The sequence below is a fragment of the Hemicordylus capensis genome, chromosome 4, assembly GCF_027244095.1.
Source record: "Hemicordylus capensis ecotype Gifberg chromosome 4, rHemCap1.1.pri, whole genome shotgun sequence".
NCBI lineage: Eukaryota > Metazoa > Chordata > Lepidosauria > Squamata > Cordylidae > Hemicordylus > Hemicordylus capensis.
This window is the reverse complement of record NC_069660.1, coordinates 259879988-260001883: the sequence shown is the minus strand read 5'-3', so window position 1 is coordinate 260001883 and position 121896 is coordinate 259879988. Positions and strand designations below refer to the sequence as shown.

The window sequence follows — 121896 nt, the reverse complement described above, 5'->3', positions numbered from 1 at the left end:
AAGAAAAAGAAAAAAAAGAACAGGATCACTGAAAAAAACCAAAGGCTTTCTTTGAACTCATGCAGGGTTATCCCATTCATTGTAGATTTTCCATGAAAACTTTGAAATATTATGAGAGAACACACAATACTGCACCAGTGTGAGGTACATCCAAACCAGGTGGCCAAAGGTGAACATCAATTTTAGATAAATAAATATAGATATAGATATACAGATTTATAGACACCCCTCTATACAGTTTGAGGGAGCAGTACCATCCATGAGAACTTTAAAAATACAATCTTCAGGCATGCAAAGCAACCAATGAACTTCTACCCAACCAGACAACACATGTAACACCTATAAAATGTCATCTTGCTGAGCAGCCATGCTAGATCAGGTGTTTCGTAAATGAAAGGGTTCCTTGTACCTGTGTCTCTTCTCTTTCCCCAGATGGAAGTTGTCAAAATGTTTCCTGGAGGCCAGACTGGCAGCTGCATTCCGTACCAATTGTAGTTTCCGGACTATGTACAAAGGCAGCCCTGCGTAGAGTGCATTACAGTAGTCAAGCCTAGAGGTTACCAGCAAATGTACCACTGTTTTGAGGTCATTTACCTCCAGAAATGGATGTAGCTGACCTATCAGCCAAAGCGATAAAAAAAATGTTCCCGGCCACTGCCTCAAGCAGAGAAACCAGAGAAAGTTTGGGATCCAGGAGTACTCCCAAGCTATGTACCTGATCTTACAGGGGGAGTGTAGCCCCATCTAGAACAGGCAGATCTAAACCATATCTCGGGTTCTGCCTCTGACCCCACCCCCCACCCACCCCAGTCAGCACCTATGTCTTATTTGGATTCTACTTCAGTTTGTTATCCCTTGTTCAGCTCATTACTGCCTCCAGGCAGGCATTTAGAGAGGTTATGCCATCAAGTTGATATGGAGAAATAGATCTGGGTGTCATCAGCATACTGACACCCTGCACCAAACCTCCTGATGATCTCTCCCAGCGGTTTCATGTAGATGTTAAAGAGCATTGGGAACAGTATAGAGCCTTGTGGAACTAGCTCTTTGAAATCTACCAGAGGTAGGAACTGAACCTCTGTAAAACAATGCCACCCAATTCCACCTCCTTCTAGCGACTCAGAAGGATACTATAGTCGATTGTACCGAAAGCCACCAAGAGTTCCAAAAGGATCATCAGAGGCACACTCCCTCTGTCGATAGCCAATTGGTGATCGTCCATCAAGCTAACCAAGGCAGTCACATGGCTCTTTTTGTAGGATAACCAGAGTAGCACACAGGGCTGTACTCACTGTTCCCTTTGCTGGATCAAATACTGTATAATGTTTGTATTTTCCAACAAATTGTTAGTACTTAATATTATAAAATTGTCAACTTCTATAGTACTGAGCACCTGTCCGGGAAATAGGAAAAGATCATTGTGTGATCTTCTGGATCAGTTCCTACATTTAAAACCATATAAAAACCTCCCTGGGTCAGTCCAGACAAATGCCAAATGATAGGGAATTAGATTAACCAAAAGTAGAGGCTGGAGAAATTTAAATCCTCCACATAGGATGAGTGGATTTTGAAGGTTTTATAGTCAAATTTACAAATGATATATTGCATAGAGTAGGGGTTCCCAGCAAGGGTAGTTGAAGGGCCCCCAGGGGGTACTCGGTCCTCTTGCCTCCCCACACTGTAGCTGCACTATTTGTTCCCCACCTGATGATTGCTGGCTTGAAGCCCACACATTCTCAGCAATGTGTTCACTGAGGAAGGGGAGGGAAAGAAGAGGCTGAAGACCCCCCCCCCACACACACACCTTTGCTCCTGTTTGGCTGACTATATGCTGAAGCTCAGTGTATTCCTCACCTCAGTCTCACAGGCTTCAGAAAATTAGCACGGAGTATTCCCATTGAAAGCCACTTAAAGGCACAGCGGGGAAGTGAGTTGAATATTAAGCCAGAGGTTGCCGGTTCGAATCCCCACTGGTCTATTTCCCAGACTATGGGAAACACCCATATAGGGCAGCAGCGATATAAAAAGATGCTGAAAGGCATCACCTCATACTGCGCAGGAGATGGCAATGGTAAATCCCTCCTGTATTCTACCAAAGACAACAACAGGGCTCTGTGGTTGCCAGGAGTTGACACTGGCTCCATGGCACAAGTAAAAATGTGTCCCATCCATTTCAATGGAGTACTCATGAATACTCCATTGCATACACCATCATGTGTACACCATCCAAAGTGGAAATGGAAATCCCATCCTGCCGCCTTATCAATCATTTTGTTCGCTTCCCATCCCGTGGCACTCATACTCACAGTCCATCTGAAACAGCAAAGACTGAAAGTGCGATGGCAGATATTTCTGTGATCAGGAGACATTACACTTCTAGCATTCATCCCTTCAGATTAAGGCTATAAGCATGAGTACCATGTGAGGGGAAATGAACGAAATTATTAACGAGCTGGGACTTCTATTCCGACTTTTGACAGTGTACATGAGCACACTGTCCTTTAACAGTAATATATGAATGAGGCAATAGCCTGGATGTAAACTAGTGACTAGAGTCACCTGTCTCAAAATTCTAACGTGTGTGTGTGTACACATACACATATATACCACAAAATCTCTCTGGGGTACCTAAGCTGAAGGTTTGTGACAGAAGAAGTAAACTTGCTTTAAAAAGGTTGGGGTCCCCTGGTGTAGAGAAAGGAGATGGCAAGATAACGAGTTTGTATACAAATGGTCATTATTAATTTAGTACTGAAATGACAATTTTTGGCCATTTGTGCTGTTGGATCTGATTTAATAATTAATTTTAGATGGATAAAGAATGATTAGGGAGACTGTGCAGACTAAGGAAATAAGGATTACTAATAAGGTGAATCTTTTTCTTCACCCAGGCCTTTTAAATGTGGGTTTTCAGATTTGATCTGATTTTTTAAACTAATTTTAAAATGAGTTTTTAAGCTGTTTTGTATTGTATTTTCTTTTCTTTGTTATGATTTAATGTGGTATGTATTTTTATTGTATGTAATCCTCCATTGTGAGCCACCCAGAGAACAATTTGTTATGGGGCAGCTAACAAATAAAGTTGTTTATTAATTATAAGGCTGAAGAGTATTAATTAAGAGTATTGTTAATTATGAAGTACGTTTTAAATAATGGCATAAATTCAAAATAGTTAAGATAGATTGCATGCAGTGTATTTAATCATTCACTTTCCCCCTACTTATTAATGTGAAATATATCTCTAATAAATACATTTGTTAAAAAAAACACCTATCCAAGTGTGAATGTGAAGGAGGAAAAGCTGCCACTTCCCTTTCCCCAGTGGTTTTCCATCCAAGTTCCTCAGATGGGAGAGCAAAGCTGAAGAAAACCGAACAGCAATGACAGGAAGTCCTGTTGCATTTATCTAGCAAAGTCAGACACATGACTCACCACAATGCTTAACAACTGGCTCTGACCCTGCAGTTTTCATTTTTGCTTGTTCAAATTTCTTGTTTTAAAAAATGCACAAGTGCATCTTAAATATATGAATGTTTGGTTATATTTCTCCCCAAACTAGACAAGCATAGGAATCTGCAGAAACCCTGCAGATTCCATTAAATTTGCCACAGTACAATAACCCTAGAAAAAAATGACAATGAATTATATTAACCCAGGAGAATTCACAACAAATCATGATGTTCACTTTGCCTTGGCAGGCTAGTTAATTTCATTAGTGCATTTTAATAGGGTCACTACACGCTCAAATGCTTTATAAACTACACTCAAACTTAACCTGATTTTTATTACTGCTAATAGTAATTTTTGTTGCTGCTAATTGTAAGACAATAAATGCTTTATTTACTCTTAGGGAGTAAATTTGGGTAGTTAGCAGCTCTTCTGCATATTCTCCCAGTAGCCTCTGCTGAAAAAGCTGGAGATCACTGTGAACTTGTTGGGTTGACCTTCTTGCCACCTTGTCTCTCTCAACCAGCAGGCCAAATAATAAAGTAATTTTTATGAACATAACAGGGGTGTGGAGGAGAGGCAGGGTTGAACCTACAGGTGAAACTCGGAAAATTAGAATATCGTGCAAAAGTCCATTAATTTCAGTAATGCAAATTAAAAGGTGAAACTGATATATGAGACAGACGCATTACATGCAAAGCGAGATAAGTCAAGCCTTAATTTGTTATAATTGTGATGATCATGGCGAACAGCTCATGAAAAACCCAAATCCACAATCCCAGAAAATTAGAATATTACATGGAACCAAGAAGACAAGGATTGTAGAATAGAACAATATCGGACCTCTGAAAAGTAGACAGTGTACTGTGCTTGATTGGCCAGCAAACTCGCCTGACCTGACCCCATAGAGAATCTATGGGGCATTGCCAAGAGAAGGATGAGAGACATGAGACCAAACAATGCAGAAGAGCTGAAGGCCGCTAATGAAGCATCCTGGTCTTCCATAACACCTCATCAGTGCCACAGGCTGATAGCATCCATGCCACACCGCATTGAGGCAGTAATTGCTGCAAAAGGGGCCCAAACCAAGTACTGAATACATATGCATGCTTATACTTTTCAGAGGTCCGATATTGTTCTATTCTACAATCCTTGTCTTCTTGGTTCCATGTAATATTCTAATTTTCTGGGATTGTGGATTTGGGGTTTTCATGAGCTGTACGCCATGATCATCACAATTATAACAAATTAAGGCTTGACTTATCTCGCTTTGCATGTAATGCGTCTGTCTCATATATCAGTTTCACCTTTTAATTTGCATTACTGAAATTAATGGACTTTTGCATGATATTCTAATTTTCTGAGTTTCACCTGTACTTCCCCCCAGATGAACAAGGAGCTCCTCTTCAGCACACCATTGCACACCCATACAATCCACGCTCCTCTTGGCGGCACGGATCACTGGAAGCTGGAAAACCAAATCCCAGCCTCCAGGAATCCCATAATGCACCATGCAACTAGCATGGTGCATTGGCAGAGTCCACTGTTAGTCAGGCACTCTAGGCACCCAACTCTGATGTGCTTGGGCTGAGTGCAGCCTGAGCATATACATGAGCCTGAATGTGGAGTTGAGGCCCTCTTACCCCAGTTAAGCACTCATGCCCTTTTACCCTAGTTAAATGCCGGGGTTAAAAGTCGGGCTAGTGGGGATGGGAGTGTCGCGATCAGGAGCCATCCTGGTACTCCGCACGAACAGCCTGGGTCGTGTGAATAGCCTCAATCTCTTAAAACAGCAGCACATCATAGGGCCTCAGGCAACTTTCAAACAAATGCCATCACTAGAGCCAGAGCTCAGGATGTGAACAAGAAGTAAGAATATGGACAGCTCCTGAAGTATACTGTTCCCATGGTGTGCAGATCAAGTATATAGCAGGCAGTTATCAAGTTAAGATGAACAGCAAGAACCCTGTGGTGGTGACCTGACCTGTGGTGTGTTCTTGCCTAAAAGAAAACTACACCTGCAGCAAGCAAGTGTAAGCTAGTTGCTCTGTTGGAAGGTTAGAGGTCATGAGAAACAAGTTTCTGCACATCTTCTCTTTAGAGAGGATGAAGAATTCTACACTACAGCAAGGACGCAACTGGGAGTTTGAAACACCTCAGAAGGGAGTGACTGGCAGGAACAGAATAAAAAGGCATTCTGAGCTGATGGAACTAAAAAATTGTTTTGGGAATTGTTTGTAATCTTCCCAGTGAGCGTGGCTTAAGTATCCCAGTGGAAAACAGCTGCAGCAGGCTATGGTAAGTGCAAAGAAAAACTTACGACCCTTTACAGCAGGGAATCTCAATGTTGAGTTGCCAGATGTTATTGGACTTCAACTCCCATAATCCCCAGCGCCAATGGCCTTTGATTGGGGATTATGGGAACTGAAGTCCAATAACATCTGGAGAACCAACGCTGAGAATCAAGAATGGCAGTGATCAGTGACTCTCTACTAAGAGGTATGGAGGTGGCTGTGTGCCAGCTTGGCCTGTGTGCTTGTGAAGACTACTGTCCTCCTGGTGTGTAGGTCCAGTAGGTCTAGTCACTGTGTAGATCCAGTCACTTTCTCAACCTCATGGGAATGAATGACACTGGCAGACACAGCTCAGAATTTATTACTCACATCTGACTATGAAGCAGGGATACCAGGGCAGTATACATTTATTGGAGCCCAATAATCTGTGACTTGTGGCAAATATATATCATCTCCAGGTGGTCAGCGCTGCCACTAGTGCCACAGGGACAGAGCAGCAGAACTACCATAGTTGTTGCCTTTTAAAACGCAAGACTGCAATATGATAACTATACATCCCGCTTTCTTTCTCAACCTTAGCACTATTGTCTTTGGCTAGAAAGGAGAATTGGCCATGGACATAGCTTCATCCATTTGGATGAAGAGAATTGGCATATTACAAAGGGCAGTGCTATAAAAACTGTATCCACAACTGGCTTAGTTCTGACTTCTAACGCAGCAGAACTGGATATTATTAATAGCTAGAAGCTACAGCAATTCATGGAAGTTTATTACATAAGTTAATGAAGGTCAGCTTTGGTTTCTTTTGCCCATCCTTTCTTACTCAGTTTTCACTAAGTAGTCAGCAGCATTCAAATAAACTGATAATTCTACCTCTACAGAGTCAGCACTGAAAAGCAGCTGATACCACTAAACAGCAGCATTTCAAGGGGTTTGGTAGCAAGTGTCACTGTTGCTCGACCAGCATCTAAAATGAACTTACAGTTTCCCCTCCATCTTTTCATCCCTGCCACCCCCAGTTGGTTTCTTCCTTTGTTCCAACTCTGCTCTAATGACGCGCTCTTCTCTCCTGCTCATTGTCTTGCCTGCTTTTATTCTATGCCTCTCAACTTTTAATCAGGTTGACCTTTGGATTGCCTCAAGTTTTCCCTGTTATTTTCTAAATACTTCCTCTTCCTCCAGCAACTATCCTAAATCTTTAACCCTCACTGGCTGTCATGAAGTATTTCTGTACCCCTAGGGGCTCAAAACATGTTGGTTCTTAATTCTAAAATATTGTCAATTTAGGACATTGTCAGTGACACCCCAGTAAACAAAACCTGCAAAGAGCAGGTAATTACCAGAAATGGTTTTGCCTCCATGGTTAAAAAAAAGCTTGCAGTGGTACAAATATGCCCCATTAGGGGTGCAGTCATACCCCTGAGTTAGTTGTACTGCAAAACACCTACAATCTTAGTTAAATATATTCTTCTAGGACTTGGTCTGCCTCTGTAAGTTTTGTTTAGTTGATTTATCGGTCAGGATACATTTGAAGTCCACCATAATGGCAACTTTATGCCCTTGTGGTGTAGTGGTTAGTGTTGGACTAGGACTGGGAAGACCCAACTTCAAATCACCATTCAGCCATGAAACTCACTGGGTGACCCTGGGCCAGTCACATATCTCTCAGCCTAACCTACCTCACAGGGTTGTTGTGAGGATGAACATAACCTCTGGGCTCCTTGGAGGAAGAGCAGGATATAAATGTAATAAATAAGAAATAAACTTTGGTACACTATCACCTAGCAATGACCCCTTAACACCTAACAATGTTATCTGACCTGTGCCACCCCGGGATACAGGAAAAAGTCATTATCACCTGTTCTCAAGAGGAAGGAACCTCTTCTTGACCTTGGCATTCTTGCCAAGTCACTGCACTTCTGACTTTTCAAAAGAAGTCCCATATCATCCAGTCATCATTGCCAGTAAATATGGGTTCCATTGCCCCTTTTCTACCAGCAAGGATAGAAAAGCAAGTGTGAAGATCAAGCAAGAGAACAGGAGGAGAAGCACAAAGCATAATGGATGCTCCTTCTGTGTACCTCTCTGCCATGGTTGCCAAGGCTGGTCAATGTTGGGTACAGAGTTACCCCATAACAAATTTTGCATTTTCATGACATCCGGTGAAGGTTAATTAGATATTGTGTACACGCTGCTACATCTTACCTTTCATCATGACCTATTCTTAATCTATTTCCCACCAATTCTATTTCACTGAAACGTAGCAATGTCTTCAGTAATATTTTGTATATCCAGATCTGTAACTTGGGAACATAGGAAGCTGCCGTATACTGAGTGAGACCATTGATCTATCTAGCTCAGTACTGGCTACACAGACTGGCAGTGGCTTCTCCAAGGTTGCAGGCGGGAGTCTCTCTCAGCCCTATCTTGGAGAAGCCAGGGAAAGCACTTGAAACATTCTGCTCTTCCCAGAGTGGCTCCATCCCGAGGTGAATATCTTACAGAGCTCACATGTGGTCTCCCATTCAAATGCAACCAGGGCAGACCTTGCTTAGCTAATGGGAGAAATCATGCTTGCTACCACACAACCAGGTCTCCCCCTCAAAAAATAAAACTTTGTTTTTACAAAACTTAACTAGTTTTATAGCTAGAATTGGCCTTCTCTAGGAATATCCATTTGGCAGGAGAAGCCATAGCTACCACTGACATCAGTGGGGAAAGAGGGTAATCCCAGCAAGCCGCCTCCTTTGAGGGGTGACTATCCAGACAGTCCTCACCCAGTGCTCAAGTACATGAAAATGAAATAACTGCATATCTCTCTGCCCGCCCCAGTTTATCTTTGCTTCTCTTCCCTTTCCCTTTTTCTGTTGTCTCCCTTGTGTCAATTTTAATTGTGAGCCCACTGTGACAGGGAGCTGTGCCTGGCAGAAAACAACTTAAGGTGCACCATGGCTGGGACAAGCTTCAGATAACCTCAGAAAATGATCTAATATCACAGCCGGGGGCAGGGAGCTTAACTTCTCTAATTGTTCAGTTATTTTCTCCACTCATTTTCATTACTAGAGAACGTGCATGAAATCTTATTACAAAATATTTTATTGACATCAGTAAGAGACTTTTTTTTCTCGTCAACACAAAAAACATTTAGGTCAGCCACTAATTGTGGAAATAGGTGTTGAAGGGATGATTTTAAGTAATTGGGATGATCCATTTTGCACTGATCAGAGAATTAGTTGCGCACACGTACAACACACACACACACACACACACACACACACACACACAAAAGTCAGGGCATGTCTGGTCTGATTAGGTCACCAAAATAAGCAGTTATTGTCTTCAATTTGTTGTTCAGAAAGTTTTGTTCTATTTCAACTTTTCCTCCTGGTCCAGCCAAGGAAGCTACCTAAAAAGAAAAAGAAACCCATAAACTCACAATGTGACATGTTACACCAAATGCAAGTGATAGGCACTGGAGTGATGGCAAACAGCGTGCTGAACTAGCTACAGAAGTATCCTACACTTTGCAAGCCGAGCATGTCTATTCTGGCCTTGCTGTCCATCAGCAACAGTTATAGGAGGTCACCCGGGGGCTGAGAAGAAATACAATCTTTCCCAGCTTCTTTCCCCCACCCAATACCACCTTCCAAGAGCTCCACACAGGTACAACTATACCCACAAGACAATCTTCCATCTCCCTCAGATTTAAAGAACAAATTGTTCCAGTCAAGATCAGCAGCATGCCATGCAGGGAAGAAGAGTATATTAACGTTCTTAGGCAATATAAGACATGACAGAAGCAGTCATATTTGTTTATTTATACGTCTGCCCTGTTCACACGTAAAGAGTTCAGGTGGGGTGGTGGTGACTAACAAGGAAAGTAATCCTGGCTTTATGGGAAACAGATGAAAGAAAATGATAATTCCAGTTATGGCAGCACTGAAAACAGCAACTTACATGCTAGGAAAGGGATTGAAAGTAAGACACTGATCTAAATCTATAGTGCAGACTCATTAGAAAGTCTGTTGACTTTGCTAAGCGAGCACCATAAATATTTTTGTTTAACAATGGAACTGGTTAGAGCAGGTACTATATTCCATTGCTACAGCAGAGCCTAATTGCTTTTTCCCTGTTTTTATTAGACGGAGTGGGAAGCATCACAACATTCACTTCATTTAAAGAATAAAGATATTTTATGCTGACTAGGAATTTGGACTGCTGCAAACATTAAACCAACCATTAATTATTATCTAGTGAATACCAGACGTAACTATTTTATTTCTGTAGTCTCCAGCAGCAAACACACCAGTGTAAACACACTGAACTTCCTCTATCTTTAAGCTATTATTAAAAACAAGCTTACTGTAAAAGAGGAGGAAGTAACAACAGATTAATCCATTCTTTAAGTGTCTGAGCCTTGCATGCAAAAGCAAAATCAGACATCCACAAAAAATAACTTCTCTTCCTAAAAAACTGTGTTATGCTATTCAGCACACCAACAAATCCCCTTGTTTTAATAAGAACAAAGCAAGGAAAACAAACCAGAAATCTCACAGTATAAACAAAATCAGAAACTAACCATTATTTATAAAATTACAAAATATTATTATAAGAAAGTAAGAAGAGCCCATAAATTGCAAGGTTCCTGGGACACGTATGCACAATGCACGAAACTGCACCGCTAATACTACTCTTTGGGGACCAACTCAGCAGAAGATCAATGTTAGGAACATCATTGTCAGCAAGGATAACAGAAGTGGCCACCATCCAGACTAACAGTTGCTAACACTGCACTGGTCGTATCGGGAAGGAGTGTTTTTTGCCACTCTTTCTTTCCCCCAGAAGCTCATTGTGACTCCCCAAAATATGTCTCTGAGCACTACACAATCCTCAGGGCCATATTTTCAGGAGTCACCAACTGCTTCAGAGGGAAGGGGAGGTCAACAAAAAAACCCACCCCTCATTAGCACCAGCACTTCATTAGTCTGGACGCTGGCAGTGTTCTGTGAATGCGCTGCCTCCAAGAGAGGGGCTCAAGCAGGCCATATGCTTCTTCCCCACAGGTGTTTTCTCTCTCTCTTTTCTTTTTAACTGACACCTTCAGCATGCTCAGTTTACAAAATATGTACTCCTGCATGTTTAGGGAATTTCCCAAGCATGAAAAAACATGACCTTATTTTTGGGTGGCCCCATTTTCCATCCAAACTGACAGGCACTCAACCAGAGTTTGTTATTAGTACTGTATAAACAAGTATGGACCAACAAAACTTTGATTGATTGAACATATTTTTATTCCGCCCAAAACTTGTGTCTGGGTGGTTTACAATTAAAATCATTTAAAGATTAAAATAATTTAAAACCAAAATTAAAATTTAAAATCATAAATCTAATTAGAAGCCTGAGTGAATAAATGTGTCTTCAGTGCCTTTTTAAAAGTTGCCAGGGATGAGGAGGCTCTTATTTCAACAGGGAGTGCATTCCAAAGTCCAGGAGCAGCAAAGGAGAAGGCCAGTCCCCAAGTATCCACCAACAAACGAGTTGGCGGCAACCACAGACAAGCCTCTCCAGATGACCTTAACAGGTGGTGGGGCTCAAAGTGAAGAAAGTGTTCTGTTAAATACCCAGGGCCTAAGCTGGTTAGGGCTTTATAGGTTACTAGTGGGGTTAAGCCTGTTACATTAACGGGTGCTAGAAGGGCAAGGGACGTGGACTTCTTTCTGCCTGTTGCACGCGCTCCTCCTTCCCGCTGCCGCCGCTCCTCGGAATCCTCGTAGGCACCCCGCTCACGTCAGCGCCACCGCCGCCTCTGTGCCTCCGCTGCGCCTGACCATGGCTCAGGCCCGGCCGCGGCCCCTTCATGCCCCGCAGGGCAAGAAGCTCGCCTCCGCATGCCACCGGGCAAGGAGCGGCGTCGGCGTGGGTGAGCTCCCCCTGCCCGGCTCGCCGCCGCCTCCTCCTCTCCGCTCCTCCTCCCTCCGGGCTGCTGCTAAACCCTCTTCTTCTCCCCCGTCTCCTCCGGCGGCGGCAACCCTGTGCCTCTGCCGCGCCTGGCCATGGCTCGAGCCCGGCCATGGCCCCTCCGTGCCCAGTCCCCCCACCCCCGCCGCCAGCGGGGCCTGTCTCCCTGCCGCTGCCGCCAGTGGGGCCAGTCCTCCCGCCGCGGCTGGCGCCGCCAGCGGGGCTAGTCCCCCCGCTGCCGCCGGCAGCCACTCTGCTCCTCTCTCACCCGCGCCCAGCCTCGAGTGCCACCCGCGCCGGGCGCTCCCTCCCTCCTCTGCTGCCGGCAGCTATGCTCACCCCCTTCCCCGGCAACGGCTATTGGCTCCTCGCCTCCTCCACTCCCGCTCAGCCAATGAGAGGCCGCGCGCGCCACACATACGCAGAACGTCCGCCAGAGACATGGACGCAGATACCCAAGCATTTTATTATATAGGATAACCAGCACCTTGTATTTTGCCCGGAAACATACTGGAAGCCAGGGTAGTTCTATCAACAAAGAAGTAATACGGTATCTCCTAGATGACCCAGAGACCAACCTGACACTGCAGTTTCCAGACTACGCACAAAGGCAGCCCCACATAGAGTACATGTAGTAATCCAGCCTAGAGGTTACCAGCAGATGTACCACTGTTTTGAGGTCGTTCATCTCAAGAAACGGACGCAGCTGCCATATTATCCGAAGCCGATAAAAAGCACCTCTGGCCACCGCCTCAACCTGAGTCACCAGGGAGAGGTTTGGATCCATAAGCATCTCCAGATTTCATACCTGTTCTTTCCGGGGGAGCAGCAACCCCATCCAGAACCAGTGGATCAAAACCGTCTCCCGAGTTCCGACCCCACACAATAATTACCTCCGTCTTATCTGGATTCAGTCTCAGTTTGTTATCCCTCATCCAGCTAATTACTGCCTCCAGGCAGACATTTAAGGAGATTATGCCTTCTCCTGACGATGTTGACATGGAGAAATAGATTTGGGTGTCATCAGCATATTGAGAACACCCTGCACCAAATATCCTGATGATCTCTCCCAACAGTTTCATGTAGATGTTAAACAACATAGGAGGCAATATGGAGTCCTGAGGGACACTATTCAAAAGTTTAGATTTTGAACAACAGTCTCCAAGAGGCACCATCTGGAGTCTGCCTGTGAGGTAGGAGCAGAACTACTGCAAAGCAGTGCCTCCCACCCCAATCCCCTCAAGATACTATGGTCAATCGTATCGAAAGCTGCTGAGAGGTTCAAAAGGACCAACAGATACACTCCTTAACCAGGTGGTGGTTCATCCATGACAATGGGGAAATCACAGGAGTCCCCATCCATGGAACATCACCCTCTTCAGAGTGAAAGACCAGATCAAGCGTGTGACCAGCAATATGAGTCAGTCCCGAGAGCACTTGGGTTAGGCCCATAGTTGCAATATGTATTATCCGAGCATGGTGAAAGTTTTAGGCATTTTCCCCTTCAGCAGCAGAAGGTGTTGTGACTATCTTGAGGGAGTATTCTTCAAGCTGAGAAATTTCCTGCTTTTTGTTCAAGCCCTCTCCTTGCAACTGAGTTCCATTAGCTCCGCCCACTTGGTTGTCTGTTAACTGCCCTCTGAGTTCAATCCTTGGAGTTACACTGGGGCAGTTCAGGGTGGATTTCGGGGGCGGGGTCGTTTTAGGATTTTTTCTTAATCTTTGTTAAACTGACTTATCAGCAGGTTATCCTCAGTCTGCTAGTATCCCCTTCCTGCCTGCAGGTAGCTCCAATTATGCATCCATAACATTTCCAGCTCTTTCAAAAAGAGATAATAGATAACTGCAGCCTCAAAGCCCAAAGTCCTTGAGCCAAAAATGAGCCAGTAAGTCAATTTTCTGTCATCTCTTTTCTTTTGTGAAGTATTCAAAGTTAAACATCTAAATACAGGGCAAGATGGCAGATTCTTGCTAAGAACAGCAGTGCAAGATGTTTCAGGTTTTGTTTCAGTAATCATATATTAAAAGTATTATAGAACATATCAAGGGAGTGAAACAAACTGCATTCTTAATTTTTAGGAATCTGACTCAAGGGGAATTAAGTTGTTCAATCAAAGAGAGCAAACTAAAAAGAGAGGAGGAGGAACCAACACTGGTACAGGCAGAAATCAGAGGCAAACTTAACCAATAAAATGCACACACTTTGACAAAATTCTGCCTATTGCAGTTCTCACATTCCCCAATACTAGTCCCCCACTCCAAGCTTGTTCCTATCTAGGTGGGAGGTAAAAGCAAAAGGAAAAAAGTCAATTCATTAAGGAGTTACATCTTATCGTCACTCCCTGAAAAGGCTTCTCAGCAGTTTCCACTCTTGCTTATGTGCAAATGACAATAAACTGTAATCTAATTATGGACCAGCCAATTCCCAGCAACCAGACTTCAAAGTTCACTGAACCTTGACAGCTAACTAGGAAGGGCAGCTGGGGTGGGGTGAGTGTGGATGACAGAAGATTTTTAAAACAAAACCAATGATCCTTTCAGAAACTGCTTTTAACACTCACTCAGTTGCTGTCTCTCTCACATTTGGATCGTTAAAACTCCCCCCACCCCCATTTCCCATCTATTCATTGTAATACATTATGGTTGTATATGGGAAAGTAAATTAACAACAACAAATTAGCAGTTGGAAGGCTGGTAACAGGGACACCTCACTAATAAAATGACCAAAATTACAAGACTAGGGGCTGTAATCTCACACACACATCACACTTAATTCTCTTATGTTATTGGAAATGTGTATACACAGACACACACACAGCTGATTTATCTTGTGTTAGGTTTCCTGATATCTCTCTCGCACACATGCACATCCTACTCACTGAAGTGCATGCATAAAGAGGCAGTGTGGGGACATGACTACGGCCCATATGCAACTCCCCAGTCCCTCTACGTGTGTGCTGTCACACAAGTGGGAGAAATCTCCCCACTCTGCCAGAGCTCCAGAAGCGATCTGGAAGAGAGGAACCATGCCACTCAGCTGGGGAAGTTGCATATGGACCCCAGCTGCATCTTTGTAGTCTCACTTTATGTGTGCGCTTCCGTAATGAGGATATGAGCCACTGTGCTCTTATGTTATGTGATATTGGGGTGATTGCTCCCTCTAGAGGAAGAAGAAACAAACCAACATCTTAAATTCAAATTTTATCAGCTTTGCCTCCTCAGACACAATCTATTTCTAGACATAAAGCCACAATTACATTTTAATGCTGGACAGGATTACTAATTGGTTATATTAAACACAAATGCCACTGGGGCTTTTCCTGACACCTTGAAATGGAGCTGAATTGCAATAAGCTACAACTACTGCACCTACAAGCTCAGTGCTGTAAATGACAATGCAGAATGTACAAGATGTAACCAACTGAAGAGACAATAGAACTGGCGGGGCGGGGTGGGGGGCGCTGGCTGTCATAGAAAATACACTAGTGCAAAGTAATAAGGCTATGCATGACTTGGAAGGATTCTACTTCCGATTGCAATTAGAAACAAACCAAGATCAGTTGTGATGTCCAAACTGACTTATCTGGTTTATTTTAACCAGCTTTCTTGAATGTGGATGAGGCTGCAGCTCAGCGGTAGAGCATCTGCTTTGCATGCAGAAAGTCCCAGGTTCAATCCCACGAATCTCTAGGTAGGCTAGGGAAAACTCCTGCCTGAATTCCAAGAATTCAGCTGCTACCACTCAATGTAGAACGAATGGTTTGACTCAGTAGATGGCAGCTTCCTATGTTCCTAAATAACTTGAGACCTGAAACCCATTTCAAACCTTGGATTTGTATTGTGGTTTATTTCAAGAGAATAAATCAAGAATGGCCACTCTGGACGCTGGATTATTTCTAACTGGAAATGGAATTCATTCAACTCATGCACACGCACGGAGAGTGCGTGTATGCACTAGAGAGATCGCACAGAATCTAGATTTCACCATGGTTCCATGTGATGTCTGAACCAGCCCAGTAAGTAACATCTCTCTCTAATGTATAGCCTGCAATACTGTAATTGCAGTCTTACAGTCTACACCCTTACAATTAAGAGTGTTCTAAACTCCTGCTTAGAAACAAAGTTTTAAAACCAGCATCAAAACCAGGTTAAGATCCTTAAGATTAGTTGGCATATTTAAATATAAAAGCAAACATTCATCTGAGCGCAAGGTGGGAATCTGAGCGCAAGGTGGGAGATGGTGCATGAGCCGGCATCTTGCTTCCGATTAACCACAGTCAGCATTTAGGGAGTGATACCGCCACACCTGTCCAACGCTACAATCCATTTAGTGATGGGGTGCAGAACTGAGCTAACATTTGTTACAAAATGAAGAGAACTACCTGTTTCTGCTTTGTGTGTATAGACTACTGCCTCATTCTCTGTGATCAATTTTACCTTTTGGAAATAATATTCAACTCAAACATATTCAACTCAACATTGTACCCATATACTATGTTAGCTGGCTGAAAAATCATTCAAAGTCCAGAGCAAAAGCTGTATCCCATAGCAACTCTCTCTACCAATTCACTACTAGCTACAGAAATAAATAATCTGCCAAAATTTAGACTGTTTCTGAAGTCTTAAGCTAAAAGCTAAGTGATTGATTCTGACTTTCATACACTATAAAGCCAAAAGTGTGAAATGTTTGTGATTGGCATAAGACAGTTTCAGTTATTTCATTTTAGAGTTAAAGAAAAATTCTGTTTTATGGACACTCTACCTGTGAACTGCAGCTTACCTGATCTATGTCAGCATTACGAGGAAGAAAATACACAACACTCTTCGTAATATTCTGTGATAGCTTGAAAATTTCAAATGTGGAGAGAGATGTGTTAAGGAAAAAGAAGGCTAATATTGTATGAACTGGGTCAGTTCTTTTAACAAGACAATTCCATAATACAAGGACACACGTTCTTCTGCAGGGGTAAATGAAAAACCACTGCTGCTAATCTGGTCAGAGCAAGGCCTGGCTTACACAACCAGCAGAAAAATGTGGGGAAATGGACTGTACCACTTCAGGCTGATCAGAGATACCAGTTTAAAAAACAAAAACAAACCCACACTCAAACACAAAAAACAACTAGCACATCAGGAAGAAATGTGGAGGCTGACCAAGAACATTAGTGTGCTAATTTTCAAATTCTATTCTATTATGTGAGAAAGCATTCAAAAATGTGATCCCCAACCTCACTGGTATGGTCTACTTTACTACTTCTTCATTCCCACCTCCCTTGCTGTATGTGTGGACTAGGCCCAAGACCCGCTATGCAAAGTGCATAAGAGTATGACACTTTGCTGATTATGGTAACATAGGTTCATGAGAAATTTGGGAACTTGATATTGCTCTTCAGTTTCTGCTCTCCTTCTGTGGTGAAGGAAGGAGAGAGAGAGAGAAGCAATGCCAGTATGTGGGACATACAGTGTGTAAAGCCAGCTTACACTGGGGATGGGGGGGAGGTTCTCAACCTTGGGTCCTCATATGTATGTTGCTGGACCACAACTTTGACTATTGTGGCTGAGGATGATGGGACTGTATTCCAACAGCATCTGTGGAAATGCCTTCGAAAAAACTCAGAAGCGTGACTCTAGAGGTTATTATAATGTTCTATGTAGGCGATCCTGCCCCAGGACTGGAGGTGAGATTTGATAATATCTGATCCTTTTCAGCCCTATGAACGAATCTAAAACTCGTAAGCTTCTTTATCTGGTAGTTAAATTTTAACGTAAGACAAACTGTACAGCTTTTTAAAAAGGAAACTAGCAATCCTGGGTTTGCCTTTGCCCCCCCCCCCAAAAAAAAAGAGTTACAAAATCCCCTCAGATGACAGACTGATTCCCGACCTTCATGCAACTTGGACAAAACAGCCTGACGTGTGCTGGTTTGAGGTTTGGCTGTCCACTGGAACTCATTTTTTTGATACAAATTACAACAAAAACTAACAAAATTAGATTTACATAATGATCCTTAAGACTTTTTCTGATACCAAATATATTAGGCAAAGATAGCTTGCCTGGTAGATTATTCATGTTCTTAAAGTCACAACTGTCACCTTTACCAACAGAAAACTGAAAATAAAATTTGATATTGTGATCAGCTGCTATGAAATGCAACTTAACATCAACAAATTAAGCCAACAGAAAGTACTGATTTCCTACTTCATGACCACAGCAAGTGATGCTCGATTTGATTGAAAAGGAACACAACCAATGTGTGTTATAAATTTTCTTTAAAAATTTAATAGCTAGAAACCAAAGTTACATTTTTCAGGATGTCTGAGTGTCCTGCAATTCCAAATTAAGGAAGGAGGCTCTTGTCATCTACTAACATCTACTAATACTTTAACCCAGTTTCAGGGTTTTTCATTATTGTGATTAATTGTTGTTTTAAAATGTTTTTAAATTGTTAATTGTTGTTAAATTGTTTTTAATTTATGTTTTAGCTCTTTACTGTTTTAATGGTTTGTTTTCATTGTAAACCGCCCCGAGCCATTTTGGAAGGGTGGTATAAAAATAAAACAAACAAACAACAATATAGTCAAGAAAAACCTCAAATATATAATACAGAGTGCTTCTTCCTGCAAGGTAAAATGTTATTAACTTTAGTTTTGCAGAGAAAGCTATGTCAAAGTGAGCTGGAAAAGGATATCCGTTTGGAGAAATCATTGTCTGAATATCAAAGATTTCTGCAGTCGCGTATTCAGGCCCACCCCATGGAGGGCTAAGAAATACAACATCTGCTTTTAAACCGGATGCTAGCAGCATGAAATCGCCACATATGAAGTCTATCTGCTCTGCTACTCCATATACTTCTGCATTGTTGCGAGCAAGACTGATCTTTACAGGGTCGATATCAATTGCAATGACTGAAAAACAGAAAATATTTTAAAGGATTACTAAAATCAGAACACCATTTTACTTTCAAAATTATTTCCCAAAACTTGATTGTCCTGTATTTCAGACACGGTCCTGCATAGTTATGTTCATAGTTCCCCAGGCAAACATCACATAATTCTAGCAATTTAGTTAAATGAATGAGCATAATGAATTACATTTATATTCTTATACACTCAGCACTAACCTTGTTAGATTTATATAAATGTATAGTCCACTCTTCTCTCCATCTGGGAGATGCAAAATGGCTAGATATTGTGCAAGACAAAGAAATTACAGACTATCTGATTACTGATCAAAATCTTAAGACAGAAAAGACAAGAGGAAGACAGAGAAAGGAAAGACAGAAATGACAAATTTGGTTGACTGGTTCTGAACTTCCTGCTACTAGTTAGATGAAGTATATACTATCTATGATGGTATAGGAAAGGTTTTTGTAGAAGAAAAGGGACATGACACAAAGAAACAACACAGGAGCAGGAGTGAAAAAAGAGATCAAAGATGGGTCACAGCATGAGCTCATGTGGATAGAAAAAAATATGTAAGGGAAATAACAGGCGAGAACTTTCTTGCTCTATTTGCAGCCCCTCACACACCCATTTGGTTTGCATTGCTTGTGTTGCTACTACAAGCACACACATTCTTTACATCCCCCCAGCACTGCATTTCCCCTAACTAGCGATATAGTGTTATTACAGCTGACAGTCTCCTCTTTTCTGCTAGTGGGGAGAAGGAGAGAGAGAGTGCATGCACACATATGTGGTCCCCTGGAGCTAAGGCATCTACCAGTCCTAGTTCCCACTCTCTGACAGAAAAGCATGCAAACCCTACTGCGAAGTGAGCATAGAGGCACCTTTTACAATGATTCTTTTGTATTTAGCAGGGATAGGGAACCATCTTGTTTCTTTTTCTACATAAACCGCTTTCAGGACTTCTTGCTGAAAAGTGGTGTATAAATATTCATAATAAATAAAAACAAAAAATAGTAAATAATACACAGCTGTAGAGCACCAGCAGGGAAATAAAGTCAGTTCCACAGCAATTCCCTGACCTGCTTGTCTTTTACCACTGCAGGACAGCTATGGCTATGGTCATATTGTGGACAGGCACAAACTGCACAAAGCTACAGCAGCTGCCACTTTGGGCTTTAAAGGCCAAGCCAGGATTTGTTAATGCCACTGTAGTAGTGCCAGAGTGCTCAATTTTAGTATACGTACTACATGCACAGTGCAGCAGTATTGAAGGTAACCAATCAACTGATGACAATGTTTTCCCACTCACTCCTGTGGAGAGATGAGCTGTAGAATGCAATCAGTAAGCCCACTGACCCACTGTGATTTTATAAACACTCTTTTCAGAATCAATTATTCTTTTGGGTGGTGAGGATAAATGATTGCCTTCAACTGGGTTGCATGAAAAGTAGTTTAAAACCAATGAACTGGAACAATCAAACTTTTCTGGTATCTATCACACACGGAGTAGGCCTAATGAAATGCAGGGAAGAAGGGAAGCACAAGTTGCTAGTGGAAGCATTTACCTCTCTTTGCTGCCAAGGCAAACTGAATAGCATTGCCCCCCACGCCACAGAATGCATCTACTATGATGTCAGAGTTGAAGCATTGCCTTACACGCTCTGCAATGTGCTCTGCAATCTTCTCAGGTGTAACAGAAAACCATCCCTCTGACAAGAAAACAGAAGCCATATTTATGAAATTAAAAAACATATGGACAAAAATCAGATGAGTCAAAACCATAAATAAATCCAGAGGCTTTGGCACAATGTTATGGCTGCTGTCTCAGAAGATAGGAGGAGGGTGGAAGCACAACCAAGAGCGGGGGAGGGGGATATAAGGGACCCTCAGCTATTCATGATTATCTTGCATAGGCCCATTCTATCATGAAACACACAACATGGTAACCTTTTTTCCTTCTGGTTACCACTGTGTGGGTTCCGCGATGGAATGAGTCTGTTCAACATAACAAGAGTGACATCTGAGGATCCCACCTCTTTTTTGTTTCCTATGGCTAGTTTTTTTGAACTTTGGTGATGGAGAAGACTTTTGAGGATACCATGGACAGCCAAGAAAAACAAATGGATCATAGAACAGATCAATCCAGAATTTTCACTAGAGGCACAAATAATCTGGCTCAAACTATCATACTTTGGACACATTATGCGAAGACCCAGATCCCTTGAGAAGTCCATAATGCTGGGAAAAGTTGAAGGAAAGAGAAGAGGATGACCAGCAGAAAGGTGGATGGATTAGATCATGACAACAATGAATGCACCACTGAGAGACCTTAAAGGCCAAGTTGAAGACAGATCATCCTTGAGAGAACCTATCTATGTGGTCACTAAGAGTTGACACCAACTTGACGGCACTAAATCAATCAATCAATCATGGATGGTTCATACATGGTAACTGATGATCAAGTGGCAATTGGCATGCATGAATGATCTGTCAGTTTACAACAGACTTTACATACCATTTCAAAATAATGAGAGTTTTCAACTCATGTCTGATTATTAATCGTTACACTACAAACTTACCCCTGTCTAACTGAATCCCTTCGTCAAATCGAGAGAACAGCCTATACCTCTGGGCCCAATATTTGGTCAACTCAGGATCAGTGGCTATTTCAGGGGGTAGGGACTGTGTGGTTCTGTTTTTCTTTTTTTTCTTTTTCTTTTTCTTCTTTGCAGTATTTACTTCACCTACACCAGGAAAAAACAACACCACCCGACACTTCATAATTAGTGTATCACTCTCAAACTCTTTAAGTCATACATGTGAGGGGAGGGGAGGAAGGGAAGGGAAGGGGGAGCATGGAACACACAAAGCTTATTCTGATCTTCCAAAGTTTGGGAAAGTTTGTCCAAACGCAGTCAATATGTTATTACAAACAAACGATTTATTCAGCATTGCCTCGCACCTTCTGTTTCCATCTGCAGATAGTCTGGAATATCCAGGGGAACTAACTGTCTTCCCAAAGAACATTCTTCTCCTGGTTCTGCCTCCTGAGAGTTACAGACACTTGCTGCTATCATGACCATTTCCTCACATTGCTTCTCAAGGCTGTTTCTTTTAACTTCACAAGAAACTGAGCTGGTGGATAGCAGGGCACAGTTTTGGAGATTCAAATTATTTTGCGTGCCATAATCATTTTCCTGTTCCTCTGAACCACTGCTTGTAGAAGTGTGACCAACTTTGTCTTGAAAAGATAAGTCATGAGCTGTTTCTTCAACAGGTTCATTCACTTGTTTCAGGAACTTTTCTACCTAGAAATAACATGTATCTATCAGCAGTATCAATCCAAATTAAAATATTACAGAAATTAACACTTTAACCCAGGAGCTGCGGTTTGTTCTGTCATCTGTTAAAACAAACCAAGCACAAATTATGGTTCTATAACCTAGTTATTATAACTTCCCTAAATTTAGGGAAGTTCTGACGAACTTGGTCCTGGTGGTTCTCACGCTGAATTTCTCTATCTGAATGTAATCTAAATTTAGGAAAGTTCTAACAAGCTTCCCTAAACAATGTGGAACAAAAGTTATATCACAAGCTAAAGTGGAGACTTCTGGTTTCATCTTCTGGCACATTGAAAAGGATGGGAGGGAGTGCACAAGCCTGAGAGCTTTCACACTTATCTAAACTATGGTGTGGTTGATCACCTTTGTACTAAGCAAGCCATTCATTTGACCATATCTACCTTATTTAAAGTCTTGCTCATCTTGCATAATGAAACTTCAGATTCTTCTGTAAAATATGTATGTTTATTTTTCGTCTTGATTGTTCTGCGCATGTCCAGGGATTTAGACTTAAACTTCATATTTTTATTGAAACAGGTCACTCTTCTCTCACTGAAACCAGAAATGCCCTTGTATCTGGAGAAAAGCAGATTAATTTTAATTCTTAGTGAAAAAGTAGTTAGGGCAAGCTTTTGGGAAGATGGTTTTTATCTGGTAGGATGGGGCAGGGAAAGAAAACGTTCTTAGCTTCACTGTATATTTATCAGAGGTGTGTTCTACACTTTAAGGCAGGCTTGCTCAACTTCAGCCCTACTGCAGGTTGGCCTACAACTCCCATAAACCCTGGCTATTGACCACTGCAGCTGGGGATTATGGGAGTTGTAGGCCAAAAACAGGATGGTGGCCAAAGTTGAGCAGACCCTTCTTTAAAGGTAAAGTGTGCCATCGAGTTGGTGTCTACTCCTGGTGACCACATAGCCCTGTGGTTGTCTTTGGTAGAATACAGGAGGGGTTTACCATTGCCATCTCCTGCATAGTATGTGATGATGCCTTTCAGCATCTTCCTATATTGCTGCTGCCCGATATAGGTGTTTCTGGGGATTCGAATCGGCAACCTCTGGCTTGCTAGTCAAGTCAGTTCCCTGCTACACCATTAGGTGGCTAAGGCCTTCTTCAGTAGGACTTGAAAAGAGTTTTGTGACAGTGGCCACATTTACTAACAGATTAAGTTTGATACATTTGTATCTTATTACCAATAGGGCTTTACAGGAGTGTCAAAGTTACTGGGCCACAAGGGCATTTACGTCAACATTGTTCACACTGTAAAAATATTTATTAAAATGTTATACAAGTTTATTGGTGTATATATATATGTATATCTCTTCTTCCCCACTCCCCTCCCTTGCCCCTCCTTGTTCTTTCCTCTTTCTTTGCCCCCAGAGGACACTTCTTTATTTTTATGCCTGCTAGCCTCCCCCTCTCCTGGGCACATTCTGCCTTGCCCGCCTGCTCCTGCTCATATTGTAAGAAAGTGCATCTGGCTTTCTCCTGCTCCAAGTCTATCTAGTCATCATCGTCGCCCACTCATTCCTCTGTTGGTTGCTTCCACTTGTCTTCCCAGTACCACATTTCTCCACTTGTCTCCTTCAGTTCAGTCAAGCATCCCATTGGAGCTCCAAGGAAGAGACTCACAGCTGGGGAAACAAATAGCAGTGAGAAATGGAGGAATGGGCAAGTGAGTGAGCAGTGACCACAGACAGACTCTGAGTAGGCAAAACAGTCAGGTGCACACTGCTACAGTAAGCACAGCTGCAGCAGGTGAGTGCTCGCAGAAGGAAGACCAGTGAAGGAAGAGAGAAGAGGGGTGTCGTCCACAGGCTCCAGCCCAGGGGGTGGGGAAAGAAGAGGGAAGAAAACAAAGAGGGGCAAGAACCGAGAAGGCAGCAAAGGGAAAAGAAAGAGCCAGGAAAAGGAATGTCATCTATGGGCTCCAGCCCAGAGGGTGGGGCTTGCAATGTAGGGGCACTACTTCATGGCCTGCCTCAAGCAGGCAAAGGCCTTGAGCTAGCCACGTGGTTTGACATGATTTAATATATATTTGGTACTAATTTTGGAAACACACGGAGCCCCTTTTCACAACAGGAGAAAGGGCACAAAAGGGGTGAGGGGAGGAAGCCTTCAAAAGCTTACCTCCCCTATGGACAATCCTTGTGAAGAGTCTGGGCCTGGAGAGCATGCACCCAGATGTGTAGTTCCCTCCTCAAGCAATGGGGAGGAATGGGGGGGGGATCCCCACCGACCGGGAGACTCCCAGACTATCCAAAAAATGGGGTTAAAAGAGCGAATGCTCACTCTCTTAACCCCGTTTAGGAGGGTGGCTGGCTTGGTGGGTATGCCGCTGAGACTGGGCCCGATCCCAGTGGTTCTCATTTACAGGCAAGACGGGCTTGACTTCACTAGCCCAGTTTTGGCTGTGCGTGAGAACAGCCCCAATGACTCACACACTGAAATAATCTAGCATCTGAAGAGTCCACATATGAACTGTGAGTGGAAACAAATAATTTATTTATAATAAATAAGTAAGGCTACTTCTCTATGGATTTACTTTTTGTACTTCTTTATAAGTTTAGGAATACAGTAAGTCATGCTATAATAATTTTACTGCATCGTGAGTTCCTGTAGGAACTGTACCTTAGAGTGTCCTTTAATGGTACTGCAGGAAAAAAGGATTAATTTAATCAATTTGTATCAATCTGTATCATATCATTACACACGTAAAATCAATGATATTACTCTGACCGAAGGTACTCAAAATTAACGAGTATTTTGAGGAAAACATTTGTGCACTTCTTACTTTTGTCCTGTGCCATGTTTGAGTCCCAAAAGACAACAAATTGTTTCTGGATCTGCTGGTGGTTGTTCTTCAGCATCCAGTTCATGGCTAGAAAGAAACCATAATGCTTGTGTTACAATCCATAGCAAGAAGATAAACATGTGGTGGCGATAAAATTTTGTTGCTTATTTTGTCTTCCAACATAAGAGTGAATTAATTTTTAAGTACTTATAAAGTTATAAAACACTTTACAAATTGGTTAACTTAATTCTGCCTTTCCATTTAAATTATAAAGCTGGTTCAGTGCACAAAATCATCAACAACAATAAAAATACTAATTAGACAGGAGACAGAGACTCTAGAGAAGACCAACCAGAGAAGCCATTAAAAACCAGCTATATTGCTTTTCAACAGAAAAGTTCTCAAATCAGTTAACATAGAACCTAATAGGAAGATGGTGCCTTGTAGCAATATGCAAACTGGTTTGATGTTGAGCCGGCTCGACACTGCACTGGTTCGATTAGCTTTTTTGGGGGGGAATTGTTTTTTAGTACTTACACCCTCTGGCGGGCTTCTCTGAGGCCACAGGGGGTTCACAGAGGTTTCCCCACCCCCTTCCTTATGTCAAAAAGTACCCGGTTTGGGCAATCTTTGGCCCGTCCCGGGCCTTTCCCCCATTGTGTCAGCCATATTGGAGTCCACCACACATGCACAATGGGCCCCTGCATGGCCGGGTCATAAGGAAGGCCGGCGGGGTAACTTCCGTGGAACTGCCATGGAACCCCATGGCCTTGGAGAAGGAAAATACTTTTAAAAAGATTTTCTTCAACAAAAAATGTTAGTGAACCCTTCCCCGAACTGCACAGCTGGTGCGGGGTGTGTGTGTTTCTAATGGGAGACAAAACCAAACTGGCTCATTCTGGGTCCAGTTAGGACTCAAACCAAACCAGCCAGTTTTGTGCACACCTCTAGTTCCCTGTTCCAAAACGGAGCACAATCTAAAAGGAAATATAGACACCAGCAACAATGAATACAGGAATGCTGCATGGGCCTGAATATTTATTTATTTACATTTCTTGCCCGTCCTATACCAAAAGGTCTCAGAGCAGGTTACAATAAAACCAATATAAAACATAATTAAAATTCAGCATCATAAAATCAAAACCAGTAAAAAAAATAGAGGGGAAGAACCACTACCTCTCTAGTCAAAGGCCAGGGTAAAGAGCTGCGCCTTCACCATTCTCCTGAATGTACAAAATGTCGGAGCTTGGTGCACCTCAGAGGGGAGGGCATTCCACAACCTAGGGGCCACCATAGAGAAAGCCCTCTCATGTGGCCCTACCCCTTTATCTGCTGACAATGGTGACACTACCAAGAGGGCCTCTCCTACAGATCTTAACTGACTGAATACATACAGTTGCTTCCCCTCTGTTAAATATAAGAGAACCACCACTTTAAAAGATTCGTCTTTGTCCACTTAGTGGGTTTAAATACATTAATAATGAAGGGGAAAGGCAAACCTCCCTCGGCAGAGATTTCCATAGCCAGGCTGCTGCCACCAAGAAAACTCTCTGCTGAGTGCCAACTAAATGCAGTTGATATTTGGTGGGACACAGAGGATTTCAGCAACTAGGCAGGTTCATTGCGAGGAGGTAGTCATTAAATGTTGCTTTTGGTTTTTAAAATGTTAGATGGTTTATGACCAGGATTCTGTCATAAATCACAAAGGGCTTTAAAAACCAAAATCTGCACTTTTAACTGGACCCAGAAATAGATTAGAAATCAATATAACCACTACAACAAGGAACTCACATAATCCTAGTAACAACCTCCAGTTCACAGCAATGTTCCCACTAATTTTTTTCATCTGTGTGTGGAATGAGTTTTGTTCCAGGCAGCAGTATCGAGGCAGTGTGTCCACATGTGCATTTAGAACGGGGCCTTCCTCATTCAATCAAAGCGGAATCTAAAATTAACTGAACAGATATCAAAAAGCTTACGTGTGTGCACATGCCTTAGAAGGGAGGACATCGTTCCATAGACTAGCCACCACAATTCGATCTTGCTGAAGTGTGTGGGCACTTTTGAAAGGCGGTTCCACATAGAGCATGTTGCAGTTATCCAAACCAATTGGCCAACATGCAAACTAATGTTTCACTGGCAGAAGTGTGTTTTGCATCTTGTATACACAGTAGGAGGGGTGATTTTTCCCAACCCCCCTTGCCTCTGTAGCTGCCTGAGCCTCACGAAAATATGTCCTGAGGGTTGTGGGACCCTCAGGTACATATTTTTCAGAGGTGTAGGTGGCTGCTGAGGAAAAGTGCCAAAAGTTACTCCTTCCCCTTGCCCAATTAAAAATGTTCTTTTACCAACCCAATGTTTGTCTGGATGTCAGCCACTATAATTAAGGCATACACTGCCATGGTGAGATGTGTCTGTGCCTTTCAATTAAAAGAAAAACATTTTCCAGCATTTTAACAATGACAGAAATGATCTAGTTGTCACAACCCAGTTTTTGCGCAGTTATTGAAGAACATCTGAAGTATTACCTGAAGTTTTATTTTTGCCTAGGATTGTTTCAAACACCTACCTCAACTCTCCAGCAAAACTGACATAACTACTTGTAGCTCAAAAGTTAGAATGTAGTTTAAGAAGAGGCATTCTGCAAGGCTATCAGAATCTTTCCCACACAGCGTAGCATAAATCATTTCAAAGGAAATAAGTCCTATGGGCATGCAATAGAGAAGAGAAAAGTCTCCATTTCTTCAGAGTATCTGATACTAGCTAAAACAAACAAGCAATGAAGCTTGTTAGCGAAATGTTGTTAACAATAGCAACCAGTAAGTTTATAAACCTCTAAAACAGGATTACAGAAGATGAAAGATAACCTACCTCCTCTTCAACTTGACTTGCTTCTGTTCTGGTGGCTCTTCCTCCTCCTCATCACTGTTGTGTGATCCCCTTCCTGTGACATCTGAACATGCTTTTGATGACCCCTGTGAAACTAACATGGAAAAAGGGAAAGCATCTTCTTAATGGCGCTCCACAATGTACACTCTGCACCCAAACTGTACTACTAGTACAACATGCACCAGTGTAGGGTGTTTCCCTGTCCCCTTCTTCTCTACTGAATCTCCCCGAGCCCCTCACAAAGCCATTGCTGAGATGTGAGGGGCCTTTAGAAACAGTATGGGATGAGGTGTGGGGAGCTACAGGGGGAGGAACAGCTAGTGGAGGCTCTGCTCACCACATATGCCGCTGCTAAAGGTCCTTCTTTCCTCAGAAACAGCTTTCGGGAGGTTCTGAGAACTTCACTAGGAAAGAGATGTGAGAACCAATACACCAGTGGCACACTCTGGATGCCACCCAATGTATTTAAAGTGTGCAGTTAAATCTATTTCCTGTATAGGGTGTTAAACTGCTTAATTCTATTGTCTAATGTAGTGAACTGCATACAATGTGACAATTACCCCACCCGCAAGTCCTAGACACCAACAGTGGACTTCAAACATCAGTCTCAGACATATTGCACCTTGTATTCAAGCTGCTTACTCCCAGCTGCAGCATTAATGACAGCATGAGCACTCACACACAAAACACTTTTTGCCCCTGACATGGCTTCATCTCCTGCTCCTCTCTTTCTCCAATTCTTGCTGTCGCTGAGCCAGGTTGTACCTCACCAGCTTGACCAACAGCCAGTCCAGTTGGCCAGGGACTGAAGGAGCAAGTGAGTGGACCCCTAGCCAATCAACTGTTGTAGCCACTTTCCTTGCCTCTCCACCTCTTTCTTCTCATCCTCTTTTTAAAATTCAGTGCGTATTCTGGGGCTTTGCTCTCGGGCTTGTCATAAACTTGCTTGAGAAACTTGCTTGTAAAAAGCTAGTAAACATCCTGATGGGTGGGGTGGCCTGCAGACACCACATTCAGGAGCCTAATGCTAGTATATCCACTGTGGTACAACAAAGTCGCTTATATTCTCTAGTGGCATCCAGGTTGCCTGTATCAAGCACTTGCACTTCATCAGGTGAATGTTTTAAACTTTTATGAACCACCTAGCGCCATAGGAGTCAGGAGGCATATAAATGAATTAAAATAAAATAAAATAAAACCACCTCTTCTATTACAACACTGTCCTTCACTGAAAAAAGCTAACCATGAAGCAGCCACAGGTCTATGGAAGCCAGAAAAATATCAACAAAGAATCAATAACCCCTGCTAACTTGGCAAAGAGGCACCTTTTACCGTGGTGATTCTCTTTATTGAGCAGGGGGAGAGTAACTGGCTCTACCCACCTCCAGCACAGTACCTCCAGTGACTGTTACTGCTGTCTATCTTGTGTTTCTTTTTAGACTGTGAGCCCTTTGGGGACAGGGATCCATCTTATTTATTTATTATTTCTCTGTGTAAACCACCCTGAACCATTTTTGGAAGGGTGGTATAGAAATCAATCAATCAATCATAATTCTTTTCACATCTCTTTGTACAGACATCACACTGACGTGACAGACAACACCTGATATGTTGTCCTACACCAGATGCTCCTCTTCCAAACTGCCATGACAAATATTCCCACCTCCAAAGACAAGAGATAGAATCCTTGTGTTAAAATGGAACAAGGATTCATATGAATCATTGACCCAGTTCAGATAGCATGTTTCCAGGAACACGCAATGAGCTCAAGTGCTCCCCTTCAGTGTTCCATTTTTTTTCATCCGCGTGCGGAATGAGTTTTGTTCCAAGCAGCAGTATCAAGGCGGTGTGCGTGCACATGCATTCAGAGTGGGGCCTTCCTGATCCAACCTAAGTGGGATCTAAATGAACTGAGCAGACATAAACAAAACTTGTTTCTTAGCGGGAACACTGATTCCCTTTTCTCCTTCCCTTGCATGCCTGGCTTCAAAGGTGATTTCCTGGTCTGCTGTGGCATCCAATTACTCCTTGAAAATCAGATTGGAAACCATGGTTTGATCTGGTTCACAATCCTGGCTTGTAGGGTTCAAACCAGAGTTTCCTGGTTTGGACATGATAGCAAACTGTGGTCTAATTAAATGGGAAGTCTCCTTGGAGGACAGGTGCATGAAGAGAGAAGGGAATCCTTGAGTTCCTCACTTGTTCTTGATCCAACAAACCACTTCCAAACTCAGAAGCTTGAACTGGGCCACTGCTGTTTGGTAGTATTTTACAGTGCTACACACCCTAAATTCCCTCTTTAAAAACTTAGTTAAGAAAATGGATTTCTTAACACTGGTATACTAACTTGTCTGGTTTGACAATCTGTTTTCAGAAGACACACTTTCTTCCCTTGTTCCCTCAGCAGACTCCTCAGTCTGGCCAGAATCACCAGGACAGTGCCTTGCGATGCTGGTTAAACTCAGCGCCCGATGACCATTACTATCAACCATGTTTTCCAATTTGTTCTGCTCTGCTTCTTCTGAGTTCAGATTCATTTTACTGATGTCAGGAAGAACTTCGTCATAGTGTTCATCATTTTCAGTAGGATTTTTTGTACAGGTAGTACTGGAAGGGAGATGAGAATAAAGTTCTGGGTTCTGCATTTCTCCACACTTGTCATCTGTACCAATATGATGAGTTTCTCCTGGCTGCATCATTTCCAGTCTACTTGTGTTAGTTTCTGAGCCACTGTTTTGTGCAATGTCAACAGTCCAACCTTGATTTGCCCAGTAGTGAAACTGTTCCCAGTAATACCAGTATAGCTCACTATAATGCTGCTCCCACCTTTCCTTCACTTCAGGATTATTCCAAGGCTCAGAGACATCCAGAAGTCCGGAATCTATATCTTTGTGTTTTTCCTGCCAACTTTGCCATAGCAATCCTTCTCCATACTTGCCCCAATAGTTTTCCCATTTTTCTTTCAGATGAAGCTCATCAAGCAGAACATCTCCATTTTCACAGTTTTCTTCATCCTTTTTCATTAAAACAGGATAATCAGAAAGGAAGTGCTCATCATCATTCTGACCCTCTTCTAAGGTCTCCTGCATGATTTCAAGGAAGTCTTTTTGCAGCATCTTTTTCTTTTTCTTCTTCTTCGTCACTTTTTTACTTCTCTTTCCAATGTTCTTTGATGCCTGAAATCCAACAAGAATAAATGTTCAAGACAATTTGTGTACAGAAAGCAATCATGTCTAATTCAATATCGTGGTCACGTTCACTCATTTTATTATGATCTGAGCCAGCTATGCAGCTCAAGATGCCATGCAGACCTCAAAATCTGCACCTAAGTCTATCTTATTTGGTCTGCTGTTATAGCTCCATAGTCAAGCATACCTGTTTTCTGATTTTGTTATTTCCACTCCAACTTTGCTTTCTGTTATCTTCCAAAAGTTTCCTATTCCCTTTCCTCATTTAAATTTAGCTCTAATTCTGGAGCCAAGAGAAGAAAAATAGCTTTGACATGTTCATTTAAATGTATAAGTACTTCCATGTCAAGCATCAAGCCCCTCAAATGCAAGGCACTTTTAGTCATAGGACAATCTGACCAGAAGAATGCCAACTAAGTGATAGATTATTTTCATCATATACATGTTTCAGTTTCTTTAGAATAGATTCTGCAAAGCCAGTTCTAACATTTAGAGCAGAAATACATTTAAATCCACAATCAAATCAGTTAATCATTGCTTTATTTTAAAATGCCATGCTTGAGACCTTTCCTTTTGAAAAGGAATGAGACTTCATGCTCTGGGTCATTGCCAAAGTAACACATCATTTGGCGTTTATTTGGAAACATATTTAGGAAGTTGTAGAAGCATAATTAGGGAGAAGTGCAGTGGAGAATTCTGTCATTGCTAATCAGGATAAACAAAGTCTCAACTTCATTATCTAACAGACTTCATATTGTCAAATTAGATATTGTCACATCATTATGTAGCCAGACAAAGCATGATAATAATTCCACTTTTTCATAGAAACAGAATTCTTCACAAAACTTGTTTACTATGCTTCTGCAATTTAAAGTGTGTACCCTGTAAAGTGCTAATTCATAAATTAACAGAGTTTTGATTTAAATCAGATCTACTTAAATCATGATTTAAATCACTCCACAGAACTCAATTTTAATTATTTAAATCACAATCAAAATAACTAGTCAAGAAAATTCTATTTAATCATCACTTTCTAGTAAAAGTACACTTGTGTTGTCTAATATAACCTTAAAACATATTCAGAAATCTAAATTTCATTTTTAGAAAGTAGGTACACATTTCTCATAATTCTGTTTCATTTGGGCAACCAGGCCTTGCATTTCATTGTTGCACTGGTTGCATGCATGTCTGTCTTGCCAGAAGTACAGGAACTTCATTAAAATATTCCCAAGTGGGATCTCTTTTAGGGTCTGCTGCCATGATAGGTATTTCCCTTCTAAAATGGAGTATACACTTGGAAAAGATTTCCTCAGGACTAGATGAATACATTCTGTTCACTTTTAGTTTCACTTTCTATTTCCCTCCCCTGTCCCTTGTATTTATATCTAGACTCCTCCTCCTTGCTCAGATCTATACCATCTCCCCAAATCCTCTATTCATTCATTGGCCTCTTTAGCCTGATTCAGACATGATGCTGTACAAGTGTACAGATGTCTATATACTTGTACACATGTGTGAATTACTGTACAGTCATCCCTCACCAACCATGGATTTGCCCAACAGTTTTAAGTATATGCGACTGGGTTTTTGGAAGAGAGAAAGAAAGGAGCAGAGAAGAAAGAATCTCCCCCGCGCCGAGGCACTGAGTCTGTCCCTGCTTTGCTGGGAAGAAGTAGTTGCGGGGGGGGGGGGGGAGATAGAGTCTCCCACACGCCGAGTTTCTCCCCACCCTCCACATGCCGAGGCAGCAACATTCCTCCCACTTCCTGTTCCTTCTTTCCTCCTGCTGCTGTTTCTTTCCTCTCCACCCCACACTCTGGAGCTAGGGCAGGTGCATTTCGCCTTCCTCTCACCACCGCTGCACTCCTCCCCCTGCGACCCTGTGGCACTTCTGTACGTGGGGCTGGTGGAGAGTGAGGTGGAGGGATGGGGAGGGAGGAGGAAAGGAGAAGAGTGAGGGGCCATGGTTCCCCTAACCCCAATTCCCATAGACTTCTTAGTTATCCCAATTTTGCCTACTGTGGGGGTTTGCAAGAACAGAACCCTCGCAGTTGGCAAGGGACTGTACCTGGGTTCATTTTGAAAGTGAACTTGGATACAGACCCTTCAAATGCATAGTACAGATAAGCATACTGCTATACCTGTGTTCAACCTAACATGGGAACCTGTGCACAGATTTGTACCTGGGTAAACTGTACACTCATTGTACAAGTGTTAAACATAACACATGAATGGGCCAAATGTCTTTGTACTTTTGGGAAGAAAGGGGGCAAAGAAAGGCTTGACTGTGTATGTGTGTGTGTTATACACTGCATGTACATCACCTGCAGAATAGGATTGATCAGGTCTATTACCTCTCGTCCCCATATACTGCTGTTAACAAGTTCACATGATATAATTAGGTGTTATGATTAACATTCATGCTATCTTTGACTTGGATTCTTTTTTTAAAAGAAAAATCCAATTTTTATATTTTTAAAAAATAGATTTTTATCAACCCTGAAAATTAACCAAAACTTTTACAAGTTAACTTTAATTACCGAGAATCCTTAGTACTAGTCTGTCGATACAAACAGCTCAATTTATTTCCCATCTGAATAAATTAAGACAGCACAAAGGAACAGAATAAGGAAAATAAAATGGGGTTTACCACCAAAATCTTATGAGATGTTCCACTGCCAAACTGTACCGGTAAGCCCATACTTTTCATAAGCGCAGTCTCTGAATCTAGTTCAACTTCTTCCCGTTCAGAAGCAAGGCTGTTCAATAAATCACCAGTCTCAAGGGTATATTTTTCCTCTTGTTCTTCACCCTCAGACGCTTGACTTTCCCCTGTTAGCAGCAACATTACATTACAAAGTCACATTTCCAAAATTTCTGATACAGAAGAATTACAAACCAAATTATTCCCCCCCCCCCCAAAAAAAAGCATTCCTAGCAGGAATTTCAAAGAGGTCTATTACATGCTGCCTATGATTCAGAGCTGACATGACCATTACAGGCTGCCTATGATTTGAACATACCAATTATAAGTGCATAACTGAGATATGTGTGCTTTCAACAGCCATTTCTGTGCTAAGATGAACCTCCTTATTAGTTCAAGTTTCCAAGATTTTGGGTTTCACTCAGTACCATGAGTGATTTCCAGTGTACAATTTCCAGTGTACCTTGCATGCCACACATAGTCATTATGGCAGGGAGGGAAGGCCATTGTTAATCTTTTGTTGTTGCTGGTGTCACAAGAAAGGTAAGGATGGGGGAAGCGACTGCATAATTATGGAGGTTGTGGGAGGGATCAGGCCCTGTCCCGATCCCAACAGCATTACTGGGGTACAACAGGGTCTGAAACAGGTTCTGAATTGGATATGAAACTTCCCCCTGTCCACATTTTGCCCGCTGAGGAGGAACAGTTCATTATTTGCAAGCTCAATTCTAAGCCTGACCATGGGTGGTGGGGGCTTCCCATCACTACTGAGTCCTCAGACATTAGACTAAGCTTTTGAAAGGGTGTGTGTGTGTTTTTGGTCTGACTGCTGCTGTTGCAGATATGAGCTTTTACTGTTATTTAGTTACTGGCTAACATCCAAGCAGTCTATGGGGCAATTCGCGCCCATTTCCCAATCCTTCTGAAGCGCTCTTTGCCTCCTGAAAATATGTCCTTGGGGATGATACAATTTTATTTTTTATTTTATTTTTATTTTTACATTTATATCCCGCTTTTCCTCCAAGGAGCCCAGAGCGGTGTACTACATACTTGAGTTTCTCTTTCACAGCAACCCTGTGAAATAGGCTAGGCTGAGAGAGAAGTGACTGGCCCAGGGTCACCCAGCTAGTTTCATGGCTGAATGGGGATTTGAACTGGGGTCTCCCTGGTCCTAGTCCAGCACTCTAACCACTACACCACGCTGGCTCTCATTCTTCAATCTTCAATCTATCAATCCATCAATCCATCAATTCTATCAATCTTCAGAGTGATATTTTCGAGAGGTATAGTGTGCTTCAAAAGAGAAGTAGAGATCCGCAAAAATTGCCAGCACACCATAGCACCAGCACTTCATTAGTCTGTATGGCAGGCACTCAAGATTACTATTTGATTTTTAAAAATCTTTTCACATGAACGTCTTTGAGAATATTTCTGCTGAAAGGTGATATACAAGATCTGTAAATATGCTGCCAAAAAGGGGAAAAAAAGAAAATCTCAACATTTGTCTTCACAAGATTCTTCCAAAGAAGGTTATTAGTACACTCATTTTGCAGTGGAAAATTTAGGCTACTAGATACTGAATGACCTTTGGGGAAACCACCAAATTCATGGTCAAGCAAAGATCCAATTTCCTGATTCCTATATACAAGTTTAATACTATAGAACTAAATTAGTTGTTATACTTAAACATGCTGTTCTTGTGTTCTTGAAAAATCAGCTGACTCAAAAACAACTACTTATTTATTACATTTATAGACTGCCTAAATCTCAAGGCAGAGTACATAGCTTGAAACAATAAATCAAACTCAATAAAAGCAATTAAAACAATTTTAAAATCACAAAACCTTTGAAAGTAGCTTTAATAAAAAAACAATGAATGTATCTCCTTCCCTATAGAACGACGACCTTCTTCTGCAAGCAAACCTCTCATTTGTTACATACACTGGCAAGATATGCGGTCTACAGATTATACAGGTGGCCCTCATTATTCACAGTCTTGTGCATGACTGATTTGTGGGTTTTGATGGAGAGCAAGGTACTGTGCTTTATTCCCTTTCTTTCGGCCCTTTTTTAGCTTAAGGAACCTAACCTCTGGCTTCCCAAAGGGGTAAGATTTCTTTATTCATGTCTATAGGCAAGAATGAAACCCACACGAATAACGAGGGTCACCTGTATATTTGAGATCAAACTATATAAGCATTATGCTGATAAATTAACAGGGATACAATGATATTTTGTTAATTTACATTTCCCTATCTTCTAGATGGATGTGAAGTGTACTTAGTTTACAAAACACAATTTTAATTCAACTGAAATTTGACAGATATATCTTACCAATACTATCATCTCCATCTTTGACATAAAACCCCTTTAAGCCTAGTTTGTACAGTTTTCGATCCCTGAAAAATAAGAATGACAAGAATGCACACACATTATTAAGGTGATCACTGAAATATGGCAGCAGGACATCAAGAGACAAAGAGAATCAATAAAGGGCCTTGGGACTGCAAAACATGCTTTAGTTTTCAGTCTGCCTTACATGGATTTACCTTTGGATCCTAATTCTGTATTTGTGTACATCCACTTGACTTTGAGTTAGATATAAGAATCATACAGTTACTCACACTTAAGGTGTTTTCTAATTTAATGGCTGCTGCCATAACAGGCAAGATAAAGGAGGATTGCACAACTTTGGCCAGCCTGAAAATGGACTACAACTCCCATCATCCTTGGCTATGGATGATGGGAGTTGTAGCCAACAGCTCCAGGGCTCGTTATATAGCCCTGGGAGAAAAAGTGTCAATCACCCCATTCAAAATACACATCTACTACTCTGAACTTTACATAAATGCAAGACATCCACTGGGCAGCCTTCTTACATCAGGCTAGGTGTGTATTTTACATACAGTCCCATCTTAGCATGTGTGCAGTGTCCCATACAGGCAGATAATTGCTTCAGCAAACTTGCTGCAAAATGTATCCTCAGACGTTTGTCCCAAGAATCCCAGGGTTAGACGCATGACATCATCTACCTTACTCAATAGACTAATAGGCTGAACAGTTATTCATATGAATAAAGACACCAATAAGCTCATCAGCTTCTGCTGTTAAGGACTGGGCAACACCCCAAGATATAGTAGCTTTGCTTTACAAGGCGTCGTTCCCAGCTTTTTCGTACAACCAGCTATGCAGAACGCTTCTGGGGCTGCAGGAACCTAGAAGGAGGGCTCTCACACATTCCTCCTCCCTCTGCTGTGCAATGAAAATCAGACCCCAAGGCGCACGGACATATCGATACTCCTTTCCACCCGTGCAATCGATGTGCACCGTAACTACAGAGCCGATCCCCTCTCCTTTCCCAACTCACTCCACGAAGGCGCGGGAGCACAAGCAGAGGATGCTATTGGCGTTGCTGCTGCTGTGACATCGGCTGCTTTCCTCCACCTCCTCCGGCAGCATGAATAGTAGCTCCGCCACTACCAGTCTCGGCGGCGCCTCGCACAACATGCTGATTCTCCCGAGTCTCTGCAGGCGACAAGAAAGACACAGAGTGCGCACACTGAGTCCTACTACAGCGTGGAAAGCATGATCGGTGCCCCAGGAGCGAGTCTTTCCGGCGGAAGTGGATGTCCAGGCGTGCGACTCTCAAAAGAGTCCGGAAAAAGAGGCGGGTCATCGGATGCAAGAAGTTTTTATTTCTATGGGTAAAGGAAAGAGGGATTTTAATGTGTCCAGGAAAAACTCTCGCCGTATTATACAGTGGACCAGTCACAGCTGAGTTCCTCAATCTCAGGGCTGCACAGCTTCAGCCTTCCAGCTGTTGTTAGACTACAATTCCCGTCATCCTCCAGCCACGGTATCGAAGAACATAAGAACAGCCCTGCTGGATCAGGCCCAAGGCCAATCTTGTCTAGCATCCTGCTTCACAGTAGATCATGCTGATAGGCATGATGAGAACTGTAGTCCAGCATCTCTGCAGGCGGGCCAAAGTTGTGTCCTGCATCACCCTTCCATCTAGTGATGGAACTTGGTTATTTTTGATGCTTTTCCAATCCCCGCCCCCGACTCCTGCGGGCAGGAAAGGCACCAGCCTGTGTAGCAGTACTTTACCCTGCCCCTCAACAACGAGCCCTGCCCCGCAGGCTTTTATGACACGCTAGTGCGTTCTTATCTCCTGCCACTCAGATTTCGCTACTACTTCCGTGTGGTTGCTCACGCTCAGTCCTCGTTTGTAGCCACTCAGTTGCCCATACCTTGAAGAGACTTTTGCAGCAATATATAGGGATGTGCACGGAGGCGTGGTCCGGGACTGGGGGGAATGTGTCTTTAAGGGGGGCGGTAGTACTCCCCCCCCCACCACTCTTCCCCCTCCGGTGCTGGACTTTCCAAAAACGTTCTTGGGGCGGCAGAGTTCCTCCCTGCCGCTCCTGCCCCTGTTATTGTCTGCAAAGGGTTAAAGTAGAAAAAGCTGGCGGCGCGCATGCGCGCTCGTCTCCGCCGCTCACCAGCGAAGGGCGCATGCGCACCGCCAGCTTTTTCTACTTTAACCCTTTGCAGACAACGACGGGGGCAGGAGCGGCAGGAAGGAACTCTGCCACCCCAAGAACATTTTTGGAAAGTCCAGCGCCGGGAGTGGGGGGAAGAGCGTGGGGGGGGAAGAGCGGCGGCGGGGGGGAAGAGCGGCAGCGGGGGGGAGCAGCGGGGGGGAAGAGCAGCGGCGGGGGGAGCGGCAGCGGGGGGGGAACGGCGGGGGGAAGCACTACCGCCCCCCCTTAAAGACACACTCCCCCCCTGCCGGAATTCCGGACCGGTCTGGAGATCTTTTCTATGGCCCCGGACCGGTCCGTGCACACTACTAGCAATGTAATGTTTAAGATGTTTTAAATCTTTTTTTCTGAACAAAGCATTAAAATATTTTGGTGCTTTGGGAACATGGGCAAGACTAATCAATGGTGGAGCTTTGCTAACTGCATCTGTCACGTCCTCTTATGAGCAATGTAATTCATTATCTTCAAAACATTAAAAATTACGTTTTTGAAAATTATGTTTAAAATGTTTTATCCTGGGTATAGATTCAGCTATTAGAGGTTTGGTTATTAAATGAGAAATTAAACTACATTTTTAAAAATTATGTACAAGATTTTTGCAATTGGGGGGGGGGGGTACAAGGTCATTTATTATCTTCAAAACATTAAAATCGTCACTTCTACCTAATCACCAAGCCAAGAACATGGGCATGCTTCGGGAACTTGGGCAAGCCTAATCAATTGTGCAACTCTGCTAGCTGCATCTGTCACATCCCCTATGAGCAGGTGAGAAGCTCTCATTGCGGGGGGTTGCAGCAGAGTCACTGCTGTTTGCATGCACAGGTCCTGAGTTCCAGTCCTGGACACACAGGGAGAGGACAGCTGGTCTTGTGGTAGCAAGCATGACTTGTCCCCTTAGCTCAGCAGGGTCTGCCCTGGTTGCATATGAATGGGAGTCTTGATGTGTGAGCACTGTAAGATATTCCCCTCAGGGGATGAAGCCACTCTGGGAAGAGCAGAAGGTTCCAAGTTCTCTCCCTGGCTTCTCCAAGATAGGACAAGATTTTTATTTATTTTTTGGTAGGACAAGATTATTTTTTTTGAACCAACGAACTACCAAAGCATACAGTATGTTGCCAAAGCACAATTATATACAAAGTGGTTGTTTGTACATCATATATCTACAAAGATTTACACACAAGGATTTGGAAACCCACAAGGTTATGAAGTATATGCAGGTAGTACTGTAACTCGGGGATGGGGGATTACAAGGCACATCAGGTCTGAGAGAGATTCCTGCCTGCAACCTCGGAGAAGCTGCTGCCAGTCTGTGAAGACAATACTGACCTAGATGGACCTATGGTCTGACTCAGCATATGGCAACTTCCTATGACACCAGTACAGATTGCACTGCCCCCAACATATTTTGGGGGGACACAGGTTCAGCTGTTAGAGGTGTGGTTCCACCTACCCCACAGATTTCAACCAGGCAGGCTTTTCTGTTGGGTCTGCATCTCTGATGCACGAGGCTGTCAGTTTTCCCTGTCCCTGTCAGATTGCACCAACCAGGTGGGCTCTTCTGATGCATCTGCATCTCTGATGCAGTAGGCTGTCCTGAGTTCCAGTCCTCCACTGGAATCAAGTCAGTTTCCAGGGAGCATGCTTCCACTCCTGGGCTGGGACCCAGTAGATCCCACTATCTCTGTCCCTGTCAGATTGTACCACCCAGGCGAGCTTTTTAAAGGGGTGCTCATCTCAGATGCACAAGGATGTCCTGAGTTCCAGTCCTCCACTAGGCTCCAATCAGTTTCCAGGGACCATGCTTCCTCTCCTGAGCTGGGACCCAGCAGATCCCACTACCCACCCCCACTCCCTGTCAGATTGCACCAACCAGGTGTGCTCTTCGGATGGGTCCTCATCTCGGATGCACAAGGCTGTCCTGAGTTCCAGTCCTGCACTGGGCAGCAAAAATGATGTGTGCAGCAAAAGTGATCATGGAGTGCAAGGAAGAAGACAGACTGGAAGCAGTTGTGCACTCCACAAAGCTGTATGTGTCATCTTTTCATGGACTGAGTCAGCATGGATGGCTTGGAGATGAGGCAAGTTCATATAACCAAATGTCAGTACTCCTCAGTTTATGAAGCATGTATGTTTCTGTCTGAGAATTAATGAGTGAACACGTGCTTGCCTCAACGACAGGTGATCGATGCCTACCTGGCCTGCATCACAAGAAAGATGGGCAAGAAGGTATGCAATGATCTGTTTTGAGCTGCAAGTATGTCTCATACTGCAGCAGCAACATCTAGTGTATTTTTAACATGCATTATATGTGCTACATAAATAGATGTCGGGATCATATGCTAAAGGAACTGTAACCAGTTTTGACTAGGGATGCACAATCATGCCATGCTGAATTACACCTCTATAATGTGATGATAGATACATCTCAAGCGTGATGATTGCAATGGTCTGCTGTCTTCAACAGGTCTTGGCAGTGACCCTGCAGGGAAGAGCCGCTTCTGGGCTGCGTTGCGAACACAGCACCAGTCTTAGCTCCTGAAGGGGCTGCACGGCCCCTTCAGGAGCTAGTTAGGCTGGCGCTGCATTTGCAGTACCAGCCTTTGTTTAGCTCCCGAAGGGGCCGCGCGGCCCCCGCTCAGGAGCTAAACTATCGCCCCCGCGTCTGATGTCAGACGCGGGGGGCGTGTCGGGGCCTTTCTCGTGGCCCCTGATTGGCCACCGGCCCAGGTTCTTTGAACCCATTGGCCCAATGATGGCTCCGCCCCTGACCACCACAGACTTATGTCTCTGGGCAGTTGTATTCTGAATCACAGGTTGCATCTTTCCTACCAGACCACAATACTGCATTCTAGCTACATGCAAGTAACTGACAAAGGCCAAATTGAAATACTGCATCCTAGCTATGTGCAAGGAACTGGCCTGGCCAGATGTTTTCAAATCAAAACAAGATCCAAACCAACATATCCTGGTTAGGAGCCAAGCACAGCAGTTTGTTGAAGATTCATTGTTTGAACACTTGGTTGCTCTTTGTTTTTAATCTCCCATTGATCTCTCAATAATTCCAGCTACGAATGGAAAAATGAAGCGATGGGTGGGTTTGCTGAAATGTGTTGACCTCCACCCAAATGATCACCGGACAGTGCAAATTCATAATTAGCAGTGACGGGGGGGGGGGCCTTAAAATCAGATTTGCAGGAATGGTATCAATATTGCTAGACTTCTCTATGTGCAGAATCATCCTGAGGACTGAGCAGATTGAAGAAACAGTAGGGTGGCAGATCAGTTATTTGAGTCAAAGTGTTCAGAAGGATGATCACAACTGTGGTCCCCTGATTTTAAAGGTAAACAAAACATGGGAGGAGAAATAGTATCCAGAGGACCCATAACGTGGGCGCAACACGGTAACTATTCCTCTGTCTGAAATATTTGCTTAGTTTGCAGAATCGTACCTTCAGCGTGAGGAAATATCATCTGTATAAACCGATGTGGACAGCATGGTGCAGTTCAGGAAGGAAATAGCAATTAGGTTACTTCAAGAATCAGGTAAAAAGCATTTTTGAAGGAATATGCTGAGGTTTCAAAGTGAACTTCTGTTTGCAACCTTAGAAGTATTTCTGAGTATAATTGTTCACTGCTCCTGTTAATACAACAACTACTTCAACACTTCTCTTCAGCCTGAGTTCTGAAAGCAGATTACATAGAAAAACACATTATACATGAATAATAGAATCCACTGTTGCCAAAGGGCTCACAAGAACTTCGCAAAAGTTCTTCCACTTAGCCATTGAAAAAAAACCCTCATACATATTTCAAGGAGGATCACACACACTGGAGAAAGTACTGTGGTAGAGTCGGGACATTAAGGTGGTAGTATGAGGATGAGGAGAACAGCTCCAACACCGGAGTTGTATGCTTGCCCCCTAAGCAGCAATCTTGACCAGGCAGGTGTGGGCAGTGTCACAACTATCCAAGCACAGGGCAGATCTATGTGCACTGGAACCATGTCATTGTTGTTAATGGGAGCAATCATTGCACCAGAGTTACATAGAGCAATTTTTCATGCAGATGATATGAGGAAATACTGTGTCATGTGTGGCAACAAAAGCAATGAGGATGGCTCAAAGAAGTAGAGAAGCACCTTGGTAAGACCACTGAACAGCAGTGTTATCAGAGGTCCTGAATGTAAATGCTGGTTGGCAGGGGCAGTTGTGTCATTGTTCTTGAAAACACAGGATACCAGCATTAGATATATTAACTCCCTTCCCCCCCGCCCAAGGCAATACAATTTTTGCTAGCATTTAATCAAGGTCACTTAATCAAGGTGAATATAGGAATGGGCAGCACTGCTCCTAAATCAGGGCCTCCAATCATGCCCTCCTATGGACTTTCTATTGAGTGCATAGAAAGAAGGACTTCATAATCCATGTTAAGACATTCAGGAGTGCAGGTCTGGCATGTTTTGGACGATGATCTTGTGCAGACAATGTAGACTGTCCCACTATGAAAAATCCCTCTCCAAGCTTGTCTGTTCATGAGTCACATCTGAGGACTGTATTCTGGAGGCCTTATGCTTGCATGAGTGCAACATATTAGAAGTGCTTGTAATCCCGTCCCCTCTCCTTGACACCTTCTTAGCTCCAAGTTCCAGCAATAGCACAGTCTACACAGAAAATATGAAACACTGAAGCATAGGTGCAGATAATACATATGCTATCTCTTCTGTTTTGAAGCTGGAATGTCCATCGTGTAATCACTACACACACAGTGGATGTGTGCCAGCAGGAGTGGCAGTCAATTTGAAAGATAAGAAGGCTGAGTGTGGAACATGCAGGTGACTCAGCAAATCTGCAAGCAGTTTCTGCACCGCTGATGCCGATGCCTTGTTTCTGTGCTCTCCCTACCTAGTGCAATGGTGATGTCAATCAAGAATAAAGAACTATGTGATTATTAAAAAACGTGTGTGTGCATGTAACAAAAATCACTGGATTGCGTAGGCTGTATAACAGAAGAATGGGACACAGGTGTTAGTATCCCTATGTATAAGAATGGTCAGCACTCCAATCAATCAAATTATCACCCAAAAACATTGTTGAGCATAGTTAGCAAAGTTTATGCTAGGGCAGAGCAAGATAACTTCCTTCGAGACTCACATGCTAGCTTTCGTGACTCAGCCTTTGCAGCAAACAAAGGTAAGGAGTTCAAAATGATTGATTGACTGTGGTAGTGAAATCTGACACCACTGTCAGGGAAAACTGAAAGCCTTTTGCATCAGAGATGAAACTGATTGGAGCCTAGTGGAGGACTGGAACTCAGGACAGCCTTGTGCATCCGAGATGAGCACCCCTTTAAAAAGCCCACCCGATTGGTGCAATCTGACAGGGACAGGGAAAACCGACAGCCTTGTGCATCAGAGATGTGGACACATCAGAAAGCCCACCTGGGTGGTACAATCTGAGAGGGAAAACTGACAACCTAGTGCATCAGAGATGCAGACCCATCAGAAAAGCCTGCCTCGTTGAAATCTGTGGGGTAGTTGGAATCACACATCTAATAGCTGAACCTGTGTCCAAAAAATATGTTGGGGGCAGTGCAATCAGTTGAAATCTGTGGGGTTGGTGGAACACAGACAGTCCTCCAGAAAAGAGCACCCATTGGAGATGTAAAGGGACGGCGGGGAGGGGAGTGAGATGCGCTGGACCCAGCCTAGGAGTGGAAGCATGATCCCTGGAAACTGATTGGGGCATTAGCAAAGCTGCACAATTGATTAACTTTGCCCATGTTCCTGCAGCATGAAACATTCTCAGACAATGTCCAGATTACTAAATGTTACCAGTGTTAATAACAAAACCTACAATAGCTGAAAATGTGTCCAATAAGTTCTGCTTGGTTCACAGGCAGTCACTTGAAAGCTTGTGGAATACACAAGTCTATTTACTAATGCTGATGCTAACTAACTGCAAGACTATGTATGGAGCACACAAGTCTATTTACTAGTTCTGAACAAGGGTAAGAGCTTCTGACAGGTTTAAGAGAGAATGAGCATTCTTGCCAGCACTCAAGATGTAAGAGTTTCCGTTAGATTGACCTTCAGGGTAAGGGCACTGGCTTCAACTGGAGGGACTGAGCATGCTCTCTTCTTGCCAGTTCTCCAGGAATTTCACAGAAATTCACATTTGTCTTCATCTGATGTTTTCTGCAGAACCTGGGTTAGCTTTCTTTGATATTTTAAGCAGGACTGAAAATCTGGGAGGGGGCAAAAAATGAAGGAGCTTCGTTTGACCATACTGAGCATGCTCGCATGCCTATGAGCATGCTCAGATGCACCGGGCAGGACTCGTTGAGGGGCAGGTTAAAGTACTGCTACACCTGCTCATAGGGAATAACTGAGAAATTCAGTATATTTGCGTAGTTACGATAGGGCAGTAGTTTGCGTAGTTACGATAGGAGAGTACTTTCTCCTCCCCTAAATCCATACAAGGTCAAAACAAGGACAGGAGTTCATACAGTGCTTTTTCATTTTAGACCCAAGCAAACCAATACCAATTGCAATACATTGCACACGGACACGGTACAATAACCACGGTGGCTTTGCAACAGCAAGCAAGCATATCGGCATCTCCTAAGCTACACGCTACAGATGCAAAATAGCTATTTTTGTACTACTTTCCCTTTCCCTAGGTAAACCCCAACATACAAACCCGGGTAGTACTGATCTACAACTACAGTAGTCCACACTTTTCTCTCTCCACCGCACTGTAATTTTTAAAATAAGAGATGCCAAGCTTCGATCACGCTTGGTAGTCCTATCCTTTTGTCCTGAAAACGCGACCCCATATAATCAAAAATACATTTGTAGTTTACTCAGTACAATATAGAGAAACCGTTTGCACATGCTCAAAGACAACAACTACTATTTAAATACCGCTTTTCTAGACAACAGAATCTGAGGTAGTAAGAGTGCAGGCAAAACAGCACAGTTCTAAATGCTCCCCTCCAGTCTGTTAAACTCCCTGCAAAAACCGCTGGGCGAAGTATGCTTGGTTTCTGTTTGCAACTCTAGTCTGAAATAACGCAGACCAATACACCTCTTTTTCATCCCACTCATTTTTCTGCATGTGTAAGTCCAATAAGTAAGATTTACAGAACACAGATTAGGGCCAATCTATGCCAATAGCCGCGGGCTGTGTTGGGCTGCGGGATCCTGAGCCACACACATTCCCACTGCCGTTATTGACTACAGAAAAACTAAGTCGCTTACCACTAATGCATTAAACGTCACATCTGGTTTGGCCATTACGTACGAAATTAAGAATGATGCATCTTAATTTGAGCTGCATAGGGTACCTTATATATATATATATATATATATATATATATATATATATATATATATATATATAAACGGGAGCCTAGCTGGCTGTGTTCCTATTAATACAGCTGCCTCAGAAAGAAAGACTTCGTGATAAAAGCATAACGCTTTATATATATATATATATATATATATATATATATATATATATGTGTGTGTGTGTGTGTGTGTGTATATATATATATATATATATATATATATATATATATATATATATAAAAGCGTTATGCTTTTATCACGAAGTCTTTCTTTCTGAGGCAGCTGTATTAATAGGAACACAGCCAGCTAGGCTCCCGTTTTCTCGACATCCGTCTTTTATGCAGAGTTCATTAGCCTGTGAGTATTCGAACATGAGAAACCGTCACCTGCGATCTGCAGTGGTACATCCCAGCAGTCCACTGGCCATCTTTTAAACAAAGGGTTCCTTTGGAACATGAGGTTAATGGGTTCATGAGGGCTTATATTTGTCCTTCTTATACAGTGTAAAGCAGAAGAATGAAACGCCACGACAAGTTGCAGGAGAAGGCACTGCTACTCCTCCTTCTCTTTTGAAGAAAAGACGTCAAAACGTGTCCTCCAACCAGACGACGACGTGAAACATGTCACTGCATTGCGGCCTGAAATGAATCTGCGCGGAATACGGGAGGGTTGCAAACCCCTCGCCCGGCACCTGATTCGCTTTAGCCGCCTGTTGTCTCCCGCGAGATCTGCACCCCCGCAGGGACCAGAAAGGGCCAAGATGAGATTTGGGGGGAAATCGTTTGATGGCTGACGCACGAGTCGGAGCCCCAGATTTTGAAGTCGGGGTGTGAGGACATAAGCGGGTAGGCAGCGTGACTCGAGAGACGCGGGAAGCAGAGAAAAGCAAGGCGTGTATGTGCGTGAGAGAGCGAGGACCGAGAGGGAAAGCGAGAGACTGAACAAAAGCAATACTTGGAAAGGAAGCAATGCATGGCATTGTAGCAGGGGTGGAGGGCAGACCTCCGTATTATGTCTGAATTTGTAGACCGCTGGTAAACGACAGTTAGGAGCATTGCTCTGCTTCAAGAGGCTGCTGCACCTGAGGAAGCTGCTGCATCATGGAGGCAGGAATTAATTAATGAAACTGAGTCCTGAGCAGATGGGAAATAAAAGCAGTATGGGAAGTCGGGCCAATGATTTCTAGATTTTATATTTCCTAGAAATTCTGTCTTTGGCCCAGAAGCCCTGAAATCCTAGAGAAGCTAATCATCTTAAATCTGCATAACTTCTGTATTCCATATTAAGACATGAAACCATAAACTGTAGACTCTGGGGCAATTAGACTACCCTCAGCCCTCTGTCTCATCCATCTCTGCTTTGCTTAACATCCAGCTTGTTGAAGAGTTTTGAAAATCTGAAAGTTTGTTGCCCAAGACTTTGCATTATTGTTTAGTCCTTGATTGTAGTTTGAGAGGGTTTTTTTTGGTAATGGACCAACACAGTTATCTGTGATTTTTAAAAGCAGACAAAAACCTCCATGATTTGCCATCCCCGTGTATATCTAGAAGGTCAAACCACAGTGTGCTTTCTTAACTATAGTTGGCACAAATTGAAGTTTGGTGTTACGTCTGAACCCAGCCTATACCAGACTGAGTTAGACAGTAATCTAACACCAAGGTTTCATGTTATGTTAACTGCCCAGGGACTTTTTGTACGGGGTGGTAGTTATATAAATGTACTTAAATAAATAAATAAATAAAATAGTGTTTTAATCCAGCCTATACCAGACTGCCCGTATTATTCAAAGAAAGCTTAGAAGATAAATCCAATATTTAGTGATAAGCTTTACACACAAAATGAAACTGTAGCCAATGTTAGCTGTACAACAAACTCGCTTAGATCCACCAGCTGCAAAGGTGATCAAGTTTTAAAAAATGTATCTAAAATATACCATGAGTACAGTCTCTTTCGCTCACAATGAACCTGCCTGTTCAACCCACCCCTTCAACAATATCCAGCCAGCCCTGTCCCCTTGAATAGAATGCATACAAACCAAGTGTTTCTCATGAGACTTTGCATTATGTATTCACAATACATGATGGAATTCACAATCTTGAGTCCCTAGATGTTGTTGGACTTCAACTTCCATCACCCCAGCCATAGCAGCCTTTGTGCAGGGAGATGTAGCTCAAATACTATCAGGACCCAAAGCTGGAAATTCCTGAAGTATGATATGGATGATCACACCATGTATTAAATCAGCATTCACTTTGAATCCTGGATGCCAACACTTAAGAACACACAATTTCAATTAAAGCCACTTGAAGGGAACCCAAACTTTTCTGGGAATGCAAGTATTGCTGTAACAAATACACTACATTAAAACAAAGTGTCTTTTCTACATCTAGGTTCGAAACTAAGAAACTGCTTTCTTCGTAGAGTTGTGTTTTTTCACTTTTAAACAGAAGATGATCAGCCTAAGTGAATCTTACTCTTCTGGGGAGGAATCTGTGACCTGGCTGACCAGCCTGTTGAAAGAATGGATTTGTCCAGATCATTACCTGGGGATTTTCACAGACTATAAAGCATATCTATGGGTATTAATACCCTTCATAATGCTTTTTTCGCCTGTTCTAATTTTGCTTGGCTTTATTTATCTTTCTACTCTTCTCCTGCATATTTACAAAATAATGAGTAATTTAAAGGGAGATTATCTTGGTAAATCATGGAATACTGGAAGGAGAGCAGTATCTTATCTTTGGGACATATATGGCATAGTGTGGCATGGTAAGCATAATTTTTGTCTTTAGAATTGCATATTAGAGCACATGAATAACTGTATTTATGTTAGTTCTGTTTGTAAAATAGATTTTAATAATAATACTTAGAATTTATATAGCACATTTCAAGAGTTCCACGTATATTGCTGCAGGAATTCTTACACAGCCCTTGAAACTGGGCAGGTACTATTAGTATTATTTTGCAAGGATACAGTGAGTGCATTTGAGAGAAGTGGCTTAACTGCTTGCAGACATAATGCTAAATCAAGGTTTCCAATTACAAAGCAAGTTGATGTGACCCCCTCCTTGTCTGGGGAGAGGGTTGTAAAGTATTCACTTTTGGTTTTGAATAAGCCACAGTTTCCTATTATGTATGAACTCAGAGAATTGTTTTATTCTGATCACAGATGGTTCACAAGCCAGGTTCTGAAGCCATGGGTTGATCCCAGTTTCAGATCCAGGCCAGGATCTGAAACTGGGATCAACCCATGGTTTCAGAACCTGGCTTGTGAACCAGATGCTTAGAGTAAAGCAAAGTTTCCCAAGTTTGAACATTACAAGAAATTGTGGCTTATTCTGAACTGAAAGTGGAAGCTTTTAGTCCCCTACCCTCACACACAAAGGAAAGAGAGGAAAGGATCATCTCTCTCCCTCTGTGCACATAATGCTAAATCATGTTTTAGTGTTAGACCTTCATGGAGCCAATGAGTTTCTGACTTGATATTTGAACTTCATAACTCATGGGTCATACTCATAGTCACTATATCCTCCTTATTTTACCTAACCAAGTTGCTGAGCTATTGACATTTATAAATAATTTCCTGTGTCAAATTATTACACAATCAAATAATATTCTTGCACTAAATTTCACAAATTAAACTCTTAAACTCTCATTCAGCTCAGCACATCAAGCAGAACATTCAGCTCTGGACATGCCCTTAGTAGCTGATACTACATGAACAGTATGCATGAATAATGAGTAGTAATTAGTCAAACATTGGTGTGCATTGTGCTTCAGAATGCTTTATGAGGCTTTACCATCCTGCTACTAATGCTAGTCAGGAGGCTTACTGCTGCCTTACTTTATGGTTCTATGCTGGCTGTATATGAACAGAAGGATACATACTACAGTATTCCCCCCCACGCCCCACCCCAATAGTATTCTTCTATGGTAGTTATGGGCTACAGACTAATTTGATAATTATTCTGACAACCATGGAAGTAAAAGACACATTTTTTAAAACACAAAATAAATGACATTACTTTTGGATTCCTAGTGCAATATGTATGTAGGGCCTTTGGTAAGGAAATTAGTTCAGCTTCACACAGTATCAAAATTAAAGATACCTTGGGATAAGAGATTAAGAATTGCTCCAGATTGCTGCAACAGACAATGAGCATCAATCAGATTCATACATTTTAGGAGAAGAAGCCGTGGTAACATAAGACATTGCCTTGTGCGAAGTCAGACCAATGGGTCTATATCGCTCAGTATTGTCTACACTGACTGGTAAAGTAAAGTTGTGCCATCGAGTCAGTGTCAACTCCTGGCGACCACAGAGCCATGTGGTTTTTTTTTTTTTTTTAATAGAATACAGGAGGGGTTTACCATTGCCATCTCCCGTGCAATATGAGATGATGCCCTTCAGCATCTTCCTATATTGCTGCTGCCCGATACAGGTGTTTCCCATAGTCTGGGAAACATACCAGCAGGGATTCGAACCAGCAACTTCTTGCTCCCTAGGCAAGTTACTTCCTCACTGTGCCATTAGGTGGCTTACACTGACTGGTAGCAGCTCTTTAAAGTTTCAGGCAGGAGTCTTTCCCAGCCCGAACCAGAAATGCCAGGGGTTGAATGTGGGACCTTCTGCATGCAAAGCAGATGCTCTGCCACTGTGCTACAATCTCACCTCATATCAGTATTGATTGATGTGGGTCACAGATAGGAAAGGGAAGGCCTGCAATAATATTAGAGGGCTCAATATGGTAGGATACAGGAGACACAAATTAATTTGGAGTTCGTCCTTGAAGTTAGTAACTGTACTAATGTGACACTGGTTGCAATTTCTTCTGTTCCGTGATGTTACTCTTTAGGTAAGGGTTTGATTATATTAAAAAAATGTTTTTAAAATTGTGTTTTCTGCTTATTTTTTTTCTTTGAACAGGCTATGAGGTGCATGGGATGAATAAAGTACCAGAAGGACCAGGACTTATTGTGTGTTACCATGGAGCTTTTCCGCTGGACTATTTCTATTTTGTATCTAGACTCTATTTACAGACAGGCAGACTCTGCCACACAGTGGTTGATTACAATTTTTCCAAAATTCCAGGTAAAATGTACTTTTAATATTAGAGAGCATGCTTGCGTACTACAAAGCTTTAAAGCAAGAAATACTTTATGCCTTAAATAAAATGTCAAAATATGTTAAAGGTCAGTCCTGAAATACAGCATCTGGGTATACTTGACAAGTCTAGAACTCCCTGGATATATGTTGACTCAAAATAATTAACTTCTGGCCTGGCCTAGAGCAAACTATAGTCTTAAGTGTCAAGCTGGGACACTGAAGACATTCCCAGTCAAGTTCCCAAACTGGTTGCAATTGTCATTGCCTTGGCTGTGTTTGGCTTCTACAGTTACCAAGGCATGTTCAGATTTATTTATTCGTTACATTTCTATACTAATGAAAACAACTAAAAATAATTAAAACAAACAAAGAAAAGATGGATAAATAAAAGTACCAAAAGCCTGATTAAAAATATGTGTTTTTAAGGTCTTCATAAAGGTCAACAGTGGTCAACATTGAATGAGTATGTTCAAGGCCCAGAGTTTGTCTGTAATATAGGGTATATATAGGTTGTTCCAGTGTTCCATGACTTTCTGTGTAGGTGTCAAGTCTGTCCTCTCATGCCTATAAAACAGACCAAGTGTTTTGGCAACAAGCCATTGAATTATTCAATTAGTTACTTCAAGTGACTGATGAACAAGATAAGTGCATATACTGCTTCAGGCATGCATTTTCTGCTCTTACTTAAGAACATAAACATAAGAACAGCCCTGCTGGATCAGGCCCAAGGCCCATCTAGTCCAGCATCCTGTTTCACACAGTGGCCCACCAGATGCCTTTGGAAGCCTACAGGCAGGAGTTTCGGGCATGCCCTCTCTCTTGCTGTTACTCCCCTGCAACTGGTACTCAGAGGCATCCTGCCTTCGAGGCTGGAGGTGGCCTATAGCCCTCCAACTAGTAGCCATTGATAGACCTCTCCTCCATTAAGTTATCCAAACACCTTTTAAAGCCATCCAGGTTGTTGGCTGTCACCACAACTTGTGGCAGAGAATACCACAAGTTGATTATGCGTTGTGTGAAAAAGTACCTTCGTATTCTGGTCCTAAATTTCCTGGCTATCAATTTCATGGTTTGACCTCTGGTTCTAGTGTTATGTGAGAGGAAGAAGAATTTCTCTCTATCCTTTTTCTCCACACTATGCATGATTTTATAGTACTATCTATCATGTCTCCCCGCAGTTGTCCTTTTTCTAAACGAAATATCCCCAGGTGTTGTAGCCTTGCCTCATAAGAAAGGTGCTCTTGGCATCTAGATCATCTTGGTTGCCCTCTCCTGCACCTTTTCCAGGTCTACAATGTTGTTTTTGAGATGTGGTGACCAGAATTGTATGCAGTACTCCAGGTGTGACCACACCATAGTTTTGTAGAAGGGCATTATAATATGAGCAGTTTTATTTTTAATCCCCTTCCTAATGATCCCTAGCATGGAATTGACCTTTTTCACAGCTGCCACACACTGAGTAGAAACTTTCAATGAGCTGTCTACCACGACCCCAAAATCCTTCTCCTGGTCATTCACTGACAGCTCAGATCCCACCAACGTATACTTGAAGTTGGGGTTTACCGTCCCAATGTGCATCACGTTACACTTGCCAACACTGAACCACATTTACAATTTTGTTGCCCATTCACCCAGTTTGGAGAGATCTGTTCTGGATTTCACTACCCCATGTAGTTTTGTGTCATATGCAAATCTGGCCACCTCGCTGCTTACCCCTACTTCTAGAACATTTATGAATAAATTAAAAAGCACCGGTCCCAATCTGGATCCCTGGGGGACCCCACTTCTTTCTTCCCTCCATTTGAGAAAACTCTCCATTTATCCCTACCCTCTGTTTCCTGTCCTTCAACCAGTTAGCAATCCACACATGTACTCGTCCCCTTATCCCAAGACCTCTAAGTTTCCTCAGGAGTCTTTGATGAGGAACTTTGTCAAAAGCTTTTTGGAAGTCCAGGTATACTATGTCAACTGGATCACCTTGGTCCACACACTTGTTGGCACCCTCAAAGAACTCCAAAAGGTTTGTGAGGCAAGATTTACCTTTGCAGAAGCCATGCTGGTTCTCTCTCAGCAGGGCCTGTTCTTCTATGTGCTTTACAATTTTATCCGTGAGGATACTTTCCATCAATTTGCCTGGAACAGACGTTAAGCTAACTGGCCTGTATTTTCCCGGATCGCCCCTAGATCCCTTTTTGAAGATCAGTGTTACATTGGCTACTTTCCAGTCCTCTGGTACAGAGCCTGATTTCAGGGATAATTTATATATTTTAGCAAGGAGGTTGGCAATTTCACGTTTGAATTCTTTGAGGACTTTTGGATGGATGCCATCCGGCCCTGGTGATTTGCTAGTTTTCATTTTTTCCAGACAGTTTAGAACATAATCTCTTGTCACTTCTATCTGACTCAGCTCTTTAGCCTCCATCCCCGAAAAGCCTGGTTCAGGATCAAGTATATGCTCAGTATCCTCTGCCGTGAAGACGGACGCAAAGATCTCATTTAGCTTCTCTGCAATCTCCATATCCTCCTTAATAATCCCTTTCACTCCCTCATTGTCAAACATTGTCCGACCACCTCCCTGGCAGATTTCCTGCTTCTGATGTATTATAGAAGTTTTTGTTATCCCCCTTGATGCTTTTAGCTAAGTGTTCCTCAAACTCTCTTTTTGTCTCCCTTATTGTCACCTTGCATTTCTTTTGCCAGAGTTTGTGTTCCTTTCTGTTCTCTTCATTTGGACAGGCCTTCCAATTTCAGAAGGAAGTCTTCTTCCCTTTTATGGCTTCCTTGACATTACCTGTTAGCCATGCTGGCATCCTCCTGGACTTAGTGGTACCTTCCTCCTTTTGGGTACACAATCTAACTGGGCTTCTATTATTGTGGTTTTAAGTAAATTCCATGCAATATGGAGTGAAGTGACTCTCCTGATTTTCCCTTTCAGCTTTCTTTTCACCATACTCCTCATTTTGGAGAAGTTTCTTCTTCTGAAATTCAAAATTTCTGTGTTAGACTTCCTTGGTGATTCTCTCCCTGCATATATGCTGAATTTGATTACACTATGGTCACTGTTCCCTAAAGGGTTGATGACACTGACATCACACACTAGGTCCTGGGTGCCACTCAGAATTAAGTCCAAGGTTGCCTTTTCTCTGGTTGGTTACAAGACCAATTGTTCTAGGGCACGGTCATTCAGTGTATCTAGGAATTTGACCTCTTTGTCATTACTTGACTGTGAATTTACCCAATCTATGTGTGGGTGTGGATAATTGAAGTCACCCATTATTACTGCCCTGCCTCTCCTTGACGCCTCCCTGATTTCCTCCTGCAGCTGTCAGCTTTTTGATCCAGAAGGTGATAGCATGTCCCCAGTAGCACATTTCCTTTCAGACTTTGTATTGTCACCCACAGAGTTTCTGTGGAGGACTCTGGTCCTCCTACGTTTTCTACCTTGTTAGATTCTATCCCTTCTTTAACATACAGTGCTACTCCATCTCCAAGGCACCACTCCCTGTCCTTTCTATAGAGTTTGCATCCAGGGATAACAGTGTCCCATTGGTTCTAACTGTTCCACCATGTTTCTGTTATGCCCACTATATCTATTTCTGTGTTAGCAACCAAGCACTCCAGCTCACACATCTTGGCTTGGAGGCTTCTGGCACTGGCATATAAGCACCTGTACACTGAATCTCTTCCCTGGTGTATGCTATCTTTCTTTTGACTCTTTGACCGGCTGGCACAGCCTTCTGTCTGTTCTTTATGTGGTTCTGCTCTGTCCCTTTCTGTTTTATCTGAATCCTTTGTACCCTCACACTTTAAAGGATGGCATTTTCCAAACCTTACTTCTTGATTAAACAAATATATGTCATAGGAAGCTGCCATATACTGAGTCAGACCATTGGTCCATCTACGATTGTCTACCTAGACTGGCAGTGGCTTCTCCAAAGTTGCAGGCAGGAATTTTTCTCAGCCCTATCTTGGAGCTGACAGGGAGGGAATCTGGGGCCGTCTGCATGCAAGCAGAGCAGCTACAGTCCCTGAGGGGAATATCTTACAGTGCTCACATATGTGTTCTCCCATTCAGATGCAACCAGGGTGACCCTGCTTAGCAAACTGTATGAAATGATGGATCCCTCCATTGAGACACAAATGTGTTTCAAGAGCTTTGTTTCTCTTGTGTCACAATAGCTTTGGCCTCTCTTAACTCTCCCCCTCCAATGCTTCTCTTAGTTTTGTCTTTTTTGTGTAAAATCTTGCTCTTTCTTGTCTGCATTTTAGAGCATTTCACCAAGCCAGAGTTTCTGAGCTTGGAGCACACTTGCTACCAGACCACCTCTTGATTACTGGGCTTGCAAATCCGGTTTCAATTGGAAAACATTGCTTGGAGCATAGAGCACAATAACATTTTCCTGATTTATCCACATCCATGAAACATCATCTTAAATTTTTTTTGAACGGTAGCAACATATTTTAATACTTAAATAACAGAACATATTCTTGACTCTGGAAGCTCTTGATATAGGTGATACATGTATAATTGGTGGAAGACCTTTTACTGTATTGTGCAAGACTGTATTAATGATTAATTACTACCTAGGAAGCTGCTTTGTATTGAATCAGACCATTGGTCCATCTAGATCAGTGTAAGGGGAGGGGAGTTCTGCCTTAGAAATGTTAGCTCACTGTCTGTAGAGAGGTCAGCTAAGTGGGCATGCACAAGGTCTCATAATTGGCAATGGACTCTAGGCATTGTTAGCTCTATGTGGCATGCCTAGAAGTAATTACCTATCTAGAATCCACGATTTATTTTTTTTCTAAGTGATTGATTTCTTTGATATTAAAAGTCAGGGGGCATCTTAAATCCAGAGTTCTTTTTCAGGTAAATACTCGTATAAACACTACTCTCCCTCTTTTTGTTGCTGTTGTTGGTTTTGGAGGGGATTGTCTTAAATTTAGACTTGTCTTCAATTCAGGTAAATATGGTAATTCATTGTCTTACCACACATCACCACTTGATGGAAGTAGTGTTCCGACAAATGCTGTTGAGGCAAGCAACCTGACTTTTCAAGTCAGTGCTAAAACAAGAGTTTGGAATTTTTGCTGGTCCCCCTGCTTGCTCCAGCCAGACCACATTCCCTCCTTTTTTTGGCTGTTGTTGGCATCGGCAGTGGAGACACCTAATTTGACCTTCAGATACAGTACTCAAAATGTACACTTTATATGCAGCTTATTTTCAGACAATAACCCATCCAGCCATGATACTAGCTAGGTGACTCTGGGCCAGTCACTTCTCTCTCAGCCTAACCTACTTCACAGGGTTGTTGTGATGAGAAAACTAAGTATGTAGTACTCTGGGCTCCTTGGAGGAAGAGCAGGATATAAAATGTAATAAATAAATAAATAAGACTATAACTTAAATTGTTTCTATCTGATACAGGTATAAATCTGTTTTATAATGTCCATGGTCTTACAAATGATGGGAGAATGGGATGTGTTGAAATTCTGAAAAAAGGGAACTTATTAGGAGTTTTGCCAGGTGGAGCCCGAGAAGCCTTCTTTAGTGATGAGAACTACAGCCTCGTTTGGGGTGGTCGGTTGGGCTTTGCTCACGTGGCCAGAGATGCAAAAGTGGTAAGTACCATACATGTGTCATACGTTTTTTATGTTTGTGGTGTGTCCAAATGGAAATCTACATGTAGTGGATCAAGAACAATCCTATAACAAGATCCATAGAAGCTCCAACTACTTATTTAGGTTTGGTAAGAAATGCAGGTTGTTTGTATTTATTCTGCAATGGGAAAATTCATCTACAAGAAAGTTCATGTTGAAACCACCAATAGTGGAGACAATGTAGCTTTGGGACAGTTGCCAAATGTATAGAAGCTGTTGCTTTAGAAAGAATGGTCAACTGATATAAAATTTGGGAACAGAAGGAGAAATATCTAATGTGAAAAGGATTGATCTTTAAAACGAATAAACAGATCTTTTAATGTCAAATGTTTGACCTCTGTTTGACATTAATAACCATTAGGCAGGGACATAGAGGTAACAAAAAACCCCTCTATGGCTTGTTGTGGATTTTGAATACTGATAAAGCTCAATCTCTAATATCAGTGAGTACAGCCTAGCTGGAGTAAGGCATTTTTACATTTTGCTGATTTTAAGAGAGTCCTCCATCTAATATAGAATGTAAGTCCAGTCAAAGACCAGCACTTGTAGTTTATTTATTTACTAGTGGGCCCGGGCACAGAGCATCTGTGCCTCTATTGTGGCCGGGCCCTCCACCGCCTGCGCTGCGGCTGGGCCCGCCGCCTTACCTCCACGGCCAGGCCCGAGAGTGCCGCCGCCGGGAGCGAGGGTGCCCCCGCCGCCGCCGCCGGGCCCGAGGGTGCCCCCGCCGCCGCCGGGCCCGAGGGTGCCCCCGCCGCCGCCGCCGGGCCCAAGAATGCCACCGTGGCCGGGCCCGGCCAGGCCCACCGCGCCTCCGCGGCCGGGCCCGGCCAGGCCCGCCGCCTCGATTCCGCGGCCGGACCCGCCTGGCTCCCCGGCCATGGCCGCCGCTGCCATTGTCCTGGGTGCGCCAGGACCAATCAGGCGCCCCAGCAGCCCAGCCAATCAGCTGGGCTGCCGGAACGCATTTCTCCTGGGCACACCCAGGAGAAATATATATATATATATATATAGATTTATTTATTTTAATTTTTATACCGCCCTTCCAAAAGGTTCAGGGAGGTTTACATTAAAACACCATTAAACTCAATTAACAATTAAAACAGAAATTGTAAAGCTGCATAAAATAATTAACAATCAAAACATTATAAAACACCAATTAAATAGACAAACAATTTAAAAAGAAGTTTTAAAAAGCTGAGAAAGCTTGGTTGAAGAGATTTGTTTTCAGAAGTTTCTTAAAAATTGCCAGAGATAGGGAGGCTCGTATCTTAGTAGGGAGCGCGTTCTACAATCTTGGGGCAGGAGCTGAGAAGGCCCGTCTCTGTGTAGCCACCAAACGAGTTGGCGGCAGCTGGAGATGGACCTCCTCAAGAGACCTCAAAGGGTGGTGGGGCATATAACGAAAAAGACGTTCTCTTAAATATCCAGGGCCTAAGCTGTTTAGGGCTTTGTAAGTTATAACTAGCACTTTGTATTTTGCCCGGAAACCTATTGGCAGCCAGTATAATTCCATCAAGAGAGGAGTAATGTGGTCTCTCCAAGATGACCCAGAGACCAACCTGGCTGCTGCATTCTGAACCAACTGATGTTTCCGGACTATGTGCAAAGGCAGCGCCACATAGATCGCATTACAGAAGTCCAGTATGGAGGTTACCAACAAATGTACCACTGTTTTGAGGTCATTGATCTCGAGAAACGGGCGCAGCTGGCGTATCAGCTAAAGCTGATAGAAAGTACCCCTGGCCACTGCCTCAGCCTGAGAAACCAGGGAGAGGTGTGAATCCAGAAGTACTCCAAGGCTGCGAACCTGTTCCTTTGGGGAAGTATGACCCCATCTAGAACAGGTAGATCAAGATCGTCTCTAGAGTTCAGACCGCACACAATAAGTACCTCTGTCTAATCTGGATTCAGCTTCAGTTTATTCTCCCTCATCCAGCCCATTACTGCTTCCGGGCAGGCATTTAGGGAGGATATGCCAGCTCCTGAAGAGGTTGACATGAAGATGTAGATCTGGGTGTCATCAGCATACTGGTAACATCCAGCTCCAAATCCCCTGATGATCTCTCCCAGCAGTTTCATGTAGATGTTAAAAAGCATTGGAGAAAGTATGGAGCCTTGAAGGACACCATACTTAAGCTCAGATTTTGAAGAGCAACAATCTCCAATCTACACCATCTGGAATCTGTCCGAGAGGTAGGAGCGGAACCACTGTAGAACAGTGCCTCCCACCACCAACACTCTCAGACGTTCCAAAAGGATACTATGGTCAATAGTATTGAAAGCCACCAAGAAATCCAAAAGGACCAACAGAGTCACACTTCCTCTGTCAATTCCCAATTGGAGATCATCCATCAGGCCAACCAAGGCAGTCTCCACCCCATAGCCTGCCTGAAAACCAGTTTGAAATGGGTCCAGATAATCAGTTTCCTCCAAAACCGACTAGAGCTGGGAGGCCACCACCCTCTCAATTACCTTGCCCAACCATGGGAGATTGGAAACAGGCCTATAATTGCTCAACTCTGAGGGCTCTAATGCAGGCTTCTTTAGAAGAGCTCTAATAATCGCCTCCTTAAGACAAGGAGGCACCCTGCCCTCCCTCTGAGAAGCATTTATGATTTCCACCAGGCCGCCTACAACAGCCTCCCTGCTAGATTGAACAAGTCATGTTGGACAAGGGTCAAGAGAACAGGTGGTAGGCCTCATCACCCCAAGCAGCTTGTCCACATCCTCAGGAGTCACAAACTGAAACTGATCCAGTCGAATCACATAAGAGGAATAGTTGGACACCTCCAGTTGAGACATCAAATTAATTGCGGAGTCTCCATCTAAGTCAGCCTGAATCCGAGAGATTTTATCTGCGAAAAATTCTTTAAACGCATCACAGTGGGTAACTGATTATTCCAAATTCTGGTTCAAGGGAGAGGGGGCAGATACTAGTCCCCTCAAAACCCTGAACAACTCCGCCGGATGTGAACTCACAGAGGCAATACGGGCAGAAAAGAACTGCTTCTTTGCAGCACGTATCGCCTGAGCATAGATCTTTAGATGTGCTCCATGTCATAATCTGTTGGATTCGAGTCGAGTCTTTCTCCACTTGCACTCCTGTCGCCTACCTTGCCGCTTCAGCCCAGCCCCCGTAGGTCTTCCGTATACCAAGGGGCCACTTTTGAAGCAGGTCAGAGGGGTTCCACTGATTTAGATTGGAGAAAATGAAGATTTTTTAAAAAAATTTTAGGGAGACACATGGCGAAAAATGTCAGATCCAATCTGATTTGATGCAACAGAGAAATTGTTGGGAGGGCTGACATGGCCCCCCAAAACTGTTGGTCGATCAGAACATAATATTTCTGACATTTTGTCAGACCCTTCTTTCTCCCAACTGTCCTCTCTCCATTTCTATCCTTTACCTGGACCTGAGGACTGCAGCACTGTGTCAACTTCTGGAGACTTCTAGCCACTGCCTCCAACCATGGCTTTTGTTTTAAAAGGTACATTTTTTGTTTAAAGCCCTTAAAACCCAAGCTGGTGGGTCAATGATGGGAATTGTAGTTCTTTTAATGGGTACAGCTAGTGCCGATTTTTGGCTGGATTTATGCTCTATAATAGCGGAAAGAATATTGTAAAGTTGTGCAACTGACTTCAGTTCTTACAACTTTTGTATTGCTTTTGTTAGTATTTAAAATGTTATTAATTATATGCTACCTTGTGGGGGTCTTTGGAAGAACTAAGAGTCAGAGTTTGTATACATTAAATAGAGAATTATGCTCATTCTCTATGGTAAGAGCTCATTTTATGTTTTAAGTTTCAGCTTGCAAAAACGTAGTTAACTTGGGCAGCTGCAAATTTCCTATTGATCCATACACTGGCTGGATCCTGACTTATAAAGTGAATGTGCAGCAAAGGAAGCACACATGCACTTGCTGAATTCCAGAGTAAAGCAGTGTGGGTGCACTGCTCACACGGGAAGGAGGCCGATCTCTCCTTCCTGTCATCCTTGAAAAGATGTCCTTAAGGGTTGCACAGCCCTCAGGAAATCATTTTTGGGATCACAGAACACTTTAAAAGGAAAGGGAGATTCACAGATATCGGCCTCCTATGCAACTGTCCCTGCTTTGTTGTGGAATGCAGCAAATGTGTGTGCACTCTGTAAGTGAAGGTATCAGCCACTGAAATCAATGGGACACACACAAAAATTTGGCCTGTTTATTTTGACTTATAGATATTAGTTTATTTTACTGCTTTATTTGATTACAGTATTATGTTGTCTGGCATTTACTTTGGCTGACATTCTGACTAAATTACTTGATGGCAGTCCTATCGAAATCGAGTAGTCCTTTACAGTAGATGCTTAGTACTATTCTGTAACTTAGTCTAGATGTCAGCCATTAATTTAATCAGGATTGATTGTTTATCTGCTGTTTTAGGTTTTTCATGATTGTTTAGATGTTCTATGAATTGTTAAGCTGTTCTGTATGCAATTTATGGCAGAAATAAGCCATAATTTTAAAATGTGTATAATTTAAATTTAATGTATATAATTTTTTTAAATGTACTGAATTTATTTAAAAATGTACTAAATTTAAGAAATAATGGGGTGTGTATGTATAACTGTTTTGTGGGGAAAACAAAAAATAGTTCAAAAATAGTTAGCATTTAGGCATGCTCTTTTATATTTGGAGGTATTTTCTTGAATATCTCAGGGAGCTTTATGATTTAACTTGTTGTCTTCAGTCACACAAGACCTCTGTAAGCTTCCTTTGGAGATTGTTTTGTTTCCACTATCAATGTACATTGGAATGAAAATATTGTATCTTTGAAAATAATTTATAAGCAGCATTTTAAAAATAAATTGAGCTCAAGTATATATTTTCCTAAGTGCTGTTCCCTAAGGCTCAGTTCACATAGTAACACATGACTAAAGATATTCCTCTGGCTGTTTGGAATTATGAGAAGGATGGGGGCTGGGCGACTACCTTCCACCAGTGAGAATGACTTAACATTGTCTTGTGCTTCTCTATCAAAGCCAAAAAGAGTGCACAAGGACCTGAAGTGCCACTGCTGCCCTGCTCCAACCCAACTTCCTTAGAGATGCAGCTATCTTTTTAAAGACACATGTCCTCATTTAAAGCTGCACATCCTCATTTGTTTAAGCAGCAGCCACCTTTGCTGTTGCTGAAGCAAACCACTTATGGCTGTTTTCAGTACTGACCCAAGTGTGCCTGAGGCAGGGTCCCAAAGCCACCCCCTCTTTAATGTTTAAGCACATACACCTCCACTTTATTTTTCTTCTGAAGCAAAAGCAGTGGTTTTTGACATGGTGCATGGGCAGGCATATGTGTACCCCTCCACTTTCACCTCCTCCTTTGTGGTGACATCCATTGCTACTTGACTCAGCATGCACTCTCTCCCTCACACAGCACTGGGCTTGAATGAAAAGGAGGAGGAAGTGGAAGAAATGTTGAGAGTAATGCAGATGCGCTCTAGAGTCCAATGAAGAAAATGAAGGACCACATGGGGTCAAATGATGGCAGTAGCCTCAAGCAGTCACCTCAAGTGGCAGATTATTGGGGTGGGGGCAAGATCAGTGGTCTCTCTAATTTTTTTTCATCTCTGAGTGGAATGAGTTTTGTTCTGAGCAGCAATATCAAGGCACTGTGTGTGCACATGCATTCAGAGTGGGGCCTTCCTAATTCAACCTGAGCGGAATCTAAAATTAATTGAGTGGACATCAGAGGTTCGTTCATATTCTGCGACTGGAGCAAAATGCAATTTTGAAAGAGAGCAAAAATGTGACTGGAGCAAAATGCAATGCTGAAAGAGAGTACACTCTAAGTGCTCTGATGGTGGGCAGTAGAGGGGACATCATGTCTCCCTGCTGGCATGCCAATAATCTGCTGCTTGAAGAGACCACTTTACCTTAATTTATGGAAGGGCCATCCCTGGCTGGTTTAAAAGAAGATCAGCACTGCTGCTGAGAAATATGGCTTGGTGTGGGGCTGCAGCAGTAATGGTGACAAGAGCACCTTCTGCTCCTTTTTCTCATCAAGGGTATGGGTAAGGCACTGCAAAGCCTCCCTTGTCCTTGTTATGTGGAGACTTTCTTGCTCCTACTTGTGGGAATGTTGGCAGTTTCCCAAGAAAGTCACAACCACAAACTTGAATCCAAATAAAATAAACCGCGTTACTTGAGTACAAAGTAGGATACTTGACTAGAATCTTGACAAGAGAATTCCTACATGACACAGGCACCCAGAGGGAGGTAAACCTGGGCACAATGCTTTACCTCTGTTTATGAATGTAAGTACTAACTGGATGGAAGTCGGACAGGGAACAGGTGGTGGGTGGTCTGCTCAGTGGAGACAACACAGGGAGGAACCTGGGGGCAAGAGGAGGGAAGGGCTGGTAAAAGAACCGGTGGAAGAGCAGGGGCAGAGAGGAAGACAACTTGAGAGAGCTTGGGGAGACAAGGAGGGGAGAGCCAGTCAGGGAACTGGCAAGGAGACTGAGGGTAGGAAGGAAGGTAAGCTGATAAAGTTTGGGGAGAGAAAGAGGGTGGAGAAGGTAAAAGAACTGGTGGTGGAGGAGGAAAGGTCTGGGGGTAGAGCCCCAACTCTGCTTCCTGGTCTCCAGAGGAGGGAGAGGTAAGAATGGAGGGTGACTCTGGCTGGTCTTGGGAGATAAGAGGTGGAGGAATGGTACAGAGAAATGGCTTTCTTCACTCCCTGGAAGAGTGACTACTAACCCGATGGAAGGGGAACACCAGGGCCGAACCCTGCCTTCACAACCCAGCTTCTTGGGAGTCAGGAAGTCAGTAGGACTGGCCTATGCTGATTACGGGAGGCTACTGGGAGTCAGGCAGTTACAGTAGTACAAGGGGAAAGGAGGAACTTTCTAACTTAGCTGTTAGTGACACTCACTCACTCGCACAGACACTCCAGAAAGCGGGGGGGGGGGGAGAGCACACGCCCAGGACAAAGGACAAGGGGAACCCCCCTATATTTTCCTGTCTCATTGTGAAGGGAGAGAAACCTGAATCCTTAGTGAAGAAACTGGGGTGCAAGGGTGAAGAAGCCGAGTGTCACAATCTCTAGAAAATCACAGAGACTATCCAGTTTGGGGGAACTTTGGTTAGCTATTTTTATAGGTTGAGAGATGCTTTGTGTGGCTAAGGCTGCATGCTAAATCAGTGCCCTTATGTGTTGATGGTTAAAGAGGGTAATCTCAAGTGGAGAACCATGGGTTTGGGGGTAGTTAGACATAAACCTGGGATTTCCTTAGGATGGAGGCAGAGTGTTGACTCTAGGGATATTGGTTTGTTGATTCTGGGGATTTGGATGACCAGTGAGGCATGACTCAGTGGCACTGATCAGGAGTACAGCTGAGAGACTGGGTGAAAGGGCCTATGGCCGCCTTGCCCTGAGTCTCAGGGAAGCTAGAGTCTTCATCCAAAAAATGAGTTTGGGGTGACAGAGTGCCTGGGTTGGGTCACTCTAGGATAGAGAGCAATGGCTAGGCTCCTTCGTCTGCTAGCTTTGTTCTGAGGTTACTAGCATCAGGGCAGACTCTGTCTGTTCCAGGGCCTTCTTATGGGCAGGCTGGCCTGGGCTAGGTGCTCCCTCTTAGGAGTGAGGGATTGCTCGGGGACCTGTTTTTGTTCCTCCTAACAACCTTATCACCCATTCTGAGGTGGAAGGAAACACTTCAGTTTCTCAGCATTGTAAACAGCTGCACAAAGCTCCCATACACGCTTCCTCTCATCATGTGAACTGAGCCTTCAGACTGTGTGAAAGGTTACCACATGTGATTTTTCAACTGCTCTGTTGAGTGTTGTAATTTTCAGAGGTAATGACTCAAACTGCAGTCCTAAACCCTCTTATCTGGGAGTGATCTCTTCCAACGAGGTTTGTATCATAGTGCACTGTCAATCACTTTGATTAGCTACATGGCATAATAGTTCCACTTTATTAAATAAGGCAGTGATACTGATGATGAAATTAGAAACTTGGGTGAGAGGATGTTTTATTGGAAATTGATATTAAAGGTGTCATAACTACCAACCCCTACCATTTTCTTTTTACACATGTTGGGGACACTATGATAATAATGCAGGGTCTTTAAGTAGAGCCTGAAATACTGCCCTAATTGTGGCCACTTTTCTCCCACCTTTCTTAGCCTATCATCCCTATATTTACAAAAAATCTTCGGGAAGGATACAGGACACTTGGAAAAATATGTAAGATTGATTCTGCTTACATCTTCCCATGTGCTTATTCCCTAGTGATAAACACATTACTGTACATAGAAGTAAATCCTACTGATTTAAATTGGACTTCACTGTAATTGCATTTGAGATTTTTGCCCTAGAATATTTTTGTTAATCTTGTTGAACTTTCTGCTGCTGTTCATGCATCTTCACCCCTTCTCTCACTGATTGCAGTTCCACCTCACTGTCCTGCTTCTTTCTGTTAATTGTTCATCTTTCTTTTTCTGTTATTCTTTTTGATGCCTCTTTAAATGCCTGTTAAGTGTCCAATAGCACTTGGTCATTGACCACTTGTATAACAGAGGTTGATGCAGATTTATTTGGGCTGCAGTCTAGCACACTTATGTACACATAAGCCTAGTGAGATCAATGAGGTCTTAAACAGACATAATAATGTGTTAGATTGGGACCCTGGGGTTTGTTATGCATGACAATCTATTTTTGTGAACCGCCAGAGCCTTTGGAGTCAGGCGGCATATAAAATAAATAAAATATATAAATTTATTGCACAGTTATGTGTCAGATGCATGGCCTTTGATCATTTAAAGAATGATGTACAAAAGAAACCCAAATAAAAATCTCAATCTGAATACATAGACACCTTAAACCATGAAATACCCATTTTAATCAAATTTGCATAATAAACGCTTCATGAATTTCAATGCATTGATCCCAAATGCTAAAATCCTACTAAACTCACATATTAAAAAGTACATTAAGAGAGAGAGAGAGAGAGATATTCCTATCATGACAAATATTCTCTAAAAAAAGTCTAGAGAGTGTTTCTTTATTTCTGAGTCAATGCAATAGAGGTCAGTTTGTTGTCTTTAGTGGAGCTCCATAGATATATCTAGAAAATTCATATGAATGTATCCATTGTTTCTGGGACATATATCCAATGATGCTTTATAGTATGACAAAATCCATGTAAAAATAACTGTTTTAGAGAAATAAATCCTGCAGTTCTTTACAGTACAGCAGATGCATTTGGGCTGTTTCGCAGCCTTCTTCAGTGGTGTTGTTTCAAGAATTCTTCGATGCAGTCTATACAAAAATATGTCAAGAATTCTGTCAGGATGCCATGTTACCTGGTTGCTTGGGTGGCCCTGTGCATTCTGGAGAAGGGCTTGGCATCTCTCCTGTGGGGCTTTCATTCCCTTCAGGGGGCAGTGGGGATGGGAATGGTCCAGGCTGGTCAGATCCTAGTGGGGCTGAGAGAACAAGGCAGGGAAAGCTGCAGGAAACAGCTCCAGGAAGACAGCTAAATTGAGTGTGGCAGGAAACCGGAAGCAAGGCCAGGAAGGGGTTGGGGTTGGAAATAGGCTTTAAGCCCTGTCAGCTCTGCACTGGGGTATTTAAAGACAAGGCAGCTGATAAAGAGGAGCTGCTTCTGAGTATGGGAGCCAGGCGTTCTCCAGAAGAGGGAATTGGCTGAATGCAGCAAGCCAGGAGGAGAATGACAACTCAGGTGACAAACTAATCTCTTTTCCTGGCTATTTTCTTAGGGGTTTTTTGGTGCTTATCTAGTCATTCTGGAGTTCAAGAAGGGCTAGGAGCCCACCCTTTCCCCTAGGAGTCTGATATTCTCTCAAGTATATACTTCAAACATAACTTAGTTCTCATTATAATCCAAGAATAATACTGCTGTAAGCTTCCACATATAGCTATACCCCTTAGAATCAGATATGTAAAAACCCTCAAGAATATATTTCCAGCATTGTACTATTCTTCAGGTCTATCTTTCGGTGCCACCAGTTCATCGGGTGGAGGCCTAGGATAGAGCCTCCACCCTCTGCTGTTGTCTCCCCATGGATATGAGGATTTTTCCCCCTGGAGGCTTTCAGGAGAGCCTTAAAAGACCCATCTTTTTATCCTGGCTTTTGAAGATATTTAGTTTTAACTATAATTTTAATCTGCTTTTAATTGGTTCCTGATTTTAATAGATATGTATTTCTGATTTTAGTGTAATCCACCCTGGGCCACTTTGGGAAGGGCCAAATATTCACTTTGAATATGCACAAGTATTTGTGAATATTCACAAATGTTCACATATATTTCCCAATATATTCACTTTGGGAATATAAAATAAATATTTTCTCCATGTGTAATGGTAGAGTGGAGTGCTTTTCAGAAGCTATATGGCTAAATTCCTTGGGAATAGTGATTACTGGAGCTCTTCAGTATCTCGCCCCAAAATTGGCTCTTGTAAATGAAAATATAGATTAAATGTATTGGTCCCAAATATTGTTTATATACATTCCTCTCATAAATCCATACCACACACATTTTTGCTGGGGCATTCTTACTCACTGTGTATATATACATATATATACACACACCATATATTGCTCTTGTTTCTCAAAATTAAGACATCTGCTCATTTGCCATAATACCACTACTGCCTCTCAACATTTAAATATGGTTATACCAAGTGCTTTCTATTTGAATAATGCTAACAGTTGTTAATCATGAACTTTAATTCCATTGAATGTACTGATTCTGAAAATAATTATCCTGGGGCTGACAAACTTAATTTCCCCGCTTTCCAGCTATTGTATTTAGGTGTATTTTCATTTTAGCAATTCCATATGGACAAAATCTTCAAAATATGGTCAGGCCCAAAACTATATAACTTTAAAACTTTTTTTTAGACAATATCCATCCCACTGTCAAATTTCAGATATTTCATGGGAAAGATAAGATTAACTTTCTGGATGTGGAAATTAGGAATAAGGAGGGGAGGTACCTTAGTAATGGATTTGTATAGAAGACTTTCAGCTCGTTTAAATATGATAGTTATCATTCTGGTGCTCTGAAAAAGAATCTTTCTTACGCTCAAATGCTAAGACTTTGAACAAACTGCAATGATTTAACTTCTTAAACTCTTTCTGCAGGCAAGCCAACATTCTCAAAATATATTTCCTAGAAAAAGGATATCCTGAACGTCTATAAAAGAACACTTTTATAAAGCTAAAGGAAGAGACATTCTGTTGGGTAATAGTGCTAAAAAGAATGCTGCAGATAAGATGATCATCCCAATAATTTGACACCCACACACATGGTGTGGAACAGATTATTAGGAAACATTGGCACATGGTATAAGATATACAAGATACACATTGGTAAAAGATATTCTGAGATGTGGTAAACAGCCTATGTTTGTACACAGGTGGGTATTGAATTTAAGAGGAATGTATATAAACAATATTTGGGACCCATACATTGAATCTATATTTTCATTTACAATAGCCAATTATAGGGCTAGATGCTGAAGAGCTCTAGTGATCACTATTCCCAATGAATATAGCAATATATGGAAGCTTCTGGAGAGCACTCCACGATAGCATTACACATGGAGAGAAGAGTACCATGTTGGAAATGTATTCTTGAGGAATTTTACATATCTAATTCTAAGTGGTAGCCATATGTGAAAGCTTTTAGCAGTATTATACTTGAATTATACTGAGAAGTAAGGTTTGTTTGTTTATTTGTTTGTTTGTTTATTATTAAAAAATTTATACCGCCCTTCCAAAAGGTTCAGGGCGGTTTACATTAAAACTCCATTAAAATCAATTAATAATAAAAGAAAAAATTATAAACTGCATAAAATAATTAAAAATCAAACATCATAAAACACCAATTAAATAGCCAAACAATTTAAAAAGAAGTTTTAAAAAGCTGAGAAAACTTGGTTGAAGAGATTTGTTTTCAGAAGTTTCTTAAAAATTGCCAGAGATAGGGAGGCTCATATCTTAGTATGGAGCACATTCTACAATCTTGGGGCAGCAGCTGAGAAGACCCGTCTCTGTGTAGCCACCAAACGAGTTGGCGGCAGCTGGAGATGGACCTCCTCAAGAGACCTCAAAGGGTGGTGGGGCACATAGCAAAGAAGACGTTCTCTTAAATATCCAGGGCCTACGCTGTTTAGGGCTTTGTAAGTTATAACTAGCACTTTGTATTTTGCCCGAAAACCTATTGGCAGCCAGTATAATTCCATCAAGAGAGGAGTAACATGGTCTCTCCAAGATGACCCAGGGACCAACCTGGCTGCTGCATTCTGAACCAACTGAAGTTTCCGGACTATGTACAAAGGCAGCCCCACATAGAGCGCATTACAGAAGTCCAGTATGGAGGTTACCAACAAATGTACCACTGTTTTGAGGTCATTGATCTCGAGAAACGGGCGCAGCTGGCGTATCAGCTGAAGGTGATAGAAAGTACCCCTGGCCACTGCCTCAACCTGAGAAACCAGGGAGAGGTGTGAATCCAGAAGTACTCCCAGACTGCGAACCTGTTCCTTTTGGGGAAGTGTGACCCCATCTAGAACAGGTAGATCAAGATCGTCTCTAGAGTTCAGACCGCACAAAATAAGTACCTCTGTCTTATCTGGATTCAGCTTTAGTTTATTCTCCCTCATCCAGCCCATTACTGCTTCCAGGCAGGCATTTAGGGAGGATATGCCAGCTCCTGAAGAGGTTGACATGAAGAAGTAGATCTGGGTGTCATCAGCATACTGGTAACATCCAGCTCCAAATCCCCTGATGATCTCTCCCAGCAGTTTCATGTAGATGTTAAAAAGCATTGGAGAAAGTATGGAGCCTTGAAGGACACCATACTTAAGCTCAGATTTTGATGAGCAACAATCTCCAATCGACGTCATCTGGAATCTGTCTGAGAGGTAGGAGCGGAACCACTGTAGAACAGTGCCTCCCATCCCCAACACTCTCAGACGTTCCAAAAGGATACTATGGTCAATAGTATCGAAAGCCACCGAGAAATCCAAACCAGTTTGAAATGGGTCCAGATAATCAGTTTCCTCCAAGACCAACTAGAGCTGGGAGGCCACCACCCTCTCAATTACCTTGCCCAACCATGGGAGATTGGAAACAGGCCTATAATTGCTCAACTCTGAGGGCTCTAATGCAGGCTTCTTTAGAAGAGCTCTAATAATCGCCTCCTTAAGACAAGGAGGCACCCTCCCTCAGAGAAGCATTTATGATTTCCACCAGGCTGCCTACAACAGCCTCCCTGCTAGATTGAACAAGTCATGTTGGACAAGGGTCAAGAGAACAGGTGGTAGGCCCAAGCAGCTTGTCCACATCCTCAGGAGTCACAAACTGAAACTGATCCAGTCGAATCATATAAGAGGAATAGTTGGACACCTCCAGTTGAGACATCAAATTAATTGTGGAGTCTCCATCTAAGTCAGTCCAAATCCGAGAGATTTTATCTGCGAAAAATTCTTTAAACACATCACAGCGGGTAACTGATTATTCCAAATTCTGGTTCAAGGGAGAGTGGGCAGATACTAGTACCCTCACAACCCTGAACAACTCCGCCGGACGTGAACTCGCAGAGGCTATACGGGCAGAAAAGAACTGCTTCTTTGCAGAACGTATTGCCTGAGCATAGATCTTTAGATGTGCTCCATATCGTAATCTGTCAGATTCGAGTCGAGTCTTACTACACTTGCACTCCAGTCGCCTACCTTGCTGCTTCAGCCCCTGTAGATCTTCCGTAAACCAAGAGGCCAATTTGGAAGTGGGTTGAAGGGGACGTTTAGGAGAAATAGTTTCTACTGCACTGGTGAACAAGTTGTTCCAATTCTCAACCAGGGCATCAACAGGATAACCAGGAGAGCCAACATTGAATCCCTCCAAGGCTTCTTGGAATCCTGCTAGATCCAATAACCTCTTCAGGCTCACCATTCTAATGGGCCCCTCACCCCTGCGGAGGTGGGAGGTAGTTATAAGTCCAACCTTATCCAGATGGTGATCTGTTCATGACAATGGGGATATCACAGGAGTCCCTACCCATGGAACACCACCCTGATCAGAATAAACGACCAAATCAAGTGTGTGACCTGCAATATGCATCGATCCAAAGACCACTTGGGATAGGCCCATAGTTGTCATGGCTGCTATGAACTCCTGAGCTGCCCTGAACAAGTTGGTCCCAAAACGAACATTGAAGTTCCCAGTACCAGAAGTCTGTAAGACTCCAACACGACCAAGTCCATGAGCTCAGTAAGGGATTCCATTGGGCAGCAGGGTGATCGGTACACCAACAGAAGTCCCAATCTATCCCTGGTCCCCGAACGGAAGTACACACATTCAATATGGTCCAATACCCTAACAGGGACCCTGGTAAGGGAGATGTTATCCTTACAGAGCCAATCCACCTCCCTGCCCACGTCCCCTCACCTGCTCCTCTACAGAATAACCTGGAGGAAGAAGCTGGGACCAGACTGGGCCACCAGCCTCCCCCAACCAAGTCTGGTGATGCACATCAGGTCGGCCCTTGCATCCATAATCAAATCATGGATAACTTCAGGTTTATTTTGGACCAACTTGGCATTGTAAAGGAGCAAGGTAAGGCTATGTGGGTTGTTGGCAGTGCTCCCCAAGGTCAAAGATCTGACAGGGCAGCCAGATGCAGTTTGAAGTGTATTCATGAGAGAATTCTCTTAAACTTTTATTGAATGGACTGCATTAAAGAATTTTTGAAACAACGCCACTGAAGAAGGCTGAGAAACAGCCGAAACGCATATGGCATATTGTGAAGAACTGCTGAATGTATTTCTCCAAAACAGCAAGCACCATTGGGTTTATTCCTCAGATAAGGAAATCAGTGGATACTTTCACATGGAATTTCTAGATTTATCCATGGAGCTTGATTAATGTGTGACAACACATTGACCTCTATTGCATTGACTAGGAAATATAGAAGAAACAATCTTTGGAGTTTTTAAAGAGACTATGTATATTTGTCATGAATGGAATGTATCTTTAATGTGCGTTTTTAATGTGTATTTGGTAAGATTTTAGCATTTGGGATAAATGCAATTATTAATGTTGTTTGTTATGCATATTTGATTAAAATTGTATATTTCATGGTTTAAGGTGTTAATGTATTCAGATTGAAATTTTTGTTTGGGGTTCTTTTGTATACCATTCTTTGTTTCTTTGAACCTCTAAAAGGTTTTAGTTCATCATCACACTTTGATCATTTAAAGACAAGGCTTCTAGTTTTTGCATATACTACCATTTTCAAAAGATGAGTATATATCTTATTTTATATACAGGGCCATTCAAGTGGTTGTATGAGTTTACCCGATGGCCAGTCGTTCCTATATATGGAGGGCTTCCAGTCAAACTTTGCACGTATGTAGGAGATCCCATTCTTTATGATCCAAACATTACAGTTGAAGAACTAGCTGAAAAGGTAGGTTTGGTATACTACTGAAACATATAGAAAATCTGTATTAATTGTAATACGTATGAGCAAAATAGCACTTTTAGCTAGGAAGACCAATAAAGTTCTATTCCTACTCACTTCTTAGGTGATAAGATTCACTTCTGTCAGCTCAGTGACTCATGAGACAAGGCAGTACATTTGACTAGCTTGTCAAAAAGCCAATAAGGTAGACATGGAAGGAAATGTTTTATGCAGATTCAGGATTTTATTTAATTGCCATTTATTTGTCTGATGAGCTCAAATATTTGTTTCTGCTGGTCCGCATGTTGCACGGGCTTACAGCAGTTTTTCCAATTGGCCCATGCTACTGCGGGCATCTAAGGATGCTACTGCAAGAATCTAAGGCCTGTCAGTCTTGTGCAACAGCACAAGTGCACAAACGTGCAAATACTTAGTTGCATGCCCACACTTCTGGAGTGTAGCTTACATTGGAAACTATGTATGTTGTGCTCCTAAAGTGCTGGTGTGCAACTTTAAATATTAAAGTTTAACTTTAAGTATTTGCGCACTTGAGTTCCTGTGCAAGACCACCAGCACTTCCTTAGACACTTGCAGCAGTGCAAGCCAATTGGAAATACCGATGTAAGCCTGCACAACATGTCGGCTGCTAGAATATAAAACTTCTTCTGGCCTTGAAAATGCAGAAAACACACGCTCAGATATTCTGCTGAGGTAATATGGAGGGTGGGAAGACAGTGCAAAAATGATCTTTTTTTTTTTTTTTTTTGTTCTTTCAGACAAAGACTGCAATAAAAAATCTCAGAGATAAACATCAACAAATACCAGGTAGCATAAACAGAGCTCTCTTGGAACGATTTGCTAAGCATCCAAAAGATGATTAATCTGTTAACACAGTTGAAAATGTGTACTTTTAAAAACTGTTTACTAAATGTATGTTAAAATAATAAAAAATAGTTCAACACGCAAGAGGTTATGAATTCAGTATATATTAAGCACATAAGCAGTTCACTATTTCCTGTGTATCTCAGCTAGGCTGGGTTAGCTGTGAAGCAGCTTCTGTTAGGCAATCCAAGTCTCTTTCCCACTTGCTGTTTGAACTCTTTCAAGCAGATCATTTTCATAATTTTTAAAAAAGCTTTTTTAATGCAGCCACATTTCATAAGAACATAAGAACAGCCCTGCTGGATCAGGCCCAAGGCCCATCTAGTCCAGCATCCTGTTTTGCACAGTGGCCCACCAGATGCCTCTGGAAGTAGGGGTGTGCATGGTCTGGAGTCCCCCCCGGTCCAGCAGGGGGGACTGTAACTTTAAGCGGGGTGGGTGGGTGGTAGTACTCCCCCCCCCGCCGCTCTTCTCCCTCCGGCGCTGGTCCTTTGAACAATCTTCTTGGGGCGGCAGAGTTCCTCCCTGCCCCCGTTGTCGTTCCTTAAGGTGCAAAAGAGACGAGTGCTAGCGATGCACATGCGCCCTGCACGGCGCGCGCTCGTCTCTGACGCTGCCACGCGTGTGCCGACGTATGCGGCGTGCGCGCGGCAGCATCAGAGACAAGCGTGCATGCCGCACAGGGCACATGCGCGCCTCTAGCGCTCGTCTCTTTTGCACCTTAAGGAACGACAACGGGGGCAGGGGCGGCGGAACTCTGCCGCCCCAAGAAGATTGTTCAAAGGACCAGCGCCGGAGGTGGAAGAGTGTTGGCAGGGGGGGGGTTTACTACCACCCCCCCGCTTAAAGTTACAGTCCCCCGCCCATCCGGACCGCCGGACTTCCGGACCGGTCTGGAGGTCATTCCAATGGCGCCGGACCAAAACCATGCACACTACTATCTGGAAGCCATAGTCAGGAGTTGAGGGCATGCCCTATCTCCTGCTGTTACTCCCTCGCAACTGGTACTTCATGAGCTTTATGATTAAATTCTGCTAACTGGGCAAAGAGGCACCTTTTAAAGTGGTGACTTTAGTGGGTTAGGGCAGTTGTCCCTATCTAACCCCAGCATGGTATACTTTCATGGCTGTTGCTGGTGTCTGCCTTGTGTTTCATTTTAGTTTGTGAGTCCTTTGGGAACAGGGTATCAACATCTTTCTATGTAAACCACATTGAGAACTTTTGTTGACAAACGATCTTTAAATATTCTTAATAATAATAATTTTTTTTTGCGTAAACACATATTCTGTATCACTCTAAGTGGACACAGTGATGTGGTGCTTATTATCAGATAATACAATAAGTTCATTTTGGGGCACTTAGAACTATCCTCACCACTCATACCTACCTGTCTGTGACATCTGTCTACTGCAAAAGAAATCTGGTTGAACTCACTGATGTTTTAACTGTTACAAAATCTGAGATATTTTGAGGTTGCTGCTTTATTTGGATTTGAAATATATGCATTTGATATCAACCCTATTTCTACAGACGATTCTGCATTAATTAGGACTGTTCTATATTTATTGTTCATACATTATTGGATTTAAATATTTTGACTGAATTTTGAGATTTGAAATAGATTCATTTGAATGTCAATCACCTTGCTGAGGAGGATTACTTGTGCAGTTCTGTATTAAGCATGCTTTGTACTTCATCTTACATTCCATAACTAAAACTATTGATTGTATCAACCCCTTTCTTTTGACAAATGAACATGACTGTGTATGGTAGCGAAGGCATGAATATCTTTCATTGAATTTCCAAGATATGTTTGATGTTTGATCATGTTGCAAGTAGGATTGCAGCTGAATTTAATCTTAAAATGGATTTGGGTCAACATTTGGGCTTCCATTGACTCTGTTAATTTGACTACAGACAGATTTATTGAAGTCTTCATTGCTTCCATCAGCTCCACCACAATGCACTAATTGTGCAAACAGTTGTTGCATAACTGTTAGTATAAATGCATGCTTATTTTGCATATTTTCACTGTGTCATGATCTTGCAACTTTAGCCTGATTGTGTGTGTATATACAGCCTTAAACTTACAGAATCCATGATGCAGTGTGGATGTGAATTATCTGCTGAGTGAAAGCACTCTGGGCCTGTAACTGAAATGAGCAGTTTAACCATGCATACGATTGCACTGCAAACACCGTTGTAGGCATATAATCATATGTGATTGGCTGTTGTATTTATATGTAATTTCAGTTAGATTTTCTAATTTGCTAATGTAGTAACTGGGTGCATCATTACACGAAGCTGTTGATCCATAAAAGACCACTTGACTGCTAGCTGTGCCTTCCATGCTGCACAAGGAACCACCAGTCAAAGGGAGAGGTGAGCATGCTCCTTGGGAGCCACTTTAGATAGTGGCAGTACCAGAAAATATATTGGGGAGAGGCACAGAAGGGGCAAAGTGCATTCATGGGTGAGCAAACTGTGTCCCACATATTAGATTTCTGAAGCAGAAAATGGCGGACGGGGGGGAGAATTGGGGGAAACAAACTACTTGTCTGAGGTGGGGGAGGGGGTGCACTTGGCACACCTCTGGTGCTGCCCTTGACTTTAAAGCATGCCTGTGCAGCTTCCAAAGGCAGGGCTGCTGCAGTTGCAATGGTGCTCCATCATGCCCAGTGTGAGTATTGTTGCAACTGTGTGCTTGGTATGCTTAGTAGGCACACAGCAATCCCATGTTCGGAAGCCTTGTGCAGGCTTGCTCTGTAGTGGCTCTCATGTGCATGCACCTCTCCCTCAAAACGGTGATTCCCTGTGCATTGTGGAAGCCAACACTGGCAATTGGCAGCTGCTGCTAATTCTTGGTAAAGCGGGTCTATTTGCCCCAGTATAATAAAAGCTAAATCTGCTTAAACTCAAAAAGTTGTGTTGTATGAATAGCATGGACGAGAAGCAGGGAACCAGAGTGTTTCTTCCACCAGCCCTATGACCCTGGCTTCCAACTAACAGTTACTTTCAATCAACATTCAATCCACATTCAGGCCATTCCAAGATCCCATACTGTTGCCTCCTATCACAGCCCCAGCTTGCTTCTTAACCCTTCTTTTCCACTAGCAGCCTCTTTTCTTTCTTTCTAGCTTTCTGTCCAGCACTTTTATTTTCCCTCCAATTATTCTGCAATACTCTTGACCATGGAACAGCCTTTCCCTACCCAATATTTCCAAAATGTAGTCTTGATCCATTCAGATTTTCCAAGTAATCAATTTTAGTGCAATAAACATGCATATAGATTTTGAAAGTAAAATTACAATAAAAGGTCAGTTTTACACCGTTTGATGCATGTAGTCTGTTTTTGTTCAGAACTTTTCATTACAGGATGCACATATATTTAAAATGCGTGAAAATGTGATTTGTCTTTGCATCAATGACTGTCTCCATTTGCCATGTGGACATGTGCAAGTATCACACACAGGTATTAGATGCGACTTTAAAAAAACATGGTGATAAGTGACATCTCTCTTCTCCCTCCACCCCTGGCCATGCAAAGTTAATTTTGTGTCATAAGCAAACTATTATTAGCTCTCTCCTACCCAGCAGCTGTAAGAAGCTGCTGAATGAGTTGGGGGGAAAGTCTTTCAATCCAGCTGCTGCTTAGTGCATGAGCACAGAAGGTGTCTCCAAGCTTGCTTTTAACTAACAGACCAAATGGGAGTGTGCAGAGCTTCTGAATTAGAGTAGGACACTTCTGCCTTAATTATGATCATGTGAACTGCCTTATTGTGTTAAATCAAAGAACTATTATATAACTCTACTGATGCTACATTTTGCTGCCTTCGTAGGCTAAGAAACCCTTTGGTTAAGGTGTTGTTAATGAAACTGCCTCAAGGGTAATTGGCCTGCACCCTCTAGTTTGGGTGAATGTGAGAAATTTAGCTCAAAAGGGGAGACAGTTCCATTCAGCCTTAATTTGTGCAAGCATATGAACTCAATAAAATCGGCTTGAGAGAGGTTTGAATTAAATCAAAAAGGAGTTTATTTAAAGCAAAAATACTAAGACTTAATAAAGTAGAAGCAATGCAGATATGTTTAAAAATAGCCTATTGTAAGACCCATTTAGCTTAAAAGTTCCAAATTATGTGTAAATTTCCAGGCAGGCTAGAGAGGTACTTTTAAGATAGAGGGGCAAGATCTCAGAAATAAGAGAAAGGGATAGGTTCAGCCCTGAAGAAGCCAGGCAAGGGGCTTCATCACTTGTTCTGGAGAGGAACACCAATGTGGTTTGCTGGAGTCTCTTGTTGCAGTCTGCTGGAGTCCAGAGTGAGAGGCACTGAGATGTTTCACAGTGGGAGTCTCAGGTGGACTTTTATTGGAGAATGTTTAACATATGGTTTACAAAAGCAACAGTGAATAGAATTTCCCGATAAAGCACGGCCGCGTACTAACGAATGTGTGGTTGCAGTGGTAGAGAGAATATAGCACTGTACGTAAGTTCCTACGGGTTTGGGTAGAGTCCGGTTAAAAGAGTTCAGTGAGAGGAATGTCCAAAAGGTCCAAGGGAGGGACAGATCCCAGCCTCACCTTGCAACACGAGGAAGCACACTGGGTCATGGAATTAGGGATACTTATATCCCAAAAGGTGTCTTGAGGGCAGTTGCCTTTTGTCCTGTTCTGCTGAACGGGGACCCTGTTTTTCCATTTTTGGAATGCACTGTGTCTTAATCCTTCCTGGGTAGGAATGTGTGTGAATCGCCTATGGCATTCAAGGCTGATTGTGAGGACAATTGGGGAGTGCAGGTGCGTTTAAAGAACATCCTGCGTTGGGAAGGGCTTCCCAATAATTCCATCAAAAGTTTCAATGGGCACCTCTTCAAAGTTACATCACTAACTCATCCCTATTGTAATGGAGGCTGCAGATAAAAAACGTATCTGTCTTTTCTCCCTGGCCTGATGGCCAGGTATTGTCTCTCTGCGAGAGGAAGAGGGGAGTTTAGATTTCATTCCAAGGCTGAAATGATCTTAGATGCCAGACACTTGCAGTAGCAATAGCAATAGCACTTACATTTATATACCGCTCTATAGCTGAAGCTCTCTAAGCGGTTTACAATGATTTAGCATATTGCCCCCAACATTCTGGGTACTCATTTTACCGACCTCGGAAGGATGGAAGGTTGAGTCAGCCTTGAGCCCCTGGTCAGGATCGAACTTGTAACCTTCTGGTTACAGGGCAGCAGTTTTTACCACTGCGCCACCAGGGGCTCTTCAGTAGTTAGTCCTGGGAGTCTCCTTAGCTGGGTACCCCTCATAGAGAGTGTGAAGCTAATCCCCTTTCCAATCTGTAGGGCTTGTAGTCAAATCTAGGGGTGACTAGTCCACTGCCACCTGTTATACACGTCCCCATATATAACATAGACTGGGAGCTCACATTGCAGTGCAGCTCCTGAGCATAGCAAAAGTGCAATCTCCAAACCTGGAGATGCAGTTGCAACCAGGGAGGCTTCTGAGAGCAGGCAGAATAAGCTCAGCTGGTAACAGTGCTTCCAAGTTCAGTCAACCATGAACATTCCAAGTTACGCCATCTATCTAACTTACATACCATGTAAGCAGTAAACACATTCTGCAGTCTCACATGGCTTAGAAATCTCCATGCATCCAGATTTTCCCTTAGTCTTTCAACCCAATCTTCTTCCTCTCAACCTTCAGGATTACACTCAAAATAGGGCTATCCAGTCAACAGGGCCGAATAATGACATGCTGAGGCTCTAAGCTATGTCAAGCTTAAATGATTAAAGCTCTCCTTTGCTATACAGCTGTACGCATGAACTTTTATGGTTTGTAAATCAAGTCCTAATTAATGTCAGTATGAAGGCAATAAAACATAAGAATAGCCCTGCTTGATCAACCCCAAGACCTATCTCGTTCAGCATCCTGTTTCCCATAGTGACCTACCAGATGCCCATGAGAAGCCCATAAGCAGGAGATGAAGGTATGCCCCCTCTCCTCCCATTGCTCCCCTGCAACTGGTATTCAGAGGCATGATGCTTCTGAGCCTGGAGACAGCCTGTAGTCATCAAGACTAGTAACCACTGATAGATCTGTTCTCCATGCATTTGTCTAAGCCCCTTTTAAAGTCATCCAAGCTGGTGGCCATCACCCACCCCATGGCAAAGAATTACATAGATAATTATGCACTGTGTGAAAAGGTGCTTGTTTTTGTTGGTCCTAAATTTGTTTCTCCCCACCATGCTTAATTCTTAATTTTATAAACATCTATCATGCCCCCTTAGTTACCCTTGTTCTAAATTTAAAAGCCCCAGGTGTGTAGTAGCCTTTCCTTGTGAGGAAGGTACTCTAGACCCCATATCATTTTGTTTGCCCTCTTCTGCACCTATTCCAGCCCTATAATATCCTTTTTGAGATAACAGTGACCAGAACTGTACACAGATCTCAAAATGTAGCCGCACCATAGACTTCCATAAAGGCATTATATTATTAGAAGTTTTATTTTCAACCCCCTTCCTAATGAGATCTAGCATGGAATTTGCCTTTCCCCACAGCTTCTGCACACTGAGTAGACACTTTCAATGAGCTATCTACCACAGCCCCAAGTTCCCTTTCCAAGATCAGTCACAACAGCTCAGACCCTATCAATGTATATGTTAAGTTCACGTTTTTTTGCTTCAATGCACTTCCCTTTACACTTTCTTACACTGAACTGCATTTGCCATTTGTTAAGGCTGCTCATGTGCAGCACATCTGCGTGGATCCCGGCACTCTCCACCGTCTGTATAACCCCACTTTTAAGCCCGGACTTTAGCCGAGGTTAATGACATGAGCGTGACCTTAACTCTGGTGCCAGGATCATGTTTGTGCTCGGGCTGCTTGCAGCCCAAGTGCACACAGAGATGAGCGCCTAGAGTGCCCATCACATGGTATCCTCTGATGCACTGCAGTCATTGCACAGTGCATTTTAGGATTGTGCACAGAACTGGTCTGGCCAGTTAGGTTTGAATCCAAACTGAATTCAAAACAACTCGGCCCAGTTCGGTTCTGTGTCCGTTCCGAACCAGTTCAAGGGATATACTTGTAGGGGGGAATTCTGTTAAGATTTGCCTTTACAAGCAAAGAGGCAGTCCCTAGGTGGCAGCAGCAAGAGGGGGGAAAGCTATTTAGGGTATTTAAAGGCTGCCAGTTCTGCCACTCATCCCCCCAGCACGGCAAGCATGCTCCCACATCTTTCAAGCTGCCCGCTCAGTGACGGCTTGATTCTGGCCTGCATGCATGCAAGGAGGTTCTGGCCTCTGCACTCCATGATCAAACCGCTGAACCGGCCCTGCTTCGAGGCAAAGCGGTTCAGGACAAACAATTTGTGCTCACCCATAGTGCACTGTTGGATGCATCTTGGAGATCTGCATTGCATGCAGGAGTGCAAATTTTTTGTGAGCACTGTCTGCACTTCCCACCAATGGGGACTCATCTGTTGGGAAGGTAAGTTTATTCCCCCTGCCTGGCCTTCCCGCCTCCCAGTCGTGTGAATACCCTTGTTGCCTGCTTACCCAATTTGGATAAATTTATTTGGATATCCTTAAAGTCTGCTTTGGATTTTGCTACAATTTGGACAGTTTGCTACTTACCCCAATTTCTACATCATTTATATACATATTATTTATTATTTCTTGTTTACACAGTCAGACAGGTGTTATTGACTGGTTTGTTTTATCCAGACATCGAATCCTTCCCAAGGACCTGGGATGGCCGAATTTTATCATCAGTACTGTTGGTTATTATAGATATCGTCGCAAAATATAGGCTGTTCCCAGTAAAGCTGCTTTTTGTAATTGGCTGATGGTGATTTCTGTGGCCCCTATGGTGTTGAGGTGCTCTTCAAGGTCTTTTGGAACTGCACCCAGGGCACCAATTACCACTGGGATTATTTTGGTCTTTTTCTGCCACAGCCTTTCAATTTCTATTTGTAGATCTTTGTATTTGGTGATTTTTTCTATTTCTTTTTCTTCTATTCTGCTATCCCCTGGTATTGCTATGTCGATTATTTTAACTTGTTTTTCTTTCTTCTTTTTCTTTCTTCTTTCTTCTTTCTTTCATTATTATTATTATTATTTCAATTTCAATTAAAAAGCACTTGTCCCAGTACATATTCCTGGGAACCACACTTCTTACTTGTCCCCATTGTGAAAGCTGTCTATTTATTCCTACCCTCTGTTTCCTGAGGCTGGGAATAAGTGAACCACAAATGAACCTATCCCCTTATCCCATGACTGCTAATTTTCTTTGATGAGGATATTTTTCAAAAACATTTGGGAGGCTGACACAGCAAATTTACTGTGTCAGCCTCTGTCTACATGCTTGTTGACACTCTCAAAGAACTTCAAAGTTTGTTGAGACATACATAAAATGATGTATTTATTCAGTTTGAGGTTCGGTAACAAGATTATTAAAATGAACAGCAGTGAAGATTGTGATAGACTAATTTACATATTTTGTTAGCATGCAATATGTTATTAGAGTACAGCAAGAGAAGAAGGCAAGCCAAAATGGAGCAATATGTAGGGTTATCCTTAGGAGGAGCACAAAACTGTAATTATTAGAAGAAACAAAACATTGGCTGAAATCCAAATCTAGGATATTTTAGAGGCAAAGAATAATCTCGGATTGAATTGATGGAGTGTATATAATTAGATGGTAGTTTTATTGTGAACTGACCTAGCATTTAGCAGCAGTACCAGCATGTCATGGCATGTCGGCAGCATAACTCAGATTGCCATGGCTGGAGGGGTGGGGAGGGACTAAAGGGAGTTTCTAGCCCCACTTCCCTTCAATTGGTGTATCTCACTCCCACGCAAAACTACTGCAGCCCCTTGCGTCCCTGGAATGATCTGAAAACAATTACCAAGGCATATTTTAGCAGCTGTGCCACAAAAAAATTAGAACCAGGAGAGAAAAAAATCACAAGCATTAAGTTTAAAAATCATGGGGAGTACAGAAGGAAACTGCCAGTACAGCAGAGATTTAGTAATATCTAGTCTTACATTCCCAGCACTGGTCACATATCACCCCAATTTCCTCAAAAAGCCTCCTCCAACTCTTAATCTTCTGTCAGTTTTCAAAAGAACAAGTAATCCCAAAAGACTGGTCACCCAGTCTCTCTCCATGAGTGCTCCAATCCCACTCCGCTTTCACTGAAGCATTCTTTCTTTTCATTTCTTCTCACACCAGGGCTGGTTTCAGCTCTGTCCAGCTCTATCCCCAAAAATGTGAGCTTTGTGGTTGGCCCCTCCATCTTGTCCCTTGCCAGTCCCACCCCCAAGTCCCTACAGAGAGCTCTGAATGTGTGCAGCAGGTGTTGGCATTGGCCAGATCCCGCCCTTCCTCCGAAAATAAAGTCGTCTAAGTAATGAGTGGAGGAACTGAGCTGTGCCACCCGGTGCAATGCCCACTCCAGCATAGTGCTGAAGGCTTCAAAGGCCGCACAGGAGACCGAGCATCCCATGGGGAGAGCTCTATCAATGTAGAACCCCCCATCAAATGCAAAGCCCAACAGATCAAAGTCATCAGGGTGCACGGGCATCAGGCGGAAGGCAGATTCGATATCACACTTCGCCATAAGGGCCCGCGGCCCGCAACCCCTGATCATGGCCACAGCCTCATCAAAAGCAGAGCTTGGCCGGTATGCCGTCATTGACCAAGCTGCCCCTCGGGTAGGACAGGTGGTGTATAAGCCTGTACTCACCTGGCGCCTTCTTTGGGACCACGCCTAATGGGGATACCTGCAAGGTAGGCAGCGGAAGCCCAGCGAAGGGGCCCAGCACGCTCCCTAGCGTCACTTCCTTGGCAATCTTCCTAGCCACTATGTGTTCCATTCCCTCAACCGATTTCAAGTTGCGGGCCAAGCTATGGACCCACCTGGAGTGGCATGGTATTCTAAAGCCCTCCACAAAACCATCCTCTATGTAGCGTGCGCACTCCCTATCAGGGTAATCACGCAGCAGCAGAGGCTGCTGACGCTGCCGGAGTCTTGGAAATGAGGTGCCCGCTGTCAGAACGCTCGCTGACCAAAGGCCTGGAGGGCATCATGATCTGGAGCCATAGCTCGGGGTGCTGCCTTTCCGATGAGATCCCTGCGTTATTGGAGGTGCGCTCCCGGAACGTCTGGTCGTAGCCCTCCCAGGCATTACCCGCAAAGTCCATAAAGGCCCTGTGGATAATATCAAAGTACTAACCGAGTGCGGGGCCTCTCTCAGGATACTTTTGCATTACCATGCCCATGTAGACCCAATTGGCCCAATTATGTTCAATGGGCTTCTTCTTAGTCCTCTCCTTGTCTTTCACCTGGACCCCGTCCCTATCTACTGGCTCAGGTTCTTTGAATAGCAACTGGAATATATCCATGCACTCACCCTTCCAAATCCACTCTTTGACCGCCGGCGAGAGGTGGTCTCCCAAAGGGACTGGCCCGTCCCCGGTGTGCCAGGCAGTGCCCATCTGCACCACCGCCCCGTGGGGGGCCAGGGCAGGCCCCCCCTGCCAGACCTGATTACAGGTGGCGTGCGGAGACGCCCAGTTGACCAGCCCGGGGTACCAGCCATATGGCCCATAGGGGGCATTGTAAGGCATGCCCCAAGGCCATGCCCCTTGCGGGGACTCACCAGCATCATCCCTGTCGTCCCCGTGGTCATCACCTCCCCTGGTTCCGCCTGGTGTGGCCTGCTCCCGACTGCATCCACCGGGGAAGGTCCAGCTGCCGCCTCCAGTGCTGCCAAACATTCAGCAAAACCTTGCATCAATTTGGCCTTCTTGTCTGCCCTGGATGCCTTTTGTGTATGTGGGGGCACCCATTAAGGCCCCCCACCCGCATCATCCCCCCTGGGGTGGCCCGCTGCTTTTTGAGGGCCTGTAGTCGTGTGATAAGCGTCCTGATGGCCCCCAGCTCGAGGTCGCCCTCTTCCTCTGAGGACTCTTCGGGGACCTTGGGCCTCTTGGCCAGCCATGCGGGTTTGCCGCCTTTCTTTGACGGGGCCTTCCTGCCCTTTTTAACCGGGGCCTTCTTTGGGCCCATGGTGGCCAGGCACCCTGCTGCCTGCACCCAGCCACCCACACCTAGCGATGAAGGCCTGGGTGGGCAAAGGAAGGCCTGCACTCGCTCGCAGCCCTGTGTGGCCTGTGGGCCTAAGACCAAAAGACGGCAGGGCTTAAAAGCCCCAGCCGCGGCAAAGCCCCTTCCCCGGCGGGGCCCCCATTAGTGGGCCCACGAGCACTGGGCCTAAGCGCCCCAGCTGCAATGCCCTCCCAAGGCGGGACACCTGATAATGGGCCCCGGCCCTCTAGAGCAGCGGGGCTTAAAAACCCCAGCCGCTGTAGCTGCCCCCCCAGCGGACCGCCCAACAATGGGCCACAACTGCCCCCCAAAGCGGCAAGCTTACAGCCTGGACCACTGCTACAGCCCCCGGCGGGCCCTCGCTGATGGGCCGCTGCGCCCAATGGAGCGGTGAGGCTTAAATGCCTCGGCCGCTGTCCCAGCCCCCGGCGAGCTGCCCGCTCCCTACAGGGCCGCTCGGCCTGCGGCAGGCCCCGGCAGGCCACCCGCCCCCGGTATAGGAGCGGCCGGGCTTAAAAGCCCCCTACCGGGCTGCTTGGCCCACGACTGCCACCCCGGCAAGCCGCCCCAACCCCCCAACCCCCGATACCGCAGGTGGTTGGGCTTAAGAGCCCTCCGCCGCCGCTCGTGGCCTCTGCTGCCCCCGCTGTTGCTCCTGGCCGCGGCCGACGCTCCTGGCCTCTATCCCACTCCGCTGCCGCTCCTGGCCGCCGCCACCTTCAGAGGTCCCAGGCGCAACCGCTCCCGGAAGGCCCGACCACGTGGAAGCCTTGGCGCTTGGCAGCAGCACGTCCTTCTCCTGCATTAGCCGAATCAAGACTGAGCTGGTGCGTGCGTGCTGCCGGCTTGCTGCTGCCGGTCCCGCCTCCATGGACGCGTCGGGGCCAATGGGAGCTGGCTCCCAGTGCCACGTGCTCCTGGAGGAGGGGCTGTGGGCAAACAAGCCGCGCCGCCTAGAGAGGCAGCGATCGGCTGGCTTCTTTTCATTTCTTCTCACACCAGGGCTGGTTTCAGCTCTTATCCTTCTGTCCTTTCCAGGAGGAGACACTACACACACTATTCATCATGGTGATGCATCTCAAAACATTCCAGGTATTTTCTGGTGTTTGTCTTGTAAAGCTTCAATTGCAATTTTTGTCTGTCGGCGGGTGGGGGGGGATGAAGAAAAAGCCCTATATATATATTAGAATAATTGAGCTTCAGGCTCAAAGATGCAGGTAATAATCAGAGGCAAAAAATATCAGGACATTGCCATAAAATATGCTGTGCTTAAAAAAACATTTAAACTCCTCATGCCCTCTTTGTTACAAATACTTATTCAAACCTTAATACTTGAAAACCGCAGTGCTTTAAAAATCCTGTCACTCTTTACTCAAATACATTGACAGAGTGAGGATTATCCTCTCTATTTACTGAATGCCATTCATTCATAAACTACTATCATTTCCCCCCTCAACCTAAAAATCCCCAACCTTCCATCATAGATAAGATGCTCCATTCTACTGATTAACCATCTTGTGTTAGTTTCCTTGTAAGCAGAGGATCATAAAATCATTTGCCAATGATATGAATAACACAAATAATTATATGCTGCTTTTCAACAAAAATTTGCAAAGCAGTTTACATAGATATAAAAAAATAAAAGGGCTCACAATCCGAAAAAAGAAACATAAGATAGACCCAGTCCCCAGCAACAGCCTGCCTGGAGAGATGCTATGCTGGGGATGTATGCTTACAAGGAAAAGTCATATATTTGTCACTTGTTTATTCATTCCTGTTGGAGCAATCCTTTTGAATCGCTTCACAGCTGCTTGAGTAATCTGTCATTGGCATATAGAATTATCTCACAACACACTCCAGGTAATTAGTGAATGTTAAATAGCCCCAATCAAAGACCCTTCAAAAAACACCCACCAAAAAAATTCTAGCCATCAAAAATAGATGAGTAGACTGTTATGGATAAGGAAACTCATAGAGGAAATCCATGTGAATTATGACCTAAAAATGAGCTCATTAAACTCCAAAGTCATAGAGTCAGGATTTCTGTGTGGACAAGTAGTATTATAAAATTTATAACACCACCACAATAATTATAAATTAAGTAAAGAAAGTATACTTATTTCTTTCAAATTGCCAACTTGCTTTTCCGAAACAGATTGTTTCATGCTTCCTGTTTGCTAATCAGTGAAAAGTTCAGAGCACCCTTTTAGAATGATAGTTTCCTTGTGGAAGAGAAAATATCAGTTCATTTAAAAATGTACAGGCTGAACAGGTAGCTATCAAGCATACAAGTGCATAGGAAAACAGTGTCAAAGCAATATTAGTCCCATATCTCAAGATCCTCAATACTGCCCCACATCCAAAACTTTGGCTGCCCTCAAACCAAACTATTATTGCTCAGCAATCTTGGTGCACTTTCCACTTTTTTCTGAGACCAAAATCCAAACTGCACAGTCAGATGTGATTTCATTTCATTTCATTTCATTTCATTTCTTTCTTTATTTGATTTATATCAGGCCTGATTTATATACTAAATATGCTAGTATACAAAATTAGTTAGTATACAAAATTAGGTCTGGCTCATAGTGTCACAAAGTGACCAAGTTCTTTTATATAGTGACCATGTAGGATCTGGGCGCAAGGAAGAAAGGAGATCAAACCAATCCTAAAAAGGATTTAATGGGCTTTATTGAGCACAAAAGAATAACAACATCAATTCTAAATGAGCAGAAAGCAGAACTATCAGTATCAGCAACAGTATTTCCTAGCCAGCACCAATATTCACCCAGTATTCCTAATTAAATGTGTGTGCATTAAATCTTCCTAAAGCCTAATATAATTCAGATACAGGCAGAGAAGGGGGGGGATGAAGGCTGAGGGCTGTCATGGTTTTGGGGGAGATCAGGAATTAGTAGGGGGATGAGGGGAAGGGAGCAGGAGAAGGGGGGGTGTGTGAAGGGATTCCAGGCTTGTAGGAGCAGCATATTTACCAGGATCAGAGACTTGAGAGTGGAGATCTTTTCAGTTGAAGAAGCCAGGCCTTTGGTAGGAGACAGGAGCCTTTTGCAGTCTGCTCAGGGCACGGCTGAGCATCAGAGCACCATGGCTGGGGAGCCTTGACTTCTCACTGCGCAGTAGTAGTCACAGGCAGCCTCTGTCCATGGGCAGAGTTCCTGCTTTTGCCATGCGGCTTAGCAGCAAACTCTGGGATGGCTTCTGTGAGCAGGATTGCCCGTAGGCATAAGAACTGCTAACTCTCTGTCCAGTGGCCTCATTCTTTATAGTGTATTTTCCTTTGATCTATTCAAAGATCTATTCAAATCTCATCTTTTCCTGGGTTCCCCAGAAGGGGTGACAAAGCTTTTACTTTATGGACTATGTCTTTTAATTATTCAGGATACTGGCCAGTTCAGAGAAATCTGAATCTCATCTTCTGCAAACTGTGCAGTTGGAAGGGAGCGGGAGGGGGAGCAAGTGTTAGTAGAAAGACTAAATCTACAGGTGTTCTCCTAGGGTGGAATTTCTATAGACAGCAACTGAGTAATCCCCCTTGGGCATAGCAGAGCCAATCATTGACAATGATTAACATAGATTTCTCGCAACAGGAAAGAGGCGTTCAGCCCCTGGCCTCTTCCACAGACATTATCTGATAGTGAGTTACATTTTAGCATATTGATTAGCTCAGGCCCGGCCCTTTGTGTTTTCTTAAGTATCCAGTTCACAACGCAATGCTGGAATGCCTCTCCCTTTGCAGAGCAGGCAGTTCACCCAGAGTTCAGGCGTGATTTCATTTCTTAATATAAAATGAAATCAGACACAGGCCTATATTCTACAAACTTCTGAGTGGTACATTATAATACCGCCCTTCCGAAATGGCTCAGGGCAGTTTACAATTAAAACAAACCACTAAAACAATAAAAAGCTAAAACAAATTAAAAACTATATAACAATGATCAACAATTTTAAAACATTTTAAAACAGCAATTAAACAATTCCAGTAATTAAAAGCCCCAAAATTGGGTTAGAATTTAAAAACCCTGGAAAGCCAGGCCAAACAAATACGTTTTAAGGGCTCTCCTGAAGGCTAATAAAGAATTCAAATTACGGATTTCCGCAGGGAGCGCATTCCACAGCCCCGGAGCAGCTATAGAGAAGCCCCGCCTCTGAGTCGCCACCAGACGAGCTGGTGGTAGCTGGAGACGAACCTCCTCAATGTGCGGTAGGGATCACGCAGAAGAAGGTGCTCTCTAAGGTAACTCGGGCCTAAGCCATTCAGGGCTTTAAAGGTAATCACCAGCACTTTGTATTTTGCCCGGAAAAATATCGGCAGCCAGCGCAATTGTTTCAAAATAGGCGTAATATGGTCTCTCCGGGTTACCCCAGCGACCAATCTGGCTGCCGCATTCTGAACTAATTGAAGTTTCCAAACTACGTACAAAGTCAGCCCCATGTAGAGCGCATTGCAATAGTCAAGCCGGGAGGTTACCAGCTGGTGCACCACTGTTTTGAGGTCATCCTCCTCAAGGAATGGACGCAGCTGTCAAATCAGCCGAAGCTGATAGAAAGCACTTTCACCATTAGACAATGAGGGAGTGAAAGGGATTATTAAGGAGGATATGGAGGTTGCAGAGAAGCTGAATGAGTTCTTTGCATCTGTCTTCACGGCAGAGGATACTGAGCATATACCTGCTCCTGAACCAGGCTTTTTAGGGATGGAGGCTAGAGAGCTGAGTTGGATAGAAGTGACAAGGGATGATGTTCTAAACTGTCTGGAAAAACTGAAAGCTAACAAATCACCAGGGCCGGATGGCATTCATCCAAGAGTCCTCAAAGAATTCAAATGTGAAATTGCCGACCTCCTTGCCAAAATATTTAACTTATCCCTGAAATCGGGCTCTGTACCAGAGGACTGGAGAGTAGCAAATGTAACACCGATTTTCAAAAAGGGATCCAGGGGCGATCCGGGAAATTACAGGCCAGTTAGCCTAACGTCCGTTCCAGGCAAATTGATGGAAAGCATCCTCAAGGATAAAATTGTTAAGCACCTAGAAGAACAAGCCCTGCTGGGAGTGAGCCAGCATGGCTTCCGCAAAGGTAAATCTTGCCTCACCAACCATTTGGACTTCTTTGAGAGTGTCAACGAGTGTGTGGATCAAGGTGATCCAGTTGACATAGTCTACCTGGACTTCCAAAAAGCTTTTGACAAAGTTCCTCATCAAAGACTCCTGAGGAAACTTAGCTGTCATGGGATAAAGGGACAAGTACATGTGTGGATTGCTAACTGGTTGAAAGACAGAAAACAGAGGGTAGGTATAAATGGAGAGTTTTCACAATGGAGGGAAGTAAGAAGTGGGGTCCCCCAGGGATCTGTACTGGGACCGGTGCTTTTTAATTTATTCATAAATGATCTAGAAGCAGGGGTAAGCAGCGATGTGGCCAAATTTGCAGATGATACCAAACTCTTCCGGGTAGTGAAATCCAAAACGGATTGTGAGCAGCTCCAAAAGGATCTCTCCAAACTGGGGGAGTGGGCGACAAAATGGAAAGTGCGGTTCAGTGTTAGCAAGTGTAAAGTGATGCACATTGGGATGAAAACCCCCAACTGATGGGATCCGAGCTGTCGGTGACGGACCAGGAGAGGGATCTTGGGGTTGTGGTGGACAGCTCGTTGAAAGCCTCGACTCAATGTGCGGCAGCTGTGAAAAAGGCAAATCCATGCTAAGGATCATTAGAAAGGGGATTGAAAATAAAACGGCTAACATTATAATGCCCTTATACAAAACTATGGTGCGACCACACTTGGAGTACTGAGTACAATTCTGGTCACCACATCTTAAAAAGGACATTGTTGAACTGGAGAAGATACAGAAGAGGGCAACCAAGATGATCAGGAGCCTAGAGCACCTTTCCTATGAGGCAAGACTACAACACCTGGGGCTTTTTAGTTTAGAAAAAAGACGACTGCGGGGAGACATGACAGAGGTCTATAAAATCATGCATGGTGTGGAGAAAGTGGAGAGAGAGAGATTCTTTTCCCTCTCACACAACACTAGAACCAGGGATCACTCCATGAAATTGATTGCCAGGAGGTCTAGGACCAACAAACGTAAGTACTTTTTCACACAACACGTGATCCTAACCTGCTTTCCAGTCATCGTGAGAACCAGCAGGCTTGCAGGCAAGCCCGGTGGTTTCCTGGCGGCTAGCCCGCCAAAGTAGCTATCCCCTTAGCCCGCTCTCCCCACAAAACCCCTTCTGGTGGGTCTCACTGATCGTGAGCCTTGCCTCATTGTCTCAGGGGCATGGGGTCAATACAGCAAGAGAGAACAGTCCTTGGGCTGCCAGGGTTTGGGGAGGGAAACAAGACACCTTCTCATTCTCACCTAGGTCACCCCTTTGCCCCCTCCTGCACCCAGCCACTGAACGAAGCGCTCGCTGCCAGTGTTTCATTGAAATTCTGAGTGGTCCAGAGCTTTTGTCCCTGCCTTCCTCCCAGCGAGGGCGAGGGGGGAACCTCCAGCCAATCAGCCTTTAAATGAAATGCTGACTGGTGAGGACTGAAAGAGGGTCTGAAAGGACCCTCTTCCCAGTAGTGGCCACACACCCCTGTGTCAATGTTAGGCACAGGGGGCATGGCCAGTGATGCGCCACTTGGCCCCACTGTGGAGTCTCACCAGCCAGCGATTCAATGAACTGCTGACTGGGGAGATTCCATAGCAGAGTCAAGTGGCCCAGAACCTGCCCCACTCACTGCATCTGATGTCAGATGCAGGGGGTGTGGTTTGTGTGTTCTAGTGCAGGAGCACAGATATAGCTCAGGGGCAGCCACCGGCGATGACGCAAACTCCCTACAACTGTGATATGGCTAACATTCTGAGCAGAGAAACATTGATGTAAGAGAGGCACCTGTGCTGCTGTGATGCACTCTAAAGGACAACCACACGGCTGTGGAAGTGGGCCACTTCTGTGCCCATTCAGCGTTGCACAAGTGCCGTTGTGGCACTACTTCGATTGTTGCCACTGGAAATAGTGTTGCAACTGCGATTACACAGTGCTTAGTAGGCACGGAGCAGCCTGCCTCCATAGCTTTATGGAGCCTGCTTTAGATTGCATCGCTGCAGCATGAGCACTTCTCTCTTATATCAATGTGTCTAGTATGTCAGCCTATGTAAGCAGGAAACACATTCTGTAATTGTACATCCTCTGCTTACTTACAGTTTAGTGGGGATACAGCCCTGCTTTTCCTTTTCCGTCAGAAGTCAGAAGTCAGCATGTTGCAGGATGCTGAAGCTGAAGTTTTTGTCCAGCACACAAAGTTTATTGTCTGAATGATCAGCATTTACTTTAGTTGGGGAATACTTGTTGCTAAAGAGTAACTACGGTAGATGATCTTGCAGGCGCACGGTTTTATGCTGCTGTTGCTGTTGCTTTAGTGAATTAATTATTGGTAGTTTCTGGGTTTTCCTTTTCCATTTGTGTGTGTGTGATTGCACTGGGAAAGCAAAACAACAATTAAAAAATATCTGACAGTCTTAACTGGTATGTTTCTACTGAATTCAGACTTAGGCCTGAGATACAAAATGCAGCCCCTGCCTTAGTTAAATTTTCTATTGCTGTCTGTAATGCTGACAGAAGCACTCTTACCCCTGGATCTTGGGGGCCCAGTCTGTGGCCTCCAAGGTCTGGGGGGGGGGCCTTCAAATGTCCAGGGCCTCCTGCTGCCACCCTGCATCCACCCCGCTGCTGCCTCACCATGCCGAATATCCGATCATTTCCATAATTTAGCCGCCATATGCGTGGCTAGGGGTTGAGGGTGAGCCAAGCAAGTCTCCCACCTCCATGGCGGCAGCAGGTAGAGTGGCCGCTGGGTCTGTCTATCCGGCCCAGCAGCCCTTGAGAACTGCAAGATGCTCCAGCGCGCCTGCGCAGTTGGAATAGATCGTCGTAAGCCTTCACGGCATGGCAGAGCAGTGGTGGCAGGCTTCTTTTCTTTTTTATGAGGGCGGCTCAAAGGGGGGGCTTGTGGCATGGGCAGTCTGGGTGCCAATATTACCTAGGTGCACCACTGAATGCTGAGTCGTCATAGAAACCACTCAGCTCACAATCAAATCACATTTAATTGCCTATTGCAATGACAAGACATAGGCAGTTGGATTTTCATTCTTATTCTGAAATAAAGGAATCCAGCTGGCCCTCATTATTTGTGGGAGTTCTGTTCTCGCCTGTAGGTGTGAATATGGTAACCATGAATAACGAAAATGTAACTCTATGTGAACTGGGAAGTTAGACCTTGAACAGAAAAAAGGCCTTAACATGCCTAAAACATGGGAAGAGGGAAGAAATAAGAGTAGAAATGCACAGTACCTTGCTCTCCGGGACTGAAGGGCTCTGAAAATGCCCCCGAAACGCCTCCCCCATCAGCTGAATTTTCAGAGGAAAAACACTTAAAAGAAAGATCCTCAAAATGGAGGTTCTAAAATGGAGGCAGGAAGTGATACTGGGAGTCATTTCTTGCCATTTCGCAACTGCAAATAGGAGAAATTCAGCCTATTTTGGCACCATGGCTAAAGAAACTGGGTCCCTAAGACCTGTCCATGAATATGTGAAACCATGGTCACCAGAACTACAGGTGATGAGGGCCACCTGTATTGGATCAATATGAAAGTATTCTCTTAGCGATTAAGAGAGAGAGAAAACCATGCTTACCATGCAACAAACTTCTTATCATATCCAATAGAAAGATTACCCTTTTCTTTGGCTTGTCCCATTGCTTGTTATTGAGACCTACTGGTAAATTACCAGTTTTTCTGCAAATAGCCAAATAAGCAATGGTCATATAGAAAAAGAATAATGAAATAATAATTGGGTAATATAATGCTATGAAAATTATTATCAGTCCCAGTTGATATGGTATAGAGTCTAGATAACATTCCAAAATGTAAGTTAGCCAACGTGTAAATTCTTGTCCTAAAGTGTAGCTGGTGTTTTCTACTGTCATCTTTGGTATAAAAGTCAAACCAAGTGCAATTCCATTCATGAGGTGATTTCTTCACATTTGCCTCTGGGGGGAAAGAAAGAGAGAGAATATCCTATTAACTGAGCGAGCCAGACTGGTTATATCCATTGATGTTATGTTTGTCTACTTCTTTGCAACTTAGAATTTCAACAGATTTCACAATTTATGTAAAATTGACTACAATCTATTATAAAAAATAATATTTAACTAGCACATTAACCAACATTCTTCTCACATGATTCAGAAAAGAAGACGAAGAATCAAGGCTTGAGTTCATTAATAAACATTTGCATGTATTATATTTTTATTCCACTTTTCAGACAAAGATAGGGCTCATTTGGACAATCCCCCAAACTGGCCCATGTGATTAAGAGGTGGACATAGGAAAGTGCACCCATCCTGATGTCCTCCCAGCACATCCTGTTTGTGTGGCCTCTGTTAATGAAATTGCTCTAGGGTGATTGGTGAACACACCTCAATACATCTGGGCTTTGTGTGGAGAATTAGAGAGCTGGGGTGGAGCAGTCCCACGTCAGAATACATTTGTGCAAGGTTCTGGTTCTGGAGAAATGAACTGACAGAGAGTAGGTTAAGATTTACACCAAGTAAGATTTTATTTGAGGTTTAGGAGTACAGCAGAATAAGAGAGAGTGTTACAGCAATATTATTACTAAAATACGTTACAGAGATTAATCAGACACTTGCAAAGAATTAAATGAACTCCAGGCTGGCTAGAGAAAGAAGGTTAAGAGAAACAGGTTTCTGGATTTAAGAAAGAGCAGGGATAGGGAAAGCCCAGAGGGGTGCAATGGTTATCATACAACCTCATCCTTCTGTTAGCGCGATTGGACCTTCGTGACTCAGGCTCAAGTGAACATGTAGAGGGGCTAAACCAGGGGTGACCGATACCATGCCCTCGTAGACACCAAGACTCCACAGCAGCTTGCATTTCTTGAATGATTTATTACAAAGAGCCAGCATGGTGTAGTGGTTAGAGTGCTGGACTAGGACCAGGGAGACACGAGTTCAAATCCCCATCCAGCCATGAGACTTGCTGGGTGACTTGGGCCAGTCACTTTTCTCTCAGCCTAACCTACTTCACAGGGTGGTTGTGGGGAGAAACTCAAGTATGTAGTACACCGCTCTGGGCTCCTTAGAGGAAGAGCGGGATATCAATGTAAAAAATAAAATAATAATAATTATTATTATTGTTGTTGTTGATAATTAATAATAATTAGTGCCCCCAGTGAGGCACTACCTTGGCAAAGAGGGCCTCTCCCATCAACAATATGGTGAGACGTAACTTTAATCAATCTATACCGGATCGGTCATCGCCCGGGTCAACAAGGACCGCGCCAGGTGCTGGAGTCCCTGGACATCTGGAGGCAAGTGGGCAACAGGACTCAGGATCTTCAGTTGAGCAACCAGGGCTGGAGACTGCAAGGTTACTGGAAGAAACGTTGCTTAACCGAAAAAATATATAAGAAAAATGCCAACAAGGAAATAATGATCTGCTATTAGAAGTCTAGTTCAACTAGAAGAGGTTATTTTAAAAGAATGTACCAAATTTGGAAAGAGAAGCATCCAGATACAGAAATAACAGAACAAAGGCTAGCAGACCAGAGAAGATTCATAACAAGAAATAAAGTATTCACAGAAGTTAAGCTGGAAGAACTGCAAAGAGCAACACAGGCTCAAGATATGGAAGAAGAATTACCACCAACTGAAGAAGTTGCTCAGGCGCAGGTGGAGGAGGTGTTGGAAATAGAGGATACCACTGTTGCTGAACTGTTTCAAAATCAAATCCAGGGAACCTCCCCTTTGCCTCCACCTCAAAAACCCAAATGCCGTTTAACAGAAAAGCAACAAGAACTAAAGCAAAAAATATCTGAGCACATGAACCAAACAACCACCAGGGTTCGACTTCCAGCTCTTAAAACAGTTGCCAAAAAACAACTTGCTCAGGTATTAAAAGATGTCAATGCTGCACTTGCAGAAATAACAACCAATAATTTGCAACACACCAACTAATGTACAGTGCAGCAACAATAACAACACAAGAGCTCGGATATAAGATCAGTGGACCTGTAAAAAAAAGAAAGTAGTACATCACCTAAATGGAAGATTAGATTAGAAAATAAAATCTCCAGGCTTAGATCAGATGCTAGTAAATGGAAAGATATGAAAGACAAGAAGCTGAAGAATGAAAACACCAAACAGTATCTGATCCAAAAATACCACCTACTGTAGATTCAAGGAAAATTAGAGAGGTCCTGGAAATAATAAAGCAGCAAATAACAGCAGTGTCAAAGAAGATTAGCAGATATGAAGCGAGAATTACACAACACTGGCAGAATCTCCAATTCTAGTTGAATCAGAGACGTTTCTACCAAAGCATAGAAGGAGAAACTGCAAGAAACATAGAAACACCAAATAAAGAAGAAACAGTGCAATTCTGGGGGAAATTATGAGACAATCCAATAGATTATAATAAAAAAGCAGGCTGGGTGAAAGAGGTCAAAAAATGTAACCAACAAATGCAAGATCTAATAATAACACCAGAATTAATAAGTGAAAGAGCAAAGAAAATTAAAAATTGGACTGCACCAGGCGACGATGAACTGCATGGCTTTTGGCTTAAACACCTAACAAGCCTTCATAAAGAACTATCAAAACAGTTCAATCACATTTTGCAAGGAGGTGATATTGAACAATGGCTAACAACTGGGAAAACTCATCTCATAATGAAAGACTCAGCAAAAGGTGCACTTCCAAGTAATTATAGACCGATAACCTGCCTGCCAACCATGTTCAAATTATTAACTGGAATAATAGCAGATGAAGTGATGCAACACTTATTAACTAACAAACAGCTTCCAGTTGAACAGAAAGGAAATTGTCCGAACACCAGAGGCACAAAAGACCAGCTGCTGATTGACAAAATGATTTTAGAAAATTGCAAGAGAAGAAAAACAAATCTAAGTGTTGCATGGATTGACTACAAGAATGCCTTCAACTCATTGCCTCACACATGGATACTAAAATGTTTAGAAACAACTGGTGTCAGCAAAAACATTCAGATATTTATTTAAAAAGCAATGAGCATGTGGAGTACACAGTTAAAAATCAATGGTGAGACACTTGGACAGGTTAGCATTAGAAGAAACATTTTCAAAGGGGACTCACTATCCGATCTGTTGTTTGTAATCACCATGAACCCACTTTCACAAATACTAAACAAATCAGGCCTTGGATACCAAACATCTAAAACATCAAGTAAAATCAACCATCTGCTGTACATGGACGATCTGAAGTTGTATGGAAAGTCCCAGTCAGAAATCAAATCACTGCTAAGCGCTGTCTGTATATTCAGTAGCGATATAGCAATGGAGTTTGGACTAGACAAGTGTGCTGCATTAATAATGAACAAAGGGAAAATAAGCAAAACAGAAGGAATAGAACTGCCCAATGGAAGCAACGTCAAGAACGCTGCTCTACCAGTCCTCCCAGCCATGGTTTTGGGACGTCTTTTTAAAGCAGCGTGCGTGTGACGTAGGCGGCATGCGCACACCGCCACGCGTGCATGCGTGCTGCTATTACGGAGACTAACAAGCGACAACGGGGGCAGGGGCGGCAGCGAGGAACGCTGCCGCCCCAAAAACTTCGCTTTAAACTACAGCGCCGGAGGGGGAAGAGTGGCGGGAGGGGTAAGTTCTACGCCCCCGCCCTTAAAGGTAGTCCCCCCCTCGGTGCCGGACCGCCGGACCGGTCCGGCTCCAAACCAGTTCGGAGGCCTCCAACATGGCCTTCGGAACGGTTCGTGCACACCCCAGAGGTGTCCCTGTGTGTCACTCACTGCAACAGTACCAAATTTGTTCAAATCACCTGATTTGTCAGGTGATCTTATAAGCCTACTGGAAAGTAGGCTAAAATGAAGCATCAGAAGAAGCAGAAACTGCTGGCAGTGATAGCTCAGAAAATGAGAGTGATTTAGATAGAGTTTCATGTGGCAACATTATATTCAAAATTATATGCCTGTGGCAAAATTATATTTAATTCTGCCTTCTCTCTTCCTGCTTTCCCCCTCTTTTTCTGAAAGTGAGTGCTTTCTGTATTTGCTTTACAGTGGCGGAGACTCAGTCTAGAATGTATAACAACAAATTTATTTTGAGAGCTTGGCAGAAGTGAGGGATACATGGAATGAATGTGCTTTGCCCACCCTTCAATCAGCAGGGTGCTGCATTGTATGTACATTCTCAATTTCTCAAATTGTAGCTAAGGAAGCATTCGAAGCATTTGCAATACATGATTTAGACTTTGGTAGGTTTCAGGTATAACTCACAATATCTGATCAGTGATATATGCCCTTTAAGGAGAGAACTAGATGGGTTTTGCCTGCAGAGTTTGAAGATCTGAGACAACATTTGTGTTAGCTAGCAATACTGGATGTAATTGAGCACTGAACCAGTCTTTTAAAAAATGTTTTCAACATTAATTTTTGCATGCTTATCTTAAACAGTTCTTGACAGTATATGAGAAGCAGGCAAAAATGTTGATGTAGAAAATAGAAACCTGGCTCACAGAGATGGTAGATTCCTTGGAGTTCAGCAGATTGCAGTCCATTTGTAACAAAGAAAAGTCCACACCATTTCTCATGTTCAAAGTTCTAAAGTTCTCACATTAGCAGGGGTTGGACAAGATGACCTGAAGTGTTGCCCTTCCACACCTTGTAGTCATTGCATGTGGAAGATGTGATGTTGTAGGGAAATGGATAAAACTGCAAACAACGGTTTGCCCTGCACCTGAGGGAGAGACCACCTGCTTCCTGGACAGCCCCTAGATGAGAGATTGGTGCTGGCTGTTTGTTGCTGCTACTGACTGCTTGCCTGCAGGAGTGGGAGAGACCACCACCAGCCCCTGCTTGAACTATGGGACTGTGACCTTTGACTGTGGCTGCTCTGCGGGGAGTCTGTGCAGGATTGGGGCCCAGGATTGACTCAGCAGTCCTTGCATACCACCTGCCCGGAGTAGCCATCCTTGGGCCTATAAAGGGACACTGCTTTTGCCTCAGCCTGCCAGAAGACTTGTAGCAGCAGGACAGAGAGGCTACCTGCTTCTGAGACAGCCCCCAGGGAGACTGGTGTTGGCTGCCTGTTGCTGCTTCTGAGTGCCAGCCCCTGCTTGACCTGTGGGACTCTGGCCTCTGGCTGTGGCTACTTTGTGGGGACTCTGTGCAGGATTGGGGCCAGGAATGACGCAGCAGTTCCTGCATACCACCTCCCATAGTGGCCATCTCTGGACCTATAAAGGGATGATGCTTGTAGCAGTGGGCCTGCTATCAGGGGGACAACTCCAAAGGGGGTTGCCTCTTTGGGGGACCCACTCTGGGGGTTGGTGGTGGCTAAGCCTCCTGTCCCAGGAACCTTGTGTGTGATAGTGGTGGGTGGGTGAGTGGCTGGGTATATAACACTTTGACTTCTGTTTAAGCATTGCTTAAGTGAGACACATTTAATGTGTCTAGGTTGTCTAGAGATAGGGAGACAGGGGGCATATCCACTAATTATGGGGTGGAAATTTCCGGTGGTGGTGGGGAACAAAAGAAGTAATGTTGGCAGGTCAGTGGGCTGTTACAGGGAAGGGAAATTAGAAATCTAAGAGCTGTTTCCCCTTCCAGTTTAACCCAGTTTAACGCTTTCCCATCAGCTCTGCTAATTAGGAGATTTCAACATCTGCCCCTGGAAGCCCGATTGTGTCCCTGTAATTCTGGTCAGGTTGAAACCATTGTTCATGTTTTATTAAAATGTAGGTTTTATAGCAATATCAGACATTTTACATTTATTAACTGGATTGTTGGGTCAACCTGATGATTTTTTAGTTAAGTTTTTACTCTCAGATAATGCCTTCTTATTTCTTACATAGTAACAAAATTTTGCTCTATAGCTACCAGGGTGTGTAGTTCCCAGGTTAATGCGTAAGGACGTTTGGATTGCACTGGGCGTTTTAAAAACAAAAAGGTGAGAGTGGGAAAGACATGTGTGAGAATCATTCAGTTAAACGATTCTGTTAATGAATTTTTGCATAAATATGCTTATGATTTATTTTATCTTTAATGGTCTCTTGCAAATTCCATTGCTATTTTGGGCCCTTCAGAACCCACATGTTACAAAATAGGTGACCAACTAATCAGGCCCTGAAGTGAATTTGCAGATGTATAATTAGTTGCAATGGATGTGTGCATAAACTGTTACTATGTGGATTCCAGACTCCCAGGGCTGTTTGAAAAATAGGAAAGGATTGTTGGCAGCTAGTGCTCAAGCAGGAGAAGAGAGATTAGTAGGTGGCTGTGGAAGTACCTGCCATCAAGGTGACAGCTCTTCCCTCTTCACAGAAATGCTGCTATTTCTGTAACTGACACACCAGAGCAGGACTTCCGATACACTTTGGGCACACGTGTGTTGAGCAGCATTCTTTTGAATGCCTGAGTAGCGCTTAATCAGTGGGAAAAAATGGTCTTCCAATGGACCTACCAACCTCATCCTAATGCATTCAGAGCTGTTCCTAGCCACTGACAGAATTGGGTCTGCTTGAGCAGGGCTACCCAACTGCGGCCCTCCAGATGTTTTTTGGACTTATTGTTTCCAGAATCCCAAGTCACAGTGGTCAATAATCAGAGATGATGTGAGTTGTAGGCCAACATCTGCAGGAGGGCCAAAGTTGAGTAGTCCTGTGCTAGAGCCCTGCTGCCTTTTGTTCCTGCCTGATGGTGCTGACTCATTCATACAGCCCCCCGATTCTCAATGAAAATTACTTGCATGCATGTCTTATGCCTTGGGAACCCCTGTAAGTTTGACACTCAGGAGATCCTGTGTCCTTTTGCTCTCTTTCCCCACCCCTGTTGCTGTGGTTCCAAAAACCCAATTCTCTTCATAAGAAGAAAAAAACCATGTTGGCAGTCTGAGACTGCTCAGACTGTTGTGCTGATCTGTGAAAGTTGTTAATGAATAATTAAATGATAGATAATAAACATTTTCCATAAGTGACTTTTTCTACAAGTTTTGCACAAGTTTATTTTACAATAATGAATTACCTTACACCTAATTAATATTACAGCATATGAAAAATGTTTGTAATTAATTAAAAAAAAGTTTTTTGCACTTTGGCAGATCACGTTATGTGCATTAATTTGCTTCTTCCTAGAGATCTTTGTCATCTTCTTCCTCTAGCCCCTTGTCCTCTGCATCTTCATTCTCCATCATGTTGCCACAAGCATCCTCTTGGTTCTATATATTTTGAAATGCTCAGGAACACATGTCACAGCAGATCAACCTTGCTTTATGACAGCTACATCTTTCTTCCTGGCATCTCCCTGGCATAACCCCTGCTAACTTAGCAAAGAGGCACCTTTTAACATAGTGATTCTCTTTATTTAGCAGGGGGAAAGTAACTGGCCCCATTCACCCCCAGCACACTACCTCCAGTGACTGTTGCTGGCGTCTATCTTTTATTTCTTTTTAGATTGTGAGCTCTTTGGGGACAGGGAGCCATCTTATTTATTTATTATTTTTCTGTGTAAACCACCCTGAGCCATTTTGGGAAGGGTGGTATAGAAATTGAATAAATAATATAATAATAATAATAATAATAATAATAATAAATAATCTGGAGGAAGTACATCCACACCTCACCAATTGAAGTAAGGCTTTTGGAGCTGGGAGATGATTGGTCATTATTGGTATCTAGACATCCCCTTCCATTTTCCAACCATATTTTTCAGTTGATGGGGATTACATGCTTCACTGTCATATAATTATTTCAAATGATTGCTTGATGGTGTGCTCATAGTATTATGTGGTTTAATACCTCTTTTGTAGGTGGAGGGCTCTCAGATTGGGCTTGTTTCTTGGTGAGCAGCCACCACCTTAACCTATCAACCTGTGAGATCCATGTATGAGGCAAATAAACCTGACATGTAAATTCCTCAAGGGCAGCAAATGCACCATCACTGGGGAGTAAACCCTTCCCCAGGCTTGCAAGTGCACTTATATCATATGATAATTGGCATTTTTGAAAGCTTTCCAGGAACTTAGTTTGTCTTTTCCTGTAAAACTTCCAGTATTATCTGCACCACTGATAGAAAAAGCAGAAACCTTGCTGTGTCCAAGAGCTTCATATATGGACAGTAGAGGAATAGTGCAGTACAACTCTCCTTTTCCAGTAACAAAATTCATGTCAGTGCATAATTCTGGGTACTGTCAAAGAGCTAGCATAAAAACATCAGTGTCTGGTGAGTGAATGTTGATTCCGGAAGCCTGTTTGTTTGTTTGTTTATTAGGAACATTTAATATACCACCCACTCCAAAGACTCCAGGCAGCACACAAAAACATGCAAAAGAGTCAACATTAAAAATTACATTCTATTTTTTTAAATAGAATTTTAATTTTCAAAATAAAAAGTAGATAAAGGAGAGATACAACAATAGTGTTTGAAAATATCAAGCAATATAAATTTTAAACAAGGAAAAAGAAAAACAGCAACCTCTTCCCACACTTTTCACCGCCCATAGTTTGATAACTAAATAAAGAAACAACCTAACATTTCATAATTACAGATATGATGAAAAGCCATATGAAAAGCCTACTGAGTAAAAAAGAATCATTTCTATAAAAATCATTTAGAAAAATCATTTCTTTAAAAATGCCAAGTTAACAGACTAACATCCTTTTCTGCAATGTTTTATGCCATTTTTACCTTGTGTACACAAAAGAACATAAAACTGAATAAAAACAACAACCTAACATTCCATAATCACAGATAAGAATGATAAAACAACAACAACCAATTCTATTGAGTAATAAAAGAGTCATTTCTATTAAAAAGCCGAGTTAACAAACGGCAGAACACCCCTTCCTGCAATATTTTATGCTGTGTTTACCTTGTGTACATAGAAGATCATAAATCAAATCCCAACACTGGGAACAAATGGAGACCTTGTTGAATGTTATAATTTATAAAAGGCTCCCAAACATTAAAAATTACATTCTAAATTAAAATCTAAAGTAACTAACAAAAACAAATGAAGTAAACTACAGGGCAAACGCCTGGCAAGAAAGAAAAGTCTTCAATAGAGATTTGAAGATCAGTAAGGAAGGGGCTAGACGAATCTGAAGGGGAACAGAGTTCCAAGGAAGTGGGGCAGCAATTGAAAAGGCCCGAAAATTGCATCAGCAGACGGAAGCAAAAGCTTTGTATCCATGTCTTCCTGATTACTCTGAAGATGGCTCATATCTCTCTGTGTTGCTCTGCATTCACATCTCCATGCCACTGCCACATTTTTTACCATTTGTATGTGCTTTTTCAAGTATCTTCTTTGACAAGTAATGTTTTAGTTCCATGTTTGTTTTCACATGTGAAAGAAGCTGCTTCATTGTTAATTTTGCTGTTTGTTGTATCTGTGATGTGGTAAGCTATCAATGGTTGTTGCCCTTGTCGACTTTCACCTGTTGCTGTCTTGAGTGACATATCAATGTCATAGTGATCATGAAGTTCATCATAGTTTATGTATTTTGATAGAAAATAATCTGTGAAATGTTCAGTAAGCTGGCCAAAGTTCTTTTTTTATGCTGTCCGGCTTATGAAGTGACTGGAGTTCTGCCATCCCATCTACAAGTCCCACTTCAAATCCAGTGGACTGATTAGGCTCAGTATGAATGGCTTCTGTTTTTTGTAGGGATGTGCACAAAACCAGTTCACTTGGTTCAGTTTGAATTCGAACCAGGTTCTAACCAGGAGGGGGTGGTTCGGTTTTGGTTTTGTTCGAACCACCCCCTGGTTCGGTTTGAATTCGAATTGAATTGAGTTCGGTTTGAATCAGACAGTCCTACGATTTTTTATGAATATTTGAAATATTTTTAATTATTTTTCTCATAGAGTATAATGGGACCCGAACCAGTCCATATCCCCTATTGTGGAGTACCTAAGGGCACAAAAGCAGGGTGGGTGGTAGACAGACAGGGGTGCCTACCACCCACAAAACCCCAAGGCAATTTGACACTCCTCTGATTATTGGTGAATTGTTAAAGTATTTTTGAATTCCTCATAGAGAATAATTAGGATTGCAGCAAATGTATAGCTTCATGTCGGGGGGAAAGGGGTGTCTTAGAGTGGAGTGTGGTGGCTGGTAGTTCCTAGGGTGGGCAAGGAAGCTATCAGAATTATTTGAAAGGAATTGGGCAAAGGGATGATTTTTAAGTGATTTTTGAAGTTTACGCGTCTTTAAGGTTTCCCCCCATTAGGTATAATGAAGGGTGTATCGCTTCACGTCAGTGGGAAAGGGGTGGACTAGAGCAGTGTGGGGTTGGTGGTAGTGCCAGGTAGGGGCAAGGAAGCTACCTGAATTTTTTCAAAGGATTTGGGCAGAGGGCTGATTTTTGGTGAATTGTTGAAGTTTACGCGTCTTTAGGGTTTTTCCTCATAAGGTATAATGGAGCTTTCAGCAGCCCCATAAGTGCACTTGGGGGGTACTGGGGTGGCCCAGAGCGAGTGGTGGTGTAGTGCACATAGGGTGCCAACCACCCCCATGGGTTTCTAACCCATGGTACAGGGTTCTGTTGTTTCTGAGGTATTCTGAGTGTAGATTCTATGATAGCAAATGAGATTTTCAATGAGACACCATGAATCCACTCTAATTTGCTATCATAGAATCCACACTCAGAATACCTCAGAAACAACAGAACCCTGTACCCCATGGGTTAGAAACCCATGGGGATTGTTGGCACCCTATGTGCACTACACCATCACTCGCTCTGGGCCACCCCAGCATCCCCCAAGTGCACTTATGGGGCTGCTGAAAGCTCCATTATACCTTATGAGGAAAAACCCATTCAAAAATGTATGATGTCCTACTTTAGGTGATTTCTTATTCTAGGCTGGGAAGTTGCCAAACCAAACCAGTAACTGTGTATGTGCACTGGGGAGTGCAGGCCAAAAAAAGCGGGGGGGGGGGGGTTCTTAATGCACTGGCACAATGAAGCATAATAAACAGTACTGACTTTTCCCCAGGGAAAAATCCAAGGTAGCACATTGGCCCGCCTTGGCAACCATGGCAGAGGCATTGTGGGCATTTCCTCCCACCATATGGGAGGAACCCAGAATGTTACCTAGCAGCATGGTGCAACAGTTCAGACAAGACATTCAGAAGTGCAATCTCTTGAACATTATTGGAGTACAGAGGTCTTCTGGGGTGGGAGGGACTGATATCTAGGAGACATATAATCCCATATTTCTTCACAGCCCCTGCCTTGGGCACTTCAGCTTGATCAATACATTCTTTCCATGGGTGATCTCTGTAGCTTGTTGCTTCTCAGGGAGTTCCTCTTAAGTTCCTCCAGTCAACCTCACCCTCTTTCTCCATTTAGTGGGGTGGTGTTGCATCTCCTCAGGCTCCATGAGATCTCATGCCACAGTTGGAACCCGGGCTCCTCCTGCCTCTCATTTCTTAGTGTCTTATTATTTATTTAACACATTTGTATACCACCCCATATACAGATGTCTGGGCAGTTTAAAAATTCAGAGCACGGACATATAATCCATTAATAAGTTTTTTAAAATATATATTTTTAAAGTTTATGAACCAAAAGTCTAATTAGGTATATCTTGAGGTGTTTCTAAAAAGCAACCAGAGATGGGGAGGCTGTAAACTTGTTTGGGAGTGCATTCCAAAGTCCTGGTACAATCGTAGAGCAGACCTGGTTTTACGTTGCCATCGAACAAGCTGGTGGCAACTGCACTCAGACCTCCCTCAATTTATTTATTAATTATTAGTTATCATTAAAAATTTTATACTGTTCTTCCAAAAGGCTCAGGGTGGTTCTCATTGACCTTAATAGGAGGTGAGGTTTATGAAGAAGAAGGTGCTCTCAGAATATTTTGGACCCAAGAAGTTCAGGGTTTTATAAGTAAGAACCAGCATTTTGTGATTTGCCTGGAAACCTATTGGCAGCCAGTGTAGTTCTTTTAGGCTGCTGCATTCTGCACCAATTGCAGTTTCCAAACTACATACAAAGGCAGCCAAACATAGAGCACATTGCAATAGTCAAGCCTGGATCTTGTCAGCATGTGTACCACTGTTTTAATGTTTGTTCATTTCTAGAAGTAGACATAGCTTGCATATCAGTTGTAGCTGATTAAGAGCACTCCTGAACACTGCCTCAAGTTGTGATACCAGGGAGAGGTTTTAATCCAGGGTGTTTTCCAGACTATGAGATTTGCAAAGATTAATGCATTGCAAACTGTGACGGAATAGTGTAACTGTTTCAAAACGAGAGTAAAGGGTGGCTTAATGCTTTGTTATAAGCTGGTGGCTATTCATATTTCCCATCCCCTGAAATTTATTTTCCAGGCAGGAGTGTCCATATTCTCCTTGAAATGCAGGTATCTGCTCCTCCTCCTGCTCCATTGGGGCCAATGGAGTCATGGAGTGTGTGTGATGTGGTTTTTTTTAAAATGGGGGAGGAAATCCTGTAGTGAGTCTGGAAGGGTGAAGAGAGGAACTAGGTGGGTGTTTTCTTCAATGGTGGAGGTGGCAGCCAGCAGCCCCTCAGCTCCACCCCCCACCTGAGCTGAGGCAGGCGTGTGGGCAGCCTCGCCCAGTGGAGCAGGCTGCTTGCCAGTCACTGGCCACCACCACTGCTCCTGCACAGAACTGAGGCGGGCACACAGGAAGCTCTTATGCAAGTAGGATTGCACAGAAGTAAATGATTTGGTTCAATGGGCTCCTTCTTCAGTAAAAAGTGCACGAGAAAGGGTTGGATTCAGAAATCTGCTCAGCTGCACTAGTATGAGTCTCTGGCCAAAGTATCAAATTAAAAGGGGAATACACAAAAGAACTAAAAGAACAAAAGTTCTTATGGATAACTTCATGGAGGAGAGGTCTATTAACTGCTACTAGTTGGAGGGCCACCTCCAGCCTCAAAGGCAGGATGCCTCAACTCCTGCCTGTAGGCTTCCAGCAGCATCTGGTGGGCCACTGTGTGAAACAGGATGCTGGACTAGATGGGCCTTGGACCCGATCCAGCAGGGCTGTTCTTATGTTCTAACCCTAGTGGAATAATAATAATAAATAATGAAACCCTTCCGATCTCCTCCTTCCCCCTCCCCTTCTGTGTTGAGAAGTTCAAGTTATGTTGGAAGTAAGTGGAGGAGGAGGGAGGTTTGGGGTGCTGAGATTTCTCCCTGCCTGTTTCTGTCCCCGAGGCGAGGGGATGGAGGAAGCAAGCTTGGGTGGGGGACCAAAGAACTGTTCACACTACAAAATGCTACAGCGAACAAAATGCGGAGCAAGGCTCCCTACAATAGAAAAATACAGCTACTTTCCTGCAGCTCATTTACAATTTTGTATGGCAAAAACACATCATTAAAATTTGAATCAAGGCATGGGAAATGTGAACACACCCTGCTTACAACGCAGTGACACCGATGTTGAAACACAGGCAATATGGAGGGGCACTTAGAGGATAAGTTGTGAGTATGTTCCAGTGTGTAATCTGGAAAACACCCAGGAGTACTTTCAGACTACATAGCTGTTCTTTCTGACGGCATGTAACCCCAACCAGATCTAAACCATTTCCTAAGTTCTAACATCTTTCAGCTTTTTCTAACAGCTTCTTTCTAACAGCTTCAGTTTGTTAGCCCTCATCTAGCATGTTACCAACTCCAGGCAGGAATTTAGGGAATTTAAGTCATTTCCTGATGAAATTGATGTGGAGAAATAGATTTGGGTGTCACCAGCATCTCAATAACACCTTGTATAAAATCTCCTGATGATCCGTCCCAGAAGTTTCATGCAGATATTTAAAAGCATTGGAGATAAATTGGAGCTCTGTGGGAACCCATACAGTAGGTCTTGCTTTGAAGAGGAACAGTTTCCAACTGACACCATGTGGAATCTATCCAAATGGCAGGTGAGGAAATGCCTCCTACTCCCAACCCCTTCAGGTGATCCAGAAGAATACCAAGGTCGATGGTAGGGATATGCAAATCGATTCGTGGGTGAATAAATTCAACTCAAATCTGGTCAATTCAAGAGATTGGACCTTGAATTGAATCACACTTGAAGGTGCTGACCAGATTCAAGATTGAATTGAATCACCCTAGATTCAAGCTCAAATCAATTCAGTGCTTCGAGCCTCCATTTTGTCCCCAGTGACCTCCATTTTGTCCCCTGCGAGCTTCTGCCATCCCTGGTTGGTTCCTTTGCACTGCATCATGTTTGGCTGGTGATCTCCTTTGCTTCTTGGTTGGCTTGTAAATAAATAAATTCAAATTTATTTAATTAATAAATTTAGTACATTTGTATACCATTGTGTTATAAATGCTGTGTTGCTAAGGGGAACTGTGCCACCATTGGCAGGGGGTGAGGAACAAGGGAAGGGCTGAGGCAGATGGAGCAAATTTCAAGATGTACTTAAGGTGATAGAGTCCCTGAGGCAGCCATTGCTTCTGGCTTGTGGGGGAGAAGAGAGAAGAACTGCTGTTGGCTGGTGACTGATGCCACCATGGAGAAGTGGGTTCTTCATGGAGAACTGCTGTTGGAAGAAGATTATTTTATCCATGCTGGATTGCTTCTGCCTGGAGACCTGAAGAAGATTTTTCTGCTTTAAAAAAAAAAAAATCCCCCCCACCGCCCCTGAGCAGAGAGAAATCACTGCGGCAAGGCCAGTGACTGCTGGAGGAGAGGAGGAACCTGTGTTGCCATCTCTCCCCTTTAAAAACAATTCCTTACAAGTGTTTTCTTAATGTTGTTTTCTGCTGTCTGGCTTTCCTCTGGCTGGCTCCAGCTTTTTAAATTTTAGCATAGTTTGGGTGGCAGGGTGCCCCTCCCTCGGCTGTTGAGTGGTGTCAGTAGGGCTGCTTGGCAGAAACCAGCTCCCTGGAGACTCCAGTTGAAGAGAGGAGGTGACGAATGAGATTCCGCACCATGAATGAAGACTTCAGAGGGTTAATACCCCAATTCTCTCTCTCTCCCCCCCCCCATGCACACACATTTTTGCCTTGCTAGTAATGGCTAAGGATTAAAAGGTTTAATCCTTTAAAAGGTTTAATCCTTTTAAAGGATTTTTATTTAGGTTCAAAAATATTTTCAATAGGGCTTTTGTGGGAGGGATTCCCACTGTTAGGTAGGTGTCAGGAATATTTGGTTAACATTGAGTCTCTGTCTGCACCTAACATTCAACCCACTTTTTCATTGCTTCAAAAGCAGCAATAAAAACACCCCCTTCACTTTTTGTGTTTCAGATTATTGCAGCTTGTGTGTGCCCACCCCACAGAGTATGGCACACACAGCTGAAGTCCACCTACTTGTCCCTTTTGCTTCTTGGCCCCCTAACCACCTCCTTTGCTTTTTGTATTTTGAACTCTTGCAGCTCTTGCAATGTGTGGCACACAGCTGAATTCCACCCCAACTGCATACTAAACAGCCCACTCCCCCCACTCCCCGGAGATACCCCAATTTGGCCCTTCTGTTCTCACCCCCTAACCCCCCATTAGTTAAGGCTTTTTTAAAAAGCGATGTCTGGGAGGGTTAGAGGCAGGAGTAGAGGTAGAGTTGAATGGAGAGGGTGGTGCTGGTCAGGTGGGGTGAGGCAACAGGGTCCTACTCCTCAAGTTGCCCCTGCCTCTGCTTCCTTGGTCATGCACAGGGTCTCCTTTTGGGTGAGCCTGGGTCCATGCTGCGGCTTATGGCCAAACAGGAGTTAGGGGACAGGTACTCCCCTGTCAGGGAAGAGGCTCTTCCTGTGGCAGCCATGGAGGAAGTGCAGACGGGGCTGCCTGCCATCCAGTCATACCCGTCTTGCCATGCTCCCCAATGCCCCCTGGGAGTGTAAGCCCCCGGTCTGTGTCTGAGGAGGGCCAGGGGGAAGTAATCACACTTCCCACTCCTGGACCTTCTCAGGCCCACACTGAGGGCAGTGGACCCCCAGGTGTTGCTGCCGCAGGTGCAACAGCATACCCAATGTTGCGAAATGCTTAGGGTCCTTGCCCCTGCTCACCTGTGCCCTGAAGTGGGTGCAGACAGCAAAGGCAGTATCACCAAGGCAAAACTCAAAGTGATCCCACATCATGCTGCCACTCGATTCTCTAGCATGTTGCCACTTGGGTGGTGGTGGGTCTGCTGGTTCCTTCTCGGGCCACCACCACTGCCCACAGTATGCAGCCCCTGAAAAACTAAACACCCAATGCCCCTATTCCCCCGAGACACTGAATCCAAACAAGACGGAGGTACTAATGGTAGGGGTCATTCTTCTAGGATAGTGATAGATCTTCCTGTTTTGGATGGGGTTGCACTCCCCCCAAGGAACAGGTATATAGCCTGGGAGTGCTTCGGGACCCAGGACTCACTCTAGTTTCTCAGGTTGAGGCTATGGCCAGAAGCATTTCCTATCAACTTTGGTTGATACGACAGCTTTGTCCATTCCTTGATGACAATGATCTCAGAACTGTGGTGTACCCTCTGGTAACCTCTAGGCTTGACTATTGCAATGTGCTCTACACAGGGCTGCAATGCGCTCTATGTGGCGCTCTATGTGAGACTAGTTCATTCAATCCAAAATGTAGTATCTACAGTAGATTGGTCTCTGGGTTTTCTTGGAGACACCATATTATGTCTGTCTTTAAACAACAGCATCAGCTGCCAATAGGTTTCCGGGCAAAATTCAAAGTGCTGGTAATGACCTTTAAAGCACTAAACTGCTTAGAATCAAGTTCCCTGGGAGAGTGCCTTCTTCTGCATGATCCCCACCGCACATTATGGTCATCAAGAGAGGTCCATCTCCAGATGCTGCCAGCTCATCTATTGGCAACTTGGGAGTGGGGTTTCTCCATAGTAACTCCTGGGCTGTGGAATGTGCTCTCTATAGACGTTCATGGTTTAACATCTTTACCAGCCTCTAAAAGAGCCCTTAGAATACATTTTTTTAAAGCCTGGCTTTTAGTAATTGTTGAATATTTTAAATGATTTTAAGACAATATAATGTCTTAATATTATGTCTATAATAAACTTAATATCCCAATTCTCTCACCAGATGAGAAGTAGGTCTCGCTAGGGTTGAATCGGGCTACTGGACCTGTATTATACAATTTTGGTTAAAACTGGTTTTTGCCAATGTAGGTCTGGCTTCTTTGGTAATGATTGATGACTTTAACCATAAGTGGAAGGCCTTGGTTAAAAATAAACTTCTTCAATTTGGGTTTTCCCATGAGGAAATTCTTAGATTAGGACATGATCAGGACTGGCAGGTTATCAAGCAGGGTATTGCTGATACAGAATTACAAGTGGATACAGCCTGTCTAAAGAGTGGTATCTATCTGGGGAAACAACTTTAATTCCAAACTGGCAGAATATTTAGATAATATTCATATCCCTAAATTTAGGAGCCCATTTACTCTTGCCTGCCTAAACGCCCTTCCGATGGCTGGTAGGGATGGTAGATATAAAGGGATTCCATTTAATTTAAGGATTTTCCCCTGTAGAATGGGTGCTGTAGAAACCACCCCTCATATTATTTTATATTGTAAATTTTATAGCAATGCTCATTTAAAACTAATTTCTCCTCTCTTGGGGAAGTTTCCAGGTCACTCTGATGAATTTTACTTAGAGTTTTTGTTATCTAACTTTTGTAAAGAGATCACTTTCAAGGTGGCTAGGTTTTGCCACATTGTTTGTATTATACGCTCTAGTCTTATGCAATGTTTTTTTGTTGTACTGTCTGATCTACGATCGTAATAAAGTTTATCTATCTAATACATTTAATATAATGTCTAAATTGTTCAGGAGAAAAATAAATCACCAATTAGCAAAATAAATAAAACACTGATACAAATAAAATATAATAAAACAGCAATACAAATAAAATATAAAGAAAGTAAGGCAAGAGTTGGCATAGAGGTAGTGGAGGTGGATTGCTGTACTGGAGCAATCAGTCCAGACAATTAAAAGTTGAACAAATGTGTTGAAGTCAGGCAGGCAAGCAGGTGTTGGCATAGAGATGGAGGAGGTGGAGACAGGTATTGGACCACACCTGCTGTACTGGAGAAAAGTATGGTAAGGATTTTAGATTAGAACAAATGTGTTGAAGGCAGGCAGATGCAGGCAGGGAGGTCTAGTTAAAAACTATTCATTATAAGTAACTTAACTAATATTTAACACACACAAACCATTCAAGAGAATAATGAGTTATCAATCAGCAATATAAATAAAGCAGCAATCTAAGTAAGAATCTAAATACAACTGCTGTCTTTTTCTTCAACCCATGAATGCCATCGGGGGTGGGTGGGGAACTAGGCTTATGTAGGTTCATAAAATTCTAGATTCAGATTCAACCCAATCTGAATTTGACAATATTAGATTCAGATTTGATGGCAGTGGCAATGTCAGGTATTGGGTTGGATTCAGAATCCAAATCCGAATTCCGACTTTGGATTTCCCCCTATTGTGGCCAATGGGGAAATTGGGGGGAAAAAATCACTAAAAACCACTGATTGGCCCAAGCGTCTTGATACCTGGCATAAATGTGCATAAGGAGGCCAGAACCCTCTTTAGTGATAGGGATGTGCATGGAACTGGTGACTTCCAGTCCAAAGGTGGTGGTGGGGATAACTTTAAGGATTGGGAAGGCGCTCTTCCTCCCCCCCTCAGCTGAGTTTCCCCTGCCGGTGCTGTTTTAAAAAACAGTCCTACAGGGATGGCATCGTACCTCCTTGCTGCCCTGGCATGCCATGGACTGGAAGTGGCTGCTGTATGTGCATACGTTGTGATGTCTGTGCATGTCATGATGTATGCATGTGCAGAGGCCACTTCCGTCCACTCTTGGTCCGTGATATACTAGGGTGGCAAGGAGGTATGCTGCCGCCCCGGCAGGACCATTTTTTAGAACAGTGCTGCGGGGGGGAGGAACTCAGCAAGTGGGGAGAGCACCCTCCCCAGTCCTTAAAGTTATCAACCACCTTTGAACTGGCTAAATCACCGGTCTTTCAAACCGGTTTGGAGGTCCATAAAGGGCCTCCAAACTGGTTCTGTGCACATTCCTTTTTAGCGGATGTAAAGATAATTTATCAGTCCCCTGATGTCTGGTGAATTTTTCAATTTTTTGTAAAAATGGCTAAAAATATTGAAATCTGGCTTGTTTCAAGCCAGAACTTTACAAACACTTCTGAATGAAGACCCTCGTTGGACCATGATTCCACTAGTATGTGGAGGAATCTGCAATTTGCCTTCATCAAAAGGGATAACAGCATGCCTCCCTTTCCCTTTTTATATTTCTGGAATACATGGGCACGCAATAATCAAATCTGACACACATGAAGTCCAGATTGGAAGGACTCTGAATGCCAACCCCCCCCCCCAACCTACAGGTCACTCCTCTGATTTTGGTGATTTAAAAAAAACTTGGCTAAAAATGGTGAAACCTGGCTTGTTTCAAGTCAGAACTTTATTGACACAGCCTACCTGCACATCCAGTACAGGGAAGGCACTATCTGCTCGCTGAAGGTGGTGCATGAGGGAATATTATAGTTGGGGATAAGCAGCCAGCAGAAGTTGGTGTTCTCCACCACCTGGAATGACTGGTCGTCCAAAGTGATCATCTTGGCAAGTGCCTGGGTGATGAGATTAGGCTCCGGGTGACCAGAACACTTGCCCATGGACTGAACCCATCATGCAGGCAACTTCCCCTACTTGGGAGCAGCAGTAGCTGCCTTGCCACTAGTTGAGGGCACAGCAGGCACAGGAGCCCCTTGGTGATGCCTTGGGACATTAGGGGTGCTTCAGCATCCCTAATGTCCCAAGACACTTCAGGTCCTTCACTCTGATGACCTGTGTCTTGCAGAGGATGCAGACAGCATGAGTTGGGTATTCATGGTGGAGTTCAAAGTGGTCCTGCCATGTTGCCGTGATCGGAGCCGGTCCACCTCCAAATCGGTGGTGGTGGTCCTGGGGCTGCTGCTTCCTTCTTGGGGCCACCACCACCTATGCCCCCAGTCTGTGGATGAGAAGGGACCAGAATGACTTCCTCCAGCTCCTCCTCAGTCTCAGTCTGGCAGGGGGTGGGCACACTGCCTAGGGGGTCTAAGGAGGATGGTGAAAGTGATATGGCTGGGCTAGCAGCCAACACCACCACTTCCACTGCCACAGGGAGAGCTTCTTCCCTGCCAATCTGCTCCTGGCTCTGCCTCGCATCCCCCAGACATCTTGGGTTTTTTAAAAATTTAAGCCCTAACTCTGACAGGGGGTGGGGAGAAGCACCTTTAAAGCAGTTATTTTAAAAAGGGCTATGAAGTCAGGGGTGGTCAATTTATGCTGTACGTGATGTCATGAAATGGTGTTCTGCATTTGGATTTCGACCGTTCTGGCCTGTGTGCTTCGCCTGAGTGAAACCATGTTTTTTTGTCTGGACTTCCTGTGATCCCTTTGCAAAGAACTGCTAAGAAACCTCTGTGTGCAAAGCCCTTTGTCCCACAGCGGTGCCAGAAAAAGTCTGCAGCCTGCATTCCTTCCTTCCACTGCAAAGATTGCAGAGTATCTTGAACTGCTGCACCACTGAAGAACCTAAACAAATGTGGACTGACGAACAGTGGAATTTTGTTGTCAACAAAGGAATTTATTCATCATATTTCTATTCCGCCTGATATGTACATTTCTAGGTGTTGTACAAAATTTAAATTATTTAAAAGTTACATATTAAAATATGTGACCATAAAAACAATAGAATAAAATAGATATTAAAACAAGTTTATAAAATTATTATAATTAATTCTAATAAAAAACCTGTGAAAACAGGAGAGACTTGAGGTTCTTCCTGAAAAAAACAACACAGAGAAAACGATCTTATTTCAGTAGGGAGCATATTCCAGAGTCCTGGGGCAGCCACAGAGAAAGCCTGGTCATGGGTTGCCACCAAACAAGTTGGTGGCATCCATAACCAGACATCTCCAGAAGATCGTAACAGGTGGCAGGGTTTATGACAAAGGAGGCGCTCTCTTAATTATTATTATTATTTCTTGTTTACACAGTCAGACAGGTGTTATTGACTGGTTTGTTTTATCCAGACATCGAGTCCTTCCCAAGGACCTGGGATGCCTGAATTTTATTGTCAATTGTTATAGATATCGTCGCAGAATATAGGCTGTTCCCAGTAAAGCTGCTTTTTGTAATTGGCTGATGGTGATTTCTGTGGCCCCTATGGTGTTGAGGTGCTCTTCGAGGTCTTTTGGAACTGCACCCAAGGTGCCAATGACCACTGGGACCATTTGGGTCTTTTTCTGCCACAGCCTTTCAATTTCAATTTGTAGATCTTTGTATTTGGTGATTTTTTCTATTTCTTTTTCTTCTATTCTGCTATCCCCTGGTATTGCTATGTCGATTATTTTGACTTGTTTTTCTTTCTTCTCGACTACAGTTATATCTGGTGTATTGTGTGGCAGATGTTTGTCTGTTTGTAGTCGGAAGTCCCATAATATTTTTACATCTTCATTTTTGACAATTTCTTCAGTTTTATAGTCCCACCAATTTTTGGCTACAGGTAGCTTGTATTTTTTGCAGATGTTCCAGTGTATCATCCCTGCTACTTTGTCATGCCTTTGTTTGTAGTCAGTCTGTGCGATCTTTTTACAACAGCTGATTAGGTGGTCCACGGTTTCATCTGCTTCTTTACAAAGGCGGCACTTGCTGTTTGTTGTGGATTTTTCGACTTTTGCTCTTATTGCATTTGTTCTTAGTGCCTGTTCTTGTGCAGCCAGTATTAAACCCTCTGTTTCTTTCTTCAAGTTGCCATTCTTAAGCCATTGCCAGGTCTTGGTGATGTCTGATTTTCCACTTATATTGTGCAAATATTGACCATGCAGTGGCTTATTTTTCCATTTTTCTGCTCGGTTCTTGACTTGTTCTTTCTTGTAGGCCTGCTTTGTTTCATTGGTGTTGAATAGTTTCGCATTATTGACCATTTGAAGTGCATCTTCTTCACTGTCCTCGATATATTCTTCACGGCCTCTTTTCTCCTCCTCTACTGTTTGATGGACTTGCAGCATTCCTCTTCCACCTGAGCTGCCAGGGAGGTATAGCCTATCCACATCACTGCGGGGGTGCAGAACATGATTGATGGTCATGATTTTCCTGGTCTTACGATCTAGCGTCTCTAGCTCTGCCTGGGTCCAGTCTATTATTCCTGCAGTGTATCTGATAACAGGTATTAAATATTATTATTATTATTATTTATTATTAATTAATTCAATTTCTATACTGCCTTTCCAAAAATGGCTCAGGGCAATTTACACAGAGAAATAATAAATAAATAAGATGGCTCCCTGTCCCCAAAGGGCTCACATTCTAAAAAGAAACACAAGATAGACACCAGCAACAGTCACTGGAAGTACTGTGCTGGGGGTGGATCACTGTAGTAAAAGGTGCCTCTTTGCCCAGTTAGCAGGGGACCTAAATAGCCTGGACCTAAGCCTTTAAGGGCTTTATAGGTAAGAATCAGCACTTTGTATTTCATCCAGAAACATATTAGCAGCCACTGCAGTTCTTTCAAAACTGGTGTAATGTGGTCCCTTCATGTTGTCCCAGAGACCAATCTGGCTGCTGAATTCTGTACCAATTATAGTTTCCAGACTATGTACAAACATAGAGCGCATTACAGTAGTCAAGCTTGGAGGTTATCAGCATATGTACCACTGTTTTAAGGTCATTCGCCTCTAGAAATGGACATAGCTGATGTATCAGCCGAAGCTGATAAAAAGCACTTCTGGCTACCGCCTCAACATGAGAAACCAGGGAGAGCTTTGAGTCCAGGAGCACTCCCAAGCTAAATACCTTATATTTCATGGGGAGTGTAACCCCATCTAGGACAGGAAGATCTAAACCTTCTCTTGGGTCCTGTTCTGTCCCCCAACAGTCCGTACCTCCATCGTATTTTGATTCAACTTCAGTTTGTTATCCCTCATCCAGCCCATTACTGCCTCCAGGCAGGCATTTAGCGAAGATATGCCATTTCCTTATGAAGTCAGCATGGAGAAATATATCTGGGTGTCATCAGCATATTGATAACACCCAAAACCAAACCTCCTGATTATCTCTCCTAGTGGTTTCATGTAGATTATAAAGAGCATTGGAGACATTATGGAGCCTTGTGGGACTCCACACTTCAGTTCTCGCTTAGTGGAACAACAGTCTCCTAGCAACAGCATCTGGAATCTGTCAGAGAGGTAGGAGTGGAACCACTGTAAAACAGTGCCACCCAAACCCAGCTCCCTCAGGTGATCCAGAAGGATACCGTGGTTGATGGTATTGAAAGCCCCAGAGAGATCCAAAAGAATCAGCAGAGTTACACTCCCTCTGTCGATAGCCAGTTGGAGATCATCCATCAGGCCGACTAAGGCAATCTCAACCCCATAGCCCACATGAAAGTCAGTTTGAAATGGATCTAGACAATCTTCATCATCCAAAGCTGCCTGGAGCTGAGAGACCACTACTCGCTCAACCACCGTGCCCAACCATGGAAGATTAGATATAGGTCTGTAATTAGCTAACTTTAAGGGATGCAGTGAAGCTTTCTTCAAAGACAAGAACACATCCTTCAGAGAAGCATTTATAATAATATGATAATATGATTATCAGATGAGATAAGCCAAGTTGGGCAAGGGTCAAGAGAACAGGTTGTAGGACATACAGTCCGAAGCAGTTTGTCCACTTCCTCAGAAGTCACAAACTGAAAATGATCCAATATAACCCCATAAGAGCAGTTGCTGGACACTTCCACAATAGACTCTGCAGTAACTGTGGAATCCAGCTCAGCCTGAATCTGAGGAATTTTATTCACAAAAAAGTCATTAAAAATGTCACGACGCGTGACCGATGGTTCCAATTTTAAATTCAAGGGAGAAGCTAGCCCCCTTGCAACCCTAGATAACTCAGCTGGATGTTAATTTGTGGAAGCAATGTGGGCAGAAAAGAACCACTTCTTTGCTGCCCGCACTGCCAGAGCATAGGTCTTCAAATGTGCTCTGTATTGTGCCCGATCAGACTCGTGCTAAATCTTTCTCCACTTGTGCTCTAATAATCTACCTTGCCACTTCAACTCCTGTAACTCATCCAAATACCACAGGGCTGTCTTTAAGACAAGTTGGAGAGGACGCTTAGGAGCTATTGTGTCTACTGCTCTAGTGAGTTCATTATTCCATCTTTGTACCAGAGCATCGACAGAATCATTAGCAGAGCCAACCCTAACTCTTCCAAGGCTTCTTGGAAGCCTATTGGATCCAATAACCCCACCGGGTGGACCAATCTAATAGGTCTTTCATCCCTACAGAGGTGGGTTGTGGCTGTAAGTTCTAGCTTAACCAGATGGTGATCTGTCCATGACAGTGGGGAGATGACAGGAGTCCCCACCCATGGAACACCACCCTGATCAGAGCAAAAGACCAAATCGAGTGTGTGACCAGCATCATGTATTGGACCAGAGACCAATTGGGATAGGTCCACAGTCATCATGGTCACTATGAACTCTTGAGCTGCCCCCGACAACCCAGCCCCAAAATGAATATTGAAGTCCCCCAACAACAACAACCTGGGTGACTCCAATTCCAAGTCAGCAACCAGGTTGTCAGCTCAATTAGGTACTCAACTGGGCAGCAGGGTGATTGGTACACCAGCAGAACTTTCAGTATTAGTCAAATCCCTGACAGGGATCCTGGTAAGGGAGATTGTATTCTTATAGACCACAGCCACCCCAGCTGCCTGACCACATCCTCTCACCTGCTCAACCATGGAGTAACCCTCTGGGAGGAGCTGGGACCAAACTGGACCACTAGCCTCTCCCAACCTGTTTTCTGAGAATACTCTGGGAGCAGGGATGAGTCAGTTAGAAGGGTTTATCTAGAACATAGCTCTTTGATGGAAGACAGAGGCACTGGGCATTCCCACACGGATGTGTGAATTGATATGAGGTTGAATCGATTTGACTTAAAAATTGTTGATTTAAGTCAACAATTGATTTAAGTCAACAGTTGATTTAAGTCAACCTCAAAACAAATCTGCCCAGTCATCCCTGGCCAAATTTGAGCTCAAATCGTATCTCCCCAGATTTGATTGCCCCCCCCCCGCCGATTCCCAGGTTCCTTTCCTTTCCTTTCCTTTCCTTTCCTTTCCTTTCCTTTCCTTTCCTTTCCTGTTAAAAACTAAGCTCTAGCCCTTGTAGAAGTGAAGTTAGGGAGCAAAATATGTGGTCACTATTTTTGAAGTGTTTAGACTTGTTGGTGTGTAATGATTTTCCCTCTTAATGAATCCCTATGGCGATTCATTACACACCAGAGTACAAGCACTTCAAAAATTCCTAAACTGACAACCCTACTGCCTTGTCAACTACTTCCCACAACCCGCAAGACAGTGGAGTACTCAGTTTACATTTGAATGGCTTGCGGGTTGGGGGGTTAGTTTGCACATGGGGTGGCACTAACTTCCCCCTTCAAGGCAGTGGGGTGTTCAGTTTAGGATTTGTTGAAGTGTTTAGACTCATTGCTGTGTAACAAATCCTCAAAGGAAATCATTATGAGGAGATGTCATTACACACCAAAGAGTCTAAACACTTCAAAATTAGTGATAGCACATTTTGCTCTATACCTCCACTTTGACATGTGTTAGAACTTATTTTTTTTAAAAAATGAAAGCTGGGGATCCAGATTAGAGCTATGGTTAGGGCTGCTTTGAATCCCCATTATTCCCTATGGTAGAAATATACAAAAAAATCACTAAAAACTAAAAAAAAGAAAGATTAAAAATCAACCATGTGCCACACCGCCTTGAAATTTGGGTAGTAGGTGGGACCCATGGGGCCCTATGCAACACCTCACATTGATGCCCCCTGGACCTTTAAAAGTGGGTCAATTCAAATCCAAGTTAAATCTAATCCAAGTCAAATTGGATCTGATCAGATTTGAGTTTGCAGATTCGAGTTGAATTGAAGCTGGCTGATTCAATTCAACCTCAAATCAAACCACAAAATATAAAGTGTGCACATCCCTAACATTCCCATCCTTTGACCTTCCTTGTGTACATTCTGAATTAATTAAGGCTGTGCTTGTTAGTTTTGGAAACCAAGTATAGAAAGAGAGAGCAAGAGAGGGATTTCTTTTTTCTTGAATTGGACTTGTACCTTATTTTTAACCTATGTAAAAACTGGGCATTTAAAAAGAAAACTTTTTGCTCCATTTGATAGCCTCACCTTTTGTGGGCTTTTAATACTTTGATTTTAAAACTTCTGCAAGTATTATTATCTCACTTTTATTTTATTGTATATGACAGTATTGTAAGGGGTGTAACAAGGTTGGAGTGGGCCCAGCGACAAAATTTTAAAACGGGCCCCTCGCTGATACACACACATGCACTTCACATGTGACTTGCCTCTGGGGGGGGGGGGGGGCTTGAGGCGTGGGGGCCCCCAGGCAGCCGCCTCCCCTTGCCTAATAGTAGTTATGCCTCTGAGTACAGTGGTCCCTCGACTTATGAAGTTAATCCGTTCCGAATGCACATTCGTAGGTTGAAAAGTTCGTAAGTCGAAAAGCGGATTCCCATAGGAATGCATTGGAAACGGATTAATTCGTTCCGGAGCCTAGGAAAAAGACCCAGACACCCAGTTTTATGTGCAAAACTCTTTATCAAGTGCACTTTAAAGGCATGCAAAATGCAAACTCCGCAAACTCTGCAAACTCCTGCGGAGCATTGCTCGCCATGGGGCAACGACCACATTATCAAAATTCGTAAGTCGAGGAAACCGCATCTAAAATTCGTAAGTCGAGGAAACCACATCTAAAACCGCCAACGGTTTTCCGTTCGGATGTCGAAAAATTCGTAAGCGTGCGGCCACTTTTTCCTTTCGTAAGTCGAAAAATTCGGTTGTCGAGTAGTTCGTAAGTCGAGGGACCACTGTATTGTATATTATGTTATATACAATACTATCTTATATATTGTATATGACAAAAGGAAAGGAGCCTGTGACCTTCTTTTTGTCCAAACTATACACCTGTATTAACGGTGGGTGTTTGTTTTGTGCCAGGAAGTGTTGACCAGGATAATTCACACGTTCCTGCAGTTAGCACTTTTATATGAAAGAGCCTCACCTTGACAGTGCCACACACAGTGCTATCTATAGCACTGTAGTCAGGGGTGCATCTAGCTGATTCAGGCACCTGGACCTCCCAGCCGCAAGCCCCTGCCCCACATGAGGCCCCCTGAAACCTACTTTTGGGGGGCCTCACCAAACCTCCATTTTTCTTTTATCACAGCTGCTATGCACATCACAAGCCTGTGGTGTCATGGCTGGGGGAGGGAGAATAGGGGAAGAATAATGGAGAGCAAAGAAGGACTGCTCCGGTCACCCCCTGGCAGCTACCCTTCCTCAGCCACGCAGCAGCTGTAATTTTTTTAAAAAATACAGAGGTTCGGCTGGGCGGGTGCGGGGTAGTTGCCATTTGGAGCCCTCCTGGACCCTAGAGGCCATGTACCAGGGCCCCAAGTTCCAGGGGCTAGAGCTCCTCTGACTGTAGAGCACACACAGAAACTGGAAAAATTAACATCTCCCCCCCCAAGAAGCAGGCTTTATTTGGGGTGTGTGTGGCTTTTTTGGAGGGAGCAGGCAATAATGGGATACATCTAAAGGAAGGGAAGGGAAAGGTGATTAGTTTGTGGCCTCTCCTAAGTTAACCCACCTCTCCTGTCCCACAGTCCTACCTAGTATCTCCCTTCCCCAAACTAGGCCCCATTTTAAAAGAATCTAACCGGACTAAGACTGGGGTGCTTACTTACCTTCCGGTGTCTTCTGCTTGGGTCTGGCCATGTGCTGCTCTCAGGCCAAGAAGACTGGAACTCCACAGCTGGGGGGAGGGCAGGTGGGTGCCAGCAGGTGGGCACTCACCAAATATAAAAAAGAGAAACAGAGAGAGTGTGGCAGGCTGGGCACCAGATGGAAGTCACAGAACACACTAGCATACAAAACATAAATTTATTCCAGTCCAGTCACACAGCGGCAGCAGCAGCAGTCTGGGGCTGCAAAAGAAAACAAAGTCAGCACAGCACTCCAATTATTAAACCCAGTGGAGAATGGCTATAAGAAGAAGAAATCCACACAAGAAAAAAAATAGAGAGAGAGAGCAGTACCCAGTTAAATCCACTGGGGCTGCTGGCACATTTTTTAAAAGAGAAAAAATAAAGCAGTTGTTGGTACTGCAAATAAAAACAAGTTGTTCTAGTAAGAACTAATCAGCCTACTTTCTTTCACTGTCTCTACAACTGGACTAAATTTGGTTCAAATCGAGGTCCACAAGTTTGATCTCTTGCACCTCAAATGTTCATACACCCACCATCTTGGATCGGGGTGGATGACATAATTACAAACTACACCATTGAGTTGTCCCCGTGTGTCACTCACTACAACTGTATTAAATTTGGTTCACATTGGTTAGGCAGTCCTCAAGTTAGTACACCTGCACCTCAAAAGTTCACACGTCCACCATCTTGGATTGGGGTGAATGACATCACCACAAACTACACCATTGGGGCATCACTATGTGTCCATACAGGTGTAGCAAATGTTGTGGTTGCTCTGACTACAGCATTGGACCCAGAGCTACCAACTCAGAACTATGTAGAATCCAGGCCTGTGTCTGATTCCATTTTATTAAGGAATCAATTAATGCCCGAACTCAAGATGAACTGATCAGGCCTGATACTCAGGTCTCATGATTGCCTCTAGTAATTGCTCTGTGAAGGAAGAGGCAATCCAGCATTGTATTCTCAATGTTTGTGAAATGGGTACTCAAAAGAAACACAAAGGACAAGCTTGGTCTTCTATCCAAATGCTAAAATTTAACTTCATATCAATTAATGTCTCTGGGAGGAGCTAGGAGCTGAGCACGTATTTCCTCCTGCAAAAAAGTCTATGTTAATCCATGTTAATGATTGCTCTGGTCTGCCCAAAGGAGATAATTCTGTCTCTCTCTAAGAAACATCCACTATGTAGAATGAGTAGTATTGTTACACTGGATTGCTGTCTTTAGGAATTCCACCCTATGTAGAGGTACACCAAAAAAATGATTTAATCATTGTCTCACACCTATTGTTTCAATTCTTCTTTGCTAACACCTTTTCACACTTTTTGGGACCAGGTGCCAGAAATCTGG

At 43.4% G+C, this 121896-nt stretch overlaps 2 protein-coding genes across 7 annotated transcripts; one reads left to right on the top strand and one right to left on the bottom strand.

Annotated features, from left to right (window-relative positions):
• Positions 1 to 8819: 8819 nt before the first annotated feature.
• Positions 8820 to 45953, bottom strand: TGS1 (trimethylguanosine synthase 1). 4 transcript variants are annotated; one of them, XM_053245955.1, is made up of 14 exons: positions 45802 to 45945; positions 36888 to 37218; positions 35855 to 35919; positions 33467 to 33648; positions 29976 to 30804; positions 27611 to 27722; positions 24740 to 24826; positions 22347 to 22521; positions 21567 to 21912; positions 21184 to 21348; positions 20170 to 20313; positions 18388 to 18604; positions 16480 to 16558; positions 8820 to 9147 (listed from the first exon to the last, which is right to left on the bottom strand). In XM_053245955.1, the coding sequence occupies exons 2-14, from the start codon at positions 37025 to 37027 to the stop codon at positions 9031 to 9033; spliced, it is 2658 nt and encodes an 885-aa protein (XP_053101930.1). In that variant the 5' UTR covers positions 37028 to 37218; positions 45802 to 45945; the 3' UTR covers positions 8820 to 9030. The 4 variants fall into 4 exon arrangements, with proteins under 4 accessions (XP_053101930.1, XP_053101931.1, XP_053101932.1 ...); XM_053245956.1 differs by lacking the exon at positions 20170 to 20313 and having other exon boundaries at positions 45802 to 45953; XM_053245958.1 differs by lacking the exons at positions 8820 to 9147; positions 16480 to 16558 and adding an exon at positions 18820 to 18880 and having other exon boundaries at positions 18446 to 18604; positions 45802 to 45947.
• On the top strand, positions 45824 to 73025 carry LOC128323229 (transmembrane protein 68-like). 3 transcript variants are annotated; one of them, XM_053245959.1, is made up of 7 exons: positions 45844 to 46260; positions 47806 to 48184; positions 50343 to 50507; positions 55951 to 56144; positions 64359 to 64419; positions 71534 to 71673; positions 72444 to 73025. In XM_053245959.1, exons 2-7 carry the CDS (start codon positions 47866 to 47868, stop codon positions 72546 to 72548), a joined length of 984 nt encoding a protein of 327 aa, XP_053101934.1. In that variant the 5' UTR covers positions 45844 to 46260; positions 47806 to 47865; the 3' UTR covers positions 72549 to 73025. The 3 variants fall into 3 exon arrangements, with proteins under 3 accessions (XP_053101935.1, XP_053101937.1, XP_053101934.1); XM_053245960.1 differs by lacking the exons at positions 64359 to 64419; positions 71534 to 71673; positions 72444 to 73025 and adding an exon at positions 59549 to 61035 and having other exon boundaries at positions 45824 to 46260; XM_053245962.1 differs by lacking the exons at positions 64359 to 64419; positions 71534 to 71673; positions 72444 to 73025 and adding an exon at positions 59613 to 61035 and having other exon boundaries at positions 45825 to 46260.
• Positions 73026 to 121896: the final 48871 nt, after the last annotated feature.

What these genes read in the sequence shown, in the direction of transcription:
- TGS1 (XM_053245955.1), bottom strand. Translation starts at nt 37,027, where the DNA reads ATGTTGTGCGAGGCGCCGCCGAGACTGGTAGTGGCGGAGCTACTATTC. An exon ending in AAACATGGCACAGGACAAAA is followed by an intron (nt 22,522 to 24,739) that starts GTAAGAAGTGCA and finishes GCTTTTCTCCAG; the next exon opens with ATACAAGGGCATTTCTGGTT. An exon ending in TGAGCAAGACTTTAAATAAG is followed by an intron (nt 21,913 to 22,346) that starts GTAGATATGGTC and finishes TGTTATTTCTAG; the next exon opens with GTAGAAAAGTTCCTGAAACA.
- LOC128323229 (XM_053245959.1), top strand. Translation starts at nt 47,866, where the DNA reads ATGATCAGCCTAAGTGAATCTTACTCTTCTGGGGAGGAATCTGTGACC. An exon ending in CAGGACACTTGGAAAAATAT is followed by an intron (nt 64,420 to 71,533) that starts GTAAGATTGATT and finishes TTTTATATACAG; the next exon opens with GGCCATTCAAGTGGTTGTAT. An exon ending in TTGAAGAACTAGCTGAAAAG is followed by an intron (nt 71,674 to 72,443) that starts GTAGGTTTGGTA and finishes TTGTTCTTTCAG; the next exon opens with ACAAAGACTGCAATAAAAAA.